This window comes from Jaculus jaculus, chromosome 3 (genome assembly GCF_020740685.1).
Source record: "Jaculus jaculus isolate mJacJac1 chromosome 3, mJacJac1.mat.Y.cur, whole genome shotgun sequence".
Classification (NCBI taxonomy): domain Eukaryota; kingdom Metazoa; phylum Chordata; class Mammalia; order Rodentia; family Dipodidae; genus Jaculus; species Jaculus jaculus.
In genome coordinates, this window is record NC_059104.1 from 122,850,946 (window position 1) to 122,986,409 (window position 135,464).

The window sequence follows — 135,464 nt, forward strand, 5'->3', positions numbered from 1 at the left end:
TAGCTGCCTCTTCCTTTTTTTATTTTATATATATTGTAACAGGCTATACTCCTATCCCCTCGCCTGTGCTCCTGTTACCCTGGGGGCCCTCCTCAGTGGGGTTATGGTGTTCACTATGGGGCCATACCACAGTCAGTCCCTGTAGAGTAGCAGGGAACTGTGCCTCAGGATATTTCTAGCTACTCTGTGGCTTTTTTAATCTTTCCATCTCTTTTCTGCAATGTTCCCTGAGCCATGGCAGGCCTGTTGGCAGTCTGATTTAATGTTGAGCTCTCTGTAGCCTCTGGATTTCTGCTTTGATGGGTTTTAAGTGCTCACTGCATCTGTTACCATCACAAACTGGTTGTCAGGCTGGTAGTAAGAGCAGTATTCATGTCAGAGCTTCTTTTGTCATTTCTCCTGGGCTCTGGCAGATGTGATAGAGGTGGCACATCTTGTGGGGGGCATTTGGTTATCTTTTTGTCTTGCCAGTGGATCTTTTTCTCCTATATTTCCTCTACCTTCTGTAAAATAAAAAGATTCTCCATCTAAGCCTGAGAGTAGCTTGGGCTAAAGGGTATATGCAAAATTATTTGAGAGCCCACTCTTCTCCAGAGAGCAGTGGGGGGCTTCTCTCTGAAGTATGAGTTTCCTGACCATGGGATTCTGACTTGGTTTCCATTACCAGATATGAATTCTCTTCCACCAAGTGGGCCTCTTGTCCAGACATTTGGTTGCCTGGAGAAGCTGCCTTTTTTTTTTTTTTTTTTGATCCTTTAATCTGACTTTTTAAATTAAGTAGAAACTTTGTATGAACCCACCATATGTTGGTGCCATCATTTCCCTCCTCCATGCCCCCACTCCATTGAGGGCCCACCTTAGTGGGATTGCTGGTATTCACCATGGAGTTGAAACACTCATGGGTTATGAGTTGTGAGAGCAGCAGTCAGTCATTGTGTGTGTGTGTGGGAGCAATACCTCTGAATATTCTCTCCCACCATGTGGCTCTTACATTCTTTCTATCCTCTCTTCTGTAAAATTCCCTGAGCCCTGGTGAGTGTGCTTTAAGTCTACATTAGTATTGAGCTCTCAGCAGACAAACTGCCTTAAAAAATAAATTACTTGGGGCTGGAGTGATGACTTAGCAGTTAAGGCATTTGCCTGCAAAGCTGAAGGACCCAGGTTTGATTCCCCAGTGCCCACATAAGCCAGATGCACAAGGGGGCACATGCATCTGGAGTTCATTTGCAGTGTCTAGAGGCGCTGGCATGCCCATTCTCTCTCTCTCTCTCTCTCTCTCTCTCTCTCTCTCTATATATATATATATATATATATATATATATATATATATATTTGTTTAAAAAATACTTGGCAGACAGAGATTTAGGAATCATTCATTTTGACATTTCGAATACAATTTGTTTTTGTTGATTCCTGGCCTGTCCTATCTCCATTCCCCTCTCTCCCCTCTCTCCCCCCAGTATCTTCTCCTGGGCATAGACCCATTAGTTGCCTTTTATCTTATGGTCCACATTGCTTCCTTTCTTCCTCCCTCCCTCCCTCTCATCTTTCCCGCTTTCCTTTCCTCAACAAGTGTTTTTTTGGGGGGGGGAAGAGGAAGACATTTAGCACTTCATTTTATAAACTGCTCTCTCTCCAGGTTCAGTTTTAGTTGCTTCAAATGGTCAGAGTGTTGTCTTGATGTAGCCGTGCCTGTCACATGTTTTCCCTTGTCTGTCACTCCCTATTTCCTGTGTGTGTGCATGTGTGTATGGAGGCCTGAGGACAACTGCAGGTGGCATGCCTCTCACCAGGCAGCATCCGCCTCTTTTTAAAAAAGTTTTTATTTGTTTATTTGAAGGGGAGAGAGAGGGGGAGGGAGAGAGGGAGAGAAGGAGGGAAACAGAGACAGAATGGTGATACCAGGGCCTCTTGCCACTGCAAACGAGAGCCCCAGATACACATACCATTTTGTGCATCTGGCTTTGTGTGAGTACTGGGGAATTGAACCCAGGCCATCAGGCTTTGCAAGCAAGTGCCTTAACCACTGAGAAATATCTCCAGCCTGTTTATCCACCTTTTCTGAGACTCGATCTTTCATTGAGCTGGAGCTTGCTAAGTAGGCTGGACTGGCTGGCTAGTGAGCTCCAAGGGTCCTCTTGTCTTCATTTCCCCTGCACTGGGTCTACAGGTGCATAGCACCCCACCTGGCACTTTTACATAGAATCTGTGGATCTTCGTGCTTACAAGGCAAACCCTTTACCAACTGAGCTGTCTCACAACCTAGAACCCCTTCTCTTTATTTCTTAACATCTAGTTTAGATATTACCACCTCTTGAAAGATTTCTCTGATTACCCAGCGTTGCAGTTTGTGAAGTGTTCTCCACAGGCTCGTGTGCATGAACACTTGGTCGCCAGCTGGCGGCGCTGTTTGGGAAGGAAGGTTTTGGAACCTTTATCAAGTAGAGCCTTACTGGAAGAGCCTTACTATTGGTGACCTTCAGGTCCATTTCCTATTCTCTGTTTCCTGACTATGGATACCTGTGTGGTCAGCTGCCATCTGGCTCCTGCCATATCTTTCCTGCCACGGTGGAGTGTATCCCCTCAAAACTAAGCCAGAATCGACCCTTCCATTTTTTTTGTTTCTTAAGCAGCTTCTTGTCAGGTGTTTGGTTGCAGCAAAGAATAAAGCAGTGAATCCACTCAGTCACACATAGTGTCTGAGACCCTTTTACTTAATCTACTGGTACTGGGCATGCTATCTCTTCACCACACTTATGAAGTCAGTTTCCCTTGCTGTGATGGCACAGACTCTGCTGTAATCATACATACTGTTGTAGTCATACATAGCCTCTGACAGCTAACACTAGTGGGACTTATTAAACACAAATCAAAAGACTTAGATGGTGCTGGAGAGATAGCTTAGCAGTTAAGGCGTTTACCTGCAAAGCCAAAGGACCCAGGTTCAGTTCCCCAAAACCCACGTTAAGTCAGATGCACAAGGCTGAGCATGCATCTGGAGTTCCTTTGTAGTGTCTGGAGGCCCAAGTGTGCCTGTTCTTTCTGTCAGTCTCTCTTCTCGCTCTCTCCTTGCAAATAAATAAATAAAAATATTTTTTAATGACCTAGCTGGCCTACAATGGCCATATATCTTTTTAAGGTTAAATTTGTAATATAAATTTTCCTGTTAAGACTGATGTTTCCTCTTCTCCTCTGCTCTCATGATCATTTCCCCAAAATCTATTATCAATGTATCACTTGTATTGCTTATCATGCTCCCACTTGTCTGTGAACTTAAAAACATTTTTGAAGTATTTTAGACATTGGGAAAAGTGTAGAAAATAATAACATCAATTCCCAGGCACCCATTCTTGTCACAGCTTAGCATTTTTGCCTTGCTTCAGATGTTTGTAATAAGTAAACACTTTATTTGTTGATATAGCTGAAGCCCCCTAAGTACCCTTTTCAATGCCATTTTCTTTGTTCCTTTTAAATGGCAATTGTTCTTTTAAATTTAGTGTTTATCGTGTTTTTATATTTTTGTAACATGTAGGGCCGAATTCATGTACAGTTCATGACATTTTCAAACACAGTTTAAGGCTTTGGACAGATAATGTAATGCTGTTCATGTTTGTCAGTTTGGTGTTGGTTTTGGTTTTGGCTTAACATGATTGAATTTATCCATGTGGATACATGTAACTGTTTTATGAGGGAGTTAAAGAATACATTCATGCATGAGTGTTCAACCCCAATGTAACCCAGCTCTGTAATCAGAGAACATGTTATGCAAGACAGTCAGGATTCCTGCTGTGTGATGCCACAGTTCATGACATTCTGGCATCAGCTTGCCATCCCTTGGCCACTATATAGGAAATTTGCCCCAGTATGGTAGAGACGTGTCTGAAGAGTTCATATGCTAACAAACAGGACTGGGAAGCATCTTTAATCATGTGGAGATGAGCTAAATTTATAATTCTGGAATTTTTTGAGTCAAGGTGTCATTTGTCCTGGCTATCCTCAAACTCACTATGTAGCTGACGATGACCTTGAACTCCTGATCTTCCTGCCTCTGCCTCTCAAGAGCTAGGATTACAGGTGTGTGCTAGCACACTTGCTTTATACGCTGTCAGGGATTGAAACTAGGGCTTTCAGTATGCCAGGCAAGCAGTCTACCGTCTAGGCTACAACCCCAACCCTGATTTCTTAGCATATGGAAAAATGTAAGACACAGAATTTGGGTTAAAATAATCCAGGACCACAAATATAAATAGTGGAGTGGTTTATTTGGCAAGTTAGCCGGGCTGTGAAGGAAGCTCAAAGAAGATCCACTGAGATGGATTCTGCTTGGTTGTGGAGGCTTCTTGTACAATACCTGGAAGAGCCTTGTATTTAAGTGGAATTTGTTCAGATGAAAGTAAAAGAAGAAAAAAAAAGCATGTTTCTGCTGTGGAAACTCTTTTACCTGAACAGATATAAATTTATGTCTATTCTCCCCACATAGATCACAGATGGCAGTCCAAAGTACAATTATTCCCAAGCCAACTTTAGTGAACCACTGAGTTTAATGGGGTTACTCACAGATCAGGCTGAGGGGTTACTTAAAGAAACATGGGCCCCCAAAGCAGCCTTACCACCAAGGAATCTCATCCTATTCTGGATGACAAGCTCCCCATGGATGATTGGAACTCACTTTGTCAGGATAACCATCAAGGATGCTCTTCCTTCAGCTTCAGGGTTGGGGGGCTTGAGAGTATAGAGACCCCAAAGAAGCCATTCCAGTGGGCCTCATTGTCCCTTGATCTTTACTCTATACTCTATCTCCCCCAAGGCCATGAGACTTCATGCATCACTGTAGACAGCTGGCACAGGAGGTGCCTGAGATCTCAGGTGGGATCTGACGATGTCCCTCCTTCCACAGGGGAATGTCAACAGGCCCAATCTCACAAGTCTCATGAGTTGCCCCAGGCATTTTTGATAAAGCTGTCAAGAGTTGTTTACTGCTTTCAATGTGGAGGTGCTTGCTGTATAACAGTTTCACTTAAAGAAAAGAACTGGAGGTCCAGTGAGATCTCCATGCTTGATCTCCATGAATAGAGGGAGTAGGGTGTGCACTGGGAGGGGTTTGGACTCGTCCTTCCGCTTCTCCTAAGTTCCATCTGGGTACTATTGGCCACCCTGTACCTCAAGCTAGGAAGCTGGAGGGGCTCTTAGCACTCTCTCTCATCTCCCCTCCTTCCTACCTGATGACTGCCAAGTCCTGCAGGATCTGCATTCTGAACCTCATCTTACTTCACTCTTGCCATCCTTTAACACATAGAATCTGTGCTTCCTACCTGAAACCTAAGAATGCTGGGGTGCAACCAGATTTTATCAACCTTGAAATATTTTCAACTTGGGCTGCTGTCTTCAAAAGAATACACTATGGACTAGAGAGATGGCTTAGCAGTTAAGCACTTGCCTGTGAGGTCTGAGGATCCCGGTTAGAGGCTCGGTTCTCCAGATCCCACGTTAGCCAGATGCACAAGGGGCTGCACACATCTGGAGTTCATTTGCAGTGGCTGGAGGCCCTGGTGCACTCATTCTCCCTCTCTCTCTCTGTCACTCTCAAATAAATCAATAAAAATAAATAAATTAATTAAAAAAATAAGAGAATAAAAGAATACACTACGACTGAAAGGCCATGGATTAGGCCTATATTAGGGAGAAAGTATTTTTATAGAAATTTACTTCAAAAGTTTATATGTATATTTGACAGAGAAAGAGGGAGGGAGGGAGAGAGAGAAAGAGAGAGAGAGAGAGAGAGAGAGAGAGAGGGAGGGAGGGAGAGAATGGGCATGCCAGGGCCTCCAGCTGCTGCAGACAAACTCCAGGTGCACCCCCTTGTGCATCTGGCTAATGTGGATTCTGGGGAATCAAACCTGAGTCCTTTGGCTTTGCAAGCAAACACCTTAACCACTAAGCCATCCCTCCAGCCCCCAGAGAATTTTAAAAATATTTTATTTGTTTGAGAGTGAAAAAGGTAGATATATAGAGAGAATTGGTGTGCCAGGGCCTATAGCTACTGCAACCAAACTCCAGACACATGTGCCACCTTATGCATCTGGCTTATGTGGGTACTGGGTCCTTAGGTTTCACAGGAAAGCATCTTAACTGCTAAATCATCTCTCCAGCCCCACTTCAAACTTTTTAATGTCCATGCTGTACTAAGCCATGTGGTAAATTTCCTAAATAAACAAATAAAAAAGTATTTTTCTCTTGTTCTCTTTACCCCTGTTCAGCATAGCCCATTAACTCATGTGATTGGGCTGATAGACTGGAATCTATCTCTCACCTCTGACCTTCATGTAGGCTTGAACCATGTCTGCCTGTGGTTGCTTTTCCACATTTCTGGACCATACTGGGAAGCAAGTCTATAAATATTCATTCAAGAGTGAATTGGGCTTGAGATAAGGCTCAGTGGTTAAGAGCATTTTCTGTGCAAGCAAGTCAGCCTGAGGAGGCCTGAAAGACCGAGTTTAATCTGGGCACACCCATGTGCGGTTGTAACCCCAGTCTCATATAGGAGTACTGACCCAAGAATCTCAGAAGAAGAAAAAAATCTCCAAGGTCAATAAGAGAATCTGGCTAAAAAACAAAAACAAAAAACCATTAGGGGAAAAACAAAAAAGCCTTTGGAAGAGTGATGAAGTGGACACCTAACAGTTCTGTTCTGGCCACCATAGGTAAGTGCATGGGATGCCACATGGGCACATGCATATGCATACACCCACACACATGAGAGAGGGAGAGAGAGAGAGAGAGAGAGAGAAGGAGAGATGAATGGAGAGGCTGAGGAGATAGTCAGGTGGGTAAATTGCTTGCCATTCAAGCATGAGAACCCAAGTTCAGATCAATAGTACCCATATAAAAATGCAAGGAGTGAGGGTGTGTGCCTTTAACCCCAGTGCTGGGGGGTGGGGACAGAGAATCCCTGGGGCTCACTGGCCAGGTAGTCCAGCTGAATCCATGGGTCTGGGTTCAGTGAGAAATTGTGACTTAAACAATGAAGTGGAAGGCCAGGTGTAGTGCACACCTTTAATCCCAGCACTTGGGAGGCAGGGGTAGGAGGATTACAATGAATTCGAGGTCATTTTGGGACTACAGAGTGAGTGCCAGGTCAGCCTGGGATAGAGTAAGACTCTGTCTCAGGAAATAAATAAATAAAAGGTGGAGAGCAACTGAGGAAGACAACTGACACTGACTTCTGGCCTCCACACCCATGCAGACACCCACATGCATACAGACATATACACATGCACCCACCCACACACATATAGACATGCATACGCACGCATGCATGCTACAAGCTGAGATGTGAAAAAATGAATAACCCCCTTAAAATAGATTAAGGAAAAAGTAGACTTTTAGGATAATATAAACATGGTATCTAAGTCATGTACAGATACTCGTTCACTTTGAATGAACAAGATTTATAGATGCACTAGCAGTAAACTTCTTGCTCTGGGACAAAACACCACACCCAAAAGCAGCGTAGATAAGGAAAGGCTTTATTTCAGCTCATGGTTTTGAGAGGAAGCGTCATCATGGCAAGGGACGATGAGCATGATCAAGACAGCCGGGGAAGAGCGCAGTGTGAGTGAGCTAGCTAACATCCAAGAGGGCAGGACGAATAAACCTCAAGACTCCACCTCCCAAATTGCCACAAGCTTGGGGCCAAGACTATGGGGACACCAATTCCACTACCACAGATAATAGAAACTGTAGAGGCATGGCCTCCAGGAGTCTAGGAAAAACCTTCTGTCCTGAAGATTAGGACTTGTCACTTCTTGACACCCTGTGTTGGGAGCCAGCTATTTTGTCCACCCTTTGGAAAACATGGTGATGCATTAACATTCAAAGGCAAAGTCCCAGGGCATAACTCTGCTGCAAGTGCTGTGTGCCTGGCCCTGATGGAAGCCAGAACAGCCAGTCTCCAAATGTGCCATGAAGCAGTTTCCTCTGCTCCTGCCTGGCTTGGCACTAAGGTGCTATTCTGAGGGAAGGGTTTGGCCTGACAGTAGTGTATTTGCTACCTGTTTGGGCACTTACAATGGAATTTGAACTTTATACTTTTTTTTTGCCTTTAAAAAAACCTTGTATAGGGCTTAAGGGATGGCTTAGTGGTTAAGGCGTTTGCCCGCAGAGCCAAAGGACCCTTTTGTTAGCTGTGTGATCTTAGGCAAGTCACCTAACCTCTTTGATTCCGAACTTCCCATTTGAAAAATGGCAATAGGGTTGTGGTGATGAACAGATTTTAGATTTTTGGATTTCATGGGCCAAAGCCAAAAAATCAACACAGGTTTGTGAATAATGTGAGGTTGCCTTTTAATTTTTATAAGTACAAATGTTTGAAAAATGAGACTGCCATCTACCAGTATTATACAAGTTTTTAATACCAAAAGGTGGGAGAGATAAATTATTTAGATAAAATATTTTTATTTTACTTATTTAGTTTTAAAAATATTTATTTATTTGAAAGGAGCGGGGAGAGGGAAAGAGATAGAGACAGAGAATGGATGCACCAGAATCTCTAGCTACTACCAATGAACTCCAGATGCACCACTTTGTGCATCTGGCTTTATGTGGGTACTGGGGAATTTAATCCAAGTCATTAGGCTTTACAGGCAAGTGCTTTAACTGCTGAGACCTCTCTCCAGCCCCTAGGTGTAAATATTTTTAGTAAGGCCAGAGTCCTTAGACTGGTAAAAACTTGAGCTTCTAGCCAGCACTCATACATGTTCAGTCTTTGGAATCTTTTAATTAAAAACAGTAAATGAGTAAATATATGCAAACAGGTGAGTATAGAGCCAGGCAGACAGAAGCACTAAATTTACATTACCTGCTATTATTTAATATTGTGTGAGATGAGTGAAATGAGGTCTTACTATGTTTCCCAGGCTGTCCTCAACCTACTGAGTTCAAGTGATCCTTCTACCTCAGCCTCCCAAGTAGTTGGAAGTCTCACAGCCATGTGCTACTGGGTTCAGGTTCATATTGTTATCATCACTGTCCTGGTTAATTTTTTGCATCATCTTGGCTGTGCTAAGGGGTTCCCAGATAGCGTGTTTCTGGAAGAGATTGCTGTCTGACTCAGTAGACTGAGTGTAGGAGATTACACTCACTCACTGAGGGGTTTCATCCAACCTGTTGAGGATCAAGTGTCCATCATGTGACAGAATACCTGAGAAACACAATGTAAAGAAAGACAAGGTCTATTTTGGCTTACGGTTTCAGAGATCTCACATCAAGGTCACATGGCGCTATTGCTTTGGGCCTATGGTGAGGATAGGCTGTGGTAGTGCAGCTGCTTCCTTATGGCAATGGGAACAGAGGAAGAGAAAGAGGATGAGGTCCCAGAATCTCCTTCAAGGACATACCACCAAAGACCTAACTTCCTCCCACTAGGCTCTGCTTCTCAATGGACCCTGAGACTGGCCACTAAGTATTTAAGACATTGGACCATGGGGTGGGGGAGTAATTGAGATCCAAATCACTGGGCTGGGGAGATGGCTCAGTGGGTAAGAGGCTTGCCAGAAAGCACTGTCTTGTTCTATTCGCCAGAACCCATGTAAAACAGCTGAGATGGCCACATGCGCCTGTACCCTAGTCCCATGGGGTGCAGAGACTGGAGAATTGCTGGGACTCATGAAAACAACAGCTCTGGGATCAGAAAGAGAATCCATCTCAAGGAAATATACTGGGGAGTGAAAAGAGGACCCTTGACATTCTCTGGCTTTCTGTGTGCACATGAGGTATGTGCATTTGCACACACATGCATACACACCCACACTATACCACAGTACTACACACACACACACACACACACACACAGAGAGAGAGAGAGAGAGAGAGAGAGAGAGAGAGAGAGAGAGAGAATACAAAAGATCCAAACCCTTACAAGAGCCTGAGTAAAGCTAAAAAACAAAGGAAGGGAAAATTTTCTCTCTCTGCTCAGCTTCATAGTAGAGGCCAAAACAGCTCCAGACAGGCTTTCCAGGGCCTGGCTGCCAACACGTGGCAGTGCCCAGCTGCAGTTGGCAGAAGAGGCCACCGATACTTCCTTCAGCTAAAATGAATTTGTTGGAGGTGGTTTAGCCACCTCATGTCAAATCATTCCCAAAGTGACTCTCTGCAAATGGGCCTGCCAAGGACCCAGCCAAAGCCCCCACGTTGCTGCAGAGCAGCTGCTGTTGCTGTGAGTTGTGTGTTTGAAGACCAGACACCTCTCTGCTGGGGTGAGACTAAGCCTTCAGAGTTCACAGGTTGCCAAATCACACAGGCTTTCCATCATCCTATTAATCTTGTTTCTTATTAACCCAGACAAACGCTCCGGTCTTGACATCATTACTACTCAGGGCAAAAATTACTTCCTCTTTGGAATTCAAATTGCAAGTATTTTCTTTGTATCAGACAAACCTATAAGCTCTTAGAGGGATTATCTATGTGTCATAACTGTCATTTGCAGAAAAGGGCTTGGGCTCACAAGAAGGGGAAGTAGCTCCAAAGGATACACAGGAGGGAGTCACAGCCCAGGCCTACTCTGACCACTGTTATATACTGAATGTTCCCCTCATGAGGGGTTGTGAAAGGAACTATGTATGTGTTCATTTCTCCGTTTTCTTTCCAAATGCACTCCAAGCTTCTTGCAGGTAAGGGCCGGCTTATTACTGCAGAGTTTCCATAGTATTCATTCATGCTTTTCAGAGACGTTCAGTGAACATTTATTATATGTCAGGGATTATGCTAAGCATTTTCCAATACCAAGACAAAACTCACTGGCCTGCTCTGGGGTGGGCGGGGGAGAGGGGACTTAATCTTAGAAGGCTAATACCCAGGGAAGTTAGCAGTTTATTACAAAATAAAAAGACCTGTCTGGTATGACTTAAGACATTCTAGCTATCAGTTATTTCTACACTAGTAACATTTTATGTATTTGTCCATATATTTGATTCTAAATATAATTAACAAGCATACTCTTCTTTGGTTTAAAAAAAACACACTGGGCTAGAGAGATAGCTTAGCGGTTAAGGTTCTTGCCTGCAAAGCCAAAGGACCCAGGTTCAATTCCCCAGGACCCACATAAGCCAGATGCACAAGGTGGCACATGCATCTGGAGTTCCTTTGTAGTGGCTGGATGCTCTGGCACACCCATTCTCTCTCTCTCTCTTTCTGTCTCTGCTTCTCTCAAATAAATAACTTAATTAATTAAAAGCAAATCACCCTTCCATGAGTACTGTTGAGGATGTGAGAGGGAGTCAGACCAGTATTTTAGGCACTCAGGGTGACCCCTTAAAGTAAAAAGGCACAGGCTAGAAATCAAAGACTGATCTACTTACCTCTTGCCTTGTTCCCTAGTCCTTTTTTTTCCACAAACAACCTGGGCCCCTCCTGGGAGGGAGGTCTCTCCTAGGATTTAAATCTAGTCCTAGCATTGTGATTGGTCAAAATTTAGCCCCCAGAATTTGGCATCATGGCTGTACTCTTCCTGAGACAGCCTGTAGCCAAAAGCAATCAGCTATCCCTCAGGTGAGCTGAACTGGAAGGTAGGGCCCACCACCATAAGGTTATAAATATATTTGCAAGGGGAGAACCAGCTCTCTGAGCTATTTGACCACTTGGGAACCTCCAGCTGCTGGTGAGTTTCCCCTCCGCCAAGGGAAGAGCCCCCTAACCCTTACTCTCCACATGGGCTTTTTTTTTGGTTTTTCTAGGTAGGGTCACACTCTAGCCCAGGCTGACCTGGAACTCACTATGTAGTCTCAGGGTGGCCTTGAACTTTCTGTGATTCTCCCACCTCTGCCTCCCGAGTGCTGGGATTAAAGGCGTGAGCCACCACGCCTGGCTTCCACATGGGCTCTTTACCCCCTTCAGCTCCCAACACCGCAGTAGCTCTTTGAACTTTCTTTTCTCTTCTTTCCATGGTTTTCCAAGGCCCTCCATATGGGATCTCAAGCTACATGGGTGCCTTTCGTTGGCTCTGTACTTCCCTCAATAAATATAATATTTAATAATTATCCTTCTCAGTCTTTTTATTCAATTCTTTAGTTAAAAGTAGACACAGACCTAGGGTTTGGGATTCAAGAACTTTCCTGAACCCCTAGCACCTCATTATGGGGGGGCTATAATGTACACACACAAATTGTCTTTATCCCTGTCCCTGACATAGAGTTCTTGAATCCCTTGGCATTTCCTGAGTGATTGGAACATTTCTGCTATTGTTCTGGAGATGATTGTAGTAGACCTCTAGATAATCTCAGAATGGAGGGGAGAGGTTGGTTACCAGAAAGGCTAAACCTTGGTTAGAAGTGTGAAACTCTCAGCTGGGCTTTGCTGTCTGTGGGGAGGCCCAGGGGACTGGAGGTTGGGCTAACAACTGACCAAGCCTGTGTGATGACCTCCATAGACATGAGGTTCAGAGGACTTCTAGGTTGGGGACTGTATGGAGAGGCTGGGAGCCTGCTGTGCCTAGGGAGGGTACAGAAGCCCCCCACCTTGCCTATGAATCTGTTTGCTGCTCCTGGGATTCCTCCTCTGTAACAAATGGATAATCCCGAGTTCTGTGTGTTTTTCTAGCAAATCACTAAGCATACAGAGGGGATCATGGGAACCTGTGACTTCATAGCCAGTCAGAAATACGGGTGCTCTGTGGCTTGTGACTGGTGTCTGAAGTGAGGCAGTTTTGTGAGTCTGAGCAAAAAACTGGGATCTGACATCAACTCCACAAAGTGCCAGGATCTAACTAAACTTTAGGATGCACGGCTGGTGCCAGGAAAGTCCCTGGTGTTGGAAAACACCCCGTGAAGATCTTGAGGAAGCCACATAAATTTATTCATCACCAGAAAGTATATAAACATCTTCTGTCAAAAGTATGTAGCAGATTAAAGAATACAATTTCGCCCTTTGAAAACCGTGTTAAGATCAAAGTGACAGATGTGGTAAGTTTCTGTCTGGGTGATTACAAAGCCCTCCCGACTCATCTCCCTGTGTCCCCTGTTCCCTGCTGCAATCTCTCTCACACAGCAGCCAGAGGATGCTTTGACATAATCACTCAGACCATGTCACTTACCTGTTATAAGCCCATCCATGGCTGTTAGATAGAGCCCCAGTTTCTTATCCTGGGCTACAGAGGCTGCGGTGGTCTAGCTCTCTGGATTGGTTTGACAATAGTGACCATTGATAATGATGGACAGTCGGTATTTCTAGGGCTTCCATTAAGCACTTTAGATGTTTTCTCTCACTTAATTTTCATGACAGGTCCGTGGCACTTCCTCTCTAACTGACACTTCAGCTCACCCTGCCATTTCTCTTTTGAATCCTCACAGAGGCTCTTCTCCACCCAGGACCTTTGTGCTGACTACATCCTGGTCACGGGTGCTCCTGCTCAAGTCCCCTGACAGCTGGCTCATGCTCACCCCTCAGGGGTTAGTGCTAATGTCACCTCTTTGGAGAGGCTGTCCTTGCCAGCCAAATGTAAGCCATTCCCTCCAGCTAGGATACCCCTTGCTACTGCTGCTGTGTTGTTAATGAGAACTCATTGAAGCCTTTCTTTTTTATAGTAGGATTTAAAGAAATTATTTATTTATTTGAAAGAGAGAAAGAGAGAGAGAGGGAGAATATGTGTGCATCAGGGCCTTTTACCACTGCAAAAAAAACTCCAGATGCATGTACAACTTTGTGTCTGGCTTTACATGGGTACTGGGGAGTTACATCTGGGCCATCAGGCTTTGCAAGCAAGTGCTTTTAATCTCTGGGCCATCTCTTCAGCCCCTATAGAATAATTTTTATTGACAGTTTTCATACATGTACATAATGTATGTTGAAATAATCCCTTCCCATTATTTTTGTTTGTCCCCCTCCCCCATGCCCCTTCATATAAGCCCTTCTTCTTTTCCAACTGGTTTGTCTTCTAGTTTGATGTCTTTTTTCTTTTTTGCTTTCCTCTGTTATCCACGATGACATGTTGATGGACACAGTATTGTGCAGGTAACAACAGCCACCGGTCACGAGTGCAGTGGTCACTGTGTCTAGAAGACGGTGTTCCAAAGCGCTCTTCCCCATCCTCTTGCTCGTTCTTTCTGCCACATCTTCCACAATATTCCTTAAGCCTTTGTGTTGTGATAAACATGTCTCATTTGATGCAGAGGGCTTAACTATCTTTTTAGCACTTTGAAGAGTCTCCCCAGTATTTATTTTTATCTGCAAAAAGAAGCTTCCCTGAACAAAACTAAGAGCAGGGCTAGAGAGATGGCTTAGCTATTAAGACACTTGCCTACAAAGCCAAAGGACCCAGGTTTGATTCCCCAGGACCCAGGTAAAGCCAGATGCACAAGGTAGCACATGGGTCTGGAGTTTGTCTGCAGTAGCTAGAGGCCCTGGCATGCCCATTCTCTCTCTTTCTCTCCTCTTAAATAAATATTTTTTTTTTAAGTGAGAGCAGGGGCTGGGGAGATGGCTCAGTGGTTATGAGAGAGGGTCAGGTGGCTCTTTCAGGTAGTTAGGGTGACTGTATGCCTGCAAGTATGAAATAGGAATGTCTTTTGGCCTATCTTTACAGTCTACACTTAATAGAGATCAAAGGATGATCTGAGTTATCCCTTGCCTTAAAGGAGATCTGTTGTTCCACAAGTAATCTGGGCCCCTCCTGGGAGGGAGGTCTTTCCTAGGATTTAATTCTAATCCTAACATGTGGTTGGTCAAGCTTAGACTCCAGAACTTGGTATCATGGCCACCTCTTCCTGAGATAGCCCAGAGCCCAAACCAATCAGCTGTCCCTTAGGTGAGCTGAGACTGAAGGTAGGGCCCACCACTATAAAGTTATAAATATGTTTGCAATGGGAGAACAAGCTCTCTAAGCTGTCTGACCACTTGGGGACCTCCAGCTGCTGGTGAGTTTCCCCTTAGCTTTGCCCAGGCAAGCCTGGTTAAGTGGAGGGGGAGCCCCCAACCCTTACTTTCCACATGGGCTTTTTCTCCTTATGGCAGGAGCTCTTTGAACTCTCTTTTCTGTCCTTTCCATGGTTTTTCCAGGCCCTCCTGTGGGTTCTCAAGTCACATGGGTGTCTTTCCTTGTTTCTGTACTTCCCTCAATAAATACAATAAATTAATAACTATCCTTCTCTGTCTTATTTTGTTCAATTCTTCATTTAAAATTAGACACAAATCTAAGGTTTGGGATTCAAGGACTTTCCTGAACCCCTAGCATTCTGTTAAAGTTAAAGGCATATGCTTGCAAAGCCTGATGGCCTGGGTTAAATTCCCACATAAAGCCAGATGCATAAAATGGTGCATGTGTTTGGAGGTGGTTTTTTTTTTTTTTGCAGTGATAGAAGACAATGGTGCCTCCTCTCCCTCCCTCTTTTTCTCTCTTTCAAATAAATATTTTTAAAAAGTGAGAGCAGCAGTAATTGATGGTATAATTATAAATATTTAGAGGGCATTTTGATGAGCACCACATATCCATTTAGTCAAACAACAGTAGTAGCTTCCCCCTAGGGCCTGTGACCATTCCCACCCCAAATGGCTTTTCATTAGGTATTCACCATCTGGCGTGAATTCTCTCCTGTGGAGTGGGCCTCAAATCCAATCAGATAGCAGTTGGTTATGCTGATAACAGTCATGCCACTATTGTGCCAGTGAGCACACCCTACCTGGCTGGCCAGATGAGTGGCTTACAGCATGTGTTGCCAGGTAAGACTGTGGATAATTATTCTCCCCCAGCACTGGGGCAGTTAGTCAGCAGGGAGGTGGCTTCCAGCTCTGTTTCAACATGATTCCTCAGTATCTTGCAGCCAACACATGTGGTGTCTTTGGCAATAGGGTCTTACCATCTAGATCTGGTGGGCAACCAAGAGTATTTACAATAGCCTATATTGCTTGGGGAGCTTCTGTTGGTGGGCTACAAGTATGTGCCTACTTAACCATTATGACTGTTTACGGGGGGATAAACCTTGTGAGTTGTTATATAAAGCATTATATATGTGCCTTAAGCAAGTTATAGCATTAAGAAGTGAAAGGAGCTTTAGAGCAGACCTGTGTCTTTGTATCTCACTTTGACACCGATGACCTGGCTCTTCCACCAGGGCTTTCCTTGAGGTTCCTACCTCTGGTATATCTCCAGATGTTGGCTCTTGCTAGTCCATCAGCTCTGTGTGCCTTTTCCATCCCTGGGAGGTGCAATGCTACTCATGCTGTCATCTGAGATACACAGTCACATCTGATGTCTCCTGTTTCTTTGTTTAGACAGAAATTTATGGTTCTTCTCCATGCTCCTGTGTTTTTGCATTGATGTGTATAGTGTGTAAATACGTATTAAAGAAGCACAGTCTTATGGCTAGCAGTGTGGGTTCTAAGCTCCCTAGGTTTGTTTAGGACTGCATGCAGTGGTACACTTTTCTTCTGGCTGTGATCAAATACCTGATGAGCAGCAAGCAACTCAAAGGAAGGATTTTGTCAGGGTCATGGTTTGAGGGGAAACAGTCATAGCAGGGAAGGCATGGTAGCAGGTAGCTCCATGGTGTTGGGAACATGGAGTCAGTCATACCTCGGAAAAGCAGAAAGCAGAAAGCTAGACCAGAAGTAGGGCCCACCCCTGTGGCCCTATTGCCTCTAGGTAGGTCTCATGTCCAAAGGCTTTACAACCTCCCAAAACAGTGCCACCAGCTGGGAACCAAGTGTTCAAACATGTGAGCCTGTCGGGGGACAGTCCACATTCAAACTATAAGACCAGGTAACTTTGATAAGTTGCTGAAATGCACTATGTTTTAGTATCGCCTGTAAATGAAGATAATCATGCTATCCATTAAAACACCGTCTTAGTCTGACCCCAGCTGCCATGACAAAATGTCACGGGCTGGGTGGCTTATGAACAACAGAAATTCATTTTTCACAGTTTTTGAGGTCGTGAAGTTCAAGACGAAGATGTTGGCAGATTTGGTGTGTGCTGACTGCCTGTTTCTTCATGGGTGACCATCTTCTCACCGTAACCCCACAGGCGGTGTCTCCTTGACAGCCAATGGGCTTCTAGGGGTGGGCAGTACAGGTCTTCTCGTGTTTGGTTTGGGGGTCCCATCATCTTCCAGAGCCCGGGATAGTGCCAGTGAAAGAACAGGTGGCACAAATGAAGAAACGGAGCCCCAGAGCAGTCAGAGGACATGGCCGTGGGCATCCAGAGCATGCACTGACGGCCTGTGAGCCCTCGGCCAGTGCTCTGCAGCTGGCTATTTGAATTGTTTGCCCCTGAATGTGACATAAGCTATTCTGGTCTTTTGCCTTTAGCAAGGAAGACTGTGTGCATTTAAGCACACTTTTAACGTAGCCTTTGATGACACCTTGGAGACGACCTTTACAGTTACAGAACATTAGACAATGAGTGCAAGTGTAGACTTTTGAAATTACTGTGATTTAGGGAATGCTTGGTGTTTATTTTTCCACAAGTTTTATATAATATGAGTGCACGCTGTGGAATAAGGTGAACAACAGTTGTAAATAAATCTGATTAGCTCTTATTTTTAAGAAGGCATACCTGTCTTTCAAATATTTGCAGAATATGTGGCCGGTAGAAGAGTTTCAGTGAGAGATTATTTCCTTACATTGTTTTAAAAAATATGTTATTTATTTTTTTATTATTTATTTATGTTTGAAGTCTTACTCTAGCCAAGGCTGACCTGGAATTAACTCTGTAGTCTCAGGGTGGCCTCGACCTCATGGCGCTCCTCCTACCTCTGCCTCCCGAGTGCTGGGATTAAAGGTGTCTGCCACTATGCCCAGCTAAATATTTTATATTTATTTACTTATTTATTTATTTGATGGACAGAGAGAGACAGAGAGAAAGACAAAGAAAGAGAGAGAGAGAATGGGTGCACCAGGGCCTCCAGCCACTGCAAACAAACTCCAGACTCATGCGCCCCTTGTGCATCTTGCTAATGTTGGTTCTGGGGAATAGAACCTCGGTCCTTTGGCTTTGCAGGCAAATGACTTAACCACTAAACCATCCCTCTAGCCCTCCTTACACTGTTTTTAAAAGATAGGGAGGGGGGGGGGGGGAGAGAGAGAGAGAGAGAGAGAGAGAGAGAGAGAGAGAGAGAGAGAAAGAGAGAGAGAGAAATACTCTTTCTTTTGAGCCTTCCATTCCATTCAGACTTTCAGTAGGTTGGATTAAGCCCAACTATATATCAGGGAGGATAATCTGCTTGGTTCATTCAGTCTATCAGTCAGTGAAAATTCACCTTATCTCAAAGCACCCTCACAGACTCACCTTTATACTAGGTTAACTAAATATCCCAGAACACAATGACCAGTCAATTTAACATTTAAGATTAACCATTCTAGCCAGGTATGTGGTGCATGCTTGTAATCCCATTACTTGGAAGGTGGATCAGGAGCTCAAGGTCATGCTTTACTACATGATGAGTTTGAACCAGCCTGGACTACAAGAGACCCTGTCTTAAAAAACAAAAAACAAAAACAAAAGCAACAAAACAAAACAAAACAAAACAAAAAAACCAAGCAAACAAAGATTTCAGAAACATGATGCCAGACATGAAGAAGCTGGACCCAGCCGGTCACATGTTATATGATGTCATAGAAATAGGAACCATGTAATGTAGGCAGCCCCAGAGACAGGGGAAGCAGGCGGTGGTTGCTAGGGCTGGTGGGGAGCGACTTAGTAGTGTAGCGCTCCCATTTGTGTGATTAAAATGTTCTGTTACTAGGTGGTGGTGGTTCAGGGAGTACGCGTTGGGTCACACAGCTCTGTAGATGTCCTCAGTGTCACTAAAATTATACAGTTTAAACTGAATAAAATGATGCTTTGTGTTGTGTGTACTTGACCACCATGAAAAACAAATAACTGAAATCCTGGTGCATGTCTAAAGACTGACTGCTCTCACAGCAGGATATTCCTGCCTTGTTCATAACTTCCAGTTCCTGCCCTTCAACTGGGTGTGTCCACACTTTCCTGTGGGTGCTTATGCCACCAAACAGTGGTCTCTCCGGGTGTTTTTAAAGGCCACAGCTTGCTACTTCTCCATTCACTTCCTGCAAAGGCTGGATTGGATCTTTGTCTACAGTCAGATCTGCGGTAGCTGTCATTCATCCCTACCTTGTGCCAGATTGGAGCTCTTGGCTTCTGTTCCTTCATCTTCCTGGGCCTCCCTGTGACCCCATCTACTTGTCTGAACTTGCTTTTTAAAACAAATTTATTTATTTATTTATTTGAGAGAGAAAGAGAGAGAAGGAGAATGGGTGTGCCAGCGCCTCTAGCCACTGCAAAAGAACTCCAGATGCACGTGCCATCTTGTGCACCTGGCTTTACATGAGCACTGGGGAGTCAAAGCTGGGTCCTTAGGCTTTGCAGGCAGGCGTCTTAACTGCTGAGCCATCTCTCCAGTGCCTGAACTTTCTTTGACAGGCTGTTGTAGGGGCTAGATTTCCATGGCCCAGTGCTTCAGGAATACATCAGCTAGGTCTGTGTCACCTGCTTTAATGTATGTTCTCTTCCTATTCTCCTTCAGTGCCTCCTTCTGTGGATGCTTCCTCTCTCTGGTACCTCATTCCCTATATACCCATCTTGCTCTTCTTAGTCCCTATGGCTACAAAATGGCCCTAAAGTGATACTCTTCAGCAGAAATTGGATGTAGGCTCCTCAGTACGGTCTTCCTTGCCCTTCCTACTCTGCTGTCTTCTTAGAAAACATGTGACCAATACTACGCCCAACTTATCTTCCCAACTCATGCTTGGAATGTGTTTATTCTACTTGGAAAACCTTACTGGCAACTATTGTGACATTTCCTTCCCTTTATGGCTGCCCAGCATCTTCTGAAAACCTGTCTCCACATAGGGAAATCTGCACATCAGGGGTTGCACTTTCCCAAGACAGATGCCAGAAGCCCACTTCCCCAGCCTCCTTTGTAGCCAGAACACAGGCAGATGGCTTTGCTCTATCAGCAGACTCTGCTGGGGAGACTAGGCCTAGAGAACTGTACGGAGTACCTCTTGTTCTGGAGGCAGAGTGGCTAGTGCTTGATTGTGGCAGTTATTACCTAATCATGCCATCTAGAAGAGAGATGGAGTAAAACAGGACATTGCAACCCAGAAGTAAAGAAGAAACCACCACAAATTCAAAGGGACACCTCCAGTCTCATAGCATTTCTGGAATAACATGACCCAGGCAGCAGTGCCTTCCGCCCATGTCCCTCTTCCCGCGGCCCCTGTCCTTTTCTGTGTATGCTTACGCCCTCGAATTGCTACCAGTGGTCTCTGTCTGGTTGTTTGCAGGTTCGTGGCATTTTTAGCGAAGAATTGGAACTTATACACACAAAAAGTAAAGCAGCAGGAAACTTTATTAGGAGTGAAGCGAAAGCACGAGCTTGAGCACCCAAGAGGGCCAGCGCCCCCCTCCCGCCCCCAGTGAGCAAGAACTCAGGCCCTGGTGACTGTTTAGGACTTCGTTGGATGACATCTAGGGGGAGGAGGAGCTGGTGAAGAAGGGGCATCGTAACAGCGGTTCTCTATTTTGCTTGATTGGCTTGAATTATACAAGTTTCCCTACCGCACACATGTCTTCCCATGATGTGTCTGATTTTACTCATGCGTGTGCTCACTGACACATAGGCATAAGTGATAAATAAAAGATTCCCCCTGACAATTTACTCAAGAGAACACAACAGTTTGTCGTACTGCATATGCACCCCAAAGTAGCTGAGGCCAAATGAGCCTTGTTTGCCCATTCCAGTTATATCTTGGAACATATTTGGGTACAAATGGGCCATAACCGGGAGTTGTCAAGTGGGTAACTTATTTCCATCGTTTAAAGCGGAGATGTGTGCACTCTGATGCAGGTGGGAGGCCCAGCTTGCCAACAGGTTGCTAGGTGCTCTGTTAGGAAAGGGATGTGTCTTCCGCCCGAGCTAAGCGGAGTCCCGGTGGCTCTGGCTCGCTTTGCCTGCCTCAGAACTCCCGCTTCCTGCTCACACCGTCCACCCGGCCCGGCCCCTCCCACCAGCAGCCAGCAGACATCTGGAGATCTGACGCAGCCTGCTCATTTTCTGAATAAATGGTCATACCTTACTTTCCATGACTTCTGAAGCCCCTGTCTGCAAAGGATGAAGCCATTAGACATGTTAAGGGGAAAAAGGAGCCTTTTCATCGCCCAGCTACAAAGGGAGAAGCAGTGCAGCAGGCCAGCAATCCTGGCTGAGCCAGGCTCACGGGCTCAGAATGCCGCAGCTCCAGCAGACCTGGCTGGTGGGGGAGGTGCAGAAGCCGCGCAGAGACCTGACGCTTCCGCCTGCAAAATCTGTCTCTTACCGTCTGAATGTGCCTCTTCTGTCTCCACCCGACTGGGAAGCTGCGGGAAGTACAGAGGAATGGGGTGACATTCAACTTGATCTGATTAAGAATCCTCAGACATTCCTCTTGGGTGGGTCTCTGAGGTTGCTTCCAGGATGTCCTTCCTACAGAGTGAGCCCTTCCCCCAGAGTGGGCGGCCCTCCCCATGGGGGGCTTCAAGTAAGAAAGCCCTGAGAAGAAGGAGCCCCTTCCTCCCACCTGGCTGGCGGCCGCCCGGTGCTGCTTGCTGGTGAGACCTTCACTTGCACGTGCATCCACTCTGTTCAGCTATCCATCATTGGCACTGGAACCAAGTTTCCTCAACCTTCCTTCCAGCACCAACTGAAGACCAGCACAGACTGAAGACCAGTGGCTCTGAGGAAGTTTTCGGGCCTTCAGTGCTGGATTGGGACTGCTGAGGCGTCCAGCCACATGGACTGGCGGCTACCAATTCCTTGATTCTCAGGCCTGCAGACTGCTATTGTTGGAGTGCCTTAAGCTACCCAAGATCCCGTTCCCCCTTTTTAAAAATATTGTATTTCTGTGTTTATTTGAGACAGAGAGAGAGAGAGAGAGAGAGGAAGAGGCAGAGAGAAAGAGAGAATGGGCGTGCCAGGGCTTCCAGCCACTGTGAAGAACTCCAGATTCATGTGACCCCTTGTGCATCTGGCTTACGTGGGTCCTGGGGACTTGAACCAGGGTCTGTAGGCTTCACAGGCAAATGTCTTAACCACTAAGCCATTTCCCCAGTCCCCAAGATTCCCTTTTTAATACAATTCATTTTATAGGTTATGTGCCTCTAGAGAACCCTGACTAATACAAATGGGACTCAGTTCCCACCCCAGAGGGGTTATTGTTTAGTGGAGGAGGAAAGGACATGCCTCCTCCCACTGATATCTGTGTATAGGCTACAAGTTTTGGTGTAATAAATGAGAATTCAGAGGAGGGACAGAGAACTGGGGTGTGAGAAAGCTTAGTTGGGGGCAGAGGAATTGTGAACCAAACCTTAAGGAGTGGGTAGGATATAGGTAGCACAGGTGACAGCTATCTTTGTGGACAAGGTGTAACATAGTCAAGGGTCTGCTTCACTGACATGGTACAGAAGTGGGAAAGATAGAAAGGAAGGAGGCAAGGACATGTCAGGGGGTGCCTTTACTTTATATGACTGCACCTACGTGACCAGGCCTCATGGTGCTGGTCATAAAGTCAAAGGGAAATTTTGGTGAGTAGGCTTGGAATTATCTAGCCCCCGAGACATGTCAGCTCTTTCTGGCTGAGGTGGTGGGATACTTTTCCATAGGTTGCATAAAACTGTCAGGTTGTAGGCAGGAAAAGCAACTTCCAAACTAGCAGAGAAACCGGGCATGGTGGCGCACACCTTTAATCTGATCACTCAGGGGATAGAGGTAGGATCACCAGGAATTAAAGGCCACCCTGAGACTGCATAAGAATTCCAGGACAGCCTAAGTTAGAGCAAGACCCTATCCCAAAAAACAAAACAAAACAAAACTGTAGCAGAGAGCTGGGGCAAAAGCTCAGTCATCAACGTGCTTGCCTCACAAGCATGAGAACATGAGTTCAATCCCCAGTACCCATGTAAAAAAAAAAAAAATTCAGGTTTGGTGGCACAGGCATGTAATCCCAGTGCTGGGGAAATGGAGACAGGAGAATTTCTGTGTTCTCTGGCTATCCAGTGTAGCATAATTGGTGAGCTTCTGGCCAATGAGAGACTCTCAGAAAAGGTGGACAGCACTTGAGGAAATGACAAGGAGGCTGTCTTCTGGCTCCCGCATGCATGCATACACGCACGCACGCACGCACAGACACGCAGGGTGGGAAAGATGAGAGAGGAGCTGGAGAAAGGTGCAGTCTGCTTGAGAATTCTGGAAGGACTGTATGTCTGGTTGGCCACCTTCAGGTCTAGGGTGCCAGTTGGGTTCCCAAATGGTAAATCTGTTAGTTATCTCAGTGACCCAGCTTGAGGCAATGAGATCACATTTGAAATCTTTCCTTGGTTAGGTCTCTGTGGGCAGCAATTAGCAAGACTGCCAACACCTGGATACCCCAAGCTGGGGCAGAGTGTGTCAGATGGAAACAAGAGATTCTTCCACTTTTCCCTGATCACCATCATTATCAGCCATTCTTTTGTCCAGGTGAATTGTAGCAGGCACATTAAAAATGCATCCTGGTAAAATACAGCCTAGATTGAGGATTAAAATATAGCTTGTCAGGTGAGTATTTAGTGGGGTGTTTTAATATGCATAAGTGCAAACCAGAATTTAATGTGTAGGCTAAAGTACACATTAGCAATTTCATAAGAGATCTAAGATTGCAGTGTACATGAACAACATAGGGAGGGTGGCTTGAGGGGGAAAGATGGAGAAACAAGATGCCATTAAACTTTGGAGACTTCTCTGTTTCCCTAAATGGAACATCAAATAATTCCCAGGAGAATTGGCTATGGAGTTTTCTATTCATTATTGCATTTTATGTCCTCACAGTCAAACAAACCCTGGCTGGAGAGATGGCTCAGCAGTTGAGGCACATGCCTGCAGAGCCTAACAACCTAGGGTTTGATTCCCCAGTACCCACATAAAAACAGATGCACAAAGTGGCAGCACATGTATTTGGAGTTTGTTCATAGTGGCTAGATGCCCTGCCATACCCATGCTCTCTCTTTCTGTTCTCTGTCCTTGAAAAAGTAAAAAGACTGTACCTTTTGCACTGTACAATTTGGTGGCACTTATACATCCATGGTGCTGAGCCATCATCACATTGTCACTATCCCAAAAGAAGCCCTGTGCCTATTACAAGAAGTTAATCCTCTCATTCAGCAATTACCCCCTCCAGCTACAAATAACCACCAGTCTCCCCTCTGTGGTTTACTCACCCTGATCTGTCTTTCCTCTCATTTGGTTCATGTTAATTTGTTTCTCTGGACTTAGGCAATGCCTGCTGCTTTGGAAGAATTTAGAGGTTGGAGTGCTGGGAGTCTAGATGTTAGGTTGCTGAAAGGAGGGAAACTATCAGAACCTAATATTACAGGATCAAGACAGGCAGGTCCAGGTGGCTTAGTTCTACCAAGATTTTCCTAAGGAGTCTTTTGATATTTTTTTTTAATTGTTGCTTTCTTGGCACTCTGATGCAGCTCTTAAACCTTTTCTCAGAATAATATTTTCAATAAAATAAAGCATACAGATAACAAAGAAAGCCAATTATGGGCTGGAGAGATGGCTTAGCGGTTAAGCGCTTGCCTGTGAAGCCTAAGGACCCCGGTTCGAGGCTCGGTTCCCCAGGTCCCACGTTAGCCAGATGCACAAGGGGGCGCACGTGTCTGGAATTCGTTTGCAGAGGCTGGAAGCCCTGGCGCGCCCATTCTCTCTCTCTCCCTCTGTCTTTCTCTCTGTGTCTGTCGCTCTCAAATAAATAAATAAAATTAAAAAAAAAAACTTTTAAAAAAGAAAGCCAATTATATTGGGATATAGTTATAAAACATTAAAGAGTTTGGTGATATATATATATATATATATATATATATATATATATATATATATATATATATGTCATTGACATGTTGAGTAACAACATCCAGCTGTGGATTTAATAATGCTATAATTTTAAAGTAGCAAGAGGTGTAAATTATATTTGAAATATCTGTAACACTATGATATGAAAATATATGATTGTTATAGTGGCAAAGTTATAGGAATTGTTAATAATATTGTGGATTGCCAACATTCATAATTAAGGGAACATGAATGAAAGTGAAAAAAAATTTTTACCATACAAGTTCATCCACAGACCCTGATTGAGAAAATTTGCTCTGAAATTGATAGTTTCTAACCCAACTTTTCAGTTTTGAGAATGTGAGCCCATTTCATCAGAAAAATGAAGTCATTCACACATATTAAGTAGTATCATATATACTGACCTCCTGACACCCATTCATGGACCATTTCCAAATCTGCAGCCTCCAGGTTAATAGCCCCAGTTCTAGCGGGAATAACCAAGGACACATAGGGTTCTTAGTTACAGCCAATGAGCCCTATGTGTCCTTGGCTATAACTAACAGAAACTGACTCTGGAACTAGTTGGTTTTGTAGCAGAGGATGTGGACAGTTCTATATGTATCACACACCTGGAATGTGCTCCAACTGTGGCCAGGCTTTCTACACTCTGATCAGTGTTCATATATCACAGTTTCCTAAGTAAGATTCAAGTGCCATCACTTCATGAGTGGAAATCTGGGTCCCTTGATGACCAACCTGGTAGATTGTATCTATGAGGAAAGATGAACCTCTGAAAAGGAATCTGAGGACGTCTTGCAATTTTTAAAAATTATGTAGCTATGAAATTTTTGGAAATAGAAGTTTACTTTAAGTCTTATAAGAAATGATGATCACTGGTTTTTTTCTTAGTATTTTACCCATTTAAATGTTCCTAAAATAAGGATATGGCTCTTAGTACAGATAGTCCTGACATGGTGCTTATAAAAAGGAGAAACTGTATTTGAAATGTTGACTTATATATGTTTTTCCAGGTTCATCACGTGTACCAGGACACTCACTCTGCTGGGTGGTGCAGTGAGCTGTACCTCCCAGTCACACACTCAGACTGCCTAGGACCATGGTGAAATGTGCAGCTATGGAGGATGTTTGGTAGGTTAGGTGTGTTAAATGCGTTTTGACTTAGGACATTTTCCACTTGCAACAGGTTTATTGGGATACATGACAAGGATCAAATTTTAAAACATTTTTTATTATTTATTGATTTTTTTAAAAAAATAAAGGATGTACTCTTTGGCCTTCTTTCCCCTGTCCCAGTTCTGCTGAAGGTCTTGTAGATAATAAAAGTAAACTGTTGCCATGTCAGTGTTGATCAAGGTTGTAACTTACAGTTGAGTTTCAGAGCTGATGAACTATGGCCTTAACAAGTCAATCAAAGCCACACATGCTGGGTTCCTTGACATTTCAGGAAGCAGTTCTGCACCAATGCTCTTCAGTGCCCTTTTCTTTAGATGTCTGCAGTTCTCAAGAACACTTACTTTCTCTCATTTGACTCTCAGTAGACATCAGATCAGATGTTTGACACGCTACTGAGATAAAATTCACTTCAATTAAACTGGACAATAGAGGTTCATGGGCATGAGAAAAAAATAAAGCAACTGCCTGTCCTCCAGACACTTACAGTTTGGGTGTCAAGAATACACATACATAGAGACATGGACTGCAAACCAGGCTGATGTTCACTGGGAGTGTTACCTGACTGATGCTCACTGGGAATGTTACCCCGGCTGATGCTCACTGGGAGTGTTACCCCGGCTGATGCTCTCTGGGAGTGTTACCCTGGCTGATGCTCTGTGGGAGTGTTATCCTGACTGATGCTCTGTGGGAGCGTTACCCTGACTGACGCTCTCTGGGAGTTTTACCCCGACTGATGCCCACTGGGAGTGTTATCCTGACTGATGCTCTGTGGGAGTGTTATCCTGACTGATGCTCTGTGGGAGCGTTACCCTGACTGACGCTCTCTGGGAGTTTTACCCCGACTGATGCCCACTGGGAGTGTTATCCTGACTGATGCTCTCTGGGAGTGTTACCCTGACTGATGCTCTCTGGGAGTGTTACCCTGACTGATGCTCACTGGGAGTGTTACCCTGACTGATGCTCACTGGGAGTGTTACCCTGACTAATGCTCACTGGGAGTGTTATCTTGACTGATGCTCACTGGTAGTGTTACCCTGACTGATGTTCACTGGGAGTGCAAACCTTGCTGATAGTCACCAGGATTGCTAACCTAGGACTACAACTGAGGGTAATTAAGCATTTCTGAGAGCCACGCATGTGCTGAGCTTGATGGAGAGGGCAGCTCCTCTTGAAGAACCTGTGGGGGCTCCCTGTCCTGCTTCTGGGTCTGTGGGAAGGCAGGCCCCAGGACTCCACTCCACTCTGATGCAGAGAAGTTGCCCTCCTGGTTTGTTTGTTTGTTTGTTTGTTTCTTTCTTTCTTTCCTTCTTTCTTTTTCTTTTTGCTTTTGAGCTAGGGTTTCACTCTAGCCCATGCTGTCCTCAAATTTACTATGTAGTCTTGGGCTATCCTTGAACTCACAGTGATCCTCCTACCTCTGCCTCCCAAGTGCTGGGATTAAAGGCGTACACCACTATGCCTGGCTCAAAGTTACCTTTCTTTTTTTTTTTTAATTTTTTTATTATTTATTTATTTGAGAGCGACAGACACAGAGAGAAAGACAGATAGAGGGAGAGAGAGAGAATGGGCGTGCCAGGGCTTCCAGCCTCTGCAAACGAACTCCAGACACGTGCGCCCCCTTGTGCATCTGGCTAACGTGGGACCTGGGGAACCGAGCCTCGAACCAGGGTCCTTAGGCTTCACAGGCAAGCGCTTAACCACTAAGCCATCTCTCCAGCCCAAAGTTACCTTTCTTGTCTTAATTGTTGTTGCAGTCCTGTTTGCATTGCTGTTAGAAATCACCCAACCAAGAGGAGCTTCTGGGAAAAAGAGGTTTATTTTGGCTTACAAGCTCGAGGGGAAGCTCCACAATAGCAGGGGAAAACGATGGCATGAGCAGAGGGTGGACATCACCCCCTGGCCAACATAAGGTGGACCACAGCAACAGGAGGGTGTGCCAAACACTGGCAAGGGGAAACTGGCTTTAATACCCATAAGCAGGCCCCCAACAATACACTCCCTCCAGGAAGCGTTAATTCCCAAATCTCCATCAGCTGGGAACCTAGCATTCAGAACACCTAAGTTTATGGGGGACAACTGAATCAAACCACCACAATTGTTGTCTAAATTAGCTCTAATCCTTAGGTGAGGATATGTCTGAGTGGCCTCCTCACAGGGCATTACCTACCTATTCATTAGATCACGTCCAGAAAAAAATTTTTCTATGATTTGTCCATTTAAAACTGTTTTTTTGGACTGGAGAGATGGCTTAGCAGTTAAGCACTTGCCTGAGAAGCTAAGGACCTGGGTTTGAGTCCCTAGAACCCACATAAGCTAGATGCACATGGTGGCACATGCATCTGGAGTTCATTTGCAGTGGCTAGAGGCCCTGGCACAACCATTCTCTCTCTGTCTCTCAAATAAGCAAACAAATAAATAACTGTTTGTTTTATTAAACTTCCTAATGGAATCTTGTTCTTTTTCTTTAGCATACAATGTAACTTGTAAATATAATCTTTTTCTTTTCACTGGCCCAAGCTTCTCTCCAGGGAGGAAAAGGACTGTGCCTTTCATATCTGCCTTTGAATTCACAAAACTCAACACCATGCATGATTAGCATGAAGCAAAAATGTGTGGGGTGATGGAAAAGTTAAGCACAGAACAGAAAGCTTATCATTGCTTTTTGATGAAGCTAAACTGAGGTCAAAAACATAAGTGACATTTAGGCTGTTAAATGTGTGTATGGGGGGGGGTCCAAAAGGGGCAGCTAGCTGGTCACTGCTGAAGATCTTGAAGATTATGGATCAGAAAGTTAAGGCTATTCACAAGTGCTATTGCAGTTTGGAATTTCAATACTGTACTGGACTATTTACAACCTATGGAATGCTCCAGTCTAAGCATGCCAATAGTTCTGCTTTTAATGGGGCTCTGGGGAGTTGTGGGTTTACTATGGTCCTACTTTCCCAAGCAAACCTCTGAAATCCTGAGAAGACATAGAGGAGCATGAAGACAGGCAAGTTAATGATGCTCTTATTTCTCCTGAAATAGAAGCTTAACATTTACCAGCAGGGAGAAAATTGGGAAGAAATTAAGCTGAAAGAACTCACTGGTATTCTTGGCTTAAGAGCATGACTTGAGCTGCGTCTGGAAGCTCAGGCCTGCAATTCCAGCACTGAGGAAGCTCAGGCAGGAAGATCGCAAATCCAAGGCCAACCTAGGCAATTAAGTGAGACCCTATCTCAAAATAAAAAGTGAGTTGGAGAATACAGGTCAGTGGTGGAATGCTTGTCTAACATGCATGAGGCTCTAGGTTTAATCCTCAGTAACACACACAGAGAGAGAGAGAGAGAGAGAGAGAGAGAGAGAGACAGACCGACAGACAGACAGACAGACAGAGAGGGGGGGGCATGCTTTGGCTGTTGGCAATAGGGATGGGATAGGATTCCTTCTTGTCTTTTAGGTGATGACTTAAATTTCAGGAAGGTAGGGCCCGTGAGCATGAAGATTTTGGTGAGTTTCCAGCTTTGTGAAAACTGGGCAAGCTTACCTGTGCAGTGTAATGGAATAGGCATAATTTTGTTCAGTCTTTTGTTAAAAATTATATGCTATTACTACCAGTGAGGGAAAAAAGCTATTATGCTACTTGATACTTATACAGCAATTTTTTTTTTTAACTCAGAGTCCAACAAAGTGTATGAAATGACAAGGCTAGCTTCTGGTGGAAGGTGGACCACACAAGTTTTAAAGCCACACTACTTTGAGTTTTGAATTTTTTTTTGAAAAATTGATATATACTCATTGTACACGGTGGTAGTTTTCATAAAGACATACTCAAGTACATGACAGACTTGAATCACATTTACTCTCACTCTCACATCCTTGCTCCTTCTTTCCCCAGGTAGTTTCACTTCTACTTTCATCTCATATACATATATTAGTCATTTTGGTATGTATGTATAATCCACAGTCCACACACATGTACCATTAGTCTTTCTGAGTCTGGCTTATTTTGCTTAGCTGATGATCTCCAGTGCCACACTACTTTTCAAATACATGAAGCTGGACAGTTTTCCCTCCTAACTTAGGGAAGATCCATTTCTCCAAGGGTCTATCCATAATGATGGCTTCTGAGGATTCACATCACATGTAGATTCACCTGACACCATCTAAGTAGTTGGAGCATTATTACAGTCCAAAGCCCCAGCTTCCTTCTTGGTCAGACAAGAGTTTAAATAATTTCTCCTGGGTGTGGGGTGCTGGAGAGATGGCTTAGTGGTTAAGGAATTTGCCTGCAAAGTGAAAGGACCTCAGTTTGATTCTCCAGGACCCACATAAGTCAGATGCACAAGGGGGCTCATGCGTCTGGAGTTCGTTTGCAGGGACTGGAGACCCTGGCATGCCCATTCTCTATCTGCCTCTCTTTCTGCCTGCCTCTGCCTCTCTCTCTCTTTCTATCTCTCTCTCTCTCAAATAAATAAATAAAAATAAAGTTTTTAAAAAATGTTTTTCCTCCCAGGGATAAGTAGTTCTCCTGTGGCTTAGCTTTCTTGTTGCTGGGACCAAATACATGACAAAAGTCAGTTTAAGGGTGGAAGGATTTGTTTTGGCACGTTTTGAAGTTTCAGGGCATGGTGGTGGGAAGGTATGGCAGCAGGAGCCTGGAGCAGCTGGTCACATTAGTGTCCACAGAGGAGAACTACAGAGCACAGAATGCTCATGCTCAGCTAGCCCATCCTTTTCATTCAGTCCAAGACCCTAGCCGTTGGGGTGGCGCTGCCCACAATTAAGGTGATTCTTCCCACCTCAATTAATCTAGTTTAATAATCCCTCACAAACATGCTCAGAGGCTAGGGTACTAGATCCTGTTAAGTTGACAATCAATTGAAACCATCACAACGACCTGAGGACTCCTGACCACATGGGTCCATGCATCTGCACACATACTTGTCATTAAACAGATGCTAAATCAGAAAGACAAGCGTGAAGGCCCTACTTCCTGGCCCATAGCCGCAAATACAACCCAAGAGTGAAGCCTGGGTGTCTTATGTTCAGTTTTTAAGTTAATCTTAGTTCTGTTTAGTTAGCACACAGTGATGCGTTCCATCATGGCATTTTTGCACATGTACACCACTGTAGCCTACTCATATTCCCTCCCCGTGTTAGTCACTTTACTCATTTCTGAGACCAAATACCGGAAAAGAAGCAGCTCCAGGGTAGGAACGTTTTATGCTGGCTTACAGTTCCAATGGGATACATTCATTCCATCATGGCTCGGAAGACCTGGCCGTGGGAGTAGCTGGCAGGCTGGTCACATTGCATTCCTAGCCAGGAAGTGGGGGGTTAACAGGAAGTGGTGCCAGTTCCTCCGGAAGGGCTCTGCCTTCTAATGGTTCCACAGCTTTACCAATAGCACCATCAGCTCGGGACCAAGTGTAGGGTACATTTTACATTCAAACTACAATATCCCCCCACTACCTTCTCTTTTCCCTCATTCCTGCTCTGGTCCATTTTTGTCCCAAGGTAGTTCCCTTTCTGCTTTCATGTCTAACATTCCACATGAGTTAAAAATATGTTGATACTGGGCTGGAGAGATGGCTTAGCAAAGTGCTTGCTGGTGAAGCCTAAGGACCCCAGTTAGAGGTCTGATTCCCCAGGACCCACATTAGCCAGATGTACAAGGTGGTGCATGCATCTGGAGTTCGTTTGCAGTGGCTGGAGGACCTGGCACGCCCATTCTCTCTCTCTCCCTCCCTCCCTCCCTCCCTCTCTCTCTCTGCCTTTCTTTCTGTGTCTGTCGGTCTCAAATAGATAAATTTTAAAAATGAACCAAAATATGTGATATTTATCTTTCTCTTCCTTTTGCTTTCATTTGTCCTCTTCTCTCCTCCCACCTTCCTTGAGTCCCTTTCCTCTCTACTTGGTTCACTCTTTACGTTCATTTCCTATACTTTTTTAAAAATTTAGCTCTGCCTATGAGAAAAATATAATTGTCTTCCTGGGTCTGGCTTATTTTACTTAACATGATGATCTCCAGTTCCATCCCTTTCCCTGCAGATGATGTAATTTCTTTCTTTATGTCTTTAGCCTCATGTGCTAAGCAGTGGAGCTACTGTGACTGCTGAGGTGTGACATACAAAAAAGAAACAAGCTGGGCATATTGGGACTAAACCAACAGCAAACAGAGTTGATGTATTGATGGTTATCACAACAGCAGATGATTTCCTGATGGGCCTATAAAGCTAGCAGAGATTGTTGGGTCTCTGAGAATGCAAAATGTAATTTCTGGTGCTTTCAGGTTTCAGGATCAGTAATACTACAAAAACATTTGTGTGGGAGGCTGGGTGGGAGCTGAGGTTGTCAAATTTTTATTTAATTTTTAAAATGATCAAATAACAAAGAACCCAATACCCTAGCTATCATAAAATATTTTCAATTCCATTTTCTTTACTCTTTTAAAGTATATAGTACTTGAGATACCACTTATTTTATTAAGATTTTTAGTTTATTTTTTCAAGGCAGGGTCTTGCTCTAGCTCAGGCTGAACTGTAATTCACTATGCAGTCTCAGGGTGGTCTTGAACTCACAGTGATCCTCCTACCTCTGTCTCCCAAGTGCTGAGATTAAAGGTATGCACCACCATGCCTGGCAAGATTATTTATTTATTTACAAACAGAGAGAATGGGTGTCTCCACAGGCAATGCAAAATAACTCCAGCTGCATGCACCACTTTGTGCATCTGGCTTTATGTGGGCACTGGGGAATCAAACCTGCGCTGGTAGGCCTTGCAGGCAAGTGCCTTAACCACTGAGCAATCTCTCTACCCTTTTAAAATATTAAAAAAATTATTTTAGTTTTAAAATTTTATTTGTTTGAGAAAGAGAGAAAGAGGGAGGGAGAGAGAGAAATAAAGAGAGATTGAGAATGGGCATACCAGGTTCTTCAGCTGCTGCAAATGAACTTCAGAAACATGTGCCACCTTGTGCATTTGGCTTGTGTTGGTCCTGGGGAATTGAACCTGGGTCCTTGGGCTTTGCAGATAAGGGCCTTAACTGCTTAGCTATTCTTCCAACTCTCTTTACCCTTTAAAAAAATATATTTTTATTTATTTATTTGACAGAGAAAGCGGGGGGGGGGGAATGGGTGTGCCAGGGCCTCCAGCCACTGCAAATAAACTCCAGATGCATGCGTTCCCTTGGTCCTCTAGCTAATGTGGGTCCTGGGGAATTGAACCTGGGTCCTTTGGCTTTGCAGGCAAATGCCTTAACTGCTAAGCCATCCCTCCAGCCCTCCTTACCTTTTTTTAACGTGTGCATGTGTGTGTGTACAAGTGTGCACACTTGGATGTGGTAGCCAGATGACAATCTTGGGTGTCATTTCTCAGGATCTCCACCACCCACCTCTTTTTGAGGCAATTCCTCTCATGGGCCTATAGCATGCCAATTGGACTACACTGACTGGTTGACCAGTGTACCTCTATGAACTACCCCAACATTGAGATTAAAAGTGTATGCTACTATGCCCAGCACTTTTTTTAAAGGATAACTTTAATATAAAAACATATAGTGGGCTGGAGATATGGCTCAGAGGTTAAGTGTTTGCCTGTGAAGCCTAAGGACCCCAGTTCGAGGCTTGATTACCCAGGACCTACATTAGCCAGATGCATAAGGGGCCACATGCATCTGGAGTTCGTTTGCAGTGGCTGGAGGCCCTGGCATGCCCATTCTCTCTCTCTCTCTTTCTCTCCACCCCCCTTTCCCTCTCTGTCTGTCATTCTCAAATAAATAAATTTTAAAAAATGTAGTAATTTGATCATGGTCTCATCTCTTTACCTTCTTTTTTTTTGGCCCCCTCTTCCCTGGTCCCCATCCCCTGAGGACCCTCTTTTCTCTGTGTTTTTTTTCTCTACCTTTTGTCCTCTTCCACCTTTCAAGTCAAAATGTTGATGGGCTCAGAGCCATGCTGGTTTCTAAGGTACTGTGGGGTCATGAATGCCACAGTCAGTTCATGTCTGAAGGACAGTACCCAAAAGTATCCCCATGTACCCTATGACTGACATTCTTTCTACCCCCTCTTTAGTAATGTTCCACAAGCCTTGGAGGGTGTGTTAAAACTCGCCTTTAGTGTTGAGCTTTCAACATCTTGACATCCTCTATTTTCCACCTTGATGAGGTTTGAGTCTCTTCAGTGTCCACCACCACTTCCATCGAGATGGTTCTCTGCCTAGCAGTGAGAGTAGCATTCATAATCTTTCTGGAACTACCTCTGCAACATTTGTTCCCTGAGCCTTGATGGGTGTGATAGAGATGACTCATCCAGTGCTAAGCTCTGGGCCTTCTCTTCTTGTTATGCAATGAATCTTGGGTCTCCCTGGTATTTGCTGCCATCTGTAAAAAGAAGGTTCTCTAACCAAGAGTGAAAACACATTAATTAAAGGCATGCCCAGCATTTTTACATGGGTTCTGGGGATCAAACTCAGGTCCTAATGCTTGTAAAGCAAACATTTTATCAACTGACCTATCTCTCCAGCCCTGCCCACTCCCAAATAATATTAACTGTTGTACAAAATGAGCACATGTGGCTTTATACTGCTTAGTCCTCATTGTGGCTGAGTAGTAAAAAGCTCCCCAGGACCCACAGCCCCAGCAGAGAAATCTGGGGCTTTTGCTGTAGCATGCATGGCTCAGCATGAAAGGGGGTGAGCAGGTTCATGTACACTGCTCACCCCAGCTTCTGGCAGCTGCAGCACAGCCATGAACCCAACTTCAGCGTTAAGGGTTCCTACTCCTACAGATGCCCCCAGGCATCAGACAGCGCTGATTTAGTTTTCTTTACTTCACAGCTTATATAACTCATCTCTCAAGACTAAGTCAGCAGAGCACAATGTGGCTCACCTCTGACACATAACTCATTCTTCCCTGATTCATCCCAAACACGAATCCTTCTACATGGGGACCCAGCAGAGTGAGCCTTCTATAACTTATGCTCATCATAATCCCCTTTCTTTTCTTTCTTTTTTTTTTTTTTTGGTTTTCTATTTCTACAATGTTAATTTCACCTAGACCATGTCAGAAGTATCATAAGACTTATACCATTAATTAATTTATTCATTCAATAGATATTAGAGTCTATGATTATATACAAGGCTCTGGGCTATGGTGGAAGTTGATAGGCCTCACTCTTCTCTTATAGAGAAAACAAGAGAAAGAAGCATACATAAATGTTATTAGAAAATGTGAAATCAAGAAGGAACACTATTGAGAGTGCGACAGATGGAGTGAGTAAGAAATACCTCACTGGGGCTGGTGCTGTAGCTTCGTGGTGGAACACTGGCCTTATGTGCTTGAGGTCCTAAGTTCAGACCACAGTATTGCAAAACAAAGCAAAGAAACAAACATACAATACAACTCATGAATAAGATTTTAGTTGGTCATGGGAGCTGGGGAAATAGCACACAACCACCAGCACTCATGGAAAAGCTGCGCTCAGCGGAACACCTCCCCAGCAACCCCAGCACTAGGGAGATTGAGGACCCCAGGGCTTGCTGGTTAGCTTGTCTAGCCAAATTGGCAAGCTCCAGGTTCAGTGACAGACCCTGTCTCAAAAAATAAGGTGGAGAACAATTGGGAAGACACCTGATATTGACCTATGGCCTCCACATGCACACACATGTGCACCTACATACATACAAACATGCATACACACATGCATGCCACACAAAAACATACATATGCAAAAAACAGTAAAAGCTTCCCTGGGGCTGGTGATGTATCTAGTGGTAGAGGATTGTCCTAGCATGCTTGAGGTCCAAGTTTAGTCCTCAGTATTACCAAACAAAACAAACAACTCACAAATTAGATTTCAGCTAAATTCAGTAGCTCACACCTGTAATCCCAGCACAGGAGAAGCTGAGGAGGGAGGATTTCCAAGAGTTTAAGGCCAGCCTGGGCTGCATAAGGAGTCCTAGGATAGCTTATGACACCCAGTCTCAGAAAAACAAAACCAAAGTAACACTTCCTGAGAATGTGATACTTCAGCTAAAGCCTGGTGTAGTTCATGGTGAACATGCATGCCTTGTGTTATCCTGGATCGATTTCCTGTTTGTTTCGTCCCAGCACCCCGATGATCATCTCTGGAGGCTTCCATTCTAGGTGTCATGCTCTTCTCTGGCTGAGGGAGGGCTGGTGAGCTAGTGAAGCCATGGAATTTTCTTTTAGGGCTTGGGATGTGGAGTAGACTTATACAAGGACTGAAGAAGTAGAGGGGCTGTTTGAGTAGCTGAGCCTTGATGAAGCATCTCTCTCCTCAGAGTTCAGCTGTCCTGGTTTTGACCTTTCTGAAACTTGGCTGAGAAGACTGGGGCCACCTATTAGTCCACTAATTGTTTTATTTGTTCACACGACTCCCGGATTGCTTTCCATTGCTTGTAACCACAGAATTTCACTGAGCTGTGAAGAGTTTGGGAAGTAGCATTTGGTTTGAGGCGGTGGAGAGCTTGCTGGATTAGGGAACAGAAAGAAGGCACAGTGTGCGGAGGGCAGAGTAGGGCTACCACCTTGGCAAGGGCGAGCTGCACAGACTTCGTGGGGACAGAAGGCCATGCTAAGGGGACTGGAGGAGAGCTGTGGACAAATTTTGAGCATGAGAAGATTTATTTTTTTTTTTGAGGTAGGGTCTTACTCTAGCTCAGGCTGACCTGGAATTCACTATGTAGTGTCAGGGTGTCCTTAAACTCAAGGCGATCCTCCTACCTCTGCCTCCCAAGTGCTGGGATTAAAGATATGAGCCACCATGCCTGGTGTAGAAGAATGCTTTAATTAGCAACAAGTGCCAAAACAACAACACAGAACAGTTCATCAGTGCAAGGGACTTGGCTCAGTGCCAGCTCTAGAGCCCTGGAAATGTGTAAGTCTCTTCCCGTCTCTCTTAGGCTGTTTGCTCATACACACCGAGGTGGCCAATTCAAAGACCCCAGTTCCCCGTGCTTCTCTGATATCTCCAGGTCTACCATTAAACCTTGTCAATAGGAAGCTTACAATGAATTAGGAGAGAAGCACACCCAACTTCTACAACACCTGCTGTTCTCATTCCAATCAGTCAGGCCTAAAGCTCTTGGTAGCTTACAAGCTGGCTGTTCCAGCCTCTTGTCATACTGTCAGTGAAATGATTTTAAGCTGTGCCAAGCTCAGTGACAACCAATTCGAGGAAGAACTCTGTGAGAGGGTATTTACATAAAATGTGACACTGCTAAGCTCAGACAGTAACTTCAATTGAATGCTTCATGACTGACAGAAAATACTACCAAGAGAACTAATTCCTGGGTGAATTTCACCAAGACCTTGTAAGTAGACATGCTTAGGAGGGAGATGTGGTGTGTCCATTATCAATTGTGTAAAACCCACCCCAGGGCCTGGAGAGATGGCTTAGCAATTAAGGCACTTGCCTGCAAAGTCAAAGGACCCAGGTTCCACTCCCAATTACCCATGTAAAGCCAGATGCACAAGGTGGCACATGTGTCTGGAGCTTGTTTGCAGTGGTTAGAGGCCCTAGCATGCCCATTCTCTTTCTCTAATAAATAAATAAAAAGCCCACCCCAATGCTTACTAACGTAAAACAACTACCATTTCATTTCTTGCAATTCTGGGGTTGGTGGCTTTGCCCAGGTTCACTGAGGTGGCTGAATGTCAGTGGAGATTGCAGAGCTGAGGAGGAGGTCAGATCAGGGTTCTTCATGGCAGTCCAAGGGCAGCACGCTGAGAGGACAAGGAGCAAGGCTCAACTGCTCAGTCCACCAAATCTCATAATGTGCTCATGGTCACATCTAGTCACATGGTCAGTGTGGAAGGGGGCCACCATGAAAGGGCACCTTGGTAAGTATGCTTCATTTGAAGCCATTAGTGGGACACTGGGTGAACACTCCTTAGACTTGCATTGCAGGATATATCTGCTTTAATTTGTAAATAACCACACTTTCACAAACACATACATGAGTTATTTCTAGTGTAAGGGAACACTGGAGCCACCTCATTCAGAGACTGAATTCTACATCAATGTATCATAAAAATATTCATTAATTTTCAGCAGTGGCCTTAAGAAGTTGTGTATATTATATTTAGAGGAAAATACCATCTGCAAGTGTAGGGGGTGAAAACAACCCATACTGCAATGCCACTGCTCTAGTTTGGACCTGGAGGCTTGCTAATTTCATACTGAGCTGTATGTCTTTTCTCCCATCCCTTCTGCCCTGGTGCAGAGGATGTCTGTGGGTGTGCCTGTCTCATCCACTAGAGCTCAAACTCCTTTGAGGACAAGAATGTTACCTCACTCACTGCTTCCCCAAACTTTCAACAGACACAATACTAAATAGATGCTTTGTAAATCCCTGTTAAATAGTCAATTCTTGCCTTCATGAAACATGAGTGTTCTAGGGACTTCCCTCACAGACTGGATCGCTACCTCTCTTCCAATGCTACAGATGTCACCCTCTAGTTTACAGTTCAAAGGGATGAGGTGTGGAGTGACCTAGGTGAACATGTACTGAGCATCACTCTACTGCTGTTTTATGTGTGGGCCAGGAAGGTGATATCTGGGAAAAGTGCGTTTGAGAGAAGAGAAAGAAGCAATCAGGAAGAGGTGGTGCACAGCAAAGGCCGAGTATGCACTATCTTTGGCATCAGTTAAAAAGTGATTAACTGAGAGGCTGGCCACAGAAACCCTGGCGGAAAACCTGCAGAAGGGCCACAAGACGTGTCTCTGAGGATGCAGCGGAAGTGGTACAGGAGCAGCCTTCATCCCAGGACCGCCTTTGCTGAGCAGGTGGCAATGCCACCATAGAAGAATCTTAGGGGAGCCCTCAGGCTTAGAGCTTTCTTACATGCACACATGGATTTTCATTCCCTGTCTATACCAGTAGTGATCCAAATACCCACTGCTGCAGACTGCTGTACACACAGATGGTATGTGCACTCAAAAAATCCTCACCAGAATGCTACGAAGAAGGTCTTGTGATTTTTAATTTATAGATGGTAGACCAAGGAGATTAGCTTTCCTGGGATTGCTCAGCTTTTAAGTGGTTGATCTAATAAGTAAGTGTGTTTGACAAAAAGCCTAAATAACATTTAGCTCTGAACCTTATGTGGCTTTGGCGGTCCTGGTCTGATTAGGGAATACTGAGTCCCATTTTATTTATGGTAAGCTGAACACGTGCTTGCATGTGTGATTTACAAGAGAAAAAAAAAATCCAGGTCAGGAACTCTGTCCACTTGAGGTATAAAGGCCTATTTGGGTGGAAAGAGGTAAAGACCGGCACCGGTGTTCTGGTTCCTGATGAACAAATAGCAGGTCACACCACAAGCTCCAGCTCTAGCCATGGGGGAACCACCCTCAGTCACCATGCCTCCCCGTCATGAAACAGCCGCTTTCACCATGCACTGGAGAACAGTTTTTCAAGTGGACACGTGCTGAAGCCAGCTCAGCTCCTCTGCTCAATGACCTCTTGCCATCAGAAGCTCAAAATCCTCCATGTGGAGCAGGATACCCTGTCCTTCAAGAAACGTGGGATCTTGTGAAGAGAGGTTCGGTGACCCCTACACCAGAACTCTCAAACGTCCCCTTGTCACCATGCAACTCACCCCCCTTTCCGCCTAGAAATGTCCACACCACCAAACAGACTGACCTGTGGCCCGTGGACCATGCGATCTAGCTCTTTGCCCTTTGCAAAACAAAAACAAACAAATTAGGCCCCCCGCCCCTCCCGCCCGCGCGCCCTCCAATCTCTGCTCGCGCCTTCGCGGTGGGCTCGGTCCGCAGTGGCTGGTGGCGCACTAGGCGCTCCGAGCCCGGCGGGCGCCGCTCACCGCCGACCCGAGCGATCCCGCCCCCTGGCGGCCGAGGCAGCGGCAGGGAGCTCAGTGCTCAGCCCGGGGTGACCCGGCGTCGCGGAGCTGCCGAGGCCCGGGCCGCCCGTCCGGGGACTCGCGGGCAGCGTGTGAGGTGTGCGGCGGCGGGCCAGCGTTAGGGTTAGGGCGGGAGGATTCGGTTTCCCGGCGGCAGAGGGCGCCTAGCGCTGCGGTCCGGCGCTCCGGAGCCGCCCGCGCGGGCGCCGAGAGGCGAGGCGAGGCGAGGCGAGGCGGGGAGGCGAGCGGCGGCCCCTGCCACGTATTCAGGGCCGTGGCGGCGGCGGCGGCGGCAGGTGGGCGGCGCGGGGCGCGGAGGGTCCGGCGGGGGTGCGCCCGGGACAGCGCGGTTCCCGCCACGGCGCCGTCCCCGCCCCCTCCGCCTCCCTGTGCGCGGCGGGCTGCAGACCGGGAGGCCCGGGCGGGCGCCGCGGGTCCCGCGCGCAACTCGCGCCGGCGGGCGGAGGACGACGCGGGCTCTGCGCTCCCCGCGCCTTCCGGGCTGGGCCGCGCTGGGAAAAGTTGGGGCGGCCCGCGGGCTCGCGGGGACCGGGCGGGAAGTGCGGCGCGGGCGGGAGGACGGGCGGACGGAGGCCCGGGGCCGGAAGGCGGGACGCGCGGGGCCCCGGCGGGCGGGCGACCGGTGCGCAGGTGGCGGCGGGGCCGGCCGAGGGTGGCGGGTGGCGGGGACCTTGCCTCCCACTCGCCGGGTCCGACACACTCGGAGAGAGGGCCCGGGCCGGGAGTTGGAGACTCCCGGGGCGTCCGGGGATTACGTCCCTTTACGTCCGCGCAGCTGAGCGTTGCTTCCTCGGTCGCGGGGCTCCTGGACCTGGTGCCCCGTTCACCCCTGATGTCCTGGGGAAGTTGAGGCGAAGCGCTGAGTGCACGATGTGTTTTAGGGGCTTTGGGAGGAGGATGGGATTGGATTGCACTGCCCGAAAGTCTAAGTGGAAGAGACCCTTCTACGCAAACCGCCACCCCCGCACTCACCCACCCACTCTTTCCTTCCAGTCTCAGTGCTGAGAAAGTCTGGGCTCCCTAGTGATTGAGATGCCTTGGGTTGGGCCGGTAGTCTCCCAGAGCCCCATGGCACATTTGTGCACCGCACAGCTTGTGGGTAGAAGACGTGGCTTTTATTCTCCGGCTGAGGTGTTCACTCCAGAACAAGTGGTTCTGTCTGGCTGTGTTATTAGCACATCCTGTGTGGTGCCCCTTCACGGGAGAAGAAGTGACTCATCCCCCTCCCCCCCCATAAACTTAGTATTCAAGACATCTGTATGCCAAATCATGTGCAGTAGTGACACATCTGGTACCCAGACAGTGGGTCTCTGGAGTCCCTGTGAGAGCCTAGATATGTTAGCAAGGGTATGACCTTGGGTGATCCATTTGCCCTTTCTGTACAGTGATCTTATATGTGAAATAGGATTTAAAAAGAGTGAGATTCTTTGAATGAGGCAGTAGTGTCTGAGGGAGACTGATGTTTTTCCTTGTGAGATTGGAGCAGCCAGACAGAATATTTCTCAGCTTGTTTTCAGAAAAAGAAATTAGGGTAGATTTAAAAGAAAATAGATGAGAAGCAGCCAAGATTCAAAAAACAAAGCAACAAGCCGGGCGTGGTGGCATACGCCTTTAATCCCAGCATTTGGGAGGCAGAGGTAGGAGGATCACCGTGAGTTCCAGGTTACCCTGAGACTACATAGTTAATTCCAGGTCAGCCTGGGATTGAGTGAGACCCTACCTCGAAAAACAAAACAAAACAAACAAAAAGAAGAAGAAGAAGAAAAAGCAACAAATTAATAATTGGAGTAGATTCACAATGTGAATACTGTTCTTTCACAGACCATGTTCTGGTCTGTTCATTTGTCTTTTTGCTCGAAAGTTGCTACCTGGGCTTAGAAAGTATTGTTAAATATTACCTGTGAACCTGAAAATTTTCTTTTTTAAAAATTTAATTATTTACTTGGTGGGGGATGTGCATGCCAGGGCCTCCAGCTACTGCAAACTCCACCATGTACTGGCTTACCTGGGTACTGGGTAATCTAATCAGGGTTTCAGGAAAGCGCCTTAACCACTAAACCATCTCTCCAGTCCCTCTTTTTATTTTGTTAACCCTCAAAGCTGAACTCGATGCTCACTTGGATTGATCTTGGTGGGCCATATCTGAAAAATATACCCAGGGTCTCTCATTACTACAGTACAGGTTTTCTTCTGTCTGACTGGTTCTGAGGTGCTGGTGCAATTGCATCTCTGCCATTGTTTCCCCTCTGGTTTGAGAAGTAGTGAGCTGTGCATTTCTGAACAAAGCTGATTTCTTTTCAAGTGAATGTAGTAAACATAGGCAAGTAGCATGCTTGGATGCAGCAAATCAAAACTACCTACTAGCACCTGGAAGTCCCTTCCACCCTGCCCTCTTCCCCAGACCCCTGGGCAACCCTCATTAGAGCCCGTGGACATGCTCTGGATGTTGAGGGCCATTACTGAACTGGAATGACTTGGGGCCATTCATGATGAAACCACCGTGCTGGAAGGTGGAGGAGATTATTTGTATTTTACCATAACTAAATGGTCCTCTCCTTCTGTTTGCTTTCTTTTGCAACTTTCAAAATCCATATTGGGTTTGACCACACTGTTTTCTGGAATCCATTTTCTTTTTTTATTGTTAGTTTCTTGGAAGCTGTAGTTTGTTTATCTCTTACATGTGAGGTATCAGTAAATGATATCTTCTCTAACAAGTAAGTGCTTGACTGGTTAGCTTGCATCTTTGAAATACCTGTAGTGTTACTTTAATGGAGGGCTACTAAATTAACAAAAATCATATTCCTAATAATAGTGATCATTTGAGTGCCTGTCATTTTTCAGGCACTGTTCGGTAGGAATGAGTTTCCATTCTCTGGTGAGAAAACAAAGCTAGTAAGGGCACAATCCTGCAGGTTGGCATGTTACTCACGAATCCAAATAGCTGTTTGTAGTGATGGAAAGGAGTTCTTAGCTATCTACAAGACTGTGATTATTAATGAGATCGTGTATGTGGAAAGCAACCTGTACACTGTAAAGTGCTCTCTAACCCAGGATGTTTTAGTATCAGTACCAGAGGATTCTGGAAGCAGCCTGTGAAGTGATATTGGGGCCCAGTGGATTTGGATGAAGCCCAAAGCCCCATTGCCTGACCTCGCCAAGCCTGGTTTCTGAGATGTAAAAGTAGGCCACTACTGTCTGTGGTGTATTACTTGCTACACACCTGTGAATTACCGTGGTGCTATGTAACTGCCTGCCACTCCTTTCTCCTGGCTCAGGCACTCCAGATAATAGGGCTGATTAAGTTTTCCAGTAGGAATTGTCCTCAGGGGAGAAAGGCTTTTAAAGTACATTTTTGTCCTTATGAATAATTCTTCCAGCTTTTGCCTTACTACGCCATTGCTAGCATATACAGTGAGTATCCCAGGCTCTAGATCTTGGAGGCCCAGAGGAAGGCACTGAACAAAACCAGAAGCCAGGAAGGACAGATCTTTGGTAGGAAGTTGAAGATGGTGTCTGGATCCCTGTTGCTCAGTTTTTGGACTTCTGTCCTTTTAATTTCATTTGTTGGGCAGGGAAAAGGTACTGCATTGAGGGGTGTTAGAGGAGCTGCAGCATAAAGTAGGAGGGCAGGATCTGTAGGAAGGAGGTGGAGGAGTTGAATCTGGCTGACAGCAGAAACTGAAGTTTTTCATGGAAGGCAGAGGAGTCTCTGTTCAATGTAGGATCGGTTTCCGCCTAGTCTTCCAAGGCTCTCCTTTGGGTCTTGGAAGTGTTTATGTTCCAGGCACATTTTGACTGGTTGTGGTTGCATCATAAGTGAATTCTGTAGTAAGTCATATACTGAAAAGGAAATTAAATTCCAAGAGGGTGTTTGTTGTGACTGATGCCAAGATTTCTCTGAGAATTTTATTAAGATTTAGTCAGTCTCTAAAAGTTCTTTAGTTCTGGGAAGATATTAATTATGAAATAGTTTTTTTTAAATAGAAGTGTATTCTTTGTGAGTCTTTGAAATATCATCTTCCCAAATCTTGAGAACAGATGAAATCCAAAATATAGTAATTTATATATAAAGCATTTCCTCCCCAAAGTAATGTTTTCTTTCTCCTCTCTTTCCTTCCCTTCTTTGACTTTTTTTTGATAATGAGTTAATTTCAGTTTCTTTCACATTCTGATAGGGTAAAGTTTTTATTTTTAGGGCTCACATGTGCCTTATTTTCTCTTGGGTTAATTCTTATTGATATTTTTCTCAGTGCACAGGTTTAGAGATGGTTTAGAAACACACACATCCAATAAGTAGACAGCCTTACAGCCGTGTAAGGTATGCCAAGGCCTGTGCTTCCATTGATCCTGGGAAGGTAGGCTGGGCTCTCCTCCCTCTGCTGAAGAGCTGTTGTCTTGAAGTTCTGGCAGCTTTGTTAAAGAGAGTGGGTCGAGTCTCTATCTAGGAGGACTGCTCATTGGGCTATGTGGAGTATGAAGTGTAGCAAGTGGAAGTTAGGAGCAGAGGAATGTGTCTATGAACATAACGGGCTGAGAGCCTAGCTGTAAGACAGACGGTAAGCGTGGTGATGGAGCACAGAGGACACATTGGAATTAAAGAGCTTCCATCCCCTTGTCCTTCCTCCTGCAATTCCAGGGCTGGTGCTGCCAACTCTTGACAGACTGAGAACACCACCAACGCCAGAGTTGCTCCCTTTGGTCTCTGCTGCCAGCTGAGGACAACCTGACTGCCTCTGTGCTTACCTTATGGCCTTCCCATTTCTGCTTTTCCAGAGGCTACTTGGAATGGAAGTTAGACTCTGTAGACCCCACATAGTAAGATGCTGATTTGAACATTATGTCAAGTGAAAAGTTCCAAATGGAAGAAGCTGTTAGAGTGAAGCCTCCCTTGGAAGGGGTCTGCACCCTGATAACTGCAGGTTTCTCAGGGATGCACAGGGTGGGGGAGGGCTGGTTAGTCCTGGCTTCTGTATGGTTCCCTAAGAACTGATCTGTCCTGTGAGGGGTTACAGGGAAATTGGTGATGGTGCATGTGCTCATGGTGTGAATAGTGGCCAGCTCTGAAGGGTAGAGGCCGCCCTCCCCTGAAGGCTGTAGCCTGCGTGTGGAGCGGAGGCAGTCCTGGGAGACAAATGACGCGTCCTCACGATGGAGCACACTGCTGCCTCGCCAGGAACGAACTGCTCTTGTGTCCTTTCCCTTAGTCCGTGCCAGCCACGTTAATGGACTTGTTTGTGGACTTCTGTTTCCCAGATTGCATGTCTTTCAGGTGGTTTGTTCTTGCTCTGGTTGGGCAAGAGATCAGTTGGCCAGGTTCTGGCTTTATTTGGGCTCTATCTTGGTGAGGAGGCAGTGAAAGTTACCTCTGTTTGACTGTCCACCAGTCTCTGCACATCTCTGTGAGTGAAGCACTGCACCTCAGCTCACCACCTGCTGCATCCTACTAGCTCTTTCCCTTGAGCTGACCTCTCCCTGTTCTAGAGCAATTCTTTTTGTCTTGGGTGGTAGGAGCACTTGCCAGAGAGAGCACATGTTTTCACCGAAGCAGAGCATTTCTGCTTGCAGACCGTGCCTATCATGCCTGCTTCTGAACGTTATGTCCTAAGCAAAATCTTTTTGTTGGCTTTCTTTTGGGGGTGTGTGTGTGTGTGTTTGGGGGTTTGTGTGTTTGTTTTAATTATTACTGGGAAGCAACAAAGACATTTACCAAATGTTTAAATCTATAGCAGTGTCACTACTCTGGCAAGTCGAAAGAATAAATATATATTTAGCCAGGATACCACTGCTTCATCTCTTCCTTCCACATTATTGCTGTTTTGTTGGCAGAGCCATCTGATTTGTATCGTGGTGCAGTTTGGGTTTCGGTAGCAAGGAAAAAGATTCCTGGGCTGCTTGCCAAAGTGGAGGGACTCCAGTGAGTGGGCTTCAGCTGCCAGCGTTGGCTCTCATGGTACACGGGCATACACGATGTGTGGGAGAAAGAGTCTGGCTAGGCCCTGCATTTAGCTTACCAGGGAGCCACTTTATTGGTGTCATTGAGAGTCCTCCCTTCTATTGTGGAAAGGGGAATTCTCTCGAGATCATGGTTTTATTGTTTTTCTCATTCTTAGTGAGTGGAAGAGGGAGAAAGACCTCAGTACTGGTGAGTTTCCATCCTGCCAGGCTAATTTGTAGGACAGGCTTGTGGCTTCTCTGGAGCTGCTACCCTAGTTTTCCTCACATCTATATCACCCTTTTATCAGGTTGATTCTAAAAATTAGGCTTGAGTATCCCCTAGAGTGTGATGTGGAAACCTGTTCCTGCCTTTGGGGTAGTTTGATATCAGCATAAAAACCCTGCTTGGAGTGTTGACAGTCGGTTCAGTTTCTTTTTTTCTTAAGGGATGTAGCCGGTTAAGTGAATATCTTTCCTTCACCCCATCTTCTCACTCATCGTGAGAAGAGACTAGCTGCTGTGTTGAGACTCTTCACCCACCATCCCTCTCTTGTACCACCTTTGCAAGGTCTCCGGTGCTCACTAGTTTTAGCAGTTGGATGCCCATCTTGAAACCATCTTTCAGTCTTCGCAGACACACATATATATAAGCTTTTCTTTTTCTCACAACCCTAAATCTGAGCATATATTGTTTCACTATTTTACTTGTTCGCATAAAGTATTTACATGTTTTTATTTTGTCTTTCGTCTACAAAATCTACTGTGGGAACGTCACGTTATGAATTGATGTCCTGTTGATGGATATGTGAACCAGGCCAACTCGTGTTGCTGCCATCTCATGCTTGCACTAGCACACCTGAGTCTGCGGAGGGGACTTGGTGGGTCAGATGTTGTGTTGATTTAAAATGTTGCAGCGAGCTGGAGAGATGGCTTAGCGGTTAAAACACTTGCTTGCAAAGCCAAAGGACCCCGTATTTGGTTCCCCAGAACTCATGTAAGCCAGATGCTCATGGTAGCGCCTGCATCTGGAGTTTATTTGCAGTGTTTAGAGTCCCTGGCATGTTCAGTCTCTTTCTCTCTCATCTGCCTCTTCCTCTCTGACTCTCAAATAAATAAAAATAAAATATTTTTAAAAGGTCATTTATTATTAAAAATAAAAATAATTAAATGTTGCGGCCTACTGAACTCTTAAGAGATGTCCTGATTTATAGTGGGTATTGTATGAGGCTGACCATTTCTCCACTGGCTGAAACTTTACTGGATGAAAGAAACAAGATTGTGTTTTGCAAGCAGTTTGTTGATTATTGGTAATGTTCTGACACCCCTGGTTCAGCTTACCGATCTTATTGGTAAGATTATTCTTTCAGAGTAGGTGGGTCCCTGATAACCACTGAGTAGAGCCCATGCACACTGTGAATCTGCTCAGGGTGACATGAACAGTGTGTCACCAGCGGTGGCAGTATACTTCCTGGAAGCCAGCACATTCTTTTCACTTCTTCCAGAGACTAGATACAGTGGCAGAGCACTTGAAATTTGATGTAAACGTGCCTGAGTGCTTGTCTGAAGTTCTCCCCCAAGGAACCAGGCGTGTGTAAGTAGCAAAGGAGACCAGTCTGCAGAGGCAGGGCTTCGAGTTGGCGAACTCGCAGGGAAAGCATGTAGGGACTGTGCACCTTGAAACCTTGAGGAAAGTGTTCATGCAACATTCTGTGCGAGGCAGGCTTTTCTCTGTGCTTTGTGGCTATCCTGCTCTGGGTTTTCTGTGGGAATATTGGGACAGTTTGGCCAGTACCAGGGCACTGTAGGAGAAGCCCTGGTTTCTTTTTTTTTTTTTAATTTTTTTTATTTATATATTTGAGAGCGACAGACACAGAGAGAAAGACAGATAGGGGGGAGAGAGAGAATGGGCACACCAGGGCTTCCAGCCTCTGCAAACGAACTCCAGACACGTGCGCCCCCTTGTGCATCTGGCTAACGTGGGACCTGGGGAACCGAGCCTCGAACCGGGGTCCTTAGGCTTCACAGGCAAGCGCTTAACCGCTAAGCCATCTCTCCAGCCCAAGCCCTGGTTTCTTAGAAGCAAGTGGTCAGGGCACAGACAGCAGGCTTGCAGAGGAGCAGATGGAACCAGAGTGTGCATGCTGGCCAAGTTGCTCAGGAGACAGTGTGGAGTGGACTTTGGGAAGCCTTGGCTTGCTAGACAACTCGATCCTTCACCTGACACAGAGAGGGTGACACAGAGGACTGTGATGGAGGCAGGCTGGGAAAGAAGAGACTGCAGAGCCTAGCTCTCACCTAGACCTCATCTGCTTCTCATTGAGGGCAGAACAAAGCCCATTATACCTGTGGCACTTGAGCAAGATGACTTTACTTTCTAGACCTCAGTTTCCTCACTGGGAATGCAGGAACATTATAAGGGTTTATCTCATAGGGTGGATGTGAAGATTAAAGGAGTAATTAATGTTCATGCAGTTCTCAGCCTATGCCTAGTAAATACTTAGTAATTTGAAGTAGCTTTTCCTACCTGTGAACCCTTTTCCTTAGTAAATGCTTTTAAATGAATGTCTATATACTTGATTTACTCAGTAGAAAAATGGATGTACCCTGGTAACATTGAAAGTGATGGTCAGGGCTGGAGAGATGGCTGAGCGGTTAGGGCACTTGCCTGAAAAGCCAAAGAACTCATGTTGGAATCTCCAGGTCCCATGAGAGAAAAATGCACAGTGACAAAAAGCGTGCACAAGGGGCTACATGTGTCTGGAGTTCGTTTGCAGCAGCTGATGGCCCTTGTGTGCCCATTGTCTCCCTCTCCCCCTCCCTTCCTCCCTCTCTCTCTTTCCATGCCTCTTTCTCTATCTCTCAAAAAAAAAAAGTGGAGGTGAGAAAAATCAGTATCTGCCTACTGACAGTTAAGGGTCATTGGAGTTAAGGGAACAGAGAAGGATGCAGGCAGGGAGCCTTTGGCAGGAAGAAGTTTGACTGTCTTTCATACTACACCTCCTGCTATGTCTGGAGTAACAAACCAGGTGCAAAGGCCTTTTCACTATTTTTAGACAGACAGAACCCTGGGGGCCTCTGTTCTGAGGTTGCTGATGGAGGCCCTGAAAGGTGATGCATCTGCTCAGAGTCACACGACTGGCAGGGTTCAGAAGAAGTAGACCTAGATCTTGGTCTCTAGGGAGTTGAGTCTTCCCCTTTCTCCACATGTTTCCAGTTTTCAGATGTGACAAAAGAGAACTGAGGGAGTTGGCTGTCTTTACTTCCTTGAGGCCTTGCACAGTGAGGTCACTGCAGTGCAGAGGGGTCAGGAAGATGGTCTGTGTTAGGGCCAGACTCTGCTGGCATTCAGATGATTTGTGTCTACCCACCCCAGACTCATAGTCTTCTGCTCTTTTTTAAAAAGTTATTTTATTTATTTGCAGGGGGGGGGGGAGAATGAACACCAGCACGCCAGGGCCTCGAACTACACTGCAACAAACTCCAGATACATGTGCCACTCTGTGTATCTGGCTTATGTGGGTCCTGGAGAGTTGAACTGGTATCCTTTGGCTTTGCAAGCAAATGGTTAGTGTGTTAGTTTCTTAAGACTGCTGTCACAAAATACCAAAAACAGTGGCTTAAGTAACAGACATCTATTCTGCTCAATTCTGTGGCTCTGACAGACTCCAGTCCGTGCTTCTCTCCCAGCTTCTGGTGGTTGTGGGCACTGCTTGGTGTTCCAGGCTTGTGGAAGCATAACTATTTCTGCTCTGTCTTCTCCTGGGGTTCTCCTTGTGTCTGTGAGTTAGGGCTCTCTAGAGACACAGAACTAACAAGAGACTAGGGCAGCAGGTGGCCTCATTGTATTGTCCTCTCCTGAGCAGCAGAATCTATTTGTGTGTGTACACGTGTATGCGTGTGTCTCTGAAGCTAGATATTTTGTAGCAACTTTTCCTAGTTATTTTGTTAAAAATGTTAGTGCTGGGGCTGGAGAGATGGCTTATATTAAAAAAATGTTAGTTATTGCATCATGGATCTAGCACATTTTCCTTACTCCTCTCTCTCCTTTTCACCCACCCACCTCCTGCGTATGAGTCACATGCATGAAGAAGAGGCTTGGGGTGATGTGGATGCTGGAAGCAGCCTGCAAGGCTGTCCTGCTGTGAGCTGCACAGCACCATGCTGCCTGAACTGGTGGGCTCTCTCCCTCTTTCCCCTCCAGCCTTGGGCCCGTGTGGTGGACACTGCTCATGGTTTGTGTGGTCATTGCTCCAGGCAGATTTAGAAAATGCTGAGGTCAGTGTGCAAGCTCACTCAGCTTCCAGGCTTCTTCTGGGTGTCAGGCCAAATGCTGTGGAAAGAATCCAGTCAGCTTCCTTGTTCAGCAGCTGTGGTTGGCCTTGAAAGTACAGGTCAGGCAGGTAAGTCCACAGAAAGCTGTAGAAAGAGTCAGCCATGTGCACTTGATACATGTGCCCAGGTCCCTCTCACTTCAAAAAAATGGTTTACAAAAGTTTTCAAATTTTGTTCCTGTCATAAAAAAAAAAAACCAGTTTCTTGTTGTGTAAGTTATTTAAAAGAAGGGACTTACCAGGTAGAGGCTTGACCTTTGCCTACCTGGCCAACTCTGAGGCTATATCTGGCCTGTTTGTGTGATTACTGGAGGTCCTAGCAGCCTCAAAGCTGAAAAAGTCACCTATCTAGCTGATGTGGAATTTCCTCTTGGAACCTCTAAAGGGAAGAGCCTGATGCTGTGTGAGGAGGGCTTCTCTGAAGAGAAGGCCACCTACACAGAGCGCCCTAAGTAACCCAGGGCTAGAGGCTATCTGGACAGACTTGCAACCAGACCTCTGGAGAGTATTGTTTCAGAAGGTGATTATTTGTAAGTGACATGGAAATGAAATACCCACTCCAGGAACAGTGGCTCCTCTGCTGTAGGAGTTGCCTTTGGGCAGGGCACACACTCATTCTGTACTCTTTCCCAGGGAACGTGAAAGTTGTGGAGACTGTGCCTCCATCTGCACTATGTGCAAGTGCAGTGCCTGTTCCAGGGTGATTCTTGGTGTACTTTGTGTAGCACCTCAGCAGTCCTTTCTTAGAGAGATTGCCTTTCAAATGGCATAGCCTTTCTCTGTCATGGCTGCTCAAACTAGGCAGTTGGACTCAGTGTCCACCCTCAGGACCTAGTGTTTCCATGTTATAGTTACAGAGAGAGGTCTTGCCCAGGAGTGGGAACCAGATGGCTCCAAGTGTTCCAATAATACAGCTTGTCCTATGTCTGGGGAATGGTTTTATCTTTGTTGGTGACCCCCAAGTACTTAGTAAATAAAGCCTTTTGGTGGACAAGCTCATATGGGATGTGGACCCTGACACCTTTCTTTGGGTTCCAGGCTAGCAGTCTGCAATGACTTAGATCAGAGCTCAGACAGATTGGTCCTCTGGTCCCTAGCTTGAGGCTAAATGTTAAATTCTGTTCATATCCCTGCTGCCTGGGTCAAGTTACTTGCTGCGTGAGCCTCATTTGTCTGACCATATGTATATTAGCTTGGCCATCCAGTGAGTTTATTGGGGATACTGACAGGAGCATGGGTGACTCAGAGTTAGCTGCATCACTGGCAACCCACCTCAATGTGGATGACACTCATGAGAGCTGCTTCCCTGCATGCAGCTCCCTGCTCAGCCCTGTAACCACTAGAGAGTCTTCTCGTCAGCACTGTCCTGCTTTTATAGTTGTCTGATCTTTAGCCTTTGGGAGGAATGAGAGGATTGGAGCGATTTTCTCCCTTCCATGGATCCCTCCCACACACTTGCTCAGCCCCCTGGCCCTATGTCTATGGCACAGTGGGAGCCACTTGAAGGCTGACTTTCCTAGTTTAAAGAAATGAACTCTTTGTCCCAGACATTCTGGTGTGTTCAGAACTCCCCCAGAAATCATGACTGTTAATCCTACCACTTCATAACAGCTCTGGTGCTGGCTACCTCTAGAGTCCTTGCTCTTAGGGAAATGGTGGTGGAGAGGAGGAGCAGGTGGGAGGATTTAGCTGAGTCTCCATATGGGTTCTGGAGGCCACAGCCCCAGTTGCTCAGCTAATCGTGTCCTCTCAAGTTCCACCCCATTCTGTCCTTGCCTTGAACAAAAGCCCTCTGTTCTGGGTGTTGTTTTTACATTACAAGTAAGACAGGAAAGACAGATCATGACTACATGATTGTATAGATATTATATCAAATCTGTTAAGAAATATCTTTGCATAGAAAAAATACCATAGATGTTCTTTCAGTGGTTATCTGAATTTTTGAATTACAAGAGATTTGTATCTTTCTCTGTCTCTTTCTATATTATTTATTTATTTGAGAGAGAGAGAGAGAGAGAGAGAGAGAGAGAGAGAGAGAGAGAAAGAGAAAAGTGGGAGAAAGAATGAGCGAGAATGGGCATGCCAGGGCCTCTAGCCACTGCAAATGAATTCCAGATATACTGCCATCTTGTGCATTTGGTATGTGGGTACAGGGAATTGAACTCAGATCCTTAGGCTTTGCAGGCAAGTGCCTTAACTGCTGAGCCATCTCTCCATCCCTATATCTTTATATTTTTGCTCTTTTGATTGTACATGTAGTTGTCTTCATAGTGAAATCTATTGAAGTTAATATTAATAATAAACTTTATAATTTTACATAAATAATACAAATAATTAACTTTATAAATAAATTATAATAGATAATAATGTTATTAATAAATATAATTTAATAACAATAATTTAATAAATAGAGTTCAGTTTGTACAAGACACTGTAAGACATGTCTTTAGTATCTTCCTTAATCCTCTCTATGAAAGTCATTTGTAAAAATGTACAGATTTTGGGCTGGGGAGATGGCTCAGTGGGTCAAATGCACATATGATGAATGGAGTCTGTACCCCAGCACCCATGTAAAAGCCAGGCACAGGAGTGTGCACCTATGATCCCGGTGCTGGGGAGCAGTGGAGACAGGCCTTGGGGCCAAACAGATAAGTTCAAGGTTCAGCGAGAGACTCTCAAAAAATAAGGTAGAGAGCCACTTAGGAGAATACCTGATGTTGACCTCTGGCTTCCACATGTATCCCCAAACATGTACACTTGCAAACAAACCCTCTTCTTCCTGGGTGGTGGTGGTGAATAAATGATATCATGTGGGAAAGAATGCTGGGTAAAGGTGAGGACTCTCAAATAGTTTCTGGGAAGGGGATTTGGAGCACGGGATAGTGAGGGTAGCGTTCTGAGACTGAGCAAGGGCATGGAAGGACTGGTGAGGGCTGCCAAGCTTATTTTGTTCTTGCCTTCAGTGGTTCATTCCACACTTGCTCTGTTGGTAAGGTGGAATTCTGCACTGTGTCCTTAGGATTATATACCTACAACTAATGTTTGGAGGTTTTTGGAAATTTGTCCTGGCCAAGTTCCTTAGTTGCACTCTGCAAGACTCAACTCTCCCTACTGAAGGGCAATGAGGGGTTGTGGGTAGGCAGCAGTCTTTCTCTGGTCTTCTGTCCATCCTGCGTCTGCAGCTCAGTCCTTCTGCTGTGTTCTCTTCGTTAGACAAGGGTACAGAGCTGGGAGGTGCTGAGAGCTTGGCTCTGTTGCTGGAGAGGTAGGCGAGGTGCTCATCTTGGTGCACATTCTTCTGTGCAAGACACTAGGTAGAACATCAAGATGAAGATGAGACCTACTCTCAGAACACCCTTTATTTCGTGGGCAAGATTCAGGAAGATGGGGCATCAGTGGCTTTAGCAGACACTCCTCGACAGGTAGAAACACGTTGCTGGGAAGTCAGAGGGCATTTGCTGGTGGCATGCCTTCTGTGACTGTTTGCTTTTCTGAAGTAGGCCATGGATACCTATTTCAAACTTAATATGGCTGGACATTTAATTTCCTGATCAAATTCTGCTGGCTTCATTTTCCCAGAAGATTGGTCACAACACCCTGGTTAGTTGTGGGGTATATTTATAAAGTGTGAAGAGGCTGGAGTGGGAGATACTCCAGTCCCCCTGGCCTTCAGGGAGTCGTGGTAAAGAGACCTCAGAACCCTTCAGGAAGTGGGGGTGGAGTCTTCCCATTATGTTTTGAGTTTTCTGAGTAATATTAGTCCTTGCTAACTGCCGAAATCTTTTCATCTCATGGAATCAAATTTAATTTTTTTTTTTACCTAATGTTAGTTTGCCTCTGCTTTAAGTCAGTAGTAGTATCTAGTTGATTTGCTATGTGCTGAGCCTTTAAAATTTTTTTATTTTTATTTATTTATTTGAGAGCAACAGACAGAGAAAGAGGGAGATATATAGAGAGAAATGGGCACGCCAGGGCCTCCAGCCACTGCAAATGAACTCCAGATGTGTGCGCCCCCTTGTGCATCTGGGTAACATGGGTCCTGGGGAATTGAGCTTTGAACTGGGGTCCTTAGGCTTCACAGGCTAGTGCTTAACCGCTAAGCCATCTCTCCAGCCCGTGCTGAGCCTTTTAATGCAGATTATCTTGTTGAATCCACATAGGTAATATGGCAAGTGGGGATTGTCTTCTCCACTTCACAGAGGAATGACAGAGCATCAGAGTGGCCCAGCCATTTGCCCACAACACCATGTGGGAGTAGTAAGGCCAGAAGTTTATACCCAGCCCCTTCTGGTCTGAGTCTAGCCTTTTGCACAGTGACCCTGGATGTGAAAGATGTCCCATGTGGAATAGAAGCTTAGTTAAACGTCTGAGTGAGACCCTCCACCCCCAGGGGCAGAGGAGGCAGTCTGTCACCTGGAGTTAGGATTTGGTTGTCACTATGGATTGGCTGGACCAGGATCACTCTGTTAATTTTTCTTCTAGAGTCCTTGTCAAAGACCCTGGCTGAATGCAGTGAGATCTGGAGCTATGTAGAAGGTGACAGCATTGCTAACTGCTTGCCCCAGCACACCAGCTGGTGACTAGAACATTCCACTTCTTCAGCCTGCCCTGCTTTCCCCAAAGGTTTGAGAAGCAGACCTGAGTTTGGTGTGGTTGGCTTTTCCCTTCAGCTTGTCCCCAAAGTTCTGTGCAGTCTTGGAGGGAGTGCTGCTGCTCCAGGTGGGTCGTGTTCATTGGCCTGTCAGACACTGGAGACACTGGCAGTTTGCCCAGGTGTCAGCTTGTCCAGCAATCCTCAGCTGCTAACACATCTGTATCAGTTATTTCTCATTGTTGGGCCAAAATACCGGATCAGAAACGGCTGAAGGAAAGAGGTTATTCTCAGTGTACAGTTTCCAGGAGAAATTTTATTGCAGTAAGGAAAGTGTGGGAGGAGCAGGAAGCCTAAGTTGCATCATCACACAGGCAGGGGGAAATAGAGCGATGGGTGCTGGTGCTCAGCTAGCTTTCTCCTTTTTATTCCCATTCCAGGGAATAGTGTTGCCCACAGCTAAGGCCAGTCTTCCCACCACAAATAATCTAATCTAGAAAATCCCCAACAGACATGCCAAGAGATTCGTTTCTATGGTGATTATAAATCCTATCAGGCTGACAGCCAGAGATTAGCCATCACAACCTCCATTTGACATGTGGTTTCATGGGGAATCACAGACTTAAAACTAACAGATAACATGCTTCCTGCAATGCTATAGTTTCCCCTGAAGGTTTCCTAAAAATGTAAGATGTCTGTTCAAAACCAGCTGTGGGGCTGAACAGCTGGCTTAGCAGTTAAGGCACTTGCCTGCAAAGCCAAAGGACCTAGGTTCAATCCCCCAAGACACAGGTAAGCCAGCTGCACAAGGTGGTGCATGCATCTGGAGATTTGCAGTGGATGGAGACCCTGGCATACCCATTCTTTCTACCTGTCTCTGTCTGTCTACCTATCTCTCAAATAAATAAAAAATATATTAATAAAACCCAGCTCATGTTATGCAAATAAGAAGGTAGCTTCAGATGCTGCTGTGGCTTGCTGACACCAACGGCTGCTCCATCAGGAGTGGCTGGACCCCCCCGCCCAATGCATTTCCTGGCTTTGTGATCTGGGGCCGGCTACTTGACCTTTCTGCATCCGTGTTCTATAAATTGCTAACAATAACTTCTCTGAGAGGCTATGGCAAGATACAAATGAGACATTCTACGTAAATCATAGGAACAGCTTGACTTAGGAGAATGATCTCAGCTATAGAAACTGAGACTTGAGACCCCCTCTTTCTCTAAGGGCAGTAAGAATGCCCTAATGCCCCAATCTGCAAACTGTTCCTTCCTAACAGAGGAGCAGATACATAAAGAACCTGACTTCAGGTCCAGTCCTCCCAGGTCTTTCCTGTTCCTTTTTTTTTTTTTTTTTTTAGGTTTTTCAAGGTAGGGTTTCATTCTAGTCCAGGCTGACCTGGAATTCACTATGTAGTCTCAGGGTGGCCTCGAACTCACAGTGATCTTCCTACCTCTGCCTCCTGAGTGCTAGGATTAAAGCCATGTGCCACCACGCCTGGCATCCTTTTTTTTTTTTTTTTTAATGGGGTGGGGGGGTTGGTGGAGAGAGAATAAATTGGCCTACCAGAGTCTTAGCTACAAAACGAACTCCAGATGCATGCGCCACCTTTTGCATCTGTCTTACGTGGGTTTTGGGAAGTCGAACCTGAGTCTTTAGGCTTCATAGGCAAGTACCTTAACTGCTAAGGTATCTCTCTATCCCTTTCCTGTTCTTTTTGATTTTGGGTTTTTCAATTTCTAGGAAGTGGAGCTCTAAGGAAGCCCATTTTAACCACATAACCTTAGAAATTCTTTTAAGAATGAAGAAGTGTCAAAGGAAGAATTAATTTATTCTAAAATTTTGTCTAATTAAAAAATGAGATGGGGAGCTGGGCGTAGTGATGCATACCTTTAATCACAGCAGTCAAAAAGCAGAGGTAGGAGAATCACTGTGAGTTCGAGGACAGCCTGGGGCTACCTGGTGAATGCCAGGTCAGCCTGAGATAGAGTGAGAGCCTACCCAACCCCCACGCCCCCCCAAAAGAAAACGGGGGTGGTGCTGGGGAGGTGTCTCAGTGGGTGAGAGTGCTTGCTGAACAAGCAAGAGGACTTGAATTTGCCTCCCAGAACCCATGTGAAAAGCTGGGCATGGGGGCTGGAGAGATGGCTTAGCAATTGAGGTACTTGCCTATAAAGACTAAGGACTCAGTACAAGCAAGTGTTTTTAACTATTGAGCTATCTTCCTAGCTCCACACACAAGTGTGTGTGTGTGTGTGTGTGTGTGTGTGTGTGTGTGTGTGGTGTGAATGCATGTTTGCATGTATATGGGCAATTGTATATGGGGGAGCGTGCATGGAAGCCAGTGTCACATATTTTCTTAAATTGTTCTCCACCATATTTATTGAGAGTCTCTCATTTAAGCCCAGAGCTTGCGGATTTAGCTAGCTTGGCCAACCGGCTTGCCCCAGGGATCCATGTCTCAGCTGTTATGATGCTGGCATTATAGGCAGGCCACCACACCTGCCTAGCATTTACGTGGGTGTTGGTGAGCTGGATTTATGTCCTCATGTGTGTGTATAAACACTTTACTGACCTGAGCAATCTCCTTAGCCTGGAAATATATTTTTTTTTTTTGCTGTGTTTGTGTGGGGTGGGGAGTGTATGTGCTTATGTAGTACCCCATGCTCATGTCTTTGGTGAGCTGTGCTTGCCTGTCTCTGATGATGGTACTGGATCATTGGTTGTCTTCTCCATTGTTCCTCTGCGTGTTCTTGAGCAGGAGTTTGCATGTACAGTGTCTTCCATAGCCTCAAGTATTTGTGATTAAGCCTCATACTTAACCTGGCTGCTGGAGTCTTTGGAGGGGAAGTCTTACTGAAGGAAGTGTGTCACAGGGCGGAACTCCTTATTGATTCTGGAGCTTGCCATTTATTCTTGGGTCTCTGCTCCCTTGTAGGACTAGGGTTACACATATGGTGGTCACACCCAACTATTTATGTAGGCTCTGGGGATCAAACTTAAAATGGGCTCAGCCTCCTTGGGCCCTCATGCTTGCACAGGAAGTGTTCTTCACTGGTAGGCTATCTCTTCAGCTCTTAGAAATACACTTTTGATCACTGGTTATCATCACCATGTTCTCAAAGTTAGAATACAGTTCATATCAGCATTGGTTGGATTGCTGGAGTCCTTGGGCCTTAGGGATTTGTTTTCTCTTTGCTATCTCCTGTATTCTCGGCAGTGCTGAGTCCCAGCTGATTGGTTGATCTGTCAGGGGAACCACTGGTTTTTGTTCTTTTCTGCTGAAAGACCAGCCAGAAAGATGTTCAGGACAATGTTCAGCATGGTATCCCCACGAGGGAATGAGAATGTTGGTCTTGCCTTTGCTTTATGAAGGGGAAAAGCAAGAAGACAGTGAGGGGATAGCTGTTACCTTCTCATTGCTGGGACTAAACACCCAGTAGAAACAGCTTGTGCAAGGAAAACATTTATTTTGGCTTACAGTTTCAAGGGTGTTTCATCATGGCAGGAAAACATGGCAGAGTGGACATCTGGATATCACATCTCCATGCAGCAGGGAAGAAGGAGAGAGAGAAAGAGGGAGGGAGGGCAGAAGGGAAGGGACGAGCAAGCTGGCTAGTACTAGCAAGCTGGGCTAGACTACTAAATTCTAAGGTCCGCCCCTGTGACACACTTCCTTCAGTAAGACTTCCCCTCCAAAGACTCCAGCAGCCGGGTTAAGTATGAGGCTTAATCACAAATACTTGAGGCTATGGAAGACATTTTACATGCAAACTACCACAGTGGAGTTCAGGAAATACAACTTCAAATAGGTCACTTTGGACCTTAGGCTGAGGACACAACCAATACAGGAAGAATGATAGACAGTTTCTTTGAGCTTCCCTTGCCTGCCTGAAGACATGAGACTCCTCTCTCAGAATGTATCAACCAGGGAAAATCACACCATACGCACATTGCATGGCCACATGGACTTTGCTATAGGCCACACTTGTTCTTCTGAGGGTCCATTCCTCTTTTCCAGAAAACATTCTCTGTTCCCAAGTCACTGTGTCTCCATATTTCCTATAGGTTCACTTCCAGATATCCCTGGTACTTGAATGTTCATGGTTATTTTTTAAAAAATATTTATTTATTTATTTGAGAGAGAGAGAGAGAGACCAAGAAAGAGGCAGATAAAGAGAGAATGTGAATGGGTACACCAGGGCCTTTAGCCACTGAAAATGAACTCCAGATGCATGGGCCACCTTGTGCATCTGGCTTATGTGGGTACTGGAATATCAAAGTTAGGTCTGGCAGGCAAGCACCTTAACTGCAAAGCCATCTCTCCAGCCCATTCACTGTTCTTTGATATGTTGTCTCTGTGCATACCTTTTCTCCTGTGAGCCAGCCTGCTGTCAGCTTTATTGATTCAATTATCAAAATCTCAGGAGGTAGAGAGTGATTTCACTCCCCCATAGTGCCTAGTGTGTGGCAGTTAAGAGACTGTGATGTTTGAGAAACCTGGGTATGAAATCTGTGACCTCAGGTAATTCTCTTCCCCTGCCCTGCCACTACCACTTGCCATCTTAAAGCTAGGTATAAAAATGACACCTAGCAGGCGTGGTGGCACACGCCTTTAATTCCAGCACTCAGAAGGCAGAGGTAGGAGGATCGACATGAATTCAAGGCCACCATGAGACTACAGAGTGAATTCCAGGTCAGCCTGGGCTAGAGCAAGACCCTACCTGCGGTGGGTGGGGGGTGACACCTATGGCTGAGGTGTAGTAGTGAGCAGATCAGATAGCTCCAGCCAAGTGCCTTTGGCAAGTGCCTGGCATATGATAAGCATCAGTGAGCATCACCTGCTGCCTTGGGCTCTGTCATTAGTATTGAGAGATTATGTGACATACATTGGGTCCCTGGGTGGCACCTGGAGCCAGGCCCCCTGCATGAGTCCTTCAGAGTTCTTTCTGTTTTAGGGATGGTCATTGATCTGGAACTGAACTTGGAGCCCGTGGTTTGGTTGTGGCAGTAAAAGGAAGTAGATGTTGCCACAGAGTGGGTGTGTGCGTGCAAGGAAGTGTCCTGGTTTTGTACTGTACAGAAGACACGGTATCTCCCGTTGTTGCAGTCAGGTTGGCATTGCTGGCAGAAAACACCCACCCAAGAGCAGCTTGTGGGAAAAAAAGGTTTATTTTGGCTTATAGACTGGAGGGGAAGCTCCATGATGGCAGGAGAAGACAATGGCATGAGCAGAGGGTGGACATCACCTCCTGGCCAATATCAGATGAACAACTGCAAAATGAGAGTGTGCCAAGCATGGCAAGAGGAAGCTGGCTCTAATACCCATAAGCCCACCCCTAACAATACACTGCCTCCAGGAGGGTTTAATTACCAAATTGCTCACAGCTGGGAACTTGGCATTCAGAACACCTAAGTTTATGGGGGACACCTGCATCAAACCATCACACCCATAGATGGTGAAGTGGGGCTATCAGCTGCAATCTGAGAACCTTAATGGCATTGCTTGGGAAAGCTAAGTGCTTTTTATCCCCCTCCCCCTCAAAGAGTAACCATTTCCTACATGTTTAAATTGGTAGCCTGTGTCCAGCCCCGTGATCATTTTAGTGGAAGCTTAGATCTGGCAAACAGATTTGAAGTCATCCTGTAGGTGTCCCGAGCCGCAGTGCACTGAGGACAAAGCTGACCATGCCACAGGATTGCTGAAGGCGCATGTGCGGGGGAGGGGGCGGGGGCTCAGCAGTAGCTCCTTGTTTTCAGGTCAGGATCTGCTCTGTTCTGTTGTCCAGCCTTGAGTATTGTGAGCCTTCTTTTCCCTCAACAGTTAAAGTAAACTTTATATCTGTAAGTGCTGAGTGTTTTTGTGTTTTGAGAGGTTAAGTGGTTATTGCTGAAAATGAGCTAATGCTAGATAGTTTCTGGTTGTACTTTAGTTGGGAAGCGACATTTTGTGGGAATAGGCAAGTTTAACGGTTAGAGACACAAACTCTTAGGCAGTCTTAGGTTCCTGTTTTGTCTAGGCTTCCAAAAACCTCTGTGACTTTGGGAGAGGACCTTAACATCTTTCCTCTTATAACGGGGTTTTGCCTGCCTGCTGTAGACATCTGCTAACTTTAACATTCTGATCTGCATGGCGAAGGCCTTGTTTCTTGTCAGACCAAGTGGCATGATGCCGGCCGTGCTATTGGGTCCCCCTTCTGCCTGGGAGGGTCGTAGCTACTCGGCCCCATGTTGGTTCTGATTACCCTTGGTTTTCTTCCCTTGATTTTACATTCCTAGCGTCTTTCTCATTTTCTGCTTCTGCCAAGACACCTCCTGTGTTTACTTCTTTTCCTTGCCTGTTCCTTCCCCAGGCTTGCCTGCTGGGTTCCAGTCAAGTCTCAGCTTGGCAGAGCCTTGCACATAGGGGTGGTTACAAATGAGGGCAAATCCATTGCCTTACTGTTAGCTTTCACAGCTTTTCTGTCTTGTGTCTCCTCATGTTTCCCAGCCCATCTGAAGCTCCGAGAAAGAGGAGAAAGAGAAAGCAGTGGTTTGCAGAGCCTCACCTGCTGCCTTTGGCTCTGTCATTAATGTTGAGAGATGATGCAAAGTATATTGCTTTGTTTCTGCAGAGCTTTGGGGTTGAGAGAGCTCACCATAGCCAGTCTTGGTATAGCTGTGTATTTTACCCATGCTTTCTTTTTTAAATTTATTTATTTATTTGAGAGAGACAGAAAGGAAGACAGGGAGTGAGTATGAGCACACCAAGTCCTTCTGCTACTGAAGATGAACTCCAGATACACGCACCATTTTACATATCTGGCTTTATGTGGGTACTGGAGAGTCAAACTAGGGCTGTCAGGCTTTGCAAGCAAGCACCTTTAACCATTGAGCCATCTCTCCAGCCCCTTTACATATGCTTTTAGTGGGGCATTGACTATGATCAAAATTTATTATAAAATTTGTTTAAAGAATATTGAAAAATAGAAATAAAAAGGCAGCTCTCCCTTCTTTTATTTTTTTATTTTTATTTTTTTGAGGTGGGGTCTCACTCTAGCTCAGGCTGATCTGGAATTCACTATGTAGTCTCAGGGTGGCCTTGAACTCATGACAATCCTCCTACTTCTACCTCCCAAGTGCTGGAATTAAAGGTGTGCGCAGATTAAAGGTGTGCGCCACCATACCCAGCTAAAAAGGCAGCTCTCTTAAGGCTGGCCTTCTCCTGGGATTTCTTCCTGGAGGACAGTATTGGGTTCTGTGGAGCCACTTCTGGGAGGAGCTTGCACTTGGAGGAGAGAGAGAGACAGTGGCCCTGCAGGTAGACTTGGGATCTTACTCCTCCCATTCATTTCCTATTCTTTTTTTTGGTTTTTCAAGGTAGGGTCTCACTCTAGCCCAGGCTATCCTGGAATTCACTAGGTAGTCTCAGGGTGGCCTCAAACTCATGGCAGTTCTCCTTCCTCTACCTCCCAAGTTCTGGGACTAAAGGCATGTGCCACGACACATGGCTTTCACTTCTCATTCCATCAGATCCACTGTATTCTGGAGGAGATCTTACTGGCAAGGCTTTCTGAACTCTTCTGATGGGCCTGCAGCTTGGGGAGAGCCATCAGAGGGTCAAGCACTACCAACTTGAATGGGCCAGTAGAAGGGGAGACTGGAATCTGGTCCCTCTCAGGATTGCTCTTGCCCTGGGACATGGCAAACTAAGTTACCTAGTGGGCAGCGTGTACTGTTCGCTGGAAGTTAAGTCCTGTGAGGGTCCGCTCTCCTGGGAAAAGATGCTGTGGGCAGACTTCTACACCTGCTTCTTTGTCAGTTCCCACTTCTGCAAGCAAAAACTGGAGCTGTGTATGGAGTGAGTCTCTGACCTGCCATTGGTGTTTTGGGTTTATCAGTAGGCTTTCCTGGACAGAAGGGCACAATGATGAACTGAGTGTTTGCATTCCACTTCCTGCCTCACCAAGCACCTGCCTGGTGAATGCCAGATCCTTTCCTGCTACCTGATTGGCCAGTTTCTGTATTGTGTCTTGCTTCAATCACAGGTGTTACTCTTGTCTTTTGCCTTAGCTTATTGTGTTCTTTTAAGCCTAGTTTAAAGGCGTGGCTGCCCGCTCTTTTGGTACACATATTCTCATCTTATTGCTGTCCACCTGGCTGTAAGTCTTGTGACGGTGGCTGAGCTAGGACATGGTGCACCCTGCCCTGGTTCTCATGCCTGCTAACTTTTCTCTTGGTTTCAGCCCAAATTTTGAGCCAGTTATCCTTAAGCTGCTGCAGCCAGCTCAAGCCTGACGAGAGCTGCTCTTTTCAGGGATAGGACACAAGATGGGGTTAAAGAATTTCTGACATGTTTTGTTCTTGGAGACTTACACTTTCCAAAAGGTAAAATGATTTTATCAAAAGTGAGAACAAGGACAGAAAATCAAATTCTCCTTGGCCATGATGCTGCAGTCCCTGTTGGTGGCCTGTTTTTGTTCCTCCATTGTTTTCTCTGGTTGAAAAGTCCTGGAGGTCTCCCTATGCTTTCTGGTGTGGCTGTGGCTTAGGTGTGGTTCTGCTGTTAAAATATCCTGGAGATCCAGCAACCTTTCTTGAGTATGTGGTAAAATTGTGTGTCTGACTTTCCTCTTTATGCTGTTCTTGGCCTTTTAAAACAAGTGTATTGTTTGCATTCTTTGTGCCTGGATCTGACTTGTTAAAGAATTAGGTGATGTGCATAAGCTTTGAAACATAATGCTGCAGGTGAGAGAAGGCAGACACGAAAGGCTATGTGCTGTGCAGTTCTGCTTCTATAAAATATCCAGAGAGAGAAACCCAAGGAGAGGAAAGCAAAGCCCTGCCTGCTGGAGGCTGGGAAGAGTGTGCAGGGAATGACTGCCATGGGCACTGGGTTTCTGTTGGGATTTTGAAACTGTCTGGGGCCTTCATAGAGGAGTTGATTACATAACATTGCGAGCATCTAAATGCCGCTAATTTGTTCTATTTAAAATGATAAATACATGTTATCTGAGTTTCACTTCAGTTGAAGGAGAACAACTTTATGTGTTTTTGTAAAGGCTAACTTTTACAGTCACACGATGCAAGGATGGCTTTCTGGCAAGGCCCTTCAATGCGGGTGCAAGGGAGTATGGAGTCGGTTAGCAGAGCTGGGATCTTGGCTTGTCACTCTGTCCCATGGGCAAGTTAGCCTGGGAGTTGGCCAGTGCTATCTCAGCCTGTTAAAGAGGGTCTGAGAGCAGGCTGCTTCCCTTAGGTCAGGCAAGATAAGTGGTCACAAACTGGGCTAACAAACACTGGCCTTTATGTTAGGCTTACAAAGGAGAGAGCTAAGTGAACCCAGAGAGAAGCAGATTGACGGCTGGAACTAGAGACCCAGGGACAGATATCAGGCATCCAGGTTCAGGTGGTATGTTGAAGAAAAGAGTTGTATCCCTGCTTGCTAGATGTCTTTAGAACTTACCATGGCCATGTGAAACTTTTGAGAGCTGACATGTACTAACTAAAACAAATCACAAGGTACCTGGCAGAGGGTAAGCTCTCCAGCAGTGATTTAAGTAAAAGAAGGAAAGGCCAAACATATTATGACAGTTGGGGCAGCATGGACCCTGTGGATGATGTGCACTTTTAATGTCAGTACTTGAGAAGCTGAGGCAGGAGGCTCACAAGTTAGAGGCCATTCTGGACTACCTAGTAAAACCCCAGCTCAGGAAAGACAAGAAAAGCTGGGTTGTTCTTCATTCTTCTGTCCTCAGCTCATTCTGAGCTGTTCTGTAAGTCAGCGCTAGTCAGCCCTTGTATTTTCAGGACATTGAAATATTGGTTTTACTCTGAGGACTGATTCTTGCTTTCTTCTTTGGTAGAAAGGATGTTGTCATTCCTTGGACCCTGGTGGACCCTGTAGCCTGAGGAGGGTTCCTCTAGGTCTGGAGTGGAGGAGGGAGTGCTGTGTAGGTGTTATGAGTAAAGGAATAGTTTTGCTTTCTTCATGGTTAGTACACAGTTGTCTTCTAATTTTAGGATACTGCTGATCTTCAAATTAGTTAACTTTCTCGTTGTTGATACAAAAATACCTGACAAAAATCAGTGTAAGGGATGAAGGGCTTATTTCAGCTCACAGTTCTAAGTTGCATTCTATCAGAAACCTGCAGGAGCCTGTATGGGGGACCCACCCCCCCAGAAGAGGGAGGACAAGCGCTCTGGAGCCCAGCATGCTCTGTGTGGGGAGAGGTGGCCTGCGGTGAGGTGTCTGTTCAGGACTCCCACCTGCCTTGTTGTAAAGTTTCTCTTTTGCTGAGCTAGCAGAGATGTTCTGCTTTGTGATTTATATCCAAGAGTCCTAGGCAGTAAACATTGGTGAGCTTGCTTTTCTTGGGGTGACTCCAGCAGGAAATAAGGGAGCTTCTACAACTTATTTTGATTTATTAACTACCTTACACTAATGATTGTCTTGAATATCATTGAGTTTCTTACTGTAAGTTAAGCATTCTGTCAGAAATAAATGATATTGTTGGCACACTGGAATTTCTTTTTTTATCCTAGGGTTGCTTGACCTGACTTTTCCATGTATGTGTGAAGTGAGTGCATGGCTCTTGATAAATTATGGCCTTTCTTTCCAAGCCTAAAAAAAAAAAGTCTGTTTCTTGGTTGGAGAGATGGCTCAGGACTTAAGGTGCTTGCCTGCAAAGCCTGAGGACCAATGTTCATTCAGTTCCTCAGTACCCATGTAAAGCCAGACGCACAAAGTGTACATGTGTCTGGAATTCATTTGTGGTAGCTTACTTTTCTCTGCCTCTCACCCTCAAATAATAAAACAAAGTCTCTTTCTAAGCTGAGTCTTGATTATGTCTTAGAGAGAAGATAGAGCTACCTTCAAGTCAAGTGGGCAGTTCTTTGTGTTTGTGCAACAAGGATAATGGTGCTAAAGTTTTAGGATAATTGCACATTTATGTGGCTTTAGAGTTGAGTAGCTTTGGGTTTGAGTGCTGGTGCTGCCTCTCACTGAATCCTTGAGTGTCTTGTGTTACCTGAGCAGCATGATTGCCACTTACAAAATGGAAATGGCAGAGGATGGCAACAGGTGATGTAAAGGCCCTAACTATGAGGTACATACTAAGCACATGCAAACCTGGAAGATAGTTCAGTGGTTAAAGGCACTTACTTGCAAAGCCTGTCAGCCCAGGTTTTCCCAGGCTACCTACATAAGCTAAATATAATAAGGTGTCACAAATGCCTGGTGTTCCTTTGCAGTAGCAAGAGACCTTGGTATGCCCAGACGTGCACATGTGCATGCAAATAACTTTAAAAATTAAACAGATATTACTATAACTCTAGCTTTGAAACAAGTTAAGGTAAGGTAGTGAGTCTAGAAATTATGAATCTGAATTTGATACTTAATGCCAAAGTCAATTAACTGATGTAAAGATAAGTTAGTCAACTGTTGCTAAGAGCCTCCTCTGGGCAGAGAGATGAGTGATGGGGGAATGGGCAAGAATGTATGTCACACCATCCCTGTGTGTTGGGGAACTACATTGTATACATATACATCAAACTATATGTATATGCAGAGAAGGGAGATAACCTGCCCAGCATCAGATGGCATCAGATGGTGGCAAAGGATGGGGATAGGAGCTTCCTGAAAGAAGACATGGAACTGACAAAAAAAAAATGTAGCAAGGGAAGTAATGTCAAGAATTAAAAGCTTTTGGGTGATCTTTGGAAGAAACTACATTTACATACTTATATGTGTGTATATATTTAGTTATGAGCTCATTTCTCCTATTTTCTTCACTTTTGTTTTCCAGTTCCATTGTAGACCCTTTTAGTATTATGATGAAGAATCATATCCATTGTACTTCCCGGAATCTAACATTTTATTCACACTTACTTTCCCTGTTTGAACTGATCAGAGACATTGAATTTGTTGGTCCACAGCCCTTTAAGTGATCAGTATTCTCACCGATTCTGCCCTCACCCTGCATTTGCTTCATTTTAGTTTACTTTTCTGCACTGAATTGGTCATTGGGAGTTCATTCCATCATGTTGTAGCTATCCACCAGCAGATGTTTACTGAACACCTACTTTAGGCAGTGAGCAGGACAGTGTGCCACTGGGCTGGAGAATAAGAGATTAACAAAACACGGTTCTAACCCTGAAGCACCTCTGTTAACAGGGGAACAGATGATCAAAGGGACTTTGATCAAATATGATTTGTAGTTTCTGGTGGTTGGATAAGGAAGACATTTAGGTGACCCTAGGTCTTTGAGCCTTCTGTTGGCCACATGCTACTGTGTTGAGTCACAAGGATGACCCAGCTCCCTGAGTGATCCAGGACAAATATGTTCTGTACCAACAGTTACAGCCATGCTGCATGTCTACTGTATGTAGTCCCCTGCTTGGGAACATGTTGAAGCACAGATTAATTTTGTTACTTGGTCCCAAATCCTTCTCCAGGCAGAAGTCTCAAGCGATGAATAAGGTCTAGTCTTCCTGTCCTACTGGCCAAGCCTCCTCTTTCCTCTGGGACCTCCATCTCAAAACTGCGTCACCACCAACCCACAGGCTTGAGTAGAGATTACTTTCCCATGCTATTGTCAAAGTAGTCTCCTGTTGGCTCTGCTCCTTGTACCCCAACTTCTCCCTTGCCATCACCTAAGACCAAGTCAGCTTTTCCAAGTGTAAGGCTGTAACCCTTGTTATTGAGTTGTGAAAGTAATTTATAGGTCTTTTCTAACATTTCCAAAATCAGAAAGAAAAAGAAGTATAATGGAAAACATAGGAGGTACTGTATGTAGTAGGGCTGTCTTAGTGTGTGAGACTTATGTGTAATAATAGCTTCATAAACAGGCTGACATTTATAGTAATTTATTTATTTCCTCCTCCAACAATTTAAAGAGTAGGTACCATTATTGTCACCATTTTACTGGTGAGGCATCTGCGACTCAGAAAAGTTGAAAAGCTGGCACAGGGTGATACCAAGGTTCCCGTGTGTATACAGCCTGTATTTGTGAGCATCTGTAAGTACCTGTGTATGTAATTGGTTGTAAAGTGTCTTATGGGGCTTCAGAGATGTCTCAGAGGTTAAAGACACTTGCCTGTAAAGCCTGATGGCCCTAGTTCAGTTCTCTAGCACCCACATAAAGCCAGATACACAAAAGCAGCACATGTGTCTGGAGTTCATGCAGCATTTAAGAGGCCTTTGCATACCCAAATAAATAAATATATAAAAAAGAAAGTATCTTAGGCACAGGTTGTGGTTAAAAAGAAGCCAGATCAATTCTGTCTGACAAACTCCCCCAGGTTTCCACCCTGGAGCCACAGTGTCCCTGTAAAAGGCAAATCTAAGGAAGCATTCCTCCAGCAGAATCTTTGAAGATCCTATTCTCATAGAAGAGTGAAATCTATGTGTTCATAAGGCTGTGAACCATGGGGTTTGTGTGTGTCTACTAGTTTTTTTTTTTCTTTCTGCTAACTACCTTTCTTCCCCACTGGCCTTTTTTTTATGAGATGGAGAGAGAGAGAGAGAGAGAGAGAGAGAGAGAGAGAGAGAGAGAGAGAGAGAGAGACAGAGAGAGAGACAGAGAGAGACAGAATGAATTGGCATGCCAGGGCCTCTAGCCACTGCAATTGAACCCCAGACATGTGTGCCACCTTGTGTGTACGTGCGATCTTATGCCCAAGTGTGACCTTGTATGTCTGGCTTATGTGGGTTCTGGGGAGTAGAACCTGGGTCATTAGGCTTCTCAGGCAAGCACCTTAACTGTTACTCCACCTCTTCTCTGCCACATTTATCTCCTATGTATTCCAGGCCTTGTAAGACCTCAGGGTCTTGGCATTTGCTTCAGGAACACCAAAGATAGGCCTTATCATGATCTGTCTCTTGTGGCCTGTACTTCAAGTTGACCATACTCTTAATAGCCATAAAGAAAATGAAGACACCTTTATTTAATGTCTGTGAGGGCATTGGGGCATAGGCCAGCTTGCAACTCCAGTCCACAGGGCAGCATCTGGCATGTCAAGGGAAAATATACTGGCTATTCCATCAGCTAGAGGACGTGAAGAAAAGGCAGGTGTCTTATTTTGGGCCCAGTTGATTATCATTGCCAAAATATTTCTTCCTTTCTTCCTGCGTGCCTGATGTTTCTAGGGAGCATTTAATTGGCTATCTTTATGTCTTTGAATAGGTCATCATCTTTTGAGTGAGGTTTTATCTTTTGATCTAGTGGACTTGTCTAATGTGTCCTAACTGGATAGAGTTGCTGGCCTGCATCTTACTGGGCAGGCCCTCCATCCTGATGGGGAGAGGCAAATGGGGTGGTCTGAGAGTGTCTGGGACCTCAGATCAAGAGAACAATTTTACAAGAGGCTGCTTCCTGCTGCATAAAATGGGGGTGATGACAGTGGCCCAGCTCACATCTGGCCAGATCGTAAGATCGGAGTGGAAAATTGTGTGTGAAAGGGGCCTGATGCTGCTTGGGCTGTCCAGGAAGGCGGTTGTTTCTTTAACCTGTCCCTTCTTCCGGCTCCTGCTGGACAGAGTGCCTTTGTGATGCATGTTCCTTGGCACCAGAGAGGCAAGGACAGCTCTCAGCAGCTGAGCATGTGTAGCCCCAGGCCTGACTCACTCAGATTGCTTCTTTGTTGGTGATTTTTTTAAGCCTTGACATCTGACCTTGGGGAACTTCCTGGTCTCTGGTACTGCCAGAAGTGTAGGTTCTGCTCTGGCCCTAAAGTGGAAGCCGCCATGATAGTCACACCACTGGCTTATGGAGCACCTGCTCTGGACCAGCCCCATGTTCACAGTGCCCACCAGTGCCTGGAAGCAGACAGTGGACCCCTTGTAGTTCAGAAGAGGAGACAGACCCAGTGAATCTGAGAGTCACTTAGGTTTTCCACCCCGGGTTTTACACTACTCTGTAAGTGACTTTTGTGGCATAGCATGTGCGAGCTGCTTGAGAGGCGGTTCGGGTGTTGTCTTTTGTCCATTTCTTGTGTTGTCTGTTGGAGGTAATCAGTTTTCCTGGGTGAGATGCTGGCACGGGAATCAGCTGGACCCAGCTCTGCAAGGGTGTCCTTTGCTCTGGAAATGCTTCCTGCTCCTCCTCTCCCTCTTCCAATGGTGGGATCCTGCAGCTCTGTAAACAGTGGCCAGTTTCTTCCTCACTACTTTTCTTCGGCCTGCTTCTGTTTGTCTTCTCCTCTGGCTGGGTTCTTTTCCTGGGTGATGGGATTACAGGCAAGAGACACTACTTCTGTTTTCGTTTTCTCTTTACTGCTGTAGTTTATTGCTCTTAGCTGGCTCTTGTATGTTTGATTTCCAGGTTTGCTCGGGAGGCATCTTGGTTTTAGCATCTGTGGGAGCTTAAATGCCTGCATTTGTTACTAATTCCCTCATTCTGCAGAATTTTATTTGGATGCAAATCTGTTTGCAAGACCTAGCTTTTCTTCTTGTGACTTCATTAACTTTTAATATTTTCCTGTTCCTGCTTTTTAATAGAAACTTATTTCAATTTTTAGACTGTAATGATGGGCTTTGAGTACCCTACAGTTTGACTTCTCCTCACTCTTATTTGTTCTTGGAATCATATGTTTGTGGAACAGAGAGATGGTGTTCCTGGTTTCCTTGCCCTTTCTTTTTTTTAATTTTTATTGATTTATTTGAGAGCAACAGACAGATAGAAGGAGGAAGGGGGGGGGGAAGAGCCGGGGGAGGGAGAGAGAGAAAGAGAGAATGGGCATGCCTGGGCTTCCAGCCACTGCAAACAAACTGCAGACATGTGCACCCCCTTGTGCATCTGGCTAACGTGGGTCCTGGGGAATGGAGCCTTGAACCTGGGTCCTTAGGCTACACAGGCAAGCGCTTAACCGCTAAGCCATCTCTCCAGCTCTCCTTGCCCTTTCTAAAAAGGCAGTTCCAACTGTAGCATTTTGGTAGTCAGCACTCTCCTTTGGCTCTTGTAAAATCAGCTCTGAATGCCCCTCCACTGTATCAGAAGAAACTCCTGGAGTCCCCTCCCTCTTGTTTCTTCACCTCATCTTCCCCTGTGAGGTGCAGGCTGAGGCTCTAAGGCTCTTTCACCTACATCTTGAAGATTTTGTGATACTTCCCTGAACAGTTTCTGTTTAGGCGGACTACAGCTTAGCAACATGTAAATATTAGAAATCAAAATGATTTAAAAATATTTAATAGCATAGTTTAAATACCACAGTGACAAACCCATTGCATAACAATGAAAAATAACTGTTTCCAAGTCACTGATGTTTCATGAGAATAGTGAGATTGTTTTACTTGAATGTCTGCCTTACTGGAAGACTGCTGGGTCTCAGAAAGGCTTTCACATTCATTCTGTTCAAGAGGTTGGGTTGGTTGAAATGTTTGAAGAAAGTCCAGCAGTAGATATCTAGAAAAGGGAGGAGTACTGCAATAGCCAAGTCACTGAATGGGGCCAGGCTTTGAAAGCATGTCAGAATTGGGTAGCACTATGGACTCTGAACTATGCCCACAAGCTTTGCGTTCTCTGGAGAAGTGAAGTCCACTGGTGCATCCACCTTAAGCTTTGAAGATCTTTTATGCATCATTTTCTCATAGCATGTATTAATCATTTAGAAAATATTAAAACATTACATTTACTATCATGGTTCAGAAACATATCAAAATATCACATTGCTAATGTCACTGCCATTCTCATCTTAATGCCTTAAGTATAGGGATGCCCCAAAATCCCCAGCAGTGAATACAGTTTTTCTGAAATTTTACTTTGAAAGTTTGCTTTTTGCCTGTAACAACAGGGACCAACAATTAGCCTTGAGCTATTAGGAACACCTTATTTCAGTTTTGAGATGTATCTATAAGTACCAATTCTGAATAACCATAGTTTTTCTGTCTGTCATGCTTCCAAGTAAGCATAGTGTTCTGTGAGGAACAGTGGCTTGTCACCCAAGTGCTTTCTTTCTGGTGACCTGCAACAGAAGTCTTTTTTTTTAAAAAAATATTTCGGCAGGGTGGGGGGGGAGGGAATTACCATGGGATATATTTTTTATAATCATGGAAAATGTTAATAAAAATTTAAAAATTAAAAAAATATTTTTATTTATTTATTTGACAGCAAAAGAGGTGGGGAGAAAGAAAGAGAGAATGGGTGTGCCAGGGCCTCCAGCCATTGCAAACGACTCCAGATGCATGCACCCCCTTGTGCATCTGGCTAACGTGGGTCCTGGAGAATCGAAGCTGGGTGCTTTGGCTTTGCAGGCAAATGCCTTAACCGCTAAGCCATCCCTCCAGCCCAACAGAAGTCTTTTTTTTTTTTTTTTTTTTTTTGCTTTTTCAAGGTAGGGTCTCACTCTAGCTCAGGCTGACCTAGAAATCACTCTGTTGTCTCAGGGTGGCCTTGGACTTATGGCAATTCTCCTACCTCTGCCTTCCGAGTGCTGGGATTAAAAGCATGTACCACCACGCCCGGCCCAACAGTAATCTTTAATGAGTACTTACCAAGTTATGTGGGATATTAAGAAAATGTGTACTTGAGAGTTGATGCTTAATAACATTAAGACTTTTGACTTTTATGGAGTTGACTTTAAAACAACAAACTGAGCACAGGGAAGTGTAGGAAGCACTGAGCACTAACAGTTGGGGCTTACGGTGCTTATTCCTGCTAAGGAGCTAGCACTTGCCCCTACTGTTGCTTCTACATCATTGTTTGGTCTTGCAGGGTCCTGCAGAGCATCACAGTCCACACTTTGAAAGCACCTGCTGAGATGAGTCTGCTCATTGTTGATCTGCATACACAGGACTCTTTGCTTTTCATATCTTGGTTTCATGTCTTTTCTGCCTGGGGCACATACCTCACCATCACCTCCTTGTCTCTGTGTGTGTACTGCTTCAGTTACTACTATAAATTACTACTATAAACATGGGTAGTGTTCTTTTATCATAGTCTGTGACTTAATTTCGTATTTATCTGGATGCCTGTAATACCAAGTATCATGCCCAACACAGCTAGTACTTATTCGCTTGTTCATTGTTATCTTCCTCATCATTATCATCATGGTAAGAGCTATTTTTTTTTGAGCAGATAAAGATCTTGGGTTAGTATCCTAGAATTTTCTTGAACATTGGTTTTATGGGATATCAACAAGGGTTAAGCACGAAGGGATTTAAGAATGTTCAAACAGGTTCTTTTTTTTTTTTTTTTTGCCCCAAACAGGTTTTTTTTTATTGACAAATTCCCTGGATTTTTGCTGTATTGGTGCAAGGAAGTTATAGAACATAGCATATCCAGAGCTGAATAATTTGTGAGCCTTGTTTTTAGAGTATAACTGTGCAGTGAGGATCTTTGAAACTTTCTTCTGCAAATAGTTGTATAGCCTGGCTTTTCAATTTTTACCAATAAGGAAATTGACTACCTTAAATATGCTGCCTTTAAAGTATATCTCACATATTTAAAAAATATTTATTTGAGAGAGAGAAGGAGAGACGGGGGTGGGGGAGGAAGAAGCAGATAGAGAGAATGGGTGAGCTAGGGCCTCCGGCCACTGAAATGAACTTCAGACCCATGTGCCCTTGTGCATCTGGCTTACTAGGTACTGGAGAACTGGATCCTTAGGCTTCACAGGCAAGCACCTTAACTGCTAAGCCATTTCTCCAGCCCCCACATCTCACATATTTGATGAGTACCCTGTAAAGTTAGACACCACTAGGTGCTAGTATCATGATTGGTAAGTGAGCAGTACAGATACAGATACCCATCAATGCCAGTGCTATAGGAGTGGCTTATAGAAAGATAAACTGTGCTAAATGATTTGGTTGTAGTTGCCCCCACCCCATTTTTTGTTCTTTTGAAAAAGGGTCTCATATATCCCAGACTGACCTTGAATTCCATATGTAGCTGAGGATAGCCTTAACTTCTGACCCTCCTGCCTCTACTTTCCAACTGCTGACATGATGCTAATGCCACCATGCCTGGTTTATGTGGTGCTGGGCATTGAACCCAGAGGCTCCTGCCTGCTAAGCAAGCACTCTCACTTGAGCTATATACTTAACCCCTGGCCCATTTTAACAGCTCTGCCAAGCCCATCTTGGTCTTCTTCTCTACACTGTTGCTGGCATCCCTTGATCCAAATGACCCATGAAGATAGCATCAGCTGTCTGCCCAACTGGATCATTGTCTGTGTAGCGTGTGGAGTGTATGCTGCTAAGGGCCTGGCGTGAGTAGATGTACTCACTGTCCAATTGAATGGTGTGTAAATATGCTGAGGAAAACCTGGACTGTAGGTCATTGTGCTTTGTTCCTCGGTGCGTCATTTCCTTGAGCTGTCTTGGTGGACTGAAACCAAGGGACATTCATTGAGTATTCTGGAGCCTGGGCTGGCCACTGGTTGAAGGGGACTAGTGACTCCTCCCTTTTGTGTCAGCTCAAAGTGAAATGAAAATTGGGAAAACGTGTCCTGCTGTGCATTTTGGTCCCATACTGCCCACACACTGGGGAAGTGTTAACACATTCTATGGATATGTTGAGTCAAAGGATGTTTTGATACAGTGAAGTTGGTCTTCAGTGTTATGGCTGCCTAGCAGGAGTTGTAACAGAATAGTCATGCAGTCAGAACCCGTGTAAGATTATTTGCTCACAGTGAAACCAAGCATTTATGTGTTTTTTTTAAAATATTTTTATTTATTTATTTATTTGAGAGTGACAGACACAGAGAGAAAGACAGATAGAGGGAGAGAGAGAGAATGGGCGTGCCAGATGCGTGTGCCCCTTTGTGCATCTGGCTAATGTGGGACCTGGGGAACCGAGCCTCGAACTGGGGTCCTTAGGCTTCACAGGCAAGCGCTTAACCGCTAAGCCATCTCTCCAGCCCGGCATTTATGTGTTTAAACTCCTGCTTTTTGTTTATGGTGTGGACACTGGGCCATGGACCTCTGGTTGGATGAGTTGTAGGAATGAATGAAAGTCACCCTCCTGCCCTTGTCCACATGTGTGGATAGACAGACAGGAAAGCAGTTCCCATCCCAGGAACTTCTGCTATATCATACTTCTGCCAGAATCTGAAAACTAATAGTTTCAAGAGACAGGCGGAAGAGAGTCACTCAGAAAAGTGTGAGTGGTGTTGCTGCTTTTTCAGGTGTTAGTTGAAGATTGAACTAAGATTATTATCAGGGAGCTTCAGATTTCTTGACTTCTAATCTTTGTGATTGAGTTAGAATAGCAGAAATATGAATTGCTATTGAAAAATAACTTTTGTGAAAGTAATTCAACTAATTATAGAAATTGGAAAAATATCCAAAAGCACAGTGCTTAAAATTGCCCATATTTATATTCAGAGATAATCATTACAAACATTGTGTTGTATTTGCATATATTTGAAAGCATACTTAAGATCACTATGTATAAATTTTGATTTCTATTTTTTCATTTTGTGCATGGATACTTCTTCATTGTTTGCAACATCAGATAGGAGTTTGCATGGATTTTCAGTAGCTACTATAACTACTTTCTATGAACAAGTAGCTTAAAACAACACACACTTCTCCCCTCACAATTCTAGAGACCAGAAATCCAAAATCAAGGTATAGGCAAGACTTTGCTCCCTTGACAACTTTAGAGGGTCTGTCCCTTCTCCTCCCTGTTTCTGAGAGCTATGGTATTTCTTGGTATGTGGCCCTGTCACTCTAGTCTCTGACTCCCTGTTTGTGCACACATGTGTGTATGTGTGTGATATCTCCCTCTAATAGAAACTCATGATGACTTAGGTGCCATCCAGTTAATCAAAATTAATTTTCCATCTCAAGGTTATTTTTTTTTTTTTCCGAGGCAGGGTCTCGCTGTAGTTCAGGCTGACCTGGAATTCACTATGTAGTCTCAGGGTGGCCTCAAACTCATGGCGATCCTCCTACCTTTGCCTCCTGAGTGCTGGGAATAAAGGCGTGTGCCACCATACCTGGCTTCAAGGTTATTTTTATGCTTTCTACATACTAGGCAATTACTCTTTTTCTGATATCTGTCCCCTCCCTTTTTTATTTTTATTTTTTTAAGTTATAAGATAAGGTCTCACTAAGTTGCTTTGGCTGGCCTTGAGCTTGCCTTGAGCTCAAGGCTGTTCGTACATCTACAAAGACCAGTTTTCCATGTCAGGTTACACTTAGAAGCTTCATGTCAGGACCTGACAATTTGGGGGCTATTGTACAGCCTGCTGGAGGGCTTATGAGTGTGGGCTCCAAACTAGACTGTGTGGGTGCAAATTCCTAGCCATTTCTTATGACCCTAATCAAGTATCTGGACTCTCAGCCCCTTCATTTTCCAATTGTGTAGTTAGAATAAATACATCTGCTTCCCTGAGTTATTAAAACAATCAAGAGGGGAGGGAATATATGAATATATGTGTGTGTGTGTGTGTGTGTATGTACATATACATACATATGCATATGTATATGTACATGTATACCTATCTATGAGCATTCTTTTAAAAGTTTAGGGTAAAGCTGGGCATGGTGGTGCATGCCTTTAGTCCTAGTACTGGGGAAACAGAGGTAGGAGGATTGCAGTGAGTTCGAGGCCACCCTGAGACTACATAGTTAATTCCTCAGCATGGACCAGAATGAGACCCTACTTCGAAAAACCAAAAAAAAAAACAAAAAAAAAGTTTAAGTTAGTGCTTGGCCCACTTAAGGATTAACTGTTAGTATAGCTGTCTTTGTTAAAAATTCCATGTAAAATGTGATTTTAATTGCTGCATTAGATTTTTGAATCTACTACCATTTATCTAATAATTTCCTTCTGTTGGCAAAGTGTCTTTCTAATTTTTAAATCTCATATATAACACTATCATGGATCTTTGAACATTGTTTTGTTTTATTTCAGATTTTCCCTAATGTAGAACTCAGGAAATGGAGTTGGGACATCGTAGGATGTGTGCAGTTTCAGCCACTTAATCAGAACACATTGAGCTACGTTTGGGAAGGCTCGTGCTTGCTATGTTCCCCTTAGCAGAGCAGTACTGATAAGAGCACCTGTTATAGTGTGGCCCTGTCTGTTCCATCTTTTTAAGTGTTCACATGTACCTGGACATAGTTTGCCCTTTAAGGCTGATCTGGAATTTGGCAAAGGGTCTTGAATACTCCTTTAGCAAGGAGGACTGTGGCAAGACCCATTGCAAGATGAAATTCTTTTTTTTTTTCTTTCAAGGTAGGGTCTTGCTGTATCCCAGGCTGACCTGGAATTCACTATGCAGTCTCAGGGTGGCCTTGAACTCATGGCAATCCTCCTACCTCTGCCTCCCAAGTGCTGGGATTAAAGGCATGCGGCCGGCTTGCAAAATGAAATTCTTGCTTTGCAAAATCTACAAGTACCTTTGCAGTTCTTTTTGGAAGGCTAGAAACCTCCTGAGTGTTTGTGAGGTTAGTGGGGAGGTGTGCTGGAGGAAAGAACATGTGGGTTTTGGTATATAGTTTCTGTTTTTTTTTTGTTTGTTTTGTTTTCTGAGTCAGACATTTGGGGCTTTAAAGTTTTCGATGGTGTGAGGGAGGCACAGTTGAACAGAAATTGATCAATTTAGTCAGTTTGCAGATAAGCCTTGTGAGGCCCAGATGAAGAGTGAATAAGGGTAGCTCTTGCCTTGCTGAATAAACTAGGGACCAATTAGCAGAATGCCACCTGCCTACTTTCCTGGTCTAAGTGTGCCCAGTTCAGTCTGGCCCAGCCTCATGCTGGCCTCGGGGTTGTAGAGGAAGGGCAGAGAACTGAACATGACTCTACAGATCAGAGTTGTGTGGTGTGTATCAGTGTTGCTCAGGCTATCTGGAAACCAGGGTGGGGTTGTCTTTTTCCTGGAGGCGAACTGATATTAATGTACAGTAAATACACATACAGTTTGTCATACAGGAATTCAGTAATATCCAAACCAGTTGTGGGCTGAGTGCTAGCCTCAATGACGGATTCATGTTCTGATCTCTAAAACCTGTAAATATGAGTTCAAGAGGAAAACAGGGCTGGAGAGATGGCTTAGTGGTTAAGCGCTTGCCTGTGAAGCCTAAGGACCCCGGTTCGAGGTGCGATTCCCCAGGACCCACGTTAGCCAGATGCACAAGAGGGCACACGTGTCTGGAGTTTGTTTACAGTGGCTGGAAGCCCTGGCGTGCCCATTCTCTCTCTCTCTCCTCTTCTCTGTCTGTCAGTCTCAAATAAATAAATAAAACTAAACAAAAAAATTTTAAGAGGGAAAAAATGCATTTTTTAAATTTTTTTCAAATTTTTATTGACAACTTCCATAATTATAGACAATAAACCACTATGATTCCCTCCCCCCACTTTCCCCTTCACAACTCCACTTTCCATCATATCCCCTCCCCGTCTTAAGCAGTCTGTCTTTTATTTTGATGTCATTGTCTTTTCCTTCTATTATAATGGTCTTGTGTAGGTTTTTTCAAAAAAAAAATATTATTATTATTATTATTATTGTGGATGGGATTAAGTAAGGGATTTAAAATGAGATCAGCTTGTATTAGTCAGAAATCCCTAAATGCCATCTCACCTGGTCTCATATAAGTGGGATAAGTCAATGGAAAGACGGGGTCAGAGATGAGGATAATATAGCCACAGGCCAAGAAATGCCCAGAGCCACAGGACTGAGATGGGCAAGAAGAGCTTCTCTTTGATTTTTTGACTTCTGGCCTCCAGGTCTGTGAGAGAATAAAACTCTGTGGGTGGAAGTCATTTATTCTGTAGTTGGTTGTTTTGAAAGTCACAAGCAGCTCATACCAGTCTGCAATCTGCAGTGCCACTGATCAGGGCCCATCTTGTATTGCTAGAATAGCTGCTAGTCTTCATGTCTGCATTAACCTGGGCACGACTGACAGAAAGGAGTTGGTGGGCAGCACTCGCTTGAGTCCCTCCTCAGAGCTCCACGAGTCTTCTACGTTGTTTTGTGGCTGATGGAACTGAGGCTGGGAGAGAGGCCCAGAGGGTGTGGCTGGGCCTCTGCTGCTTACAGTGGGGGAGCAGGGTAAGCAGACAGCAGAGCTGTCCTTGGTCTTGTTCTGTAGGCTAGCTAGTGTTCCGGTCCCATTCTCCACCTACCAGTATAAGCTGAAGTTCCAGGAAACCCCAGTGTGCAGAGCTGCTCATTGGGCCCAGAAGCCAGGGTATATGGAAGTCAGTAAGCCAACTACCCATGAATCTTGGCCCACTTAACTCCAGCTGACTGCCTCAGATCATGTTTTCTCTGCAGAGCCCTTTTTAATTTTCTGTTTTCTGAATGGTTGATATTTCCTTTAAAAAATTATTTATTTATTTATTTATTTATTTATTTGAGAGTGACAGACAGAGAGAGAAAGAGGTGGATAGAGAGAGGGAGAATGGGCATGCCAGGGCCTCCAGCCACTGCAAACAAACTCCAGACGCATGTGCCCCCTTTTGCATCTGGCTAACATGAGTCCTGGGGAATCAAGCCTTGAACCAGGGTCCTCAGGCTTCACAGGCAAGTGCTTAATCACTAAGCCATCTCTCCAGCCTGTCTTTTAAAAAAATTTTTATTGACAGTTTTCATAATTATAGATAATAACCCATGGTAATTCCTTCTCTCCCCCCCACTTTCCCCTTTGAAACTACACTCTCCATCATATCTTCTCCCCCTCTCAATCAGCCTCTCTTTTATTTTGATGTCATGATCTTTTTCCTCTATTATGATTGTCTTGTGTAGGTAGTGTCAGGCACTGTGAGGTCATGGATATCCAGACCATTTTGTGTTTGGAGGAGCATGTTGTAAGGAGTCCTACCCTTCCTTTGGCTCTTATATTCTTTCCACTTCCTCTTCCACAGTGGACCCTGAGCCTTGGAGGGTGTGATAGAGATATGTCAGTGCTGAGCACTTCTCTGTCACTTCTTCTCAGCACCATGGTTCCTTCTGAGTCATCCCAAGGTCACCGCCATCTGAAAAGAGAAGCTTCTCTAACCAAAAGCAAGAGTAGCATTAGCATATGAGTGTAAACATTAAGAAGAGTACTTACTGGGCAGTTTGGTGAGCATAGTATATACATTTAGCCAGACACAAGTAGACGTTACACCCCTAGGGCTCATGACTACTCCTGTCATAGGTTTTCAGTATTAGCATGTGTAGTAGACAGCTCCAGATTCGCTGAGATGAACTTCCAGACCAGGCACAGTTATGGAGGAAGGGATTTATTGAAACTTATGGATCCAGGGGAAGTTTCATAATGGCAGAAGAAGCTGGCCTGCTTTCACAGGACCATACACAGAGAGAAGCATAAGCCTAAAAGCCAACAGCCACACAGCACAGCACACTTCAGGAACTCCAGCTAGGCATACTTTGCCTATCTTTAGATTGAAATCTCAAACTCACCACCACAGCCTTAAGATCCACCTCACTTCCAGCCTGGTGGCTGCAGATGCAAACTACAAACTAATAAAACACTGAATATATTGGGGGCCATATATTCAAGCTACCATAGCATGTATTCCCTCCTGTAGAGTAGACCTCCAGTCCAATTAGGGAACAGTTGGTTTCTCCCATAACAGACATGCCAGTATTGCACCTGTTGTCTCATTTTGGTTGGCTGGCCAAATTTAAGGCTTGTCCACTGTTAAGTATCTCAATTGGTGATTTCTCTCTCCCCCATTGAATTGCATGCAGTGTAACTTTTTCCAGTTTTCTTTCAGCTGGTCTACACAGAGGAGGTTTTCAGCTCAGCTATAGCAGGGTTTCTCGGTGACCTTGCAGCCCAAGTATATGGAGTCTTCAGCAATAGTGTCTTACCATCTATTCCTGGTGGGAAAACAAGAGCCTCGGTAATGGCCTATAATGTTTTGGGGGCATCAGGGACCTCCCTGGCCAACAACTCACTGGAAAGTATCCCATCCCTGGCACTGTAAATTTTCTGGTAACAACCTATGGCTTCTGGGTGTGCCATTGTCCAGTTATTTCTTAGTATAAGGCTGGACTACAGTTTGGGTTTTGAAGCCCCACAGAAGTTCTCTTCCTGATTCACCAATCCAACAACTAAAGCTCACTGTCTCATCTATTTTTTTTTTTTTTCCCCAAGATCTTATTTCAAAAGCCTCTGTTCCTTTAGGCTCCATTCTTTCTTTCTTTTGTACACCTGACCTTGATCTCTAATTTTTAAAATTTTTTAAATATATTTTATTTATTTATTTATTTATTTATTTATTTTTAGAGCGTCAGACACAGAGAGAAAGACAGATAGAGGGAGAGAGAGAGAATGGGCGCGCCAGGGCTTCCAGCCTCTGCAAACGAACTCCAGACGCGTGCGCCCCCTTGTGCATCTGGCTAACGTGGGACCTGGGGAACCGAGCCTCAAACCGGGGTCCTTAGGCTTCACAGGCAAGTGCTTAACCGCTAAGCCATCTCTCCAGCCCTTATTTATTTATTTGAGGGAGAGAGAGAGAGAGAGAGAGAGAGGAAGAGAGAGAGGGAAGAAGAGAGAGAGGGAGGAAGAGAGAGAGGGAGAAAAAGAAAGAGAGAGAGAATGGGCATGCCAGGGCCTCTAGCCACTGCAAACAGACTCCAGACATGTGCGCCCCCTTGTGCATCTGCCCTACGTGGGTCCTAGAGAGTTGAACCGGGATCCTTTGGCTTTGCATGCAAACACCTTAATTGCTAAGCCATCTCTCCAGCCCAAATTTTTAATTTTTTTATTAACAACTTCCATGATTATAAAAAATACCCCATGGCGATACCCTCCCTTCCCCCACTTACCCCTTTGAAACTCCACTCTCCATCATACCCCCTCCCCATCTTAATCAGTCTCTCTTTTACTTTTGATGTCTTTTGATCTCTAATTTTTAAATGGTGATTATTGCTTGCAGGACACAAATGCTCCCATGCCAGTGTAAATTAGCAGAATGCTGCTGCAGATTCTCAGGAATGTGGGTGTAAAGCTCAAGCAGCCTCTGGAAACTGGAGCAGGAGGCTCTTTGAGTCAGGGCTATGTCGTGGGGCAGGGCAGCTGACTGCACACAGGCATCCATCCCTCACTACAAGTCACTTGAGGGAGGGGAGCCATGTGTCCTGTTCTCATCATGGTGGGGGGACCAGAAAGAGGTCTGTGGAGAGGTAGCCCTCCATCCCCAAGCATCTATTAACACCTCTTCTCATTTCTCAACAGGAGTAACTCAGATCACCTTGACTGGAAATCAGATTGCTGAATTTATTGAAGCAGCTGTTCTTGAATTTGAAGAAAAGGTAAAAACACTTTCCTTGGGAATTTCATCCTTGGGGAGACATTACTCTCTTCCATTCCTTAACATGTCCAGTTGTGCATGTGAATTTTACCCTGCCTCTCTGTTCAGCTTCTTCCTGTTTGTCTTCCAAGACCTTTTATCCAGTGACTCCTCAGCCTGCCTCAGCCTCCTTGTGGCTGCTGTGGAGTGGGGAATTGCACAGAGAGGCTGGGTGAGGTTTTGGGCTCCCTTTGGTTATGCATGGCTGACCCTGCCCTTGTTCACATATGCCCCCAGGCAACTTCCGTGAACAGTTGCATCATAACCCACCTCCAGGTTCCTTTTTTTAAAAATTTTTTTTTGTTCATTTTATTTATTTGAGAGCGACAGACAGAGAGAAAGAGAGAGAGAATGGGTGGATGCGCCAGGGCCTCCAGCCACTGCACATGAACTCCAGATGCGTACGCCCCCTTGTGCATCTGGCTAATGTGGGTCTTAGGGAATCAAGCCTTGAACCAGGGTCCTTAGGCTTCACAGGCAAGCGCTTAACAGCTAAGCCATCTCTTTAACCTCAGGTTCCTTTTATCAAACTGCAATACCTCAAAGAACTTCATCTTATCACATGGCTTTTCTTGGACACCAGCCTCTTGGAAGATTTGTCCCAGCCCTCCAGGGGATGGCAGCCATAGCTGTCACAGCTGCAGAGTGATTTGTAGGTGATTCCACACCCAGCACCAGGTTTTCTTCTGCCACTAGTACTGAGAGCAGGCTCGACGGACGGCAACTTCTCATTCTCAGAGTAGGCAAACAAGCTTACAAGTCCAAAAGCCAATGTGAATAGAGTTTGGTATGATCTTGATTTTTCCCTTTAGATGACATAAGCAAAGGGCTTGTGCCATGAAACTTGGGAGCTATGTCTTTTACTCATTTTAGGGTCCTTTTAAGGAAGAAAGCTCATGTTCTCTAGACCTGGTGCTTATTCTACTGCCACCCCAGCAGCTTTCTTGCACAGCAAGTATCTTCCTCCTGAGACTCTCTAGCCAGTTTTGAAACTGCCTTAACCTCCCTCCCCCACTTCAGAGTTTACTTAAATATAGGAAGGTTATTTACATGAATGTGCATTGTCTTACTCTCTGAGTCAACTGGAAGCTGCTAAACAGCTTAATCTTGGTACATCTAATGATGTTTTCTTCTTCATCTTTTAAATAATTGCAAATGATCCTATCAGTCAAAGTGGCAGAGCACAGAGAATTGCTATGTAGAATTGTTTAGCTAAATGCAATTTCCAAAAAAAAAAAAAAAAAAGAAAAAGAAAAAAGACTCAATTTTTAATTAGAAAACAGATTAGTAACTGACATTTGATTTGTCCTTTGCTGGAGAAATTGGAAAATAGACTTATCACAGTGAGACCAGGTTCTGGTCTAGAAGGAAGCAAATATGTTTAAGAGCAGGATATGGTATTGACATACCACTGTTTTCTGATATAGGTTGTGCTTTCCCACCTTTTCTGTTGGAAGAGCTCCCTCTGCATCTGATCCCACCTGGGATTACCAACTGCCTAGGGGACTAACCTGCAGCCTGTAAAGGGTGGTGCTCCCAGGTTGTAGGCAACAGGGCCCAGGACCACATAGCAGCACTCTTACATGGGGACTCCTTAAAGCTTCAGTGTCAGACATCTGCGGGTCTCCAGTGATGCTGGTAAATCAAGAGCTACATCCTGGCAGTTGTGGCATGGTGCAAACCCCATATTACTGTTAAGGTTTTTGTTTTCTTATCCTGAAAGTGGGTACTTGTGTTACTGGGGATGATAACAATAGCCTCTGTGTCTCCTGGTTGAATTTGGCCCCCTTGATTGCACCCTACCTTGAGCTGGCAAGTGGCAGGGTAGTCATCATCTTGAGAAGGAAGGTGACAGGAAGAGGCCACCAGTGACCCTGGCTCCAGGTACCCATTGTTTCTTGTGACTCCTCTGTGCTCTGTAGCTCTTTTTGTATCTTTTCTAGCAGTTAGAAAACTTGGATTTGGATGTGGTATGAATACGTCAGACTTACTGTGTCCATATTTTAATTCTTTCCAGACCTCCTTCCTCCATTCCATCTCATTAAAGTATGACCTGGAGAGTCATCTTTTAATATTCTCCTTTCTCTTCCTCCAAATCTTCAAGGCCTAACAATGCTGTCTTGAACTAACCCATTGTCCTCCCACCTCTATGGCAGCCTCACTGTTTGCCGAGGAGACTGTCAAGGCCCTTCAGCTGTCTGCCTAGCATCCCTGCTGCTTCTGTTCTGCTCGTCTCTTTGACCCTACAGTGATCTTTAACAATGCCTCTTTGTCCCAGGTTTCACTCATCCACTCAGAACTTGACTGAGTGAGTGACTTCATTAGTGACTTCCTCAGGCACTTGGATGGAGCTTGTCAGCCCAGCAGGACCTGTGGAAAGGACTGTAGGGTCTGGACTCCAGAACAGGCTAGGACTCCACAACTGTGTTGGCAACTTGTAGCTTGTGAGATACTGTCCTCTTTCATTCTTGACTTCCTTAGAAGATTGCAATGACTTTGATTTTCCAAATGCAACAAAATAGCTGTCAAGCTTTCAAAGGTGTAGGAAAGATGACTATTGTGTTATGGGAAATGCAACGCTGAGTGATCTATTCCTAAAAACCCCAGAACATCAACTCCTAGAACTCAGAGGTGAATCACTATTTCATTTGGGACTTTGGTAAGTTCATAGCACATCTATAACCAGATAAAATTATAATACCAGCTTCTATTCCTCAAGTAGTCCTCCTCCCAAATACTTTAGACATAAAAATGTTCAACATTTTAGCTCAGGAAATCATGAATGATTGTAGGTTGACGATAAGAAAGACTGACATCCTACAGATAAAAAAGAAAGAAAAAGCTAGAAATCAGGACCCAGCTTTCTCTTTAGCCTGTTGTCCTTCCTGCATACTGTTTGTTTTATCTGCCCTTGAACTTTCCTCTTACGTGTGTTTGTGGAGGCATGCACATGCCAGGACACCCCTGACCAGCAAACTGTGTCTCCTCTTTTGTGTGTTTGTAGAGGCATGCACACACCAGCATACCCCTGATCAGCAAACTCTGTCTTGATCTGATAGCCCATCCCTCATACTCACAGTTCTAGGTAACTAATGGGAATATGGAGAGTCCAGCTGGAGTTTTGATGTAATATGGCTTTTAACTAACACAGCTGTTCTTTGACCTTAAGCAATATAACTAATGAGCGACAGCAAAGGTGACCAGAGAAACCATACAAGGAGGTCCTACATGTGTCATGATCTTATGGCCAGGTGCTACAAGACCCTAAGAGATGGGGCCGCTACTTACCTTGGGAACAGAAAGTCATGCTGTCCTTGAGATGGGTCTTAATAGGAAATTGCTGAACAGGAGTTGTTGGGAGAGCAGAGGTATGCATGGCAAGCAGCTCCAGGGTACAGTAGGAGACATGCTGGTTTGGGGCTTGAGTACTGGCAGGTGGGCAGGATCCAGATCCAGGGACTGGATTAAGCAAGGTGGTTTGACTTCTTTTAGTCTATAGGCTATAGAATACTGCTCTAGATAGTCTACAGGCTATAAAATGCTGCTTTAGATAGGGAATCACTGGGTCAGATTTGTCTTTTCTTTCTTTTTTTTTTTTTTGAATTTGTTTTAAATTATTATTTTTTTTTCCATTTTTTTTTTATTAACAACTTCCATGATTATAAAAAGTATCCCATGGTAATACTCTCCCTCTCTCCACTTTCCCCTTTGAAACCCCATTCTCCATCATATCCCCTCCCCATCTCAATCAGTCTTTCTTTTACTTTGATGTTTTGATCTGTTCCTCCTCTTATGAAGGTCTTGTGTAGGTAGTGTCAGACACTGTGAGGTCATGGATACCCAGGCCATTTTGTGTCTGGAGGGAGCACGTTGTAAGGAGTCCTACCTTTCCTTTGGCTATTACATTCTTTCTGCCACCTCTTCCGCATTAGACCCTGAGCCTTGGAAGGTGTGATAGAGATATTGCAGTACTGAGCACTCCTGTACCTTCTTTCCAGCATCATGATGCCTTCTGAGTCATCCCAAGGTCGCTGCCATCTAAAAAGAGAAGATTCTCTACCAAAAGTGAGAGTAGCATTAATATAAGGGTATGAACATAAAGATAAGTGCTTACTGGACAGTTTGATAAGCATAGTATATACATTTAGCCAGACAGCAGCAGACATTACACACCTAGGGCTCATGACTACCTCTGTTTTAAGCTTTCAGTATCAGGGATGTATTCCCTCCCATGGTGTGGGCCTGCAGTCCAGTTAGAGGGCAGTTGGTTTCCATCATGACAGATGTGCCACTATTGCACCCATTGGCTCATTTGGCCTGACTGGCCAAATATAAGGCTTGCAGTGTCTACTGTTGAATATCTTCTCTGGTGTTTTCTCTTTCTCCCATTGAACTTCTTCCAGCTTTCTGTCAGCTGGTCTACATGGATAAGGTTATTAGCTTAGCTCCAGCAGGATTTCTCAGTGGCCTTGCAGCCTAAGTATGTGGAGTCTTCAGCAATAGGGTCTTACCCTCTGCTCCGGGGGGGGGGGGGGGGACCAAGGGCCTCGGCAATGGCCTATAATGTTTTAGGGGCATCAGGGTCCTTCCTAGCCAGCAACTCACTGGAAGGTATCCCATCCCTGGCACTGAAAACTTTCGAGCAACAATCTACAGCTCTTGAATGTTCCATTGTCCCAAAATGTAGATTTCCATATGAGTTATTTATGTCCTCTTAGATTTTGATTAGCTCTCCCTCCACCTTTCCTTTACTCAATCTCTTCCCCTGACCTCATTTAGGTCTTTTCACTTCCATTAATCTATTCTTCTATTCACATATATACAATACCATCCTATTAAGTACCCCCCCCTTTTCAAAAAAGACTGCCTTTTCCAAGACCTGTCTGAAGGATAGTGATCTGATTCTGACCCTACTACTTTTTCATTCATACTTATGGCTGTGAATCTCAAAATTCTATTTATTTATTTATTTGTTCATTTGCAAGGAGAAAGTGGAGAGAGGTAGCTTGCTTTACTTTTTATCATTGTGTTTCTGAAACCCTTCTGTCAGAACCCAGAAAAGAAGATAATTTAAAGGGAGACATGCTCCTCCCTTTGGCTATCAGGCTTTTGAAATAATGGTCCTTAACTAAAGTTCCCCTAAAAGCACTACATCTACTCCAAATAAGACAGAATGGGCTGACAGAAATCCTGTGATCACAGAGAGATGGAAATTTGTAGGACCAGAACCAAATTTGGGCTACCTTTAGCCCCTTAGTAGCCATTTAACTGCCCACCTCTGTGTGTGACCTAACATCCTTGTGACTATCAGGTGATGGTGGAACGTCACCTATGACATCTGGCCTCTCTTCCTATTGCTGTGGTCATTTGTATCCTTTTCAGACATCTGACTGTTTGTATTGTTTTTCCATTTTCCTTTTGGGTCATTAGTCTTTTTTGGACTGATTTGAGGAGCTGTCTAAATATTAGGGAAATTCCTGTGCTTAAGACTGAGCTGCGAATGTTGTATTCTTAACTTGTCCATTTTCTCCACACTCTTCTCCCTTCCCTCAAGTCTCAAAATGTGTGAGGCCTGACATTGGGCTACATGAGGCACTGTGGAAATGCAGTGGGTACTCAGGGAGTGCCTTGCTGGAGTTTATGGATGGCTCTGCTTTATATTCCACCGGAAGCCAGGGTCCTGTTGTGCTCAGAAGCGGCTGGTTCCCTGTCTCCTGAGCCTGGACATCTAGCTTATAGTTCCTGCAGATCTTGGAAACAACTCGAACAGTGCAGTGTCAGTGAGGTATTGATTTGTGGCAGCTTCTAACTGCTGGGAATATAGATGTTTAATGATCAATTACTGATAGCTTGGCTTTCTTATTATTAGTCTGACATGATCTGGTTGGTTGTTAACCCTGCATATAGAGTATTAGATATGCCAGCAACATTTTCTTGCTAAAATGTTTCCGATAACTAGACTGTAAAACAGGCATGAAGTTTAGATGAGTCATCCATAGAGCTCTGCTGAAACGGTGTTCACTTTGCCCACATCTGCTGTTGTCATGACTTTAGTATTTACTATATTGCTTTGGCTGGTAAGGGAATTGTGGGGGATGGGTAGGTTGTGGCATGCTTTGCCCTGACTGCATGGGTAGTAATTTTGGAAGGATTTGGATATATTTGGATTCCTATGGCTTGAGAAAGTGGTAGGTTTATGAGGGACACAGGTTAGGAAGCTGTTGAAGGAATCCTCATGAACAGAGATGAGGCCTCAACTTGTGGCTGTTAAGGATGAGTGGATTTGTTGAGGAGATGGATAGGATGGTGTTACAGTTATTTTTTGTTGCTGGAACAAACACTTGAGCAGAAGCAGTTCATGGGAGGAAAAGGTTTATTTCAGGTTTACAGAATCTAGGGGAAATAACCTCATGGCAGAAGAAGCTGGCTCACTCCAGCATCCACAGCAGAGAGAGACCACCAAACAGCCAGCAAGCACCAACAGCCAGAGCTCAAACTGCTTTCTTTACACCTAGTAGGGCTGGACTGAAGATCCACCCCCAGTGACACACCCTGTAGCAAGGATCTGTATGCTGGGCATTTAAGTTGGAAGGTTAAGATTACTCTTAATCAAAAGTACCTGAGTCGATGGGCCATATATTCAAACCATCACAGACAGGGAGTGGTAGGAATACAAAAGTGTGGTGTCTGAGTGACAGGAAAAGCAGAAGGTCCAAATGAGTCCATTGGTCTGGGCAACATTGGTGACAGGAGCAGGTTGGCATCTGTCAGCAAGTGAATAAGGCAGGCAAACATGGGAAGGCTTAGACGGAGGTAGGTGCTCAGCTTATTCTCACACTGTGTGCAGACAGACAGACCAACAGATTTGTGACTAAGTGTCAGCCATGTTCAGGGGACATACTCCGCTGGGACACAATGGGTCCAAGTAGCACTGCAAAGGGAGCCACAAAGGCTTTAGCTAGAGTGCTAAGATCAACCCAAATCCTGGTGTCTTGAAACTGGAGGCCTTAGGGGCAAGGCATCAGTGAGAGTCAGCAAGGACTCTGAGGTGGCAGGAAGAACACTCAGGGGTGTGACTGGGGTCTGTAGCCTTTAACTGAAGGTGTAGTTGTAGTAGTTGTAGTAGTTGTGTAGGTGGAGATTGGAGAGTCAGTACTGAAGGGGCCTGATCAGTCCCTAGTAAACAGGAATGGTTGGAGGTGTTGAGGGGAGGGTTCAGGGAATGATGACCCTGTTTTTGTTTTGTTTTGTTTTTTACTTGGAGCACTGAGGTAGGTGACCATAGTTGTCAGTGGCCCCTTGGAGATCTGAGTAGATCAGAGCCATGGCTGATCTGGATATCTGTGGAATCTGGGATGAGCTGGTTTTCTTTGACTGGTAGCCCTCTTGCTTCATGCCCTTCACCAAAGCTATCCACTTGGCTGTTCAGTTTGGTAACTCAGCTTAAAGTTCAACCCCAAAGAAGGTATTCAATTAAAGATGAGCATATATCAATTTGTCAGGGACAAACGCACTTCAGCACCTCCAGTCTGATGGGCTCATTCTTCTGCTCAGGTCCACTCTTAGAGACTCCAGAGAACACTGACACAGCACTGTGTAGATGCTGGATAGCCGCTGAGCTCACTGCCTGCCTTGCACAGAATATTTGCATTTTGTCAGTTGAATTTTTTCAGGTGTCATGGGCCGGCAATGAATACAAACAATGGGTTTGAGGCACTTGCCAGTGGATTCAGTTTGGGACCGATCATCCCAGCCCCTCTGCCCTCCCTCTTGCTCACTGAACTTCAGCCCCTCTGCTCCAGGTGCCCTTCTTGCTGAACTTGAACCTTTTCTGACCACTCCTGCCCTGGATGTTCAGCTCCTGTTTCCTCCCTGATGATACCATCCTCCTCTCTTTTCCTTTCTGGTGAGAGTGTGTCCTCACGTCCCCTACTCCACTGCTGCATACAGACACGTCTTTCTCTGGAGGGCTTTGCCCCTAGACACAGCAGACATTTATTATTGTCTCCTGCAGTAAGAGCGGGAGTTCTGGGCAACCAGGAACTCTGTCCCTACCACCAGAACCGTGTCCGGCATATAGAAGCTATGAATGTGGTGAAGAGTTCGTGATCCCAAGACTAGTTAGTCAACCAGTGTAGTAACAACAGTTAACCAGTGTGTGGCCTGTGGGGGGTGTTCAGAGATGTGGATCATGGACTGGGAGTGCATGCTCAGCCCACAGCACTTGATATGCAATGAAGTGTTTGCTGAGTAAGTGAATGGATGGGTGTTTCCCTGTCTCTAGGACCAAACCTCTAGATTGGGTGAGTCCCAGTTTCTTTTGGGAGGAAGGCCCAGACATGGTACATGTCCTTGTTCTTGCTTGAAAAATGCAGGCAGTCCCTTTTTCTTTCCTCCATTTGTCTGTCATCAGACTCTGTCATTAACTTACTGTAATTTAGAGATGAAATTTTCATTATAAAGATGCTGTAAACAACTGGTGCTTGTGATTTCTCAGCTGTTAATGTTCATGCCGAAAAGAACATGAGTGCCATGTTCTTGTCTAGGAAGGAGGAAGCTTCTGGCCTGTGTCTGGCCTCAGGAATGTGGGGCCTGGCTGCTAAGTTCTGACCAGTTCACATTTTTCTGGGCTACAGGCAGGACAGAGCCCTGGGGTGAGTGTGGTGTACCTTCCCCGAGGACCATGCCTCACCCAAAGATTCGGGGAAGGTGACACTTAAAGAACGTTCAGACAGTTATGGATATTTGTTGGAGGAGAATTCAACATAGCTCAGTAGTGACAAGCTGACTTGAACTAGATTGTGCAGGTTTGATGCTATCCTACTACCTACTTACCTTGTGGGTCTCGGCCAGCACTGTAACCTCAAAACTCACTTCTTACCTCTGAGATGGTGAGGGCCTAGTGACCAAGAAGAGTCAGAGACATGAGGATGCTGTCAGGAATCACTGACAGTCATGGAAAGTTTCATCACAGTGTGTGATACCATAGGCAAACAAGGTTAATGCCACATATGACTCCTTGACACGTTCAGATCAAGAGGAGACAAATGAAATTTTATTCTTAAGCTGACCTTGCCTCTAGAGATGGGCAGTTTCTGGCCTCTGCCTATGCTAGATAGAAAAGCTAGAGAAACACTGCCTTAAACAAAACAACATATGGGCTTGGTTGATGGCTTGCTGTATAAAGTGCTTTCTGCCCAAGCGTGAAGATGTGAGTTGAGATGGCCAGCATCCATGTAAAATTCTTAGAATGGTGGAGTGAGCCTGCAGTGCAGGGCTGGGGAGAGAGACAGCATTGCCGTGGCTCCCTGGCTAGCTGGTCTTGAGGGCTACATGCTCCCTACCTCCAGCTTTCCTCTCACCCTGCTTCTCTGCATGCAGCTAATAATTCTAATTACCTGCCTGTGCCACACCAATCAGCTCCTTCCTTTTTTTTTTTAATTTTTTTTTAAATTTATTTATTTGATAGCGACAGACACAGAGAGAAAGACAGATAGAGGGAGAGAGAGAGAATGGGCACACCAGGGCTTCTAGCCTCTGCAAACGAACTCCAGACACATGCTCCCCCTTGTGCATCTGGCTAACATGGGACCTGGGGAACCGAGCCTCGAACCGGGGTCTTTAGGCTTCACAGGCAAGCGCTTAACCGCTAAGCCATCTCTCCAGCCCCAGCTCCTTTCTTTAAAGCATCTCTTTCGGGCTGGAGAGATGGCTTAGCAGTTAAGGCATTTGCCTGCAAAGCCAAAGGACCCAGGTTCAATTCCCTTGGTTAATTCTCCAGCACCCACACAAACCAGATGTACAAGGGGGTACATGCATCTGGAGTTTGTTTGCAGTGGCTAGAGGCCCTGGCGTGCCCATTCTCTCTCAAATAAATAAAAATAAACTATTTTAAAAAATCTCTTTCATGTAGCTTCTAAGATGCCCCTTTCTATTTAATTTTTTGCATGTATATTGCATGTGTAAGTGTGTTTGTGTATGTCTGGGTGCATGTGTGTGCATATGCATGTAGAGGCCAAAGGTCAATGTCGGGTGTCTTCTTTATTGCATGCCACCTTATTTTTTGAGTCTCAGAAAATCCTGAGCTCATCAATGGCTAGACTAGCTAGTGCAAGCCCCAGGGATCTGCCTGTCTCTGCTTCCGTAGTGCTGGAATTACAGGCGCCTGTGCCACAACACCCAGCCATCATACATGGGTGCTGGAGATCCAAATTCAGGTTGTAATGCTTGTGCAGTAAGCAATTCACTGTCTGAGCCATCAACTCCAAGACACGCCTTGTTAGTTTCTTACTGTTTGTGCTTAAGTCCCCAAGATCCAAGCATTCTAACCCTTATTCCCTGATGGGGATTTGGACAATACTTGAACAATAGGTATTTTTATCCCTGTTTTACAATAGTCATTGAAGGTCCAGGAGACTAACTTATTGGCTAGGGTCACATACTCTACAATTACTAGAATGGGACTGAAACTCTGACATGCTCTTCATGGCTGCATGTGTTGGTTTTACTTGTTAAGGACAATAATGACTCCACACAGAGTTACTGGAGGATGACATGAATAATGCCCGGAAAGCACTTTATAAACTCCAGTGTGCTAAAGAAATGGTAACTCATCTGGCTTGTCATGTCTGGGCTGTTCAGCCATTCACCCAAAGGTTCTTTGTGATTTTGGATTTCTATTCACAGGTTGCTGATAATGACACTGCCAAGTAGTTTATCTTCTTGATCCTTTTGCCCTTGGTGTGAGATGCGCTTATGTCTGTCTCTCTGTAACTCTGACCCTCCACCCCCAGCACACACACTAGCCCGGAGCTCTGGCCCGCCAGCAGGGAGCAGTGGAACCAGCACCTGTGTGGCTGTCCTTGTTTGTTCCTGTCCATGTTCCTAAGAAGGCACTTATGTTATCAGCAGGTGCTTAGCAGGAGTCAGGAGGCCTGTCTTGCACAATCCTGTTGGCAGCCTGACTGCTCCCTGCCCCCACTCTGCAGCACACTAGTGAAGTGACCACGGGCCCATCATGGCTTACTACTATGGACATAAAATGAAGCCAGAGCACTTGGCAAACTGCAGGGCTGCTGTTCTCCACAGATTTAGAAGCTGGAAAGATGGCTTAGCAGTTAAAGGCACTTGCTCATAAAGTCTACTGACCCGGTTTCAATTCCCAAGCCACCCATTAAGCTGGACCAAAAAAGTGGCACCGGCATCTGATGTTTATAGTGACAAGAGGCTCTGGTGTGTTCATGTGAGCATGCATGAACACTCTCACGTGCACACACATACACGTATGCAAATAAACAATTTTTAAGTGGCCTTATGCCTCCCTGAACCTAAGGCAGGCTTCTGGGCTCTGCATAAAGCATGGAGTGATTCAGCACTTTGTGTGCTGTGGAATGACACAGCTGCAATTAGAACAGTAGCGCTCTCCTTCCACACACTCTGCACAGGAGCTGGGCATCCATTTGAGGTCCTGATTTTGAAGTAGGAGAAAAACACTGCCAGGGTCTTAGGCAGCTCTGTGAAATGTCAACAAACAGGTGTTGGCTCTTGAAAAGGGAGATCAGCATTGAGAACAAGCTGGCTGGCTGCCCCTCGGGCCTAGTTACTGGACTCTCATCGATGTGTGGTAGGATGTAATTGCCACAGTCTGTAGCAACTTAACACAGACCCCCAGGCCAGGTCAAGCTGTTCTTGGTGGGCACCCCTCCAACAGCCTCTGAAGCCATTGGCTAGTTCCATGCAGTTGGCTCTGGGCAGTGTAGGTGTGGGCAGAGATCTGCACTTCAGCTGGGCGTCTTTGTTTGACGTCACCTGGCCCTCACGCTCTGTCAAGCAGGATAACTGCATAGGCCAGGGTGTCTGTGCACAGTATCATCCAGGAACCAGGCAAGCCTGCTTTAAGAGACAGATACTGTCTGCTACAAGTCAGACAAGCCTGTGGGACCTCTTATACCCTTCATGTGGCCTCAGCTTTTGAAGCCAGTGGGCTGGACCAGCATGGGCTGGGACTGTGTCCTTTGGGCCACATTCTCAATAGCTAAAGTCCCAGCCATTTGGAAGAAACTGCTTGGTAGGGAAAGAACGTAATGTCTGAGCCAGATGGAGCTGGGTTTGAAGCCCAGCCACACTTCCAACCTGATGATCACTTGGGGCCTGGGACTCTGAGCCTCAGTTTCTCTGTGTGAGCCATGGGAAATCAAGGCTGCCATGTGGCTTGCATGTCTGCAGAGGCTGTAGTGGTGTAGGTGGCAGGTCGTGAGCACCCAGGAAGCAGCTGCTGCTCTTGGTTGTGTGTAGGTCAGAGCTGCTGTGCAGTCATGCAGAGAAGATGAGTGGCTTTGTTGGAATTCAAATCCTTGTTTGGTTTATTCATTAATATTTCATATATGATTATTGTGAATTTTCACTGGATTTGACATTGCATTGGTTCTCTTGTAGTCTTTCAACTTCAGCAGTTCATCATACTTTTCATCCTGTAAAATACAAGTAACAACACTAATCTTGTGTGACTGTGGTAAGCATGAAATAAGTGCTTGTAAGTAGCATGCAGTTTGTTCCTGCAGCTCTTCCTATCCTAATTCTGCTTATTTGCTTAGGATGAACTCTTGTCAGTCTGGTACTCCATCCAGAAGATATTTATTTAGGCACCTGTTATATACAAGGCATCCTGCCAGCCCATAGGCTTATCATTACCCCCAAGACACATATGTAGTCTCTGAGAAGTGTGTGTGGTGGTTAGAGGCCTGGTCAGTTAGGCAGTAGCCACCAGCATGTACTGTGGTGAAGATATACGTTGACTCCTGGGAGGGCTGAAGTGATGGTTCCGTGGTTAAAGGTACTTAATTGCCAAGCCTGATGACCCAGGTTTGATTCTCCAATAACCATGTAAAGCCAAGTGCATAAATTGAGGCCTGGGGAGATGGCTCAGTTGGTAAGATGCTTGCCATATAAGTGTAAGGACCTAAGTTTGTTTCCTTGGCACCCTGCCTGGAGAGAGGGAAAGCCATGTGTATGGGCTGGCCAAGTGTGAGAGGGGCTGCAGGCAGCTGGCACTGGGAAAGAGGACCCTGCAGCAGGGGTGCAGAGGTGAACACAAGGAGTCTGGGTGCTTGGCTGCCCTGGGTCATGCCCACGTGAGGAGGCGTAGCATGGTGAGTGGAGGCTGTGATGCAGGCTTCCAAGAGAGCAGAGTGCGGAACTCTGTACTGCTTGGAACACGCACAGTGGTGTCCACAAAAAGTATAATGCAAGCTACTGATCCAATTTACAATGTTTCTGGTAGTCAGCTTGAGACCCAAAGCAGATGAAGTTAATTTTAATTTTATGTAATCTCACTTATCCACACATTATCATTTTAACATGTATTCAGGATATAAGTTTTCTAGTAAGGTATTTTACATTCTTTATTTTGGCACTAAGTCTTCAGAATCTGGTATGTATTTTATTCACAGCACAGTTCATTTTAGAGCACAGCCATGTCTTGAATGCTCAGCAGCCATTCACGCTATATTGGGCCATGTCACGTCAGCAGGTCTGGGGTGGTGGTAGTTCAAGTGATCCAAGTTCTCTGGATCCTGCCCTTGGTAGGTTGGACCAATCTTTGAACACATCTTCCCAAAAGCTGGTAACTCAGGTCAAAGAGGAAACACTGAGGGATTCCATCACCTGTTAGCTACATGGCATCAAATATTAAAAGGTGAGAATCTCTGGTGTTTTCCAATCTCATGTACATCTCCTAGCACACACCTCCAAGAGTAACAAGTTTCTGTGCACTGTTTATTGAGGCCCATTAGTACACTGAATACTTCAATAGTGCCATAGAACAGCCCCTCCACATACACTGTAGTTTACACAGGAGGAGAGTCGGTACCTGAGAGTTTAGTAATTCTCAAGGTCATATCACTAGCTGAGGCACAGCTGAGGCTCAAACCTATCCTTAAACCATGTTCTTATTTCTGGCTGTTTCCTCAATAAGATTCAACATCCTGTTCACTGTGGTCTCCAAATTGGGAAAAGTCCATCTGAGAAGACCATAGCAAGCATGTACATGTGGGTGTCATCTACACACACATGTGTAGAAGATTGGAAAGCTATTATCAGAGACTAATCATAACCTTAAAAACTACTATGCTAAAGGGTGTGTATGTGTGTATGTGTGTGTCTACCCAATCCAGTCTCCCCCTGGTCCTGGCCAGGCAGAAGATTTTAGAGCAAACCAGTTGCCATGGGCTCACTGGTAGAGGTGAGGGCATAGTGGGTGAAACCCCATTAGAATCTTTTGGAATTCAGCATTCATGAAGCTTCTGTTTCCTTGGTTAAGAGCAATAGAGGCAGTGTAGGGTGACTGGGCTATTGCACAGTCCTAAAGTGGGAACTCAGCTGGTGACATTAGCGTTCATCCTCCCCAGGTTGCTGGCTGGGAAGAAGCCAGGCTGAGCACTGTGAGCTTCGCTGCCTGTTTCCTCTCTGTGAGGGGCTGACAACAACTGATGTGGTCCCAAGTAGGTCAGGAGAATGACAACTGTTCAGGCCGGACAGAAGTGGGTTTAGCAACTCCCTTATTTGTGGCAAAGTTGGGTGTTTGGGTTCCTTGTGGTAAAGCAGGAAAAGTCATTTTGGTCAGGGCTCTGCCCAGTGTAAGGTACAGAGACTACTGGAGTCAGCTGAAAGTAAAAGGCATTTTATTTACATGTATACATATATGACAGTAACCTAAGGACAGGAACTTTAGTAGAGCTGAGTCTTCCAGCTCTCCATCACTGATCCCCTCCCACTTCTGTCTTCCCTACTATCTTTAAACATGGCACTGAGTGACTTCTGAGATATCCACATCTGCATGATTGTCCCCTATAATGCCACTTGTTGAATGTGCAGAGGTTTAGCCAATAACAGTGTTTCTTCATGTTCCTCATTTTTTTTTTAATTAGAGGCCAGGTGGATAAACTGTTTTTTAATTGAGTACTTTAATATATAATTGTATTGCAAATTGGTCATATTCCCACTAGGTTATACTCTTATTTCCCCTATTCCATGCCCTTATTTCACTGAGAGCTGTAGGCAAGCTGGGCATTTCCAAGGTCCTAACATAGTCAGCAACAACCAGCCCAGGAGGCCACCTGACTCAGTCATGAAGGCCAGTGCCTGTGGTCCCCAGCCTACTAAGTGGACAGGGTATAGGCCATAAACAGATAGACTGGTACTTCTTGCTAGGTTTCCCTCCCCTCCCCCAACATAGTAATTACACGCCCCCTTTTGACTCAGACCTGCCTTGTAACTGTGCAACTAAGTTTTCCTTTTTGAGTAAAATATAGAAGCTCTGTCTTCCTCCAGCACAGAGCCATGCTCCCTATCTTTCTTGCCTCCTGTATTATAGAAGTTGGTCTTTCCTATCTTCCATGAAAATATATGTTCATTTTTTCTCATGCTGCTCCTGTGGATACTCCTACCCTTAGCATATTGATTCTTCCATTTTTCTAGATCCTCAAACATCCTCTAAGTAATATATATATATGTACACACACACATACATACATACACACACACATAATGTGCATATGTATATATATGTATATACACACATACATATGTACACACATATATACATATGTACATACATACATATATACATATATACACATACATAAGATGTATACACACATATATTTATAAATATACATATACACATATATTTATAAATATACATATACACATATAAAATCAGAAAACATCTTTTGGCCACCCATGTTCTTCCTGTAGAACTTTGAGCTATCTTCCCTGTGCTGTTCAAAATGCTGGTGTGGTGAATATTAAGACACTCATTCCAAAATTGGAACCAGCTGTTCACTGAGCATGTTTGGCTGGGGTGTTTTCCATGGCAAAACTCTCTCAAGGATGGAAGCACTGTACTCAGTTACCTTTGGTGACAAGCTCCTCTTGTCAGACAAGTAACAATGCATTTTCGGTGTTTGCAGCCACACATATTTGCCCTGTGGTGGTCTTCATGCTGCCGCATCTGGTGGGAACACTTTATCTTGGTTTCAGCCTCTTCTCAGCAATCTCCTGGGCCCTGTGATTCACTTTCTCTTATTTTCCTTGCCTCTTTTCCAAGTCCCCTGACCCATTGCTTTCAGGTAGCCACAGGCAGGGTTTGGTCCTAGGCCCTCTTCTCTTTCGACCTTGCCGTAGTGACCTTACTTAGTCCCACAGTCAATGATGTTTCTACCGCACATCTGTAGTCAAACCCAGATCCTGCATCGAAGCCACCTCCTTGATATTTGCATGAAAACGCCCAGTAGGCATCGCCACATGTGAACAGGTGTGAGCAGAGCACTTACTGAGCTTTCTTGAATCTGCTGGCCCCCATGCCTAGCCCTCCCCCTGTATGTTTGCTAATTTCATGAAACAGCATCACCACCCATATGTGGTATCCCATTTAATGTCTCCGGACCTTAGATTCCTGGATGCTCCAGGTCCTCACTGCCACATTCAATCTGGCTGTTAGACCTCCAGCATGTAACTCCATCTTCCTCTGTATCACACTGACCACCCAGTGTCCACTCCCCCCTGGCTGTTTGTTAGCCTTCCTTACCACTGTTTCAGTGCACTCTTCATTATGCCTCCCCGGGCCAAGGTCTTGAGGGCCTGTGCTGCCCTCGAAATGAAGATCCACCCTGAAGGTGGCAAGGTGGAGCCCTGGAGAGCCTGGCTCTGCCGCCCCATACCTGCCCTTGTCCCTCTCACTCTGAAGTTGGCCTGCCCTTTCTGGCCCAGACTCCCCTTCCCCTGCCGTATGCTCTTCTCAGCATCTCAGAGAGGCTTTCCCTCACTACTACTACTCCAAAGTAAGCAGGAACTGGGAGGCTACTTCCCATAGCCTGCTGAAAAACCTACAATTTGGAAAAAATGCAGACTTAGGTCTATGTGCTTATCCTTTAAATCCTAACCAGGCTGGTGCCATCCCTTGCATCTCAAGGTGTTCCCCTCCAAGCCCCAAGCCTTGGAGAAGTTAAGTTCCTCATACAAATGTCAAGAGCTAGCTATCATGAAGGCTGGTGCCTTTGAATGTGGGTTATGCATGTGTGAGAGGATGTAACCTGAAGCTGAAGGAGCAGGAGGAAGTGAGCCCCAGCACTGTTAGCCAGAGTGGTTGGAGTGCTTAACACAGAGGCCCATGGTGATGCTGGTCAGCCTGTGTGGGAAAGCTATGCGGTCTGACTTGACTAACAGCTTCACAGCAAAATGGAAGTTAGGGTGTTGCTAGTGGCTTGTTTCTTAGGAAGAGAATGGACTGTGGGATGCTGTCCCTTACTCGGTACTGCTTACAGACCACGTGGACATTGGAGGACATCTTTCCTCTTTGGTCTGAGATCTCCTCCTCTCTACAGTGGACAGTAAACCTGTCATAGGACAGTTGAGGTCTGTTCCAGTAAATGCAGGCCAAGTACACAGAGCTTTGTCCCACCATCAGGCATGGTAGATGAGCTTAGTGAAGCTCAGGAAGCCAGTCCAGGCTGCATGTGTGTGGTGGAGATATTGCTGTCAGCCTGTGCTGACTGCGGTGGGCAGGCAGAACCTGTGTATCTAGGCCTTTCCTTTTAAAACCCTCACAGTCTTTCTCACTGCTGAAGTGACAAAGGCCTCTGATGTGACTTGCCAACTGCCATTTAGCCAGTAGGTGGCAAACCTTTGGCGTGAACACAGGTGTGTCAGAAAGTTCTTTGGAGGATTTCAAAAGGACAGTTGAAAATGCCAGGGGTTCTCTCACTTGTCAATGGTGCTATAGCAGCCAGCTTTTCCTTCTGTAGCACAGTCCTTAGAATTTGCTTCTATGACTTTGTGGACCCACTGCTCCTAGGCTTCTCCTGGTGGGTGGAGCGCATCATGATAGAAGCCTATGGTAGCAAAACTGGCCACCTCTTGTTGATGGGACAGGGAAGGGTGGGGGTATGGCATTCCTGTCAGTGACCTACAGACCTCTGTTATAATCATGCTCTTTTAAAGAAATATTTTATTATGAGAGAGAGAGAGAGAGAGAAAGAGGGGGGGGGGCAGACAGAGACAGACAGAGAACAAGCACACCAGGGTCTCCTGCCACTGCAAGTGAACTCCAGACACATGTGCCACTTTGTATATCTGGCTTTACATGGGTACTGGGGAATCAAACCCAGGCCCACAGGTTTTATAAACATTTGTCTTAAGTACTGAGCCATTTCTCCAGCCCCCTACATTTTGCCTCTTAAAAGGTTCCAGCATATCTCAAGAGCACTGTGGACTGGGGACCGGGTCTTAACACATGACTCTTTTAGGCAGGATTTTTTTTTGGCTCATGATTCCTAGTTTCTTGGTGGAGATCGGCTGAAATGGGGGCATTTGCCCTGAACTTTAATATTTGGTTTGGGCTGGCATTGCTTAATCAGCATGATAATATTGCCATCTCACACTGAAGCCTGCCCGATTGGGGGTGTACATATTTGGGGCTTACAGGGGAGCAGATTCATGGTAAATGATTAGAGTCTCTTACAATGAAGTAGGTAGCCATCAAAACCCTTCCTGATTTGGAGCACATTCTGTAACCTGACATCCATCTAATGCAAGACTGAATGTCATAGTCCTTATCAAGATGATGACAGTCCACCCACAGCCCTGGGGCAAAACTGAGCACACAGTGTCGGCCCAAAAGTCCCTTTGTTAGAGGAGCATGAGACACAGAGCTTTTCTTCCTAGTGCCACCTGGGTCTCCCAGGATGTTGTCATGGACATTGTTTTGGTTGTATCCTTGCCTAGTTCTCACTGCTCAGTGCTTTTTTGTGTTTGAGATTCTTCTCAGTTGAGAGTTAGAAGGTAGGTTATGGGTATATTGGGCCTGGGCATGGCTATCACATGGGACCTAGTGATTCAGAAAGCCCAGTAGTAGGCAGTTCATCCTGGTGCTGAGGCTAGCCATTGCATCTGTTTCCAGGACAATAGTAGTGTCTAGGCACCACCTCTAGTACCATGTCAGTGGAGAGGACACAGGCCATGGCACCCTTGCATGGGAAACTACTGGAGTGTAGTTATGGTGGCACCATATCCCTATACTGCCTGTCATATGAGCAGGGTGCCCTTGCTTTCCTGGGGATTCTGTGAGATGCTAGAGACTAAGTAAATGTCTCCACTTAAGTCGGACAAAGTCTATTTCTATTTCTAACACTAAGAAACAAATTATATAGAGAGCTTTACTGCAGTTATTTCAGGGTTTTATTTCCTAGACCCTGACCACCTCCACAAGACTCAGAATTTACAACAAGAGAATTGTAGGTTAAATTGGTGGCGAGACATGGGTCCAGCTTCACTGTGGGTCTGACCCAGCCTCCACTCTGCATGTAGTTGACTGTACCATACAGTGTGGCCTCTGGGGTGGAGAAAAAGTCACTCATCTCTAGCCCCAGCTCTTGGAGCCATAACCTTCAGTAGTAGGTGAAGAAATGAGGTGGTCTATGGGCTCATAAACTGGCACAACCTCTGCTGTTCTTGGTCCTTGCCTTATAAGTGTGTTTCCCTTGAACTTTGCCTCTCTAATTCCATTCATTCTTGACCACAGTTCTCCATACAGAGGCTTCCTGATTGAACGGAGGAGTGTGGCCCTTCCTCCAAGCTCTGCCTGGACCACCACTTGCTGGGAAAGATGCGGCAGCTCAAGGGGAAGCCCAAGAAGGAGACCTCGAAGGACAAGAAGGAGCGGAAGCAGGCCATGCAGGAGGCCCGGCAGCAGATCACCACAGTGGTGCTGCCCACTCTGGCAGCAGTGGTGCTCCTGATTGTGCTGTTTGTGTACGTGGCCACACGCCCTGCTGGCACGGAGTGAGCACTGCACTCCCGTGGGTGGGGCGGTGAAAGCCAAGGAAGAATGGCATCTTACGCAGAGGGGTTTGGATGCTGGGCTTGGAGCAGGAACCCCCACCCCTTGCCACCGTCTTCTCTGGTTTTTTACTTGATTAAAGTTTCTCTGCTTTTCTTGGGAGGGAATAGGGAACATTTTATCACTGAATGTGCCATACTCCTGATGGTCCACTTCATGTGCCTTTCAGACTTCCTGTGTGCGCGTGTGTCTTTTCCTCTCCTAAAATCAGTATGTATCTCTGCTTGGGGAGAGGAAACTCTCTGGGTGAAGCTTCTGGAATCAGTGCTGCCCTTACCCCATTATCTGGAACATGCTTTCCTACTCCTGTTCAGTTTCCAAAGGGATGGTATTTCTCCTCTGTGCTTAATGTGATTTCAAATATGTTGACTCAAAGTTAAGATATTTATTTTTTGAATAAAGGAGGTAATAGCCTTAAACTGGATGTTTATCTTGTTTTTCCAGAAGGCACTGGCAGGCTGCGACTCCTTTTGCCAGGCATTGCCCCTCTCTCCTTCCTTCCCTCTCCTCTGAGGCTATGTCCACCTCCCCTTCCACTTCCAGTTGCTCAGCACTTGTTGGGAAATGGTGTATTTTGATTGGATCTTTGTAGGATTGAGAAGAGAGTCTTGAGAAGGGCAGAAAGTGAGTGCTAATTGACTTACTTTAGCAAAGTGAGAGTTCTGATTGGAATGTGACCACAGTGCTTCCTGTCAACCAGCCCTTTCCCACTCAGATCTGGTATTTGTAAACTGCAGTGCACATTGGTCTTGATGGTAAAAGGTCAGGCTGGCTTTTATTCTTAGCTGAAAGGATGCAAATTGTTGGCATTCCATCTGAATTTTCACTTTTCCATGCTGGATGGATTGGCTCATTTTATGCCAGCAGCAAGGTTCCCAGGTCCCTCCCTGTGCCTGATGGAGCTACAACCTCTTTGGAAGTCAGATTCCTGGTAACTGTTCTGAGTGAGCATGTCTCTTTGCTCTGTCATTGCTGATTATAGAGGTTTGAAGGGAAAGAAGTGCTGTCCAATGCCAGTGGGTTCATGACTTGCTCACTGATAGACCAGCCTATTACTGGAAATCTGGGGGCTCTTGGAGTGAAGCAGGGAGAGAAAAGGCAAGACTCAGTTGGTGTTCCAAGATCCTGAGAATGGTGTAAGAAACTAGGTACTCTCCTAGTGATTTCTCAAGTACCAGTTTCCCTGAAAGAGACTTACTAACAGATTTGTCAAATGCAAGAGCTATCAGCACAAAGTTCTCTTCTGCTTTCTTCTCCCCTATTTGGTTCTGTTTCTAGCCACTGCCCCAAGGACCTGATCATTTTAGAATGGGAGTATCTATGACCATCCCTGAGTGGATGCTGTGAGGACAGAGAAAGGTCAGCTTGTCCCATCCATTAGTTTGGTCTGTGTTTAGTTCCCAGCCCTTCACTGGAGTGTGATACCTAACCCACTGTGCGTCAGTTTCTCTATGAACAATTGATGCAAGAGTTTGAGTCCAGGGAGGGATTAAACTCTATAAAGATGCAGGAGATTCAAGGCTCATGGACCCCAACTTCTATATTCTTATCTGTGTTAGCAAGGAATTGAAAAACTTGGACTTTGATATGGGTAAATTATGAGGTGTATTTTAGGGAGACTTAGGACTCAGAAGGAAGGCTAGCTGAAAGGCTCAAGCCAGAAGGGAATTCTCCCCCTTGCTGGCTAGAAATGGGGATGGGGGATGAAGAGAATCTCCCTTTATTTTTTTTGTTTGTTTGTTTTTTGGTCTTTCAAGGTAGAGTCTCACTGTAGCCCAGGTTGACCTGGAATTCACTATATAGTCTCAGGGTGGCCTTGAACTCAAGGTGATTTCCCTACATCTGCCTCCTGAGTACTGGGATTGAGAATCTCCTTTACAGAGAGATCTCCTTAAGGTAAAGCCTTTCTGGAGAAGACACACGCGCGCATACACACACACACACACACACACACACACACACACACACACGGCAAAATATGAGAGCCCGAGCCCAAATATCCCCTTTACATTCATATAAGGGGTCAGAAAACATCAGGAGAAAGTAGAGGACTTGGAGCTTAAAGAGTGATCACATACATAGTAAAATAAGGAAGCATCCAGAAGAAAGCAAGTGGGGAAATACCCAAGCAAATGGAAATTCCTGCCCCTTCCCAGCCTGGCTTACTAGTGCAAGAATCAGGAGAGGTCAGGCACTCGGAGAATGAAAAGGTATCAGATTTACACACCCGCCAGGCCCATTTATGGATTAAACATCCAATTAGGATGGGCCTTGTCATCAGACTCAGGTGTGTAAGGGAGAAACCTAAGAGCTGACTAAGGAGGGGCCAGCCTACCCAGGTATGCTGAGCTGAGGAAGAAGCAGGAAGTTAATTGCTGCTGGGGAGTGTTGCTTGCAGCCACCTTGGATGAGACTGGATCAGGTGTGGGTTCTAGTCCTTCCAGGGCAGGCAAGGTGGCATCCATGTTCTGTCTGGGCCTTTGTTTCTCTTTCACAATCACTTAAGCACTTTTAGGGAAGTGAGACCTCTAGTAGGAAATGAGGTTTTAGAGGAAACCCAGGTTTGCATGCAAACTTTGCTGCTACTCTGAGTTCATGTTCTGACATGACAGTGAAGTTAGATTATTTCACAGGATGGATGCAAGGATGGAATTGAAACTGTATATGTGAAGCCAGTTTTAGTGTCTGGCATATGGTTTCTCCATAAGCAATGGTAGTATCTCACCTTATTGCTTGAACTCATTTGTTTCTCAGAGCTGCCTGATGTAAGTGCTCAAATTGATAAACAAAGGTGACGCTAGCCATGAAATCCACACAGTAAGTACAGGAGTCCAGCTTTCTCCAGTTTTGGTTGTAGGAAATAGAATGTGCAGTGTGCCTCATGTCCTAATTAATGAGCGTCACCAGACCAGCCTGCTTCCGTCTGACCATTTCTTCCCCATCCCAGCTCATGACACAAGCCCTGTGTGCTTTGAGACAACAGAGAAAATATCAGTACTCCAATCTTGCTTTGTTCTCCTGAGTTCCCTGGTCTTTGTGATCTCTGCTGAAAGAATTCAGATGCAACACACAGCATCATGAAGAGGGCAGTGTAGGAGAGAGGTAGTGTTTATTACACAGCATCGTGTAGAAGAGGGCAGTGTAGGGGAGAGCTGGTGTTTATTACTCAGCATCGTGTAGAAGAGGGCAGTGTAGGGAGAGCTGGTGATTATTACTCAGCATCGTGTAGAAGAGGGCAGTGTAGGAGAGAGCAGGTGATTATTACTCAGCATCGTGTAGAAGAGGGCAGTGTAGGGGAGAGCAGGTGATTATTACTCAGCATCGTGTAGAAGAGGGCAGTGTAGGGGAGAGCTGGTGTTTATTACTCAGCATCGTGTAGAAGAGGGCAGTGTAGGGGAGAGCTGGTGTTTGTTACTCAGCATCGTGTAGAAGAGGGCAGTGTAGGGGAGAGCTGGTGCTTATTACTCAGCATCGTGTAGAAGAGGGCAGTGTAGGGGAGAGCAGGTGATTATTACTCAGCATCGTGTAGAAGAGGGCAGTGTAGGGGAGAGCTGGTGTTTATTACACAGCATCGTGTGGAAGAGGGCAGTGTAGGGGAGAGCTGGTGTTTATTACACAGCATCGTGTAGAAGAGGGCAGTGTAGGGGAGAGCTGGTGTTTATTACTCAGCATCGTGTAGAAGAGGGCAGTGTAGGGAGAGCTGGTGATTATTACTCAGCATCGTGTAGAAGAGGGCAGTGTAGGAGAGAGCAGGTGATTATTACTCAGCATCGTGTAGAAGAGGGCAGTGTAGGGGAGAGCAGGTGATTATTACTCAGCATCGTGTAGAAGAGGGCAGTGTAGGAGAGAGCAGGTGATTATTACTCAGCATCGTGTAGAAGAGGGCAGTGTAGGGGAGAGCAGGTGATTATTACTCAGCATCGTGTAGAAGAGGGCAGTGTAGGGGAGAGCTGGTGTTTATTACTCAGCATCGTGTAGAAGAGGGCAGTGTAGGGGAGAGCTGGTGTTTGTTACTCAGCATCGTGTAGAAGAGGGCAGTGTAGGGGAGAGCTGGTGATTATTACTCAGCATCGTGTAGAAGAGGGCAGTGTAGGGGAGAGCAGGTGATTATTACTCAGCATCGTGTAGAAGAGGGCAGTGTAGGGGAGAGCTGGTGTTTATTACACAGCATCGTGTGGAAGAGGGCAGTGTAGGGGAGAGCTGGTGTTTATTACACAGCATCGTGTAGAAGAGGGCAGTGTAGGGGAGAGCTGGTGTTTATTACTCAGCATCGTGTAGAAGAGGGCAGTGTAGGGAGAGCTGGTGATTATTACTCAGCATCGTGTAGAAGAGGGCAGTGTAGGAGAGAGCAGGTGATTATTACTCAGCATCGTGTAGAAGAGGGCAGTGTAGGGGAGAGCAGGTGATTATTACTCAGCATCGTGTAGAAGAGGGCAGTGTAGGGGAGAGCTGGTGTTTATTACTCAGCATCGTGTAGAAGAGGGCAGTGTAGGGGAGAGCTGGTGTTTATTACTCAGCATCGTGTAGAAGAGGGCAGTGTAGGGGAGAGCTGGTGTTTGTTACTCAGCATCGTGTAGAAGAGGGCAGTGTAGGGGAGAGCTGGTGCTTATTACTCAGCATCGTGTAGAAGAGGGCAGTGTAGGGGAGAGCAGGTGATTATTACTCAGCATCGTGTAGAAGAGGGCAGTGTAGGGGAGAGCTGGTGTTTATTACACAGCATCGTGTGGAAGAGGGCAGTGTAGGGGAGAGCTGGTGTTTATTACACAGCATCGTGTAGAAGAGGGCAGTGTAGGGGAGAGCTGGTGTTTATTACTCAGCATCGTGTAGAAGAGGGCAGTGTAGGGAGAGCTGGTGATTATTACTCAGCATCGTGTAGAAGAGGGCAGTGTAGGAGAGAGCAGGTGATTATTACTCAGCATCGTGTAGAAGAGGGCAGTGTAGGGGAGAGCAGGTGATTATTACTCAGCATCGTGTAGAAGAGGGCAGTGTAGGAGAGAGCAGGTGATTATTACTCAGCATCGTGTAGAAGAGGGCAGTGTAGGGGAGAGCAGGTGATTATTACTCAGCATCGTGTAGAAGAGGGCAGTGTAGGGGAGAGCTGGTGTTTATTACTCAGCATCGTGTAGAAGAGGGCAGTGTAGGGGAGAGCTGGTGTTTGTTACTCAGCATCGTGTAGAAGAGGGCAGTGTAGGGGAGAGCTGGTGCTTATTACTCAGCATCGTGTAGAAGAGGGCAGTGTAGGGGAGAGCTGGTGATTATTACTCAGCATCGTGTAGAAGAGGGCAGTGTAGGGGAGAGCTGGTGCTTATTACTCAGCATCGTGTAGAAGAGGGCAGTGTAGGGGAGAGCTGGTGCTTATTACTCAGCATCGTGTAGAAGAGGGCAGTGTAGGGGAGAGCAGGTGATTATTACTCAGCATCGTGTAGAAGAGGGCAGTGTAGGGGAGAGCTGGTGTTTATTACACAGCATCGTGTGGAAGAGGGCAGTGTAGGGGAGAGCTGGTGTTTATTACACAGCATCGTGTAGAAGAGGGCAGTGTAGGGGAGAGCTGGTGTTTATTACTCAGCATCGTGTAGAAGAGGGCAGTGTAGGGAGAGCTGGTGATTATTACTCAGCATCGTGTAGAAGAGGGCAGTGTAGGAGAGAGCAGGTGATTATTACTCAGCATCGTGTAGAAGAGGGCAGTGTAGGGGAGAGCAGGTGATTATTACTCAGCATCGTGTAGAAGAGGGCAGTGTAGGGGAGAGCTGGTGTTTATTACACAGCATCGTGTAGAAGAGGGCAGTGTAGGGGAGAGCTGGTGTTTATTACACAGCATCGTGTAGAAGAGGGCAGTGTAGGGGAGAGCTGGTGTTTGTTACTCAGCATCGTGTAGAAGAGGGCAGTGTAGGGGAGAGCAGGTGATTATTACTCAGCATCGTGTAGAAGAGGGCAGTGTAGGGGAGAGCTGGTGTTTATTACTCAGCATCGTGTAGAAGAGGGCAGTGTAGGGGAGAGCTGGTGTTTGTTACTCAGCATCGTGTAGAAGAGGGCAGTGTAGGGGAGAGCTGGTGCTTATTACTCAGCATCGTGTAGAAGAGGGCAGTGTAGGGGAGAGCTGGTGTTTATTACTCAGCATCGTGTAGAAGAGGGCAGTGTAAGGGAGAGCTGGTGTTTATTACAGAATAAAATGGGACACTCTCCAGGAATGAGAGTAGACTTTAGCCAAAGATTGTTGTGAAGGAAAGTGCTCACAGGGTGAGAGTGGACAAGGGCCACAGGGACTGTTGTGCCAAACTTCATTTTTAGGGAAGTTTTTATATTATTTTTAAAAGTTGCTAGAACGGACACCTTCCCAAGGGATATTTACCTATCCAAGTGGTTGGGAGGCTCATTTGGACTAAGTCTTAAGGGATGCAACAATGGTATGTTCTTAGTTATTTTCCAGAATGCTTCTGGCTCAATAGTAGTCTTGCAGTCTTTTGGGCAGTTTTGAATGTCATGTCTCCACCAAGGGCCAGAGATACAACTCACGTCCATTCTTTAGATCAACATCCTCCAATTTCAGTTCCTTTGTAAGCTACTGATTATGAGGGCAAGGTCCATCCTCAATAACCTTCAAACCTCTAATATAAGGTACCTAGCAATGGATGTTAAGCTAGTCAGTCTAGCTCCAGAGGCCATATTCTCCATTAGCCTTTTATTTTCAATAAATTCTTCCCTTCTCTCCACTCTCCCTGCCTCATGCTGCCCAGCTGTGCTTGAATTGGCCTCACCTAGGAAGAACCTTAGATGCCACTAGTAGTCAAACTCAGCCTTCCTCAGTAGGTACCAAACAGCATCATTACAAGGTATTGCTCAGTAGAACATGAACCTCGCCCAGCAACAGCTGAGAGAAATATCTGTCCTGTGGGCCTCTTACCTAAAATATTTTGAGAATTTTGGCAGAGGAGATTTTGGGAGTGGTCTAATGAAAGTGTGAGCTTGGGTCAGCAAAGTTGTTTAAGCCCAGCTTTGCCACTTTCTAGCTAAATGACTTCAGTCAGGCCCTGTTACCAGACAGCATGGTAGAAGGATAGATTTAAATATGGAATCAGCATAACACTCTGCCCAGTACATTGTAAGTGATCAATCAGTGCCCATTCCCATCCTTCTTGTCAGTGGTCAGAACAGCACAGAGCATGGAGACCTGCTCACCAAGGGCTTCCTTGGCAGTTACATAACAGTGTACACTGTGTGACAAACCTCATTTTGAGTCTCATTTACATTACTATTTTCCTTTTCTTTGTTCTTTGGGAGGCTGGATAGACTTGAACTGGATCTCCAGAAAGCAATAATTAGGTGGACTTGGTGAAGGTGGGCTGAAAGTAGACTTAAAGTTAACACTATTTTTGTTTTGTTTTGTTTTGTTTTTTTCTTTTTCAAGGTAGGGTCTCACTCTAGCCCAGGCTGACCTGGAATTCACTATGGAGTCTCAGGGTGGCCTCGAACTCACGGCGATCCTCCTACCTCTGCCTCCCGAGTGCTGGTATTAAAGGCGTGCACCACCACGCCCGGCAAGTTAACACTATTTTGATGTGGCTCACTTACTGACAAGAATGTGATGCCAATTTACTGTGGTGGGATTTTAACAGTTCTCATGGTGAATATTACTCTCATGTGGGTACACTTGACAATGAGTTGAGACATCAGCTTCCAATTTATCCAGTTATGCAGTGGCTTCAAGACAAAACTGAATGATTATTAGGAGTGTCACCGAGCCATGCTGGGGTTTATGCAGTGGCATGTGGGACTCTTGGACTTCAGTCCTCATTACTGAACATATTCCAGAAGAGAAATGTGGTTGGAAACAGAAATAGGAACCATTGTCATTGGTTATAAATAGTGTCATTTGATGTGTTTTTTAAATTATAATACTAATACGTGTGTTTGTATATTTGCCCATTCTCTGGCCAAGCAAATTCTCAGTGATCCATTAGGATAGACGTTGGAGAAGTGAGACTGAATATGAGAAATCCAGACCTCATCTTTCACCATGTGACCCTGGCCAGACCCTGCTATAGGTATATCTGGCTTTATCAGTTACCTTCTCCTTGCTGGGACAGGTTACCTCATCAGAATGAGTAGATGGAGGGAAAAGTTTATTTCGGCTTACAGCTCTAGAAGGTAGAGTTCCTCCTGGCGGGGAAGGCAAGGCAGGAGCAGGAAGCCAGCATCACCAAGCCACATTCGCAGGGACAACAGCAAGCAGAGCCTGGCTGTTAACTCTGAAAGGCCTTTCCCCAGTGACACATTTTCTCTAGTAAATCTCTACCTCCTAAGGATTCTGCAATCTTCCAGAACAGCTGGGGACCAATTGTTCAAACACATTAGCCAGTGGTGTACATTTTTACACTCAAACCACCACACTGGCCATAGACTCTCATTAGGCCTCAGATATCCCAGAGAGTCCAAATTGTTGCGTTCCCAAAGTCTCCAAGTGGGTCCTCAGAGAACCAGCAGCACTGAGAGGGAAAGCTCTAGGCAGCTATGTGTGTGCTCAGGCCTGTCTGTGCTGCTGTGCATGGCAGTGACTGCTGGGTTCTCCTTTTGAGTCTAAGAAGACCAAGTTCAGTCTGATAGTCTCTGAGGGCCCCTCGGGTCATTTCAAGAACAAATGAACATGTACACATCCTTCCTTCATACATGTCTCAGGAGATGCATGAGTTTAGAAGAAAAGGTTTGTTTCAGGCTTACAGCTTCCAGGGGAAGTTTTTCCATGGCAGAGGAAGCTGGCTCACTTCACTGTGCATCTGGAATAGAGAGAAAACAGCCAGCACCAGAAAGCATCAGTTGACTTCTAATACCTGAGGGCTGGGCTCAAGATCTGCCCCCAGCAACATACTTGTGGCCTGCATATTCAAAAATATCAGAGGTTATGTGGCTGTTTGCATTCAAACCACTACAAGGGAACAGGAAGGAATCCTGCACACACTCACTTTGTACAAGCAAAGAAAGAAGGGTGTCCCTGGGAATTGTTGCTCTGAGATTTCTTGGGTGATGTCCACCATTGTATCTGTATACATTCCCAGTGATGCTTTAAGAATGTCCTACATGCTGCATTCGACCTCATTGTGGATGCCGTTCCTCTGTTGGAACCATGTCTGATTCTGTGTTAGCTATGATATTCGCCACAGACAATTGTGCAGACGTTAGACATGAAACCGAATCTTCACACTGAGGAGATATATGAGAAACTTCTCCTAAAACCTTCCAAATACCTGCTCCAGAGGTGGAGGTTTGTGGCCTGGGATCCTTGTCCCTGCTCTTGCCTGCTTCTTATGTCAGGAAGAGTGACTGTACAACTCGCTTGTCTCACCTATTTTTTAGACCCTAATTCCCTCTTGAAGCAGTTTGTAGGTGACAGGACCCCAAAAGTCAAAGCAAGGAATAGCTTGGAGCCTGTAGGGGAGAATCAAGGTCATTCTATTTTGATAGGTAAGAAATGTCAGAAGGCTCTGGCCTTTCCTTATCTCTGCCCCCTGGGGGAGTCTTTCTACCTACTTCCAAAAATGCCCTCCCATGAGGATTAAGATTTATAGGAAGATTGCCCTTGGCCTGAAAACCTGACCCCAGACACCTAATGTCAGGACTGGACTGACTAGTCTGGCTTCCTATCCATGGGGATCACATAGAAGACCCCATCCTGGGTCTCAGGGTGGGCTTTTGCATTTCTGGAGACCCCCTCCTCTTTCTACCTTTTGGGCTAGATCTCTGCCTTCCTTTTCTTAAGTTCTATCTGTAATTTAATGAAATCTTTCTAAGTTTCATCCTCTGCTCTATGAATTTCAGTTCTTAGGAGTCACAAGAATTCAGAGGCTACTATCTCAGTGAGAGCTTTGTGTGACCATTGAGTTTTCCTGGGGCCTTAGCTCCTGAGTTATTGCCTACTCAAGAGCAAAGATAAGTCTCCAACAATCTCAAAGACACCCCAGACTTCCCATGTCACTTGTGTATTTTTCTAGTCCAGTAGGCAGTTTTCGTCTGTGACTTGGAGCAACATGTCTCTGGTGTTAATTCTTTGTTTATTTCTCTGCCTGTCAGTTCACTGGAAGAGAGCCAGCCCTTTTACAAAGCTTTTAATTCCTTGAGCTGCTGAGTAATAATTTAAGAAATGTGGAGCCCCGACAGTATGTGAATGCTTGTATTGTCAGGTAGTATCCCACTTAAGGTCTGTCTTTCCCTTGGCATTTACTTCCCCACTGTTTCCTCAAGGTTATTTGTCTTAAAACTCTCCCCACAAGGAAACCTTTCCCACAACCCCCCCCCCCAACTCTTGACTATTCCTTTGCCAGTAGAAATAAAGCACAAATGGGGCATATTCAGATCACTAGCTCTTTTAGGAAGTATTGATCTTTTGAGATCAGGCCTAATTCTCACGGTATCAGCTAGTCTGGAATGGAATAGTTAGGAAAGCTTGTTACGGACTCCTTTTGCAGACTTCCTTCCCTTGCACTACTGTGGAAGCCCACCCATCACTTCATTCTTTGCACTTGGAGTCTACACACATTGGAATGTCTGCCTCACACAGTCCTCCCAGATTGGATTTTTTAAAAATTGGTTATATCTACAAAGACATATTTAAAACAAAAGTATAGAAAAGGTTGAAAATGAAAAGATGGAAAAAGATATGGCAGGCAACAGAAATCATGGCAACAGTGGTAACATCAGCAAAACAAATAGAGGCTGAATGTTTTGTGGGGGACAAAAGATCACATGATCATAGATATGTAGGTTGATAAAATGGCTGCAAATGTATATGATGCAAATGGCTACTGACACAACTTGCAGAAGTCGGAGATCAAGCGGCTGAAAGGAGCATAGATACAGAATATTTGAATAATAAAGCGAGTAAGCTTGATCTGGTCAATAAATATAGATTCAGTTCTCTCAACAAAATATACATTTCTAAGAGCACACCTGGAAACATAAAAATTGGCTTCATTTTCAAGTTTGGTTAAAAATATAAATATGAATCCACAGATTCAAAGGTACAACAAGCTCTAAGCGGGGAACAAAGAAAACCACATATAAACACCTGAGTCACGTTGCTGGAAACCAAAAATAAATTGTGATGAGTGTGGGAATCAGGCCTCCAGTGCTGAAGGAGCAATGCTCACCAAGTTTGCAGGGAAAACTCAGCCCAGAAGCTTTTTTTTTTTCTTTTCCCTGGTGTGTTTATGTTCATAAATGTGTACAGTAACTGTGCTGGCCACCATGCTTGGCACTTGAGATACACCAGTGACTAAAACACACATGCTCCTGTTTTTATGTGATGTCATAACTAACATGCATGTAAGTAATGAATTGATATTTCTGAATGTGGAACAATTAGGTGCTACATTTCTTATGAACATGAAAGCATGAAGAAAATGTCAGAGAATAAAGTCCAAACAATCAAGAGATAAATGAAGAAGAAAATTCATCAGAAGAATTTGCTCTAGGATTTAGAATCAACTGTTTTATGGTCATATTTTTGAAATTTTATATCCAGAAATGCTGTTACAAGTTGAAAGTGAGATGTAAAAGTAAGAAGAGGCATGCAAATGCTGCTTCATACTCTTATTAGGACTTAAATTATTTGAAACTGATGGTATATGATAAAAGATAACTGCTGAGAAATAATGTTTCCAGCTGATTTAGGGGAAGGGGGAAGTATGAAGAAATGAAAGCATACCATACTTTTAATGTTGCTTACAGCTTATGTGTGGTTGGGGCAATGATCTTTTTTAATTTATAACATTCAAAGTAAAAAATAGACAAATGGTATTATAGCAAACTAAAAAGTTTCTGCATAGCCAACTAAGTAACTAACAGTAAAAAAAAAAAACCCAACAGCATGGGAAAAATTGCAAATTATATATCTGAGCAGTGGCTGATATCTAAAATATTTATGGAACACAACTCAAAAGCAAGAAAGCGAGTTGATTAGAAAATAGGTCTGAGTAGACAGTTCTCAAAAGAAGACATTTACATAGCCAATGTTTTATTATAAATGCTCAACTTCATTAATCATCATTAATCAGAGTGAACATTAAAATCATAATGAGATCGTACCTCATGACTATTAGAATGAATGCTACCAGAAAGATTAAGGACTTTGTTGGACAGAATGTATGGAGAAAATGGATTTTGATGAAAAAGTAAAATAGCGCAGCCATTATGTAAAACTGTATGGAGAGTCTTCCAAAATCATAAATGAAACTACTGTATGATCTAGCAATTCCTCCACTGGATATATATACAAAGGAAATAGATCAGTATGCTTAATATGCACTCCAATGCCAAGAAATGGAATCAAATGTCCATCAATGGATGAATAAAGACAATATGATTTTACACACACACACACACACACACACACACACACACACACACACACACAGTATTCAGCCTTAAAAAAGGAAATCTAGACATTTGTGAAACTGTATGAAAGTCATGACATTTAGTGAAATAAACCAGGAACAGAAAATAAACAGCATGTGATCTCATTTCTATGCAGAATCTAAAGAAGTTGAAAGAAGTAAAGAATAGAGTGGTGAACATTGCAGGTTGGGAAATATTGTTTAAGGATAAAAACTTCAGAAAGAATAAGTTTGAGAGGTCTACTGTCCAACACAAGTATAGTATTCTTGAAAACTGCTGAGTGGTAGTCTTTAAATGTTCTTCCTACAGAAAGCTAAGCATGGGAGGTAATGCATATGTTAAGTAGCTCAGTTTAGTCATTCCACAGTGTATATGTATTTCACAACATATATGCAATAAATATGTACAACTGAAACTGTCACTTAAAAGCTTAGAGATAACCATTAGAAATAACTCAAACATAATAAGAACTGAAAATATCAGGAAGCTTATTCATAAAAAATACCCCACAAGATATTTACAGTCACACTGAAGATGATAAGAGGAAGCTGGCTTCTTTCAGGCAGTTAGTTAAGAAGAAACAAGAAGATGCCATTCTGTCCATGTTGACAAAACTGAAACTTGCGGGTGGTCCTGTCTCTCCCAGATGGCCAGGACACATGCAGCAAGAACTTGGGGCTGCTTTAGCTCAGTCTCCTGGATAGCACCTTGAGTCTGCACCAGGCAGTGCTCTGCTTACACACCTGAGCCATGATGAAGCTCACCCTGATTGGATGTCTGGTCCATACAAAGAAGGCTATCCACCTGGCCCAGCTTTCTCTCCCTTTTTGCCCTTTGATCTTTGTGGACTACATGTCTTTCTGGCTCTCCCCTATCTGGCTGATGGGTAGGGGAGAGCACAGTTTCTTGGCCTGAGTAATTTCTGCTTGCCCATTGTCTGCCTTGTGCTCACTTTCATTGCATGCATGATTTTTCTCTGATCCCTAAGTCTACCATGTTTGTATTTCCTTTCTATTCTAGATGTAGCACATGGACATTGCCTCTAAACTCTGGGCTGATTATGTGTGTAATTTCTCTAAATGTGGGGTAACCATGTTTGTAACTCTCTTTACTATCCATTTCCCATCTGAATTTCCTGGTCTTTCTTAGATAGTTTCTCTCTCCTATTCTTTTTTTTTTTTTTTTCTGGTTTTTCGAGGTAGGGTCTCACTCTGGCTCAGGCTGACCTGGAATTCACTATGTAGCCTCAGGGTGGCCTTGAACTTACGGCGATCCTCCTACCTCTGCCTCCCGAGTGTTGGGATTAAAGGCGTGTGCCACCATGCCCGGCTCTCTCTCCTATTCTTAAGGCATCACTATGTAACTCTTAACTCTCTTCCATGGGGAGGCTCTGGGTGGATTCTATGCCTTCCACACAAGTACATGTTTCTTCTAAATCTTTCTGTAAAGGTAAATATTTTGTATAGATTTAAGAAAAAGGTTTAATTTTGAAACCCAAGAATAAATCATATATATATATATATATATATATATATATATATATATATATATATATATATATATATATAAAAGAACAACACATATCTTGGCTGGGTGTGGTGATACTTGCCTTTGATCCTACTTGGGAAGCTGAGGTAGGAGGATTGATATGAGTTCAAGGCCAGCCTGTGTCTACAGAATGAGTTTCAGTTCAGCCTGTGCTAGAGTAAAACCCTACCTCAAAAAACAAACAACAAAAACTTGAAGTGATTTGAAACAGTTGAAAACAAAAGAAAAGACAAAAGTATATCAGTGGTTATCTTCAAAAAACAAATACCATGAAGAGAGTGCTCAGAAGAATCTTTATAGCTTTCAATGCTTGTATTTGAAAACATGAAAAAAAAATTGTCAGGAAAATAGAGGTATTGATGTTAAATGGGTGCAAGGAACATAAAGGAGATAAAGGGTATAATATGATAATAAATTCCTAATGAAGACCTAGAAATTATGATTGTGCACAAATAATCAACTTTCCCTACATTATTAAAGCAAATATAAGGAGTGAAAGAAATAGATTAGTGATCTAAGACTTCAGTCCACCATTTTTAGCCTATGGCAGAGTAAATGAATAAAAGAGAAGGGTTTAGAAAACTCAGACAACATAATAAAATATATCTGATTCATATATTCAAATTCTGCCCTAAAAGTAAAGTTTATACATTTAAAAAAATTTTCAAAAACATTTACAAAAATTATGTTACTAATTAAAAGTACTCTTTATGAGCTCTATAGAATGTGAACTTTCTGTCTTGCTAATCCCATTTCCCTAGAAACTAAAATTGCCAATAAATATTTTTGAATAATTGAAAGAATATATAATTCATAAGTGAAAAATATAAGTGATGAGTATGCTTATGAAAAATCCCACAGCTTTATAAGCAAAGTATTTCTGTTTCAATAAAAATAGATTTCCAACCACACAGTGCCCGAAACTACCTACACAAGCCCTTGTAATAGGAGGAAAAGATGGTGATATCAATATAGAAAGACTAATGGGAAAGAAGAAGGGATCAATGGAGGGTGGATTTGAGAGCAGGAGAATGGGGGTGAGAGGTGGAACTTGTCATAGTTTATTGTCTATACTTATGGAAGCTGTCAATAAGAAGTTTTTAAAATGGATTTTGGGCTGGGAGATGGCCTAGTGGTTAAGGCATTTGCCTGTGAAGCCAAAGGACCTAGGCTCGATTCTCCAGGACCCACATAAGCCAGATGCACAAGGTGGCGCAGGTGTCTGGAGTTCATTTGCAGATTTGAAGGCCTGGCATACCCATTTTTTTTCTCCCTCTCTGTCTCTCTCTTTCAAATAAATAAAATAAAATAAATAGATTTCCTGAAACAGACCTGTCAAATTGACAAAACCTTTAAGGCACAACATGCCCCAAATCCTTTTCTTTATGTATAACTGAATACCTAGGTGTCATCAGATCTGGAACGTGTCAGCAGAATAGATAATACGAGTAGTTCTTCCTGGGCTAGGGAGAAGACTGTCAGCAAAATGCTTGTCTTGTAAGCATGAAGACCTGACCTCAATCCCCAGTGCCCACATAAATACTGGCCATGATGGTGTGCTTACAATCCCAATGCTAGAGAGGAGGAGACATACTGGTAAGCTCCAGGCCAATGAGAGACCCAGCACTTGGGAGGCAGAGGTAGGAGGATCGACATGAGTTTGAGGCCACCCAGAGACTACATAGTGAGTTCCAGATCAGTCTGGGCTAAAGCAAGACCCTACCTCGAGGGGAAAAAAAAAGAACCGGACAGCAGACAGGAATGGTGGCATACACCTTTAATCCCAGCACTTGGGAGGCAGAGGTAGGAGGATTGCTGTGAGTTCTAGGCCACCTGAGACTCCATAGTGAATTCCAGGTCAGCGTGGGCTAGAGCAATACCCTACATCGAAAAATCAAACAAAAAAAGTTTTCTATTATGATGACAAATATCTAAGATAAATCAACTCATAAAGAGGAAAGATTTATTTTAGAGGTTTGGCCTAGGACCCATTAGCCTGGTAGCTTTGGGGCCTGTGGAGCACATGGCAGAGCAGAACTGCTCACTTCATGGGCAAGAGGAGCAAAGAGACAGGAAGAAGAAGCTTTCCCTCCAGCACAGTGTTTAATACTGAGTAGGGTTAGAAAGCATCCCCAACTCCAACACACTTGGGGATACCCCTTGGCTTAGGCACTAACCACCACTAAAGGTACAAAGTGGGGAGTCTCTGGAGCAAATGAGAACCTGCTCCCTGGCCCAAGGACTGCAAAGATAAAGATGGTCAGAAGCAATCCCTGGATTGCAAAGCAGTGAAGGCCCTAAGGAGACTGTAGACTGTAGCATTGTTGAGCATCTGACCCTCAACCACTCAGATCTCAGCCTCCATTTGACCTGATCTAAACAAAAAAGTCTCCAACTTCAGTTGATATGCCTTCCACTTGACAGTTTCTAGTACTAGAGAATGCAACAAAATTAACAGTCAGAACAATTGTAGAAACTTTAACAATATATGGAGATTGAGCAATAGACCTTTGAATATGTAGTGGGTCTCTGAAGACATCAGGGAGGAAATTAAAAAATTCCTAGGCTCAAATGAAAATGAAAGCACAACTTCCCAGACTCTGAGACACAGCAAAGAGATATTTATAACTATGAGTGCTTACATTAAAAATACCAGAAAGAAGCCTGGTCAGACTGTCTGGAGTGAATTCTAGGTTAGCCTGGGCTGGAATGAGAGCATGACTCAAAAAAAAAAAAAAAAAAAAAAAAGAAAGAAAAAAGAAAGAAAGAAAGGCAGGTAGAATGAGAGGAGAAACACACTGAGGTTGTCCTCTGCCCTCCACAGGTCCACTGTGGCACATGGACCCACATGCCTACACACATACACACATGCATAGTCAGATATACATACACACAAATAAATAAAATAGTCTTTAAAATCTCAACCGGGTGTGGTGGTGCACGCCTTAAATCCCAGCACTCAGGAGGCAGAGGTAAGAGGATAGCCATGAGTTTGAGGCCACCCTGAGACTACATAGTGAATTCCAGATCAGCCTGAGCTAGAGTGAGACCCTATTTCTGAAAACAAAACAAACAAGTTAGAAAGATCGCAATAAATAAAACAGGTCAAATCCAAAAAAAAGTGGATGGAAAAATATAGTAAAAATCAAGACAGAAACTAGTGAGATGGTGACTAAAAGAACATGAAAAGAATTAGTGAAATAATAAGTTGGTTGTTTGAAAAAATAAACCAGACTGACAAACCTGCTAGCCTAAGTTATCACAAGACAGAGAGAGAGAGAGTTTGGGAGGAGGGAGTTAATAAAATTATAGGTGAAAGAGTACATTACAAAAGATACCAATGAAATCCAGAGAATCATTAGGGAATAGTTTGAAAGTCTGTATTACAAAAAAGCTATAAAATCTAAAAGAAATTGATAAATTCCTGGACATATATTACCCACCAAAATCTAATAAAGACAACATAAACAGATCTAGAATGAGCAATGAGATTGAAACAGTAATAAAATCTCAGCAAAGCCATGGATTCTGCTACCCCCTCCGAGTGTGTGTGTGTGTGTGTATGTATGTGTGTGTGTGTGTGTGTGTGTGTTTTCAAGGTAGGGTCCTCTAGCCCAGGCTGACCTGGAATTCACTGTGTAGTCCTAGGCTGTCACAGAAATCCTCCTACCTCTTCTTTCAGAGTCTGGGGATTAAAGGTGTACATCACCATGCCCAGCTTCTGCCAGACTTTTCCTGAAGAGATAACACCAGTACTTCTCAAACTTACAAAATATAGAAAAGAAAGGTACACTACCAAACTGAGTCTATGAAGCTAGCATTATTCAGATGCTAAAAGAGATAAAGATAAAAAAAGATAAAATATAGGATAATTTCCCTGGTGAACACAGATAAAAATGATCAACATAATACTTGCAAACTGTGGTGTCCTGAATGCTAGGTTCTCAGCTGATGAAGATTTGGGAATTAACACCTCTTTTAGGCAGTGTATGGCTGGGGGTGGGTTTATGGGTATTATAGCCAGTTTCCCCTTGCCACTGTTCAGCACACTCTCCTGTTTCTGTTGTCTACCTTATGTTGGCCAGGGGGTGATGTCCACCCTCTGCTCAAGCCATCATTTTCCTTGCCATCATGGAGCTTCCCCTCAATTCTATAAGCCAAAATAAACCCTTTATTTTTCCAAAAGCTGTTCTTGGTTGGGTGATTTCTGCCAGCAATGTGAACCTGACTACAATGCAAATCAAATTCAGCAATGCATTACAAATATTATATAGCATGACCAAATTGATTTCATTCCAAAGATACAAATGTGCTGTGTTACTTTTCCTGAGACATCATAAACAAACGTCTGGAGTATATTCCCTCCAGATAGGTTGCTAATGATAGACCCAAGTAACAATTCCATCCAAGTGCAGCTTGGTGGACCACTGAGTGGATTTGGCATAATTATAGGAGCATAGGTGAGAGGTTACTTACCAGAGTAGAGGTGATACAAAACCAGCTACATCAGCAAACAGTCTCACAATATAATGAATAATGACTTTGCATCATGGAATCCCACTTAATTTAATCTTCTACCTCCTATATAGGTTAGCATCTTCTAAGACTACATGCAGCTGGGCCACAGGAGGTTGTAGTGGGCAGAGTCTCAAGCCAGGATCTGGTAGCTTCTCCTTCCTCTCTTGCCTCTAGGGAGTGTTGAGAACCTGATTACAATTACCATAGACCTAGCTGTCACTGTGTTGTTTTGCTGTTCTGTTATCGTGACTGCAGGACAAGGTTGTTGGATAGAACAGGGATGGTGATGAGATGGTCATGTTATGACCAGAAGAAGAAAAAAACTATACTACACCTCTGTGAATCAATGAATCACATAGAACACATGAATAGACCCAGGGACAGAAATCACAGAATCATCACAGCAGATGCAGAAAAGGCCTTTGACAAAGCCCTGAAGAAGCTAGGCATAGAGGGAACATGATAAAGGCTATAACCACTAAACTACACTCAACATCATACTACATAAGGAAGAGCTGAAAGCACTTTATCTAGAAGCAGAAGTGATTAAGTGTGTTCTCTTCTCCACTTTTGAAGTCTTGACTACAGTAATAAGTCCAGAGAAAGAAATAAAAAATACATAAAGGGAGAAGACAAATTATCCTTATTTCTATATGACATGAACCCATACTTAAAAGACACTAAAGAGTCCACCAGAAAACTCTTAGACCATGTTCTGTAAAGTGTCAGAACATAAAACCAGCATACAAAAATCAGTAGCTTTTTAATATAACAACAGTGATCTGGCCAAGAAACTAATGAGGAAAAAATTCCATTCAATGTAGCATCAAAGAAAATAAACTACCTCAGAATAAACCTAACTGAGGAGGTAAAAGGCCTCTACAATGAAAAAAATTAAGACACTTGAAGAAGGAACAACTCATGGTTTGACAGAATTAATTTTATAAAAATGGTCATCATTCTACATATCCAGTGAAATCCCCATTAAAATTGCAGTGACAGTCTTTATAGCACTAGGAAAAACAATCCTAAAGTTCATATAAAGGCATGAAAGACCCAAATAGCCAAAGCAATCCAAATCAGAAAGAACACAGCATCACAGTAATTTCAAATTATACTATAGAGCCAAATAAGAAAAACAGCATGGTAGTGGCAGAAGACAGACACACAGGCCAGTGGAATTGAAATCAGGAGTCAGAAATAAACTTGTTCAGCTACAACCACCTAAGTTTTGAAAAAGGTGTCAAAAATATAGGTGAAGGAAAGATAGTATCTTCGACAATGGTGCTGGAAAAACCCAGTACAAAAATTAATTCATGTGGATCAAAGGCCTTAATGAGACTCAAAACTACTAGAGGAAAACATAAAAATACTTTCTAAAAACAGCTCCAAGGTCTCGGGAAATAATTCCAAGAAATGACAAATGGTATTGCATGAAATTAAAATGTTTCTGCACAGTGAAGGAAACAGACAGCAGAGTAAAGAGACATCCTACACACTGAGGGAAAATCCGTGCCAACCATGTGGTTGACTGGGGATTAATATCTAAACTTTATAAAGAAGAAAAAAAAAAGCAAGCTCAAAGAATAAAATAACCCCAAGTCATCCAGTCAATAAAAGTGAGAAAGTGAATTAAATTGAAACCTTTTGAAAGAAGAAATACAAATGGCCAATAAATATATGAAAGAATTCCCGACGTACTTCACATCTGGGAAATGTCAATGAAAACCACAGTTAGATTCCATCTCATCACAATCAGGAAGACTATCATCAAGAAAACAAGCAATGCTGTTGAGGATGTAGGGTAAAAGGAAACCCTTATACACTGCTGTTCGGAACCTGAACTAATATAGCCACTATGCAAATCAGCATGGAAGTTCTCAAAATAAACTGAAAATAAAATGAGCACATAATCCAACTATACCACCCTGGGTATATGTACCAGAAGGGGTGCAAGCCACAATACCCCAGAAATACTTGAACATTCACATTATTGTTGCACTGTTCATGGTACTGAAGATATGAAACCAGCCTAGCCATCCATCAACAAATGAATGGATAAAGAAAATGGGATACATCTACATCAACTATAAATAAGAATGAAATTATAGCACTGGTAGGAAAATGGGTAGAAAAAGATAATTATGTTAACAAAAATAAGACAGACTTGGAAATACTGGCAATATACATTTTGTTTCATTTTCAGTATCTAGGTTAAATAACCAAATAAAAATAGGATTGCAAGTGGAAGATAGAGTACATGGATGAGGAAGGAGTCCAAAGGGAAACAAGATGGTGATGGAGTTAGAAAGATAACATATTGCATGTTTGAACAGATCTAACTATACATACATATGGCATAAAAGCAGAAAGGGGGAAGGGAACTAGCAGGAGGGGATGAGGTTGACTGGAAGGTCTGTGTGAGCACAGGGCTATGACATATGCTTGGAAATGTCAGCATGAAACTCATCATTTTGTACTCCAACTAAAAAATAATTAAAAAGAAGTGGGGTGTGGTGGTGCAGGCCTTTAATCCCAGCACTCAGGAGTCAAAGGTAGAAGGATTGCTGTGAGTTTGAGGCCACCCTGAGACTACACAGTGAATTCTAGGTCAGCCTGGGCTAGAGCAAGACCCTACCTTGAAAAAAATAATTAAAAAGAAGCAAAAACAAAGCTGGGTGTGGTGGCACATGCCTTTAATCCCAGCACTCTGGAGGCAGAGCTAGGAGGAATGCTGTGACTTTGAGGCCACCCTAAGAATACAGAGTTAATTCCAGGTCAGCCTGGGCTAGAGTGAGACGCTACCTCGAAAAACCAACCAATTAACCAATCAACAACAACAACAAAAAGAAGCAAAACCAGAACAAAATGAAAAGAATGTGAACAAGTTTTCCTAACAAAGTACCATTATGTTCTTCATTGTATTTCTGCCTTTAAGTCATGCCCAGGATTTGACCCCTTCTCTCAGTCTTTGCCATTATGTGCAGAAATTAGATAAATAATCTCTGCTATAGTCAGTGAGAATTTACATCAATCTGCTTGAATTAACTATGAGAAAAGAATTCATAACTGAAGACAAGTGATGACAAGCCCTCATGATACCATGATGAGAGCAGAGGAAACCCTCGCTACCTCATTCATTTCTGATGTTCTCTCTGAGTAAAGACCCCTGGTTAACGATTTTACCAGCAAAACAATAGTAAAAGATAAAAAGAAAGCAATCAATTCCACTATGAGGAGAAAGGGAGAAGAGGTTAGAATAGCAACATTTTGGAAGATGGGAAATAATGAATGGGCTGTAGCTGACCTGATAACAGTGAATTATAAGCTGACAGTGAGGCCAAATTCTTACCTTCTGGGGTGATTATAAAGAGGAATTTGTGTTTAAAGATACAACTCACTGAAAGTCCCTGAAGAAAAAAAAAATCTGAATTGATCTAAAATAACAAAAATCTTAAACAGTTTTTTAGTTAAATGATTTAAATAGATTTTCCGGGCTGGAGAGATGGCTCAGCAGTTTAGGCGTTTGACTGCAAAGCCAAAAGACCCTGGTTCAATTCCCCAGAACCCATGTATGGCAGATGTACAAAGAGATGCATGCATCTGGAATTCGTTTGCAGTGGCTGGAGGCCCTGGTGTGCACACTCCCTCTCTCAAATAAATAAAGAAGATATACTTTTAAAAAAATTGAATAGATTTTCCCACAGAGAAAGTGTAGCCCGGATAGCTTCACTGGTGAACGGCACTAGCATTTCCTGAAACAACGCTCGTCCTCTGTCGCTCTTACTGAAGTAGAATAGTGAAAACTTCTCAACCCACCTTCATGGGAGATCCTCTGGATGCACAGGAGCTAAAGAACCAGGTTCTTCTGGAAGCAAGTGTGGGAGTGGGGTAAAAAAGATGGGCAAAACTCAGTCTAAAAACTTGTTCGAGTCCTAGAAAATTTCCCCAGAGGGTAGCACGCAGGGTCTTCAGTTCAAGCGTGCTAAAATATGTATTGTGTGAGTTCTTCCTGGGAAGACAAATAAACACCTGCTGTCCCTATGTAGGGCTCCAATAACAGACCGAAGAAAGACTTCACAAACGTCTAGCTTGGTGAGCCAACTAGGTTAATTGAGGTTACTGACAAGAGCATGAGCAACTCATGAAAAGCTACACCACTGTAGAAAACATCTCTCTCAGTAACATCAGCTGTTTATATATCTGGGGGGGGGGGCGCCTCCCCAGTACTTCCTTCTCCATGATAGAATGGTAATGGGTTCAATCTTGTGCAGGTCTCCTGCAAGTAATCACAGCTGCTGATAGAGTTCAAGAGGACAATGGCCGTGTATGCCTGGAGGAGAGTGTTCCACACCACCACCATGGAATGAACATACAGTGTTTCTTGTTTGCACTAAGCTCTATAATATCAACTACCACAGCCTGAGGGCCAAATCCAGCCTACCACCTGTTTGAACAGATGGGTGGTTAAGAATGGCTGGCTATTTTTTTTTTAACTAAACTTTTTATTTTGAAATAACTGTAGATTCACATGCAGCTGTAGGGAACAATGCAAAGACTCTGTGTACCCTTTTAGCTAGTCCCCCCCTCCAAGATTAACTCCCTCATGGCTACCGTAAATGTCCAGCATAGCCTGGACACTGGCATTGGTGCTGTCAAGTTGTAGGCCAGATCACTGTGGACCTCCTCCATAGTCACAGGCTCCTACTAACTGAGCTTCCATTTCTACAGTGCTGTCGTTCCAGGAATGCCATTTCAAATGGAGTTGTACAGAATATGACCTTTAGGGACTTATTTTTTTCTCAGCATAATCCTCAGGTGAGTGCTACAGGCCTCAGATGAAAGCGTAGGTTTGGTTTTCTTTCTTTCTGAGCAGTATCCACACTATCCTACACAAAGTGTATACCACTTTGTTCACCCATTGGGTATCTATGTGTCTGTGAGGTCTCTACTGCTTGTTAGGACTAAACCTGCTGTGCGCATTCACATGCATGTCTTGGGGACCGTACATTTTCACCTGTCTGGAATGAAGGGCAAGGATTCTTCACAACCTGCCAAACTATAGTTGCACGATTTACCAGCCTACCAGCACTGTGACCCAATGCTGGCAGGAGCATAATCTCTCTGTGCTCCTGCCAACATTTGGTATTGCCACTGCTTTATTTGTTTTGTTTTTAGCTCTTCTGTGTATGTGTCAGGATCTCTTATTGTAGCTAAATTAGCATTTCCCTAATGGCTAATACTCACCATCCTTTCATATGCTTATTTGCCGCTGTGAATTCTCCTCAGTGAAATGGGTATTCTTTGCATCGTTTAACTGAATTCAAATTGAAGTGTTGTTTTGCTGTTGGGTTTGGGGAGATCTTTGTGTGTTCTAGCTGCTTAGTCTTTTGTCAGGTGTGTGGTTTGCAAATATTTTTTTTTTTTTTACACTAGATTTTCTTTTAGGGCCTTTAGCAGAGCAAATATTTTTGGTTTTAATAGCATCTCATTTGTCAATTTGCATTTTTAGTCTGTGATTTTTTTTCTGTCAGTTCACAGAACTCCTTGCCCAGCCCTGAATCACAGCTTTTATCCTAAAAGGTTCATGGTTTTACACATACATTCATGAATGAATGGTCCTGTGTGTGTGCATGTGTGTACAGATGTGTGCACCCCATTTCATGCATGTATGTGGATGCCAGAGGACATTAGGTACTCTACAATCTTCACTTTATTTTCTTGGGACAGCCCCAGCAATTCTCCTCTCTCCACACTCCTTAGGGCTGGGATTATAGGCATGCATAACGTTGTATTCACCTTCTCATTGCTAGGATAAAGCACATGACCAAAAGCAGCTGATGGGAAGAAAGTGTTTTATTTTGGCTTGCAGTGTCAAGGGAAGCTTCATGGGCAAGAGAAAGATGGTAGAGCAGAAGCTGCACATCACCTCCTGGCCAACAGCAGGTGGAAGGCAACAGCAGGAGAGTGAACCCAACTCTAGCAAAGGGGAGCTGGCTATAACACCCCTAAGCCTGCCCTCACTAACATACCTCCTCTAGCAAGGCTCTACCTCCCAAATTGCAAGTCAGCTAGAAACCAAGCATGAGTTTACGGGAGACATCCAATTCAAGCAACCACACATGGCCTTAATCAGGTTTATTTTATTTATTTTTATTTTTTATTTTTGCATGGATGATGGAATGCACCCTCAGGTCTTCATACATTCTTGAGCCATTTCCCTAGCCTTCTCCACCTCTTTTATTGAGACATGGTCTCATTGGAGCACAGGCTGGCTTTGAAATCCTGAAATTCTCCTTTCTTAGCCTCCTAAGTGTTAGGAATTTATTGGCTTGTGCCACTGTGGCTGGCAGACACTTTTTTTTTTTGTAAAATTAATTTTATTATTAATTAACTCAAGTCAATTTGTGTATAAAATGTGAGACCTGAAGCAAAGTCAAGATGGACATCTTTCTCTTTTGATGTCTGGATGCTCCAACACCATTTGTAGAAAACCTGTATTTCTGTTGAATTCTTTGGAACTCCTCCAAACAGTCACTTGAGTATGTTGAGTGACTGTGTTCCTGAGGTCTGTTTGTAACAAACAATATCAATTATTCTCTTCAGACATACGGTTCCTTGCTTACCACAATTTACCTTATGAATTTCTGATATTTGTCATGGTATGAAACCTTACTCATAAGACTACTATTTTCCACTTTTCCTATAGAATTCAGCAATATGCATAAGACAGTAATCACTTTATCATCACTTTTAACAGGCTTGTGCCAGGCAATTTTGCTTAACTGTGGGATAATATAAGTGGTCTGGGTTTAAGATATATAAAACTAAGATGAGATATTTGAACATTTAGGCATATTAAATGTATTTTCAGCTGAGGATATCAGTTTGCAATAAGCTGGGGGAACATAAGCCCATCATAAGTTGAGCATCTTAACTGGACTTAATTTCAATATCTACATATTCATTGCTGTTATATACAAATGCAATTGATTTTTGTAGGATCTTCTTGTATCCAGTAGGCTTTCTGAAATGTCTTTTTAAGACTCTGAGTTTTAGGGCTGGAGAAGTGGCACTTGCCTAAAAAGCATAAGGTACAATTTCAATTTGCCAGGACCCATATAAGCCAGATGAACAAGCTGGTGTAGGCATCTAGAGTTCATTTGCAGTGGCTGGAGGCCCTGGCATAGCCATTCTCTCTCTCTCTTTCACTCTCTCTCAAATAAGTAAATAAATAAAAATAAAATATTTTTTTAAAAGTCTATGAGTTTAAAAAATATATATTTCTGGTGACTTACTATTAGATAATCATGTCATTGTAAACAGGAATGATTTCATTTTTTCTTCACTTATTACTCTGGCTAAGACTTCTAATGCTGGACTGAATAAGAGTGATGAGAATTCACATTGGTATGATCATGCAATTCTTCTTTTATAGTTTTTCCATATGTATAGATAAATTACAATGAGTTAAATATTGAACTAGCCTTGCTTTCTAAATTCCTTAATCCTGATACATAATTTTTATGCATTACTGAATTCTACTTCCTAATTTTTTTCTTTTTTTTAATACATTTTTTTAGAGAGGGAGTGAGAGAGAAAAAGAGAATGAGAGAGAGAGAGAGAGAGAGAGAGAGAATTGGTGAATCAGGGCCTGAACCACTGTAATTGAACTCCAGATGATTGTGCCACCTAATAGGCATGTGTGACCTTGCACTTGCCTCACCTTTGTGCATCTGGATAAGGTGGGATCTGGAGAGTAGAACATGGGTCCGTAGGCTTCACAAGGAAGGACCTTAACCACTGAGCTATCTCTCCAGCCCTTCTTGCTAATATTTATAGTGAGGATTTTTGCATTTGTATTCATAAGGGCTTTGGGTATGTAGTTCTCTCCATTTAAAATATTTTATTTATTTATTTAAATCATTTAAGAGAGGGGGGGTGGAGAGAGAGAGGGAGAGAGGGAGAGGGAGAATGGGTGTGCCAGAGCCTTTAGCCACTGTAAACGAACTCCCGACAGACACATGTGCCACCTTGTGTATCTGGCTTTACATGGGTACTGGGTAATCAAACTTGGGTCCTTCGCTTTGTTGGCAAGTGCCTTTATTGCTATGCTATCTCTCCAGCCCTGCAGTTCTCTCTTTATTGCCATTAATTTTTGTATCATAGAAATTTTTTAATGAGATGAATTGGAAAGTATTCTCTCTTATTTTCTCAAAAAGATTCTATAGAATTTGTATTAATTCTTTAATTTGGGCCTAATTTTCTAGTGGAAGTATTTAGACATAAATTTCTGGGTTTGGTAATTTAAGAATTATGAACTTAATTTCCTCAACAGTATTAGAAGTATTAAAATAATGTATTTCATATTGGTTAAGTTTAGTAATTTATATTATTTAAATCTTTGATCCATTTCAAGTAAGTTGCCAGATAACTATCAATGTTCAAAGCATTCTTTTACTATTCCTCTGCCTTCTACAGGTCTGCAGTGAGATTCCCTATTTTATTCTGTATATTGGTCATTTATGCTCCAGTTTTTTGTCAGTCTTACTAGGGATTTGTTGATTTTATTGATTTTTTTTAAGATGCAGCTCTTTGATTTTCTCTAGTTTTTCTGCTTTATGGTTCATTGATTTCTACCCTTTGGTACTTACCTGCTTTGGGTTTATTTTGGCTTCCCCCTCCCCCTTAGATTCTTGAGACAAGAGCTTAGATGATTGATCTGAGTCTTTCCTGCTTTCTAATGTGGTATCTAAATTTCGCTTTCTAATTTGGTGTCTAAATTTCCCCTCTTAACACTGTTTAACCTGGAATGTGTAGGGTCCTTACCATGAAGCTAAGGTGGCTGACCTGGCTTTCACATAGCTATCCTATCAAGGCCCAGCTTTCTGTAGTATTTCATTGGTTCAGAGTGCTCTTGTCTAAATGTTTTTCTCTCTCTCTCTCTCTTTTTTTTTTCTTTACCTGGGGAAAGCAGGACTTTCTTGAGGCTTTTTGGTTTGCATACATTAACAGATTTTCTGGCTCCAATTCTGGGACACAAGAGGAAGCTGTTTTGCTGGGACTGCTCTAACAAAATCTCAATCACTGGGTGGCTTAAACAGCAGGAGTGATTTCATAATTTTGGAGGCTGAATATCTGATCAAGGTGTTGAGTGGCTTAGTTTCTTTTGAATGTTGTGAGGAATCATCTGCCCTCCTGGCGGCCAGTGGTTTGCTGGCTCTGTGCCATGTGGAAGCACCACCTTCGTTTCTGCCTTCATCTTCACATGACACTCTCCCAGCATATATCTCTGCCCCCATTTCCCTTGTATTGGATTAGGAGGTCCAACTTATTCCAGCCGGACATCATCGTGACTATATCCATAATGACATTATTTCCACATAAAGTCATGTTGTACAGTACTGGGTATTAAGACTACAACATATGAATTCAATGTTTGGATTGCTACCCCTAACCATGAGGCAAACAGAAAATCAAGGAAACTATCAAAGACTCTAGCAAGTTTGAGTTCTTCTCCCTCTACCTTCAGGCAGATTGTGTATATTTTAAATATAAGTCCAGAGTTTTTGATTGAATTTATCAGGAAGAAGAGGTGTGAGGAGAAAAGTACAACCTGAGGAAACAGGTCCAAAGATGAAACAGAGCTTTAAAATGAAGGCATTCCATTGATGGGCCAAGCATAGTGGAATTCCTCACTATAAATATTAGCAAGAAGGACTGGAGAGATAGCTCAGTGGTTAAGGTCCTTCCTTGTGAAGCCTACAGACCCATGTTCTACTCTCCAGATCCCACCTTATCCAGATGCACAAAGGTGAGGCAAGTGCAAGGTCACACATGCCTATTAGGTGGCACAATCATCTGGAGTTCAATTACAGTGGTTCAGGCCCTGATTCACCAATTCTCTCTCTCTCTCTCTTGCTCCTTCTCTGAAGGAATGCCATAGCTTTTGCTTACAGTTGTCCCATGGCCACGGACTTTATTCTCCTGGAAGACAGCTTTCCATTAACACATTGTCCTCAGGAGCAATTTCATAATCTGAAAAGCCCAGTGCAACATGAAAATGGAGCACTGTTTCTTTAAATAGTATTAGGAAGTTTCAGATAGCAATAGTGGAGCATTCAGTCAAATATGGGCCCTTCTGAGCACTGGCTCTGTGAGATCACCCTGTCTGGGTTTCTGCTGGTTGCCAACTTCTCCCCATCCTGGGAAACTCAGCTCAGGGCATCACTTCCTCTGGGAACATGTGACTCCCATTTTCCATTTTCCCATTATGAGCACCCCCCCCCCCACACACACACACCCTTGGTCAGGTGTCCTCTGTTGAGTGCCCATGATCCTGTGCACATTTTTTAAAGTGATCTCTGTGGATGTCTGACACTTAACCTGGGAGCTTCATGAGAACAAAAATAGTTTCTTACACAACTGCAAAGCTCCAAAACCTGGCTCAGCCCAGCTTTGATTAGAGAATCGCAACCACTGAACTGAATGCAATGGAATGCCTGAGAGAGCAAACTACTCTTCCTTCTTCAGTGTTCTCCACCTCCATCCAAAGAGAAGCGTCCCTGCAGACCAGCCCCAAACCTGTCAATTCAAAGCGGCCTTTAAGGTTTATAGAAGATGTGTTTGTAGATGACTAAATAACAATTATATTCACAGGTAAGTCAACAGTGAACATACAATTTAAATTTGCCCCCACATTTATCTGAGATTGGGGACTATCATCCAGTTGTGGGTAGGTTCTCAACAGATGTCTGTAGGGTAAATGATCAATGCATTAAAATCACACATGGCCATCAGTTTACTTTTCTATTCCTCCATTCACTTCTTTACCAACTTATCCTTCATGGCCCATTAAAATATTGCCTTATGGGCTCATCTTACCTTCACCTAAAAATTTGAAGAGCATTGCTCTTCTAATAACATTATCATTTCTACCTGGTAGTATTCTAATTTGTTTCTAGGTGTTTTTTTTTTTTTTTTTTTGCCTAGTGCTCAGCGGCTTAGTTTTGTTTTTATTCAGTTTGGAACACTAGCTCATGGCCTGGTACCACCCCCTTTCGTGGTGAGTGTTTCCTCCTCAGCGAACCCTCTCTGGAAACACCCAGAGGTGTGTCTCCTGCATGATTCAAAATCCAGTTTATAATGATTAACCACCACAGCTATTGTTTTTTCCTTTTCTAAAATATATTTTTATTTATTTGTGAGGAGAGAGAGAGAATAGGAGAATGGATGGGCACACCAGGGCCTCTTGCCCCTGTAAATGAACACCAGATGCATGCATCACTCTTTGCTTGTGGCTTTATGTGGGTACTGGGGAATTGAACCCATGCTGCCCCAGACTGGCAGACTTTGCAAACAAGTGCCTTTAACTGCTGTGCCTTCTTCCCAGCCTAAAATTATTTTTTCTTAAGTGTTTGTATTTTCAACATTAAAAATATGTATGTTTATTTTACAATCTCTGGGTGGTTCTTGACTTGTATTTTATTCATGATTTTCAGTTTACATGTATGTATAGATGTTTATGTACATATACATACAAACATACACACATGTCTGGTATATATTTTGTCTTCCAAAATTCTTGGATGATGTTTTAGTCAATGTTAAAACTGTTTATAAACTAAGTGTTGTTTGTACAAAACACATTTGAAACCAAATAAATATTTTAGTTTGATTCCTCATAATTTTACTCATCAATATTACTTTTTTTTTGAGGTAGGGTCTCACGCTAGCCCAGGCTGACCTGGAACTCACTCTGTAGCTCCAGGCTGGCTTCAAACTCCCATCAATCCTTCTACTTCTGCCTCCAAAGTTCTGGGATTAAAGGTGTGTGCCACTATGCTTGGCCCATCAATATCACTTTTAAATGATTCACCAAATAATTCATTTCAGCCAACAAATAAGTTCAGGATTAAAAACAATTTGTAAAAGCTAATACTGATGTTTGGGAGATTTTCCTCAAGCTGATCAAAAGGAGGAAATTAAGGCTATAATGCTCTTTTTTATCTTAAATAAGCAAACAAAACTAAAATCATTGCAAATGGGAATCCTAATAAATAACCAAATGTTTTTCTAATGTGCCCTTCTAATTGTATTACATTATAACAAAGATCTATTGTGCTTACCTCACCTACAATGTAAAGCCCATTTAGTATAGGTCATTTGGTTGTATCTTACAGTCTTTAGGCAAGTGCTATGGGCAGAATGTGGGCAAAAAAGAAAAACATTAAGTTGAAAGCCTTGGTGTGGTGGTGCATGCCTTTAATCCCAGCACTTGGGAGGCAGAAGTAGGAGGATCGCTGTGAATTTGAGGCCACCCTGAGACTTCATAGTGAATTCTAGGTCAGCATGAGCTAGAGTGAGACCTTACCTCGAAAAACAACAACAACAACAAAACCGAGTTGATATCTTATCCCCAAAGTAAAGATATTAAGAGCTGGTGGTGAGGAAGTGACTTAATTAGCTAATTAGAAGGGATTATTGCAATAAATGCTTGGAGGTGGAACTTTATAAGAGGGAGCTTGCTCACCTCTTTCCGCTATGTGAGCACCCATGGAAGGTCCCACCTATGAGGAATGGGCCTCACTGCACATCTGATCTGTGGGTGCTTTGATGAACTCCCCAGTTCTAGAATTATGAACAGTGAACTTCCATTGATTATACACATGTTATCTTGTCTAAGGTATTTTGTTGCAGTAGCCTGTATAGACTAAGACATCCAGGTTACCACACTAGAGAAAAAGATATATTGACCAGATAAATGAAAAGCTTAATTCTTATGTGAAGCCTATGGAGTTGTCAGTTATGTCTGGTGAATTTTTCCTTCAATGTCTGAGTAAATGAATACATGCAGGAGGTCACCTAAGCTCTTCTTATCTATCTGGGGAAGTCTTATCATTTGTTAATATCAAGTGAGTATAGTTCTTTTCCAGGCACTTGGGCCAATGTTCCTTCCCTGGAAGGCCAGTGTAGGAAATGTGTCAGTTTAAATTGTCAAGTGTGGCCTCTGTCATTGGGTGTCTACCCAGGAGGTCTGACTGGGAATCATTATGCTGGGCCATCTAAGATAGCCACTTATTGGGGTTTTCCAGTAAGGAAAACTTTGATCTGTAAGCATATGCAAGATCTGGAGTGTTTGTGTCTTCTATTTTGTTTGTCCCTCAAAGTTTGTGAAACTCAATCCCAAGTGCAATTATGCTGGGAGGTGAGGCTTAATAAGGAATTAATAGGGCACGAGGGCTCTACCATTCATTAATTAATGTTGCTGTTGCAGTTATCATGAGTGTGAGTTCACTGTGACAGTGGCCTCCTCTTGCTTCCTTGGCTTCTTGCTCACACTTTCTGCCCTTCCTTCTTCCTCTATGGAGGGTGATGGAACAAGACAGCCTTGCCAGATGCCAGAACCATACCAGCCTCTCAGAACTGTGAAGCAAACTTCTGGCTGCTCATCACTCAGTCTCAGACATTGTATTTCTGTGCGCACAAAAGGTGAATAAATGAGACTTGAGGTTGGCACAAGCCATGGAAAGGATGTAGATGGAGAAAGGTTTTTTTTTTTTTTTAATTTTCTTTGTATTTATTTGAGAGAGAGAGAGAGAGAGAGAGAGAGAGAGAGAGAGAGACAGAGAAAGAGTCAGAGAGAGAGAATATTGGTGTACCAGGGCCTCTTGCTACTGCATACCAGCTCCAGACACATGAGCCACTTTGTTCAGCTGGCTTTACATGGGTACTGGGGAATAGAAACCCAGGCCATCAGGCTTTGTAAACAAAATTGCCTTTAACTTGATGAGTTTTCTCTCCTGCCCCACCTTTCCTTTTATGAAGTTTACAGGCTTCATGGTCTGGTAGAAGCAGCAAAAACTTTACAGCTCCAAAAGCCCAATCACATTTTCCAAATATCTGACCTTAAAATTAAAAAAAAGAGGGCTTAATTCTTACTTTCAAGGGTTATGATAAATATTTAACTTATTTTAAAGACACAAACACTGAAAATGACCTAAGAAGAAATAGAAAATCAGAATGGACCTAACAAAGACCTTAAATAATCATGATTTTTTTCTGTGGAGTAAATCCTGGAGCAGATAATATCACTGGCAAATCCCAACAGCACCTTTAGAAATAGTGCTAGTCCTTCATAATGCTTCCAGAAATAGAGCAGCAGAGAGAACTTCCCACTCCATGCTGAGGCAAGAATGACCTTGATGTCAAACCCAAAGATACTGCAATAAAATTTCAGGACAACATACCTCATAAATTTAGGCACAAAAATCCTCATCAAAACATTAGAAAACCAAGTCTAGGAGTAGAGAGAATTGTATATTATAATTCTTGTGACTTGAATATTATTTGAGTGTGTCCCTCAAAGGTCCATGTGTTGGAAGCTTGGCCCCCAGTGTTGTAGTTTTAAGAATCTTTAAGATGGTGTATAATGGGTTGTAATTGGGTCATTAGAGGACTTGTCATCCAGCAAGATTAATGATAACCTCAAAGTGAGTTGGTTTATAAAATCAAGTTGTTATAAGAGCATGGCTGGCCTCTGTATCCCTCTGGTTTCTGCCACTATGACATCATGTTGTAAGTGGTCAAGGGAGTCCTTACCAGAGCTCTGAAGATACAGACATCATACTTTTGATTCTCCACAACAGTAAGCTGAAATAATTTGAATTCCTTGTGAAATATACAATCTCAAGTATTTTTTAATATAGTGATAGAAAGTGAACTTGTAATATCCCAGGGTATATGATTGTTTTGTCATATTAAAAAGTTAATATAGATATCCCATTAAAAAAGAACAAGAGGGCTGGAGAGATGGCTTAGCAGTTAAGTGCTTGCCTGTGGAGCCTAAGGACCTTGGTTTGAGGCTCAACTCCCCAGGACCCATGTTAGCCAGATGCACAAGGGGCTGCATACATCTGGAGTTCGTCTGCAGTGGCTGGAGACCCCGGTGCGCTCCTCATTCTCTCTCTCTCTCTCTCTGTCTCTTTCTCTCCATCTGTTGCTCTCAAATAAATAAAAATAAACAAAAAAATTTAAAAGAAGAACAAAAGCCATGATCACCTTAGAAGATGCAAAAAACAAAGGTGAGATC

The 135,464-nt window shown here is 44.2% G+C and overlaps 1 long non-coding RNA gene across 1 annotated transcript; it reads left to right on the forward strand.

Moving 5' to 3' along the window:
- Positions 1–39,932: 39,932 nt before the first annotated feature.
- LOC123459569 lies at positions 39,933–101,677 on the forward strand. The gene is made up of 3 exons (XR_006636340.1): positions 39,933–40,016; positions 81,915–81,991; positions 101,606–101,677. It is a non-coding gene; the product is annotated as an uncharacterized LOC123459569 (long non-coding RNA).
- The last annotated feature ends 33,787 nt before the right edge of the window (positions 101,678–135,464 follow it).